Genomic DNA, 122899 nt, shown 5'->3' with positions numbered 1-122899 from the left:
AGGCGGCGGTCGCCGGAAGGTGGAGCATGCGCGGGGCGGCTCAAGCAGTAACGGTTGGGCTCGGCGGGCGGGGTCTGGCGCGTGCGCAGCCGTTGTCGCGGAGCGGCGCGCGCTGTCCGTTGGCGGGCGCGGCGGCTGAACCTGGCGGAGGGCCTGCGGGCGGCCCTGGCGCCGTCCTGGTGCCTCTCGCCACCAGCGGGTAGGCAGTCGCCTGTCGCCGCTGTCGGGGAGGCTCCCTGGTCTAATACTCCCGGTATTCGCTGCGGGCCGCCCCGCCTGGCCTGGGAGCCCTGCAAGCGGTGGTCGCGACGGGGCGGGCGGGCGCGGCCTCTGCGCTCCTCTGCTGTGGTAGCGCCCGGGGGCCGTGTTCGAACTAGTGCCGTGACAACGGGAGACAAGAAAAGGCTTCGCGGGCTTGAAATTTGTACTTCTGACTAGACTGAAGGGGGTTAGACTTACATACGCCTTACGGTCAGAGTAACCTAAATAGATGAGGGCTGCATTTGTCTCTGTTACAATTACACATACGACCAAGCATATTGTATTTCAGAATACATTCCAGCCTCTTCTCAAAGTTCTCTGCAACTCGTTTGATAGTTTTAAGAAGACAATGTCTTGTAAAATACACAGAAAATCTGTCTTAAAAACCTGAAGCAAATACCTGGTCTGGAAAATGTTGCCAGTGAACAGCTGATGTACATCGTTGTGTTTTAGTACTGAGAGAAATACTTCACTCTGTCACAGATGTGGACCACAGATACATAGTTCTGTGATTTCAGTGGGACCAGAAATTATCAGCAGTATCTTAAGTCCTAAAGGAAATCTATAAAGCATGAGTCTAGTTATGAATTTTAATGCTTTCCTAAAGTCATTACTCATAACTGTTAAAAAGTGAGGACAGCCATTTCATTGAGATGTTAAAAGCACAAGCCAGCTTAGTCTAGCAACACCATTCTTACCTCATTTTAAAAGATGGAAGTTCTTTAATTTACTCTGAAACTATAGGTTGGTGGTGGAGCAAGGAATTGTGGTAGATTTCTGGTTTTTGAGTACTAGCAATCAAAGTAACAGAAACAGGGAGAGCCTGAACAGAAACATCTGGAAGTGGACTACGCAGCTACTGTAAGCTGGCTCTACTGTAACAAATGTGTATAAATTGCACAGGTGAAGGGTAAACACATATTTGTCTATGGAATGTTGTCTCCCAGTAAGTCTTTAGATGGCCCAAGATAGACACGGGGAGCTATTTGTTGGTGGCATTATGAATCTTTGAAGCCTGATTGCTAGAGATGGTTCTCTTGACCAGAGCTTGAAGACTAGTCTAGCATGTTTATTACTGTTCTCAGTGAAAACAGGTAATGCAAATATGTCTAAAATAAATTAGAGGATGAATACACCTTTCAAGGATGCTAGTGTTCTCTGTATTTTAATTTTATTGCCTAGTATAAATAACTGCGTTTTTTAAAGATTGGTATTTAAAAGTAGCAATCTAAAGATATCTTTTTCTAAGCTTCACATGGTTAAAAAAAATACAGCCCCTGTCAGCGTTGGGAGTACCATGTCCTAGCAACAGCATGCAGAGAGACCATTCCTGAGCACACAGGAGCTCTGGAAGTGACAGGAGGGAGCAGGCACAGCTCACGTGAAGAAGTCTCCAGGCTCCAAATCTGCATTCAGTCTTTCTGGAAGATGGTTCTGTGCTATTCCTCCTCACCCCTACACACACTTCAGTACTGAAGGGCACTTCAGCACTGTTCCCCTGCCCTGCCCAAGTGCTTGTGGAAAGTTTGGAAAAAAAGGGTGCATGCCCTTGTAATTAGGAGCATCTTTTGTTTTGGGAAAAGAAGTAAGATGTCTAGGTCATTGCACATTCCGCAGAGTGTGTGTTCCAGAGAAGAGAGAATTAAAGGAGAATCTAACTTCGATTACTGAATATTAATACCATGCATCATATAGCTGGCTACTGTTATTAGCTACTGTGAGGCAGGTAAAGAGGTAATTTTTTTAATCTTTATTTTTTACCCCAACAAAAGAGAACTCAGAAAACAAAATAAATAGCCCAGACAGTATAATTGCCTTCTGAGTATGTAGATTTTTCTGTCATCACACTTAAAATGAAGGGTTTATCATTCTTAGGAAACTTTTTTAAAGGTACTTCAGTTACTCATTTCTAGGAACTGAAGTCTCATGTCCAGAAAAAGCACCCGTTGGTACAGGCTGTAGCTGCCCGTCTGCCTAGCAACACCGATCATCACAAACAAACCGCTCGGGAGCACCCTGGCTCCCAATGACTGTGGTGTCCAAATACGGTCTCTGTATTGACAGTTCAACAACCTTAGTGCTGTTCTTTTTGCCAGCACTGGATGTGTCGTTCATTATCGTGAACTCTGATGCAAGGGATGTTCTAGTGGACTAGTGAGGCAGTTGGCTAAAATAAAGAGATTCACAGCTGTGGCCATCAGTGTTTCTAAATGTCTGGGCTGAGCTGGTACTAGATATAATGATTAGAGATGCTGTAGCCACATACCAACAATTCAGTGCAGCTTGCCAAAATCTGACACTGATTATTTAATGTTATTTTCTTGTGATTGTCTCCCTTTTAACCACTTTTTTTCTGAAGATATATCTATAAAGGTTTATTAGAGTCAAATTCAACTCTGGGGGGAAGATCATGAGTCACCAAGTGATCATCTCTTGTATTATTTGTTTCTGTCATGTTACTGGTTACCAGCATAACTAGAACCATTAATAGGAAATTATTTCTTTTGATTCATCCAAGCCACACATTTTATTTACTGAGTACCCACCTCTTACAGAATTATTTTGGAAGATTTGAGCAAAATCAGTTAAACAGTTCAAGCTTCAGAGCAAAGGCTTGAATTTTGGCACCAAGTCCTCTCATTGTCAGGAGCTGCTTCTGTCCACTTGAAAAATCCACTCCAAATTTGGGCAAATAGTGAGACTGAAAATTTTAGGCTTTGTTTGACCAACGGGAAATCCATCAGAAAATCACTACTCTGTGTTTTTTTGCCCCAGCCACACTGCAGGCTGGAAGCGCAGAATAAATGAACAGGGAAAAGGGGGTAAGGGGCTTCTCAGGGGAATACTGGTGCTCACCAACAGGAGGTAGGAAGGCAGCTCGCCTGTCACCGCACCTGGGCTGACAGCCACCACTGCGGTGCGTGGGGCAAAACATGGGGCTTGCTCCCTCCAGGGCAGGCGCAGGCACATGGCGACAGCAGGTATCGCTCTGATACAGTTTATGTAGCAGTGGTCTGTGATGGGTGTTAAGATATTCCCTATGGATGATACGTGTGTGAATCACTGCTGTACCATATAGCAGAATTTGGGAAGTATTTCTATTTATTCAGCTTCCAGGAATTTGGAGGTGCTAGTTAGGTTCCAGAGTTAAAGAATCACAGGGTAGGTAATTATAGTGTGAGGGTTACTCTACAGTCCTCAGGTGCTCTTGCTGTATATACATTTTAATGACAAAATCAGACTGACTATTTCTCTCTTGAAGCAGGTCTTTTATTCTCCCTCCCCCTCTTTTGTTGTTGTTGTTGTTGTTTGTTTTTGTTTTTGTTTTTTTTTAACAATTTTATTTAGACAATCTGAATTCACTTAGAAACATAGTAGCTACTTTGATACAACAGATTTTATTACTGAAGTTATATAATTGTTACTGTCATTGGTTCATGCAGTGCTGCATTCAGCTGCAAGAATAAGATTAAATAAATATATTCTTTTTACTCCTGAATTTATCACAAAGAAGTAGACTAAAAGGGTACATATTTGCTTGAATTCACCTTGGATGTAATTCTGCTTGTGGAGTTAGCCAAACCAATCTTGACTTTGAACTGCAGTCATTTGTTTTCAGGTTTTGTTGAATCTCAACCAGAACTGAACTGAAGAACTCTGGTAACAGATGAACCTAAACTGAAACCAAATGGAAAAATCTTATTAACTTCAGTAGAATGATACATACATTTGGTTTATGAATGTAACTTATCTCCTTTGGGACATTATTTTAACAAATATGTTTAAATTGTTTAGAATAATCGGACTTCTGTATTTGCCTCAACCCAGAACTTAAATGTATGCATTAACTGCTATGGAATTATAGCATTAATAACTTGGCATAAGCAAAATTTAGTCTATGCAAATTTGGTAAACATCCCTAGGGAAGCTGCAACCATTTTTTTTCTGCCTTTTTAATAGTTTTGAAATGTTGCTTGGAGAACAGCAGTACACTTAAGGGATTCAATGGGAGAAGATGTACAGGTAATACAAAGTCACAACAAAAGAAATGTACTTGCAGGTTCATCACTTGCCATCAGAGGAATATGGAGCACATACTACTGAAAGAGATAAGATATTATTAAGTCTGATAAAACAGTAATTTCAAATGTTGTTCATTTATTGGACAATTTTTAGAGCACTACATGGTTTATATAAGCAAATGTTTGATAAAGTGAAAATTGCTTTTGAGAGCTCCTGAGTGGAAAGGCTATTCTTTACTCCTAAGTAACACAAAAGAGTTAGCTGATGAAGTGACTATAACTGATACACTAAACAACAGGAAGCATATTGAAATTCATTATATTCGGTGGAGAAATCGTACCAAATCTCAGCACTGTCACACATAAGTCTATCAGAAATGAAAAAAAATCTGCATACCACATACAGGGGCTACATACACATTAAATCTTATCAATGTTTTCTAAAGCATTTCCCATTGCACAGGAATTTCTTTTTCATTAAAACTTATCCTTTAAGGTGTATCTGACTTAAAAGAACTATGCATGTATATAAATAAGAAATGGCTACAGAAGACGAAAAAGATGTATTTGTTCAAATCTCAAGGTGGAAAAAGCTAGTCAAGATGAAACTAAGCTGAAGAAAAGTCCATATGGAAGGTCTAAAGAAAACCAGACAGTATGTCATGTTAAAATTAAGAGAGGTACAACAAAAGTAAATGCTCAAAGACTTGGAAATGGGATATAAATAGAGTAGGAGAAAGCATATGTACATTCTTTGTCCATTGTAATTAGAAGACCATATTCAGCCACTAGAAAGTAAAAAAAAAAAGGGCTAGATTCTGTGCTATTGAATCCCACAGAGCTTTTAGTGTTAACTTCAGTGGCAGCATGATAAGAACCTCTCTAAAGAGGGTAAAAACACTGCAAACTGATGCGTCACAGGAAATGTAGAGGTACCTAATGTTATTTGTACCAGATGACAAAGCAGCACTGGGTGCTGAGGTATTGAAAAAGAAGGAAACAGTGATAGGAAGGCAAGACACTAAACACAGACAATCCCATAAACTAGATAATAGGAATTTTGAAGGTATTTAAGAATGAACTGACTATTTTTCCAGCAAAAGTGCACAATTTTAATTACTTCAGAGTATATGTCACTAGCTGAAAAAGGTCACGAACTGACTGAAAATTGCACTGAGATTTTACTTCCCTCTCAAAAGAATTAGCAAATATGGAAAATATGAAACATGTACAGGGTGACAACCACCAGTGGTTAAAACAAAACAAGTTATTTAGACATTCAAAAAAATTACTGAAGGAGTCTGGCAGCAAAAGAAAATAGTGACAGGCCAAGGCATTATCCTGAATAAGACGTACTTTAAAATCAGAAAAAAACCCCAACTATAGAAATAAACAGTATTTTTTCCTACTGCAAAAGTTTGACACCGTGTGTTCTGAGAGTCTGTAGGATGATTTGCAAGTTGATTTCTTAAAATACATGGTGGAAAAAGAAATTCTTAACAAAGTAGTAACATTTGCAGACTTGTGTGTGAGAACTGATATAAAGGAAATGTTTGTAAGTTGCCAGATAGACAGCCTATGGCATGATAGAAATATGTAGAATAAAACCGGTAGAAAGTAAGTTGCATACTCCTACTGCAACTTGCATATTCTGCCAGCAGCAATAAATTGAAGTAGGCAGTGTTTAAAAAAAAAAAAAAGTTTTTTTTTTAAAAAGAATGCTAAAATAATATATAATTATGCGTAAAATTGACTAACTCTTTGAGTGTGGATAGCACTTGAAAAATAATTTGATATTTATACAGATATGGAAAACATCCGCAGTCTTTTTAAACAAAAATAATTGTTGCTCAAAATTTGTCTAGGAGCTGGATATTCTGTACCTCTCCATGATGTTTTTTATGACAAGTCTTTTGTAGACAGCAAAATTTTGGATCAATCAACTCACTAATTTGACCTCACTTGATGTTTTTTTCATTCCTTCAGTCATTAAGCCCATTACTTAGGCCAGATCAGCCACTTAAAGGAGGAGAAATCGCCATGTTTTCCTGGGAAGCAAGCATATGTGCTTACTGATAATGCAATATAAACCTCATATTTTACATCAGCTTTTATAATCAACAAGCTTTGCAAAGCTAAGTTTTGTAGTGTCCTCAAAGGAGACTTGAATGTAACAGAACTTTTAAAATGTAACTGTTAAAAATATTGATTTGGGACTGGAAAAAATATATCAGTAACTGATATCAATACCCTCAGCTATTTACATTTTAATGTAATATAAATAGCTTTTAAAACTTCAAGTCTAAAATTACAATTTATGGATTAGTTTTTATATGCTAATGTTTCTTTCTGCTAGTTGTAAGAAGTCCTACAGAGCAGAATCGCTGGACACATATATAAATATGACATATTGAGGAAGATGACACAGCTTTTGTTGCATTATATCAAGTATTGCAAATCTATAATTCTTTGGTGGTGTTACCATATATGTGGACAAGGGAGATCTCATGTTTAAGGGTTACTGGGATTTCCAGGGGCAATGAGGTTTCTGCACAAAGCTTCATTAAAAAAAATAAAAAAGGCACCTTTATGCAACAAGAAGCAAGAAGAGTGGATCAAAAAATGACTAAATGACAGGAAACAGAAATAAAACAGAAGTAAAAGGTCAGTTTTCATAGAAGAAGGAGATCACAAGAGGAGTCTGCAGGGACCTGTGCTGTGACTTGTGCTGCTTAATGTATTCATAAATGATCTGGAAAAAGAGAGTGAGCTGTGAGATATCACAGGTTGCTAATGATATTAAGCTATTCAGGTAAAGGAAAGTTAGAGGACAAATTGTGATGCAGTTAAAGGGCTCACTGTGAAGAACTGAAAAAAGACCTTAGAAGGCTGAGTGACTGGATAATAAAACATCAGATAACATTTGATGTAGTTGTGTAAAGTAGTGCACATGGGAAAAAATTACATATGCAAGGATGGGCTGTGAGCTGGGTGTCCACTCACAAATGAGATCTTTGGGTCGTGATGGATATATCTATGAAAATGGCAACACAATGTTCCCTTTTATTCAGAAAAAATATAAAAAATTGAATTATTAGGAATGGAACGGAGCACAGAACAGAGAACATTGTAACACATCTGCCTCAGTATCAATCCATAGTTCTCTGCATATTGAGTAGTAGGTACAGTTCTTTTCTTCATATCTCAGAAAGGGCATGATAGAACTGGAAATGATTCAGAAAATGTTTGACAAAGATCACCAAAAAACCAAAATGGTTCTGTATAAAGTATGCCTACGGGCTCTTAACTCTGAAAAACAGATGACCAAGGGGAGATATGACAGAGGTCTACAAAATCACCAGTGGCAGAGACAAGATGAGGATGGAGACACTGTTTATGTCTTTTTCCAATATGAGTACTAAGAATATTAATGCATCTGGTAGGAAGCATGTTCCAAACAAAAGGTGGGTTCTCTGCATGATTTTAAGCTGTGGAAATCTTTGCTGCAAGGTACTGTAAGATGCTGCAAGATGCTAACAGTTTGGAAGGTAAACCAAACCAAACACATTAACAGAAGAAAAGTCTGTTAAATATAAAGTCTGTTAAGTAAGAAAACATCACCCACCATCCACACTGCAGAAGCCTCCAAACCACAGATTACAGGACACTGGGAGAAGCAGAGGACAAGGTGCTTACCTTGTTCATAGGCGCTTCCTTGGGCATCCCCTATTGGCTGCAGTTCTTCATGCAAACACTATAGAAAAGAGAGGATTAAGAGGCCATGACGTTTACCATTAGGACATGATTCAGAGTCATGAAAGGTTAGGAGAAAGACCGATGACTTCAGGAAGAAAAAATCTTAATCCATATAGCTGGAAAATAGTGTCAAAAGCAGTTAGGCAATGAAGTAGGTCACCCGTGTGTAAATACCTAACACCAGCCCTCTGCAGGGAAGGCACGCTGGTGTCTGAGGGTTCTGCTGGTGATGACTGGGACAGCTGCTAGCTACAAAAGCGTATCACTGAGCAGAGGGAGAGAATGAACTTGGAAAGCAAGAAAAGAAAAAAAAGAGCACATGGTGGAAGACAGGCTGCCTCCTTGTAGGAGAAGAGGCCACCTCAAAATCCTTCTCCAAAAAGTAAAGGAAAATCTCCATTAATTGTCCAAAACATTTTTTTTTTTGTTGTTTTTTGGTTTTTTTTCCAGGTAGCTGCTGCCATTGTGAGAAACAGAAAAGACAAGAGTGCAAATGTGGGAGGTAGCAATGCAAGAGGGAGCATGACTGTCAGATGAGAAGAAGAAAATGTAATTTCCTCCCTGTGTGTTCCTACACTCAGAACTTCCCTTCTTTTAGATGTATGATAGAACATGGCATAATACTTAACTGCAGCCTGAATTAAAACCTTTTTATTCATTTGCATAAACGTAACTTGAAAACAGACTGTATCAAAGATGCTCATCTTACCTCAGCTGTTTGCGTCTTCACTAGATTATAAGGCTTGCTGCATTGAACTGTATTAGCTAAGTTTGTAGTTGAGTATCCTTTCTAATCTCCCTTTTTTATAACTATAAAAAATCCTTTTGCACCAGAGCTTTGTGTGCTTTGTTTCAACTCAAGAGTTATTGGGAAACTTAAGCAAAATCGGTGATTTTTTACTTACATAGCATGAAGGAAAAGAAATCTTCCATCAGTCGCCAGTTGAAATGTCACACAATCATAATGCAAAAGATGAAATTTGGCTTGTGGGGCCATTAAGGAAAGGAAAACAATCTGAGTCTAAAGAAAATAAAATCATTATTTTGATGCTGCAGATACTTAAAACTGAAATATCTACATTGATGCAGAAAAAACCACTACACATTCTAGGTGATACATAGCTAAAATTGTTTATAGTTCTATATGAATATCAAGCGGCTGTAGTAGTGATTATTTTCATCACAAAGTTACCTTACACCCTTAGAAATGGCCCTAAAGGATTATTTGTTTCTAACTATGAATAACCCAGTCTTCTGCCATTGGCATTTCTGTTGCAAACACTGTGCCATTTTGGAGGTGGTAGGTCTATGTCCCCATATCACTCCTACACAAGCAGGGGACTGGAAAGGTGACAGTGTTTAAAAGATTAGGCAGCTAGGAAGGACTGATGGCTCCATCAGTCATATGTAAACTGTCTGTGTACCACAGGTATGTAAAATCTGTGTCAGACAACAAACCTTGACACTTGACTAGGAATACGATTAATTTATTAATAGATTAATTTAATTTAAATATATTTTTTCTTCTAGTAACCATAAAATGAAACATGTAAAAGAAGATGCACTTTGGTAGTCATATCAAAACTCAAAGGTATTTCTGTTGGCTTTGAAGCAGCAGTGACTTAGCACCTTTTCGATCAGATCTGACTGCAGCAAAGTTACTGACAGAATTTCACAATAAAACTGGAAGCTGTCGCAGAAATCCCTGTTTTCATAGTTGATGTACCCTTTTGGGAAAAAGAACAACAAATGTTTGGAAAACTTCCCTAATTCAGAAGTAACTTTTAAGCAATTTTTTGTTTTTTCTTCTGGGGAACACATACAGCGACACTTGTCTGTTCTCTGTAAAAAAAATCGTATATTGTTGTCTCTTTGGCTAAGAAGTAGATGATGCTTAGGGCTATCTGAGGTTTGGGTAAAATATTAATGACACCGAGTTGGGATATTTATCATAATTTATTATACACTGATTTCACTACCCCGAAAAGCAACATGAAAAAGACAACGAAAAGTTCTTTCTTGTGAAAATCTAAGCTAGGGATGTTTTGTTGCTGTTTTCAGCCTTGTAAACTTGCATTTCATTTGTAGTTGCTTATAAATTTCCCAAGCCAAAATATTACCCTTTCAAAAAAACCCCCAAATTCTCCTTATTCCTTCCCCCCCTCCCTGCCTGAAGCAACACCCAGGACAGAAAACTTCTTCCAAAAAGTTAAAGCTTGGCAGGCCTCTAAACAATGGAAAACAAACAAACAAACAAGGATTAGTTGCATGTTTGCCTCAGCCTGAATGTTCTGGACACACACACACACACACACAAAACAAACCACCCCAGAACCCCAAAAAACAAGGCCAGAAAGATTTCAGCTGTTGCTCAGAATGAAGTTCGGAGAAAATAGGTACTTTTAAATTTCTGTAAACCCCTTAGACTTTTAACTGAAAACTCAGTCCTCTGGAACCACGTTTTAATAATCAATATAGCTGCTGCCCTGGTATCAGAGAGAGCTTTTCTGTTCTGTTCAGGTTTGCCCCAAACCTCATGAGTGCTCGAGGCTCTGACCACCATGCACGCAAGTACGGCGTGTCCACGACACCCAATGTATTCCACATGTGTAGAATATGGCTCTGCATCACACATACAAGAGAGTCTGGTCTCAGTGACTACATACCATGTACATAAATTGATTATATTCAGTGACAGGCTTATTGAACACTGGCTTTGGGATCTGGGACTTGTTTCTTGCCGCTTAAGAAGACAATCCTTATTATCCTCCCCAAGCAAAATGATGAATGTCTAAAGAACCACAGTTTCCCATAAACAGTAGAAACTTTGCTAAATTTCCCTAAGGTTCTGCTTCTCCAACTAATACAGCAGCGGGCTAACTGAAGTGACTTGCTCCAGCAAGTGGTGGCAGCTGAGTTCTGGGCACCTGCACCTCCAGCAGGGAGAATGTCTCTTCTGACTCTTCAGTATTGCTGCTGCTGAGATCCAGGAGAGACAGAGATCTCATGGAATGTGAGAGGACAAGGAGCAGGGTTACTGTGGGTGAGAGGATAGGTTTAAATTGGGGGAAAAACAGATCTTTGGGGTATAGGACCTGAGATGGTACTGACAGGAGTGTCAGCCTCAGTGAAAGAAGTGTCTCTAAGACTGACCTTGGACCTCAGCCTTCTTGCTCTTGCTGTGTTTTCTTGGGTTAGCAGTCCTTGCTTTACATCTTAGATACATCATATTATGTTCAGTAGCATTAGGACTCTGCCTAATTTAATAAGAAGTTACTGAGTTCCTGTAGCACAGCTCAAATATGACATCTTATTTCATCTAGTTGAGCATTTGATCAGGGTAGCTCGCTTTTCAATGTACTGGGGAGGTTCAACAGCCACTGGCATTAACTTAGCAATTACAACTAGTATTTAGAGTAGTGAAGTACCAGGAAGGGCGAGTTAGTAATTATAAAAGAGAAGTGCTAAGTAACACAGTGTTCTGTACTCTGTTTCGCCTAGGAAAGAAAACCGTACACTCTGTCCATTCCAGACATGAAGTACCTGTGCAAATTTGAGCACTGTTTTTTCATTAGTCTTCCATGTATATAATTTGCACTGTGTAATTAATATTTTATGACACGAATATAATCTAGTTCTTTAGAAAATGTATTAATTCAGACTTCTAGGTGTCAAATATGGGATTTACATTTGATACTGGTGCACCTAGAATAAACTTTAAAAGTCAGAGTAAGTATGTTACTTTAGGTTTTTTATATACTTATACTACTACTGATGCATCTTGGCTACAGCAAAGATAGGGTTGTGCTAAAAAAACAGTGTAAAAATTAACATTAGATTTTCTCTGCAGTTAGTGAGATTTTGACATAAGCACTCACGATTAGTTTTTAGGCATTTTGAATTTTCTATATGCTTTTCATTTCGCTTTCTTATATTTTTTTAACTGGGAGTCTTCAAAATGATGTTCTGTGTGAAACTGGGCCACAGTAGTCCATTTGCACATACCAGAGGTAATACCTTTAAAAAACTCCTCTGTCAATATATACAAAATTCAGTTAAGGCTTATTGTGAAAAGACCTGCTATGACATGTAGGTTGGAAGGGTGGAAAAAAAAGTGTTTGAAGCAATTTTTCAGCTTTTGTTTTTCATAACTGAGTTTTATATACCAAGAGATAAACTTTATGTGCTGTGAGCATAACTGTTATGTGCTCTGCTTATAAACTCGATGATGTGTGCACTCATAAGCATGATAGTCTGTGCATTCATAAACTTGATGGGCCCTACCCATAAAAATATTAGCTATCTGGAGTTATGTTAATTTTGTTCTCCAGAAGGGAAAGAATTTATGGGCAATGCACTTAACGGAGAAGTGGTTTTTTGCAGCCACCAACATAGTGAGTTTAACGTGCAGCTGCTGCTGAATGAAATCTTTCACACAGACTTGCCACCTTCACCCAGGCCATTCTACAGTTTAAAAAATGGCAGATTTCTTGTGAATGACAGATTTATTGTGAAACAGTTATGGATACTCAATATGAAATACCATCAATGCAAATGCACAAAACCCAGCAACAAATGAAACAGCAACACAAGTCCTTTTCCTCCTCCACTCACAATCAGATTTCCTAGCACTTACACAAACAACACGCCTCATCTTCCATTACGTTACAAATGCTTGCCTGTATTCCATCATCCACAACATAAAATCTTTTTCCATACATCATATAACTGTATCCACCCTCCACAATTAGTACTGGTGCAGATAAAAATGAGCTGAAGGAGGTCTGTACTATTTACATACACATAACAGAAGTAATGCGATTGCCAGTAGTGGCTGATAAAGTCAAACATAGTTAAACATGCTTTACCATCTTGAAAGACAAACTACCAGTATTTAAGAGCCAAAATGCAGATTTAGCCATTTATATTTAAACCAGATCCAAGACTTCATTCAGAAATGCACTCCAAACATATTGACACTGATAACACTTGACCAGAAGTTTAGGCAGTCCGTAGTTACAACTTTGTTGTTGTGTAAGCATATCCTAGACAAATCAATGTGACTGCAGGAGTTTCAGACAGCTGTAGCACACCAGGGTACTGGCTGTGTCTCTTGTGCTGCCATAGATGTACTCAATGTGCAAAGGCTGGAACTGACCTTAGTAAAGCAACACGTGACAACACACACTTTGGCAGAGGGAAAACCACTAATAAAGAACAACTATCCAACTATCTATTCTGTAATGCTTATAAGCCAGTTGTTGCCCAGCAAGTGTTGCCAAAAGACAAGCATCTGACCCAGCTCAGGATTTCCTGAACAGATTTGAAGATGGTTCAAGCCATTTTTGCTAAGGTCTTTCAGCAAATGTATCTGTGCTGAATAAATGATCATTCAGACCTCCTGACTGCAGGTGAGGAAGAAGAGGGATGCATTTCCTCAGATTCTTTTTCTGGGCTCTGGATCCCTTGGAAGGTTTTCTGATTTCCTGAGACCTGGAAGTCAGCACTTCTTCAATATCTATTTTATTCTATTCTATTCTATTCTATTCTATTCTATTCTATTCTATTCTATTCTATTCTATTCTTTCATTTATTTATTAATTTTAATTTAATTTTTAACTCATCCTGGCAGTTCAGCAGGTAGGTACTTTAACATTAGAGTCCAAGCACAAGGGACTTTGGGGTGGAAGTCAGTGATACTAGGAAAGAGATGCCCTGTAGCCTCTTTGAAAAGAATTGGAAGGGAGAACTGTATGCCGTAGCAGAGTCAAGCCAGCCCGACTCATTGCAAACCATCTAGGGATCTTCTGGACTCATCTCCCTGATTACACCTGTTAGGGAAACTGGGACCTGACTTAACCACAGGAAGAGCAGGCTGGCTGACATGCTGGCACCAAGTTGTTTGTATCACATTATTCTTCCCAGGCCAGTTCCAGATTTGTGTCCACAACATGTGCTTCCCCCACAGGTGCTTGTGGCATTCTGCCCTCCCCAAGCTGTTACAGACAGCCTGGGGAACCTACAGTGGGAATACATCTGGGATATCCTTGCACTAGCAGAAAAACCCTGCCCAGCAGCCGACGTGCTATTTTAGTAGCTCTGTTCTGGCAGGACTGCCCCTGTGGGACTTGACACCGCAGGCCTGGTTGGCTGTGCCGCTGGCATGCAGTAGTGATCAGGAGGAGCTGGGCAGGGACGTTCTCAGCATAAGGTCAGCACCAACCTTGCCTGCCCTGCCAGTTCCCTGGAATAGCTCACGAAGGTGAAACTGCAAGCCCCTAAAAAGCATGCCCTACAAAAAAGGAGTGCTGGCCCACATAGCAATTAGCCTACATTAGTGATGCCACAGAATATGCTCAAGGGCCAGAATGGTGTGGATAGCCAGGGAACTGAGTCTGAAATAGACATTATAGGAAGGTAATGTACACACAGCTGATATGTTTTAGGTGCATATTGGAAAGAATCAAACTCTTTTTATTCTGTTTTCATAAGGCTCTTGGTTAGACCCTCAGTCCATCTTGTAATAGTTGTTTAACTCCTAGTAATGACTGGCCACCTCACGATTTGACAGACCTGTCTTGGGCAGAGATCTTGAATAAAAGCGGTCCAAAGAAGTTCTGTAAAAACTGGTGGCTGAGTCAAGGATTGATCCTGGTTAATTAGGTAACTGTTCCTCACTTTGGGAAAAGCTGAACTGTAAGCTGAACTGTTAACACTTCTGTTTGGTTAAGTTAACTGGCCAAGCTGCACACGTGTGACCCAAAATAAGACACAGTTCACAGTCCCCTTTGCTCAACAGATAGTGCATGGTCGCATGCTGGAGCTTAGGGGTAATTCAGTGTCTGAGGTACAAAAGGAATCTGAAAACCTGAAATAACATATTAGACTGGGAGAGGATAGAGGATCTGGGAGGAAAAAAGGATAGACAACCAAGCATTATTACTTCTACTGCTCAAATAATGATTTCTTAGTATGGTGAACTGCTGTAAATAGCAAGTTTAGAGAAATGTGATTTAAAAACTGTTACATTTTATTTTTCTTTGCTAGCAGGACATTTTATGGTCAAGTGGGCACCTGACAGAACATACTTCTAAGAACTTTCTTGAACAAATTTGGGAAGCAACGATACTGCAGATATCATGTGTTGGAACTTCATAGACAATATCTCTCCAGAAGCAGCACAAGAAACTTTCTCCTGACACCAAGAACAAAGATTTCATTTTAGCCAGCAAGGACATACCTTCTGTTGCACAACTACACAGTAAGGAAATTGTATTTTGTATCACTGGATAAGCTTCAAAAGAAGCTGCCGATGAAGGACCTGATTTTAACAGGATTGAGGGTAGTTTTTGACTCCACCAACAATTCCTACAGGGAAGCAAAAGCTTTACCCTGAACAAGTGTAGCTGTTGTAGGTGTTGTACTGGCCCCTTTGGATGCGACTGAAATTTTATGATTAAATTAACATAATGTCTATTTCATCTTTACAAACACAGGGAAACCACATCCCACTAGAAGCTGGAAAGTGAGGATTAGACAAGTTCCTAGATGGGAAATACTTGACATTGTAGCACTTGATTTGCAAAAGTTTTAAAGAATCACAATTCTCTAGGATGCCTGATTTTAACAGAAAACTGTTCTGCGCTCCTACAAATGTATTTATCATGGCAACTGATTTCGGGAGGCCTTCTGTGATACAACTGTAAAGTACAGGGTATTTCAAAAAGATGGACCCAATTTCAAGGATTTTTTCCCTAAAATAAGTAACACAGCCTCTTTCCCAGAGGCTTCTAACCCAAAAAGGAAGGGAAGGACTTTTAAATCAGAGTGAGGAACTCGTTATGCTTATAAGTGTGATCTTCAACCTGCCTCTATAGAGTGACAACACCAAGGAATACGTGACTGCCATTCAAGAGAATATCAGAGGAAACTCAGGGAGACGCACATTTTTTTCCATAGGAAGCCTCATCCGGCAGCAACAGCAGCAATTCCAGGACCTTCTGGTCCAGAGGCGTTGCCAACCTACACAATATGCAGTACTGGCTGTCAGTCCAAACTCTGTGCTATCAAAGCCGGGCTCTGATGATGACTCAAAAGCATATCTATCTACATTCAAATAGGTTACCATGGCAACCTCTCTGGCCTAAAAAGAGATGGACCACATTAGTTACTTAGCAGCACCTTTTTGACAGGCGAAACACAAGCTGCTCACTCCAGATGATGGTTTGATTTAGAATTAAGTCTGTCTGAGAGCTGCCATGGCGTCCCCTGAAGTGTTAATGATGTAACCCAGAGAGCAGAACTTCTTCTGGGACTTAACTTCAGATTGTGGCCTAGCACCAAAGAGAATGAGCTACCTGGTGGCTTTGCCTGAGAAATACAAGTTAACAGAACAGTTGATATCATAATCTTTTTTCTATATTATGAAGAAATCCTTTCCGAAGATCTTCTAAGCTGGGTCTGCCGGCCTAAGAAGGCCACTCTTGCAGAGGATGCGCAGGATTGTTTGAATTGCTACAGGCACAACACATCTTCTAGACTGAAACATCTATTCAAAGTACAAACATTAAGCCCTGGAAAGGTCAGAGTGCCCATGACTGGTGCGAAAGAAGTCTGGAGTTCAGACAGAAATGCACACACTGCAAGGGAAAAACTGCTTGGCTACAAGGGCTTTTTAGGGTTTGAATCACAGAATGAAGACTTCTGGAATGTATGGACCCCTCTACTCAATGTAGCAAGGTTGAAAAGGGAAAAACTGGTATGTATTACCCATGGTCACACTCCGCTGTCAGGCAACAGTGTACCTGAAACAACAACATGAGTATCTGTAGTTTGCAGCAGGAGGAGACGGAACTAAGCTGACAAGATACTGAGCAGCTTCCATAGACTTGGGAAGTATTTAGCTCCTTAATTAGGAAAACATCTTCATCCTCCAAATGGCAGAGATAGTGTTACTGATATAATGCATGCTCAGAAGGCAACAAAAATGACAGCTGACACAACTATACTGCCTTAAGTATATGACTGGCAGAACGCTCGGTTGAATAACTAAAAAGCTATTTGAAAATACTAGTTATGTGCGTAAACGTTCCCAACTCAAGAGTTATGAAGTCCTGGTAATCTTTGACAAGAAGCAAGGAAGGTTCTGAAATTATCTGTTGCTTCCAACATCTGGAAACCCACATAAGTAAATCTGGCATCATATGCAGACTTGTAAACTATGCCCATAATCAAAGGCAAACAAATGAACTAACAAATAAATGAGCAGAACTCGCCACTGTGGATATTAGAAGTGCCATGTTTAGCATACTAATAGTTCATCCATTTCAGTACTGTCTCTTGCACAGTACCTTTCACTACCAGAAATTTTAAAGAAAACAATTATAGACCAAGCAGACCTGATGAGTAATTCCTTTTAAATCTTTACTGGGTAGAAGACTCAAAGGGTGAAAGTAATGATATGTTATTTTCATCTTTTCCCTCTGATTATTGAGCTCTTTAATCTATTTATTTGGTAAAACAGAAAAGTAAATAGGAACATACAAATTTTTTTTTTAGTACTTCATATTCATCTGCCATGTCATATTGTTATTCTTCACTTAGACGATAAAGTGTGTCTCTTTTTCCTTTAGTAGCCATCAGTCTGGGAAACCCTTTGTTTCTATAGCATACTTTCTGTGGTGGTCCTGCACCTTTGGGAACTCTTGGATTCTTTAAATTCCAGTTACAACCATTTCTGCATTGGTCCTAAGTCTACTTTGTTGACAGCATAGATGTAATTGCACTCTAAAAAATAAAGGAAAACAGTAAGGATTATATTTCCCAACATAATCACACTGAAAGACAGACCAGAGAGGCAGAATAGTCAGCCAAGTTGGACTGTAAGGTAAATTTCTGTTTCATTAGGAGACTGTAATTTAATGTTTTGAATGTTGTGTATCACGTCACCTTGTACCTACTGAACTAAGAAAAATTTTATACTGTTTTGTTGTTTCTTTTACATAAGTTCTATTTCTCTGGTCTGCGGTATATTATTTTCTCCCTTAGGTCTTATTTCTCGATACTGTATTTTTTACTTCTAATTCGTTGTTCTTATGTATTTTTTCTTATTTTTTTTTCTCAAGTTTTCTGCTTATTGTTGTTCTTTTTGGTCCAAAATAATCAGCTTTGTGAGGAAGCTTTTCTTACGAAGAGAAAACCAAGTATTTTATAGGAGCCTGTCTACTAATTCATAAAGGATGTATGCAAACTCCAGTTTTCAAGTGTGACACTGAAATACTGTCTAATCTATACCAGATGTTTTTTGATGAAGAGTTTAAAAAAAAAAACAGGCAAGTATTGGATCCTCTTCTTACAGATTACAAACTATTTCTCAGTACTCCATCTCCACTCTCTATATTATTATTTCATCTCAGCTACTTCTCCCCAAAGCTGATCTCTGAGAAAGTAAGGTCTCTTGCTGTCATATTTTCTTTTGGCCTGTTGTATGGAGTTCACCAGCAAAACCAGTCAAGATGTACCCTCATCTTCGGCTCTTTACTCCCACCCCACATCTATGCAATACCAACTTCTTGCTTATTCTAGTACAATCATTTGTGGAGTGTGTTACACAATCGTTCAGGAAGCTGATCTGGTTTTAAAACCAAGACAAAACTTCCCTGGATGGAGAAAGATTCTGGCTGAGTCTCAGCTTGGAAGACCCTCACTTCCAGAACGCTAGACTCAAAACTTTACCCTGGATGTATCTGCAGCACAGAAGAGTACTCCTAGCCCCCAGTGCTAAGATAAGGCTGTCTCGTGCTCCTACCCTGTGTGCCAGGTTTCCATGGGAGGCAGGATTCTGGTAGAATCCCAGCCTGGAAGACACTCAAATCCCTAAACCTAGGCCTAACCCTACTGGCAGCAGAAGACACAAGTCCTCCTCCCAATGCATAGACAACCAAGTCTATCCTGACACCAGGCTCTAATTCCAGATTCTGTGGCTGGAGCAGGATTCTGGTAGGACTGCTGTTTGCAACAGCCTTGTTCTTTAATGTTAATGATTGCCAGCTTCAACACATTAGCTGTTGAGAACCTGAACAGAAAATGTTGTAGATTCTCTGTAGTGGGTATACATGCTTTTAATGAAATGGACATTCAAGAGAATACTGTTGTACAAGAGCAGAACTATACATGTTATTCATTATCAAGATAGTATGAACAAACCCAAAATACTTAGGGTTTTTTTTTGTGCTGGAAAACAAACAAATAAACAAAAACAGCCATCACCTTTTAAAGGACATTTTCTCTCAGCCCAGGTTGCCACATGACCATCTCTGCAAGCTTGGGTATAGCCAGCAAAATAAAAGTAGAAGACTACCAAGCAAGTGCACAAACTGATGAAAACTCTAATATTTTTAAGTGTTAGCAAAAAAAAAAAAAAAAAAGTCAAGGAAACCTCAAACCAACAATTACATGCTGTAACATACTCTAATACAGTAAAAATACAGTAAAAAGTGTGACAAGTTTGTATGAGCTTTCCTGTTACCTACATTGAAACAGAGAAATTATTCTGCCACTGCACATCACCATTCACATAGAATGACAAAGAGATTTTAGCAAGGTTTACAAAATCCTCATGGGGATGGGCCCCACTGTCCCCAAGACGTGCCCTTCTTTGCAAGTGAACTGGGCAGAGCACATGCGAGACAGCCAATGCTTTTCAGTGTGTTCTGGACGCACAATACAGTGTGTGTGCAGGTGCACAAAGCCAAAGTATGATGATAGTATACTAACTTAGGAGTCCTTGGCTAGAAGTGGGTGACTCTTTGTGTATTTGTTATGCGGCAGAACATGTGTGTTGGCTTTTCGCATCCTGGGATGAGAGCTGCATTCTGGTCACACTCAAAGGAAAAGAGAGAAGAGTCAACAGCGGCTCAAAACGACCTCTCAGTCTTTCTGGGGATGAGGGGAATGAGAAATGAATTCCCAAATTGTGGTCCTCTGGGACACCTACCATGGGTTTAAGGTGTGATTTCATGGATGATTTAATCTAACCTAACATTGTGCTATTACGCAATGGGGTGGTCCCATAAGTTCCCCCACCATGTGTTCCAGCTGTCTCTGGTGCATCAGTATTTCCCCCAGCCATAGAGAGAACATTGTCTTTTGGCAGGGTGTTTTGGTTAGTTTTATTGTGCCAACATTCTTATGCAGAAAAAAAAAGAGGCAGAGGGACTGTGTGGCTAAAGGTGGAGGGCCTCCAGACACTATTTTCAGCTGCAACAAAATTTTAGCTTGGTTGAATTAGCATGTGATACATTTATAAAGCTATGGACAGAGTATGTGGGGGAACCTATGACTCTGGCTATTGCCGCACCTGTCTCCCTATCCTTGGCTGCTTCTTTCCTCCTTTTAAGCTGAGATTAAAAATATTAAAATAGGAAGAAAAGCAAATGGAACAAGTGTTAGTAATATGTCCTAATTTCTTCAAGGAGGCTGGCTGTGAACTAAAATGACTAGATTAAAGTATCACATTAGAATTAAAGTATTAGATAAAGGCCATACTCTACTTTTTGATCTTTGTGGGGATTCCAGAAAATAAAAAAAAAATAAAATAAAAAAATCCCTGTCACAGCTCCACAGCTACGAGTGCAAAGGAGCCTTCCCTCAGCGACCCGAGCTCCCCTTCACAGAGCTCTCCCACACCGCGCCTGCCAAACGAGGCAACCTCTTAGTGCTCGGGGTTTTTTTTCTCTTTTGGGGGGAATGTGTTTATTTTCAGAGGGGGATGAGGAGGACCGCAGCCTTCAACACCCGCGCAGTCGGCGGGCACCCTCCTCCCACCGCGGGCGGCGCGGGAAGCCCAGCCTGCTCGGCCTCGCCTCCGGCGGCCGGAAGGCACCGCTCCCCCTGCCCGCCTCCAGCACCGCCCGGCCCTGCCGCCGCGCTGCCGGCGCCCCCTGCGGGCCGGGGAAGCACCGCCGCAGCCCCTCCCGGGAGCCCACCGGGCGGCAGAGGCAACGGCAGCCGCTCCCCTCCTCTCCCCCCGCCCCAAGCACCGTTACCGTTACCGGCACCGCCCCAGCGCCTCCCCCTCCCCCACACGCCGGGGCCATCCCGGCCCGCAGCGGCGCGGCCTCACGGATATCGTCACACGCCGGAGGGTGGGGGAGGGAGCAGCGGTTGCCCAGGCAACCAGGGCCCGCCCTTCAGCCGTCGGTCTCTTCCCCGCCCTCCCCACGTCAGCGCCGTCCCCCGCCCGGCTGGGGTGGGGCAGCCGGGCCTCGTGATTGACAGTTGCCATAGAAACAGGCTCGCCCCGTCGCCATTTTGTCAGTTAGCGCTTTTTTTTTTTTTTTTTTTAAAAAACCCCTCTTCCCGCCCGAATCGTGAGTTTTATTTCCCCCCCCCCGCTTCCCTCCTTCCCACCTCCACCCCGAAAGACGTTCTCGCAGAAGAACAGGAAAGAACATCCTCAAAAAACTGTCTCCCGAGGGTCCGGCGGGGACACGCGAGAAGTTCGTCCCGCGCGGGCGGGCGCGGACGAGGACAAGCTCGAGGCGGCGGCGGCGGCAGCAACAGCAGCGGCGCAGCGCCCTGGCGAAGCCGGTTCGCGAGGGAGGGCGGTGGAAGGAGGAGCGGGCGGGGAGGGAGGGAGGGAGGGCGAGAGGGAGGGAGGAGGTAGAGGCTGGCAGGCGGGGGAGGGAGGGAGCGAGGAGTTCCCGGGGGCTCGGTACGGCGCTGCGCTTCCCCCCCACCCCCTCCTCCTCCCCCCGCCCGCCCGCTCGCGCCCGCCCGCCGCTGTCCCCGCGCTGCCTGGCCGGGGCTCAGGCCGCTGCCGCCGCGCCGAGCCGAGGGGAGGCCGGGCCCTGCTGTTGCCGCCGCCGGGCGCTGCGCAGGTTTGGAACGCGCGCCATTTTGTGAGCGATAGAAAATCCAGCCCGGCCAGGAAGCGCTGCGGATCCGCCCGCCGGGCCGGGCCCCCCCCCCCCCCCTCTTCGCCGCCCAAAGAGGAAGGCGCGCAGCGGACTGACCCCGCGGCCGGTGCCCACCGCGACCCGAGCGGCACCGGCACCGCCGCCAGCCGTACGGGCCCGAACGCGGCGGGGCGGCCGGACTGCGGAGCCCACAAGAGGGAGGCGCTGCCGCGCCGGGGCCCCTGGCCGAGGCCAGGGGAAGCGCTCGCTCCTCGCCCTGCCTGCGCCCGCCGCCCGAGGAAGGAGGCCTCAACCGAGAGAAGCCGGGCCGGAGCGCAGGGCCCGCCGCCCCCCACACGGGTAAGTGAGACGCCTCAGCCGGTGGCGGGGAGCTGCGCAGTGGGACGAGCTGGTGCCACCTCCCGGCCCGGCGCGGTCGAGGGGGGAGCAGCGCAAGGGGCAGCTCCGCTGCCATCTTAGAGAGAGGAGATGGGGAGAGCGCAGGGGCCCGCCGAGCCCTGGGCCGGGGCTGGAAGGGTCGGGACTCGGGCCGGGCTTTGGACCTGGCCTTCTTCCCCGCCCTCCCTACCGCCGCCCCCTTCTGGGGCCGACCGGGCACGGCTGGGGGGCAGCGGTGGCGGCCGCGGCCTCTGCGGCCCTTTTCCCCTCGGCGTCCGGCAGAGGTTGTTGCCGCCGGGTTGGGAAGCGGAGCGGCGAGAAGGGCCACGGGACCGGCGATGGAGGGAAGGGGAGCTTGCCTGGATCCTCTCGCTCTTATGCGCAACGCCCTGCGGTGGGCGGGTGCGAGGGCTCGCCCCGGCCGGGGAAGCAGGGAGAGGGAGGCGAGGAGGGTGTCAGGAGTTGAACCGTCAGCTGAGCGGGCACCTGTTGTGGTGGAGGCTTTAGGTGCCCCTGCCTGCACCCGTGTGAGGGACTTGTGTGGTAGGTAGGGAGGTGGGGAAGTTGGAGGGCGATGTAGAAGGATTACCTGTGCGAGATGACTGTCAGCTGGGCGGGGGGTGGGGAGGAGGAGGGAGAAGCATTTGGGAATAGACACAGAGACACACAGGCACTTCTATATTTTAGTAGCTAGGTGCAGCCTTTTAGGAATTTAGCTTTGTGTTGCTGAAGAGATTGGAGTCCTCATCTGATACATAGGGTGTTCTTCTCTGGAGTGCCATTCACTCCCGCCACGACAAAATCAGAAAACAGAATTAAAAGTACTGTAATTAGAAATTTGGAAATTAGTGCATTTTTGAATCTCAGTCAGCTTTGAAGTTTTCAGTTTAATCTGTCCTAAGACTATGTAGGGTTCTTTGATGATGTGTCTAGATTGCTGCTGTTACTTAGTTCTCCTATTACTCCACAGTCATTGGGGGAAATAAACATTCATTGTTCTTTAAAATTTACAAAGACAGAATATCTGACTGCAAAATAAATCAACAAGCATGTTTTTGACAGCCTACTGTTTTAACCTGAATGAGAGCGTGCTGTTAACTTTTGCCAGTAGGTATATATATAGTCACACTTACATGGATATAATATCATGGCGGGGGGGGGGGGGGTGGTGTCTAGATAAGTAGAAGTTAACTGCTTGTTTTATTATCACGTTGGTATTTCATTTTCCTTTCCTTAAGAAAAAGAGTGTAGATTTGAAAAATACATTGACGATATCTGGTGGTAAATAAATAAACATTTTGTTAATAGTAGTATTTAACTCTGCCTGTAACCAAGCAGAACTGAACTTGTCTCATTGGAATAGTCTGTAGCCCTAAAAAGTTTTAGTAAATGTGTTTCTCTTTTTCTCCACTCTCCCCTCCGCCTCTGTAGGTTGGATATTTTTGGAAAATTAATTATACTTTGTAGAATTAGAATAATAATACTGAAAATAACTCTTGAGTATGAGCTAGTATTTGTTAATTGTTATCTATATATATTTGGTGAACTTGCTGTGTGTGTATATATAGACTACTTTTTTAGGCTATGCTTCATGTTTTTGGCTTATGTGCATTATTTAGAACTACAGTATCATTTGCTATCTAAAGTAGAATGTGTGTGATGTGTTAAATTTACATTTTCTGCTGTGAATTAAAAATTCTGTCAAAGTTTATGAAGCTTATCGAGTTTAATTAATGGTTTCTGAATATTGCTTGAATTAAAGCAAACGTATCTTGTTCAAAATTGAAAAAAGAGCACAGCCTTCTTAAATCAAGAGGGCAATTCTTTCTGTTATTTTGTTATATACATATTTATGTATGACAATAGTTTAAGATTGTTTCCAAGCAAATAGGTAAGAAAGACAGTTGGTTACATGAGCAGCAATGTTACAGTTTCTGAATCAATACTTGGGTGGATTTAGAACTTGTCATTGGAATCCTTTTCCCCATGTTGGACAGTGATGGAGAATCCACAACAAGGATAATTTTACCTAGTAGCAGCCAAGAGTTCTCTATTTCAGTGTCAATTTATGGGTAGTATTCTCTTGTGTAAAATAATGAGGTAGTCATCAGGAATTTATCAATTTTTAAAGTACTTGGGTTTTGTGTAGACTGGGAATTAGTGTGTCATGACCATAAATGACTTCTAACAAACTGGTTGACACCTTACACAAAGTAGGAAAACATGACTGGTATCTAGTAAAAGTTCTGTGCCTTGTCTGAGCTTTTACAGTTATGTTTGATTAGGACATACTTGCTGACATATATACCACATTTTAAAATCTTAATTCTGATAGGTCTTAGCAAAGAAACGTGTCTGGGTTAACTATGTTACTAGGTTTTGCCTTAATGGACTTACTGTGAGACTTTTTGTAACTTTGGTTCAAATTGGTTAGTCAACACCTTAACGTAAAGTGAAAATGTCCCATTTAGGTTATGCTAACATGTTTGAAACTGTACCACCTGGTCATATGGTAGTATGCAAAAAGACTAGTTAATAAAACACATGGAAAATGCTTTTTTTTGCTATGATAGCATTTTGTAGTTTCATCTGAACTGAAATGGGTGGTGATTTGAAGACTAAAACGTCTTCTTACCAAAGAAGCAATTTTGTTGCTACAATTACATTTTCTTTTCAGCATTCCTCTTAAAACCTCTTTATTTCAGGTATTTTTTAACCCTGGCTACGGGACTATAGGTTGAAAGTTGTTCTTAGGGTTTTTGAGTAAGAGTTGAAGACTGGTGTATGCTTAGTCTTTCTATGGTAATTTTTAAAGTTATTTGGAGAACTACTTTCCAAAGTAAAGTAAAAAAACTTTCTGATATCTCTGTTTTCTGGGAGCACGAGAGACTTGTATAACTTCTGAAATCCTTTTGTAAATAGATCTGTTGTTGTAGAATAGGATTATTTACAGAGAACTGCTGCTTTTGTCTCTGTAACTGAATACAATAGATTATTTGTTAAGTTTACAGTTTCATCTCCTTTTTTTTTTTTTTTTTGGTAAGAGGTTGGTAAACATTTTTTAAAAAAATTATGTAATTTTTTTGCTAATCACACTTTCAGAAGTCTAAAAGACTTGACCTTACTTGCAAGCTTCTGTGTGGGGAAAAAAGTAAAGGCAGCATTCTGAGAAGGGGAATACTCTCCCTTCCGCACCTTCATGGGTCCTTCAGGAGGAGCATTCTGGGAACTGTAACCTATTGATGGTTTAAAAACAGTGGAGAAACTTTTAATAATTAGAAACAATTGTTACTTCCAGAAAGACATATTCTATATGTAGAGTTATTTAGTACTCTTTCTTCGAGGTGACACAATATACTAATAGAATTGCGGTGACCTAATCATTAGTTGGGTGCAACAGTCTGTAATTGATATCTATTGGCTATTTCCTTCCCTTATGGGGGAGGTAAAATTCTGTGTTTGATTCTGTTTTATCTGACTGTGATTGAAACAATAACTGCTTTTGCTAGTACAAATGCATCTCATTACTTCAGAATAGATCTCTACTTCATACCTACCTGGCTTTATTTGGAGTTTAGCTCCATTTCATAATACTCATATATACGGGTCTTGTCCAGTATCTGTGGGTGCCAAATTACGGCTTTCTTGTGTGAGAGCACAGATTAAAAAAAAAGGAGCTCCTCTTTGACTAGAAAGCACATAGTGATGAGACAGGTTAAGTGCCATTGTCTTCATAAGGTTTTCTTTCCCTTCTCTTGCTTCCACAGCCCTCCCCCTTCCCTTTTTTTTTTTTTTTTTTTTCCCCTTCCTCTCTTCCCCTCCCCAGTCTCTAAAGGATAGGTGAGTTTTTCTACAGTTGAAAAGGACAGAGATGGGGTGGTTTGATATGGAAAGTACTGATGTTTATCCTCGTTCATTCCAAAATGTCCCATCCAGACGATACACAGGGAGAATACTCACTGGAGGGTCTGGGAAATGTGGAAGGTAGTTCCCAGGCAGCTCTTCTTGTGTCCATATGGTCTGAATACTCTGGAGCCTCTGAAGTCTAGATGGTAGCTATTTCAGTTGCCCTGTATGAAGACATGATCAGTTTAATTTCAGCTCTGAATGTAGCGTTTCTTAAAAGCAGTGAAAATGTTTGGTAATTAAAATAACATAAGCTAGCAGCTATTTGTAAGAATACTCCTTGCAAGGTTTCCAGGGTCTTAGTTGCACTAAATGCCTGAAAGTGAAACTGAGTAAATTAAAGTGAAATTAACCCCATTAAGTGCCAGTTTTGTTTCAGCTGTGAGAAACCAAGCCTTCAATTTATGTGTTACATAAAGTTCCAAAACCGTTTTTTTCCTCCCCCCCCGAGGCAAATAAAAGTAGACCACATTTTGAGTCAGTAAAAGGAATAGTTAATAATACATTAATACATCTATGTGTTGAAAAGTTACTTCTTTTTAATAACTGGATGGTGAAATAAGAGAGGAATGGAAGTCTACAAAATGATTTTTTTGATGGCAGAGTTATTATTTCAAAATATAAGTGAAAAACAGAGTTAATTTTGAGTTACTGGAAAAAATCAAGCTAGTAGAATGACTAGTTGGCACAATCATAGTCACAGGCATTTTAGCGATTAAATTTACCTTACCAGTGAAACTTTTAAATCCTAGTATTCCAAAAACCTATTGTTTGTTGGTTTGTGGCTTCCTGGCTTCAAATGCAGGTAGCTAACTAACCTTTTTGTTCATTCAAAATCCTGGTTTCTTATATGTGCTCAAATCTTAAGTTGTATTTCTGTGAACTATGTAAATTCCTCATAACTTCTCATTTACTTTGCCAGTGGACCTGTCGCTGAGGAGCCAATTGGAGCATAGCACATCCACTTCCTTTGTAGAGGAGATAGTTTTGTGTCCATGCTGTCAGTGCACTGTTTAAACTGAAGGAAGGGGTAAAAAGAGGAAAAAATATTGTTGAGTAGGGAAGTTAATGTATTAATACTTCCTCAGTTCTGTATTTTCCTGAACACTATGAATTTCCTTATGCTGATCTCTGTTTTGTCTGTCCACTACAGCTTTTTTCCTACTTACAAACATATAACCATGTATATTAATGTTTTTTTAAATACAGTTTTAACAGGACACGTACATTAAATACATGTAGGGTATGTGTTTGATTATAGACAAATTATAATACGCTCTTGCAAAATCCGATTGATGTTGGAACCTCAGTAACTTTCCTGGATCATGTCTGATTCTGACTTCTTTGTTCTTCTTCTTTCTAACTTGTGGATAAGTAGGCATTAAATTAATGGTATGCCAAAAATTGCAAGTTTGTGTTTGAAATATATTGATATCTTTGTTGATGTTACAAGAAGCGATTGTTGCATAAAGATCTTGGCAGTTTCCCTTTCTGTAGAAGTTACTCATAAAATCTACAAATACTGGGGCATAGTTGTGGACTAACACAGATGAATGTATGGTTTTCACCACAATCAGATGTTTGTAAGCTTAGAATTTTTGTATTGTGTTCTTGTATTTAGGGTGACTTTCCTGTCAATGTCATAGTGTGCCTTCAGAAGCTGAGATTTTTATGGCAGGCCCTGTGCAGGAGAATGGGCATTGCTGCAAATGCTGAACTTGATACATGATTGCATATATCCGTTTGTATCTTCTCACTGAAATAAGATTTTTGCTGAAATTCTATATATGCTAAGGCTACACACGTATGTTACACTTTATCTTAAAATCAGAAGCACTAATAGGTACAGTTCTGGGGAGGGGTCAGTTAACTATGCAGTTACTACACCTTCATTTTGAATGACCCTTATTTCTCCACAAACATTTTCTGATGGTTTATTATTCTTAATACACTCTGCATTTTACAAGCTTGGTTTCTAAGTGAATTAATGTCTTCTGTGGACTATGTCTACTAGAGACAGCATCATAAATGATTCATTTATGTTGAAGGCTAAGTGGAAAGAGTATATGTGATACTGTGTTATAAACTACAGTTAGTTGAAGGTTGTATTATAAGCGCATAGTTAAAAGTTGTTTGGTTTTGCATTGTTCTACTTAGAGACCTTGGCTGAGATCTGATTTCCATTTTGTTTTGTACTGTACAACATAAACTAAATACTTTTTCTTCATTTAATTGGGATTTCATGACTTTGAGATGCATACCCCTTCATTTTTAACCTTCTCCTGTGTAGCTTTTTTGCATTTTGTAAATGCATACGTGTTTGTGTTTTATTTTTAATTCTGGTAAATAGAAAAGGTTGTGAATTATTGTAATTTGATAGTCTGTTGTACAAAAGCTTAATGCTAGAAGGTCTAAAACCTAATACATAGGTGTGAATGAAAATCATTAATATCTGATGTGGTCCCTACCAGAGGGTTTATCTCCTGTCTTTGTAGGATTTGTTTGGGGATATTTTCACCTGTGTATTTTAAACATTGCGCAGTCATGATTTGCAGTTCATGGTGTCCATGTGAGTCTACTTTCTGTCTTTTTACCCATCAAAACATTCATTTATGTATCTCTATGGAGTTAAATTAACCAGAGTCATGTTCACAGCATGGACACTTTAAAACTTTATGAGCTTAGTTTTGAAACCTTCAGAAATCCAGTTGCATGTGTGGGAACAGATTGTTGGAGTACAAGTACTTGGCTGTCTTACCTTAGCGGTTAATGATAACACTGACAACTTTTGTTGTCATTCTTAAATCAAGACTGGTTTGCATCATGTGATGGGGACTAGAAACTTATGCTTTTCTTGTGTCAGGAACCATTAGAATTGGAGGCAATTTCATAATGCAAGGAAATAGTTGTATACCTGCATAAAGCAGGTATATAATTCCATTTTTCTGCTAGATGTTCTTAACCAGCATCCAGTTATTTCAAGAAATGAGAAAACAAATTCTACCTGTAGTTCACAAGTTTCAAGTGTTGTGTTCTAAAATAATTCTCTCTTCTGCACAATTTATAAAAATGCTACTTCTCTAATTGAATGGAGATATTTTAAAACGTTTGTTTCAGTTTAGCTACTCTTCCCATGGAAGTGAAATATAAAAGTAAAATGTCGGTAGTGATTCACAGGGACATTCAGCTCTGTATTTGATTGACACTGTCCTGGATGACATTTTTGTCTCTAAATGGGAGAGACATGGATTTGACGGACAGACCACTCGGTGGAGGAGGAATTGGCTGGATAGTCACACTCAGAGTTGCGTTCAACAGCTCAATGTCCAAGTGTGGACCAGTGAGAAGCAGCATTCCTTAGGGGTCGGTACTGGGACTGGCACCATTTACGTATTTGTCAGTGACATGGACAGTGGGACTGAGTGTACCCTTAACAACTTTGCTGATGATACCAAGCTGTGTGGTGCTGTCAACATGCTGGAGGGAAGGGTTGCCAATCAGAGTAACCCTGACAGGCTTTAGAGGTGGGCCTGTGCAAACTTCATGAAGTTCAGCAAGGTCCTGCACATGGGTCAGGGCAATCTCAAACACAAATACAGGCCAGGCAGAGAATGGGTTGAGAGCAGCCCCGAGGAGAAGGACTTGGGGGTGTTGGTTGATAAGAAGCTCAACATGACGTTCCAATGTGTGCTTGCAGCCCAGAAAGCCAACCATATATTGGGTTGCATCAAAAGAAGAGTGGCCAGCAGTCTGACAGAGGTGCTTCTGCCCCTCTACTTTCAAGAGACCCCAACTGGAATACTGTATTCAGCTCTGGGTCTCTGACATAAGAAGGACATGGATGTGATGGAGCAAGTCCAGAGGAGGGCCACAAAGATGATCAGTAGACTGGGGCATCTCTCCTCTGAAGACAGGCTGAGGGAGCTGGGGTTATTCAGCTTGGAGAAGAGAAGGCTCCAGGGAGACCTTATAGCAGCCTTCTAGTACCCAAAGGGGGCCTACAGGAAGGTTGGAGAAGGGCTTTTTACAGGGTCATGTGGTGACAGGACAAGGGGTAATGGCTTTAAACTGGAAGAGGGTAGATTTAGATTAGATATAAGGAAGAAATTCTTCATCATGAGGGTAGTGAAGTGCTGGAACAGGCTGCCCAGAGAAGCTGTGGGTGCTCCATGCCTGGAAGTGTTCAAGGCCAGGCTGGATGAGGCTTTGAGCAACCTGGTCTAGTAGAAGGTGTCCCTGCCCATGGCAGGGTGGGTAGAACTAGATGTTCTTTAAGGTCCCTTTGAACTCAAACGATTCTATGATGCGAAGGAAAGGAAGTTCCATATGTGCCAAGCTGACGTTTTTAGGAGGTCTCCTGAAGCTCTGTCAGTGTATGCATATGGTGCTTTGCATTTAGATGCATTAGAGATGATCAGTGACTTCTGATCAGTGTGTATCCATGATTTGTGTGCATATAGACTATCAGTATTTGTGGAGTATGTGACTTTAATAGCAAAAAAAAAAAAATTCTCAATTTGCTTTATAGATGCGTATTAAAAAAACATCTTAAGAAACAAATGGGAGTAGTTAATCTCATTAAATATTTTTCTAGTACTGAAAAGTTCGTGCTATACTTAAAATCAGAGGCATAGGAGCTTTTTTGGAGAAGGAGGTGTTGTGGGTTTATTTTTTTTTTTTTCCCGCCTCTGTCCAATGTAATAATTTCTAGTCTGGTTTTGTTGTGTGTGGAGGGTTTTTTTGTTTGGTTGTTGTGGTGTGTTTTGTGTGTTTGTTTTTTGTTTGTTTGTTTGGTTGTGTTTTTTTTGTTTTATTTTGGGTTTTTTTGTGTGTGTGTGTCGTGTTTTTTTTTTTTTCTCTGTCAGAGGCATGTACTCATTGAGATCAGTAAATAAATTTTTTGTGTGTGGAAAAGATTTCCTTGGACTTAGTGTACATTTGTTTCCCAAAGCCTATTACAAGAGAAGGAAGAGTTAATTGACCTTGCCTATGTCATTCATCATTTTGTATGTCTTTAGCACTATTTTTTTTTTTTTTTTACTTCAGAATTATAATCTTAGACCTACATAGCTGAAACAGTATTTTGTCATACTCTTGGCCTCACTTTTTTTGTTAAGGCTTTGAGTCTTGTAGTTCCTACCTAATTTTATTGAAATGCGAGAATATGAAACTATTTCTATAGAAGAGTTTGAATATGGGATGAAGAGTTTAATTTTTAGACGTCAATGTTTGAAAATATTTTCCTTGGTATTTTCTGATACAGGATTCTTTTTATGCTTTATTTTCATTCTCTTTCTCTGGACTAGTGTTACTTTTAAAAAAACTTATTTTTTTAATCTTTGTATGTTAAAGTGAAGATTGTTTTTGCATAAAACAAAACAATCTGAGATCTGTGCTTTCGGGTGAGGTGGAACCTCAAGATGCATTTTTAGCAAGCATATGGTGGGCAAGCATATAATACAATTTCTATGTTTGTCATTATGTATTTTATAAAACCTGTGAGCTCCTAACTTGACAGTGCCAATTTATTTATGTATCTGAGGAAACAGGTATGCATTGTATTCCATATGTTGTAAGCATAATTTTTCTCCTTATATTTTAATCTTGAGTACCTCTGTAGAGTTGCATTTGACTTTTTAGTTATTTCCATAAAAATTCTCATACTAAGTCAAGCACTCAAAGACTGACAAAAATGGGAAAATAATATCTTGGTTTTGGTGTTCGGAACTATCTTTTATTATGCAGTAAATATAATTTAAGTTTTTTTTTAGATACAAGTTGTCAGTAATTGCTCTGTCCAGACCTTGTACTTAGTCTCATGTTTATGACTTTCTTATAGGTTTGTACACACATGTAATGTTTTAGTATCTGAATCTAGCAAATCCTAATATTCCTGCAGCATCTTGTAGAAGAGAAATTTTTTTCAGTTATTAGGATCTAATGTACAGATAAAGCCCTTCACCAAACCTAGAAATGTTTATGTATCTTGCTTATTGTCAGCCTAACCTTAGGCACTGAGTCCCTGTTATTTGGAGTGGGAAGAGGGGTTTCAGAGATTTTAGGAATTTTGTACAGCAGTTCATGTTGCTTTCCATACACACAGCAGTTTTGCTTTGCTAATAGGAGATAAATACATGTTACTAAGCTGCTTTTTTGCAAGGGGACTGGAAGCACAAAAGGTAAAGTGACTTGCCCAAAGTTACACAGTGACAACACCATGGGTGGAGCTGAGGTTAAGGGTTTAGGTGTCTTATGTCTTAATAGCAGGATGATGCTTTGTATTTGCAGCTGCATTTGACTTGAGTTTGTATGATGAGTGCTTTGTAACTCAGAGAAGCAGTCTCTTAAGGTTGGAGAGTGACTCAGCATATCCAGATAGAGGGTTGCTCAAGGAACTTAGAATTTGTTTGGAAATTTGGGGGGAATTAGAGTTTGAACTCATTTTTCCCAAAGGGAGTTTGCTTGTCTTGAAAAAGAAATTAATTTCTTCCTTGCAGTTTGTTTCCCCATTTGATATGCATACCTCCATTTTGGAAAGAACTGATGGAGCATTTCAGTAAATAGTATCGTTTATGGTATAGCTGGCGCTTAATGTATAGCTTTGTTTTCTGTGTGCTGTCATCCTGATATACATGATAAGCATCTGTTCAATGAATAAAATAACATTTGACTGTGTAAGTAAAGATTGTGTTGGGAGATATATGAAGGAGACAGAATTGTGTGTATCAGGCCTGCCTTAAACATTTCTTAGCTTAGTCTTGGTTTTTATGACATTTATAAATTTTTTTTTTTTTTTTTTTCCTCATGGAAGGAGAAGCAGTCATGTATGGTATTTACCTGGTTTGTATGATTGGAACATCTCCATCTTATTTGTATGGAAACTCCTACCTGATCTGACATCTGATCTGACAGGGCTGAGTTCTCAATCTTACGGGTTGGCCACTTGAGAGTGAAGAGTTCAGGGAACAGAGGGTTACCTGTGCAAGCGTTGTTTAAACCAGGTGTTTGTATGCTTGGGTTTGGCTGGCTTTTATGAGCGAAAATTGGCTAAATGTCTTAAATATGACTCTTCTTCAGTAATATTCTGTGTTCTACTTTCAGCTGATCAGACTTGTCACAAAGTCTTGAGACATCGCTCGGTAGTAGTGGCAATGAAGGGAAGCAAACTGACAGAAGCTTATGAGTAAAGGTTGAAACTATTCTTCTTTTGCTACTATATGTTCTTAAGTTTGGGTGAAATTTGAGAAGACTTGAATATCTTTTTTTTCATCCGGATCAATTCCATCTTCTAGTATGAGATAAGACTGTAGGCTGGTACATAATTTCAGTGTTGAGAGAATGCTGAAGGGCAGCACAGCAGGTAACAGTATTTTCAGAGAAAAACACAAGCAGCATAGATTTGTCTACCCTAAATAATTTTCTCCTTCCACCCACCCAAATCTGTATATGTTTTTATGGGACTAGTGAAAATTACCTTGCTCCTCCCCAAAATGGTAGCTATGCCAAATTTGAAGTGATTGGTAAAAAGATGAAAAGCAACAACACTTTGTTTTCATATCTGATCTGTGAGGGGAGTGGAACATGCACAGTATTTAATCTGATGACCTTATATGTTCCTGTTTTACAATATAAGTATTAGCAAACTGTTGTGAACAAGATGTAGAGCCACTGAAGCACTTTGAGGGGAAATGGTTGAAAGAGTCATTCTAAGGCAAAGTGTGCAATGAGGAGTTCCTTGAAGGCACTTGCAGCTCAAGTAGCTCCCCTTCTCTCCAGATTCTGGCTACTCTTTCCCACCTGCTTTGTGTTGGCACAGCTGTTTGTAAGACCAACCAGTGAATCAGCGTTGGAAACTGAGTTGGCTGAAATATATAATTTTATATATATAACATTTGGGTGTGTGTGAGGGTGGAGAATCAGGTTACTTTTCAGTCAGATAAGTTCTCAGACCTGGTATATTGTGCTACTGCACAGACATTTGACAAGATAATGGAATGAATTGTGTGGGTGGACAGGAACAGGGTGCCTAGAAGAGGCAGGGGTTGGTTAACTGGCTCTGATAGCACTGTTACTTCATGGAGAACATAATTCTGAGGAATTTTTGCCACCGCTCCCGTAGTAAATCACTCCCCTGTCAGTGTCTCGCTCTCTCTGTCTCTCTCCACCCCCTTCCCCCCACTCTACCTCTCAGTCTTTTGCTTGCTATCTCAAATTTTTGTGCTTATTCCCTAACAGTCCCACTGATGCTGTCCTGCCTCTGTGCACTCTGAACACGTGCTGCCACAGTCTTACTTGATAAGTTCTTTCTCCAACTCTCCTGCTTGCTTTCTAACTCTCCTGCTTAACTCCTCCTGCATCTCCGCTTGCTTGCAGTCTTTTCACTTGTACTCTCTTCTAGTTCTTCCTCACTCTCGTTTGCTGTTATGATTTTCTAACTTCTGCTCATGCCCCTTTTCTCGTATGTCCTTTCTAGTGCTTGGTCTCTCAAGCACCTCCTTTTTCTCACTTGGTCAGTCTCTTGCTTGTGAAGTCTCTTCTGCTGCTTGTTCTTTCTCAACTTGTTGCTTTCTTTTCCCCTCTGTAAGAATAATGCTTTTGAGGGGAAAAATATCCATGTTTTAAAGACTTCTTAAGAATCCTGAAGGTTTTAATTTGTCTTCCCCCCACCGCCCTGCAACATTACCACAAGACAATGCAGTATCAGTCTCATGCACTTCTGAAATTTTTACTTGAATTCTATATCGCCTTAAGATAGATATATGCACACAAAATATGTATTTTTCCGATTTGGACAAACTGAAAGATGAAGTTTCTAAAGTTAATGTTCTAATAAAAGATGTTTTTCAGCTGTCTTTAGAAGATGTGAGCATAGCTTATTGATACCAGAAGCTAAATTTCAGAGTAAAGGTGCTTAGTTTTATATATTCTGCTATACAAAGGAGGCATGAAAAAATACTTCTCTTGTTAGTCTGGTTTTAACATAACCACCAGCCAGACCGGTTATGTTAAAAACAAGCAAACAGCTCTTTTGGAAATTCTGTGCTTGCTTGTCCTCTCTAATAACTGACCAGAGCTTCTGGGATTATGCTGTTGTTTCACTTCCATGTATTCAAATACCTAATATTTTTGTTCAAGTTATTTAAATTTTGTTGATAACTATTTACCTGTTATTTGGGAAAGCAGACAGGAGTGCTCATTCCTTAATATCTGAATCCATCTGTTTTAGTATCCATCCATATTTTAATAATCCAAAGTGACTTCAAATAACAATGTCGAACATTGGACAACACACCCATTCTTTATAGCAGGAATAAAGCAGTTTCCACCCATCTCCTTTGGCCTTTAGGTGGACTGAGGGCAGGAGCACCTTAAGCAGTGCCTTCCAAGGCACACTTTATCTGTGCAAAACGTGATGTATAGGATCTTACATTTTGCATTTTTATATGAGGGCATACTTAAATGTATCACTTTCTGAGCTTGCAGATTCTTGTTTCCTTAGGCCAGCTGCTCTAGGTCAGGTTATGAAGAAGCCTGCTATCAGGATGTACGTGCTAGTAGGGCAAGCACTATTCTGAATTACATTAGTTGTCTTTGGAAATGTTCACTTGGTTCCTTCTTGGTTTGCTAAGTATTACTCATAAAAGCTGTACCTCTTCAGTTACTTGTCAGATCTGTTTATTTAGTTAGTTAAATCTCATCCATCTCTTCTGCCTTAGGTCTTGATGCACTCTACTCTTCAGTTAACTTTGTTCATCCTGCTTGTTTTCTGTGTGTTTTTTTTTTTTCCCATGGCTAAACACTTTTAGCTTCTGATAAACCATATGGCTCTGCTCAGTTTCTTGTAGGAATAATTGAGATTCCTTAGTCACATAATGGTTTAACTACTTTGATGTTTTGTGCCTGTCTTCTCCTCCCTCCTGTCTTCTTCTTCAGCAATCCATTGTACTTTTCATAAAGCCTTTTTTTCTCTGTTTCCGTAACTTGCTGTGAGCTGACTATTCTGCATTTCAGAAATTCCTACTTTGGCTGTCTTTGTTGCCCTTCAGGATGTCATCCATCTCCGTGACCCCTTCAGGAACTGAAGCAAGACTGCTCAGTGCTTTCTGGTAGTGTCTGTGGGAGATAAAATCCGTACAGGTTAGATGTCTCTTGCTCTTTCCTAAACACAGAGGCACCATGAAGAATATTTCCATGCTTTCTAGTAATTCTTGTAAATCCACTATGAAGCTAACCTGAAATACTTTGAATAAAAATCTCTCTGAGCAAAAAAGGGAGAGTAGGCCTTAGCTACTAGATCCATGTGGGGATCCATCTTCCCTCAGATAGATTCAGTGTAGCACCACTGAACTCCATAGAAGTATCTTTTTTATTAAGCTCTGAAGCTATAACATTTCCTTTATGTTCAATTCAATTACAGTTTCAAATTAGCAGTATGGAGTTCTGGCCTATTTCCAGAGGTGGTGCTTTATTGGTTTGGGGGCAGGGGGGAAGGTGTTGAGAAGAGGGAAGTTCCAGTTTTGAAACTATTAAATGTGGCTTTGCTGCTTCCTACTTAGGTTGGAAAGAAAGATGTCAGTGTAGTAGGTATATGGTGTTATGAATTGGGACAGAGTTCTCTGTTGTGACCATCTTGATGGCTACATTGTCGTGTTCAGTGTTACTTTTTTATCTTACACTGGAAAATGGTCATATGAAGGCTTATAGAGATGAGTCTGTTAGGCTGCAATTGATCCATTTGGTGCATACGGTACAAGCTCTGAGTCTTGCATTTATTATCCCTTTTGCTATGCCCCCGTGATTTCATATGTTGCCTTGCTGTTTCAGATGTGTCTAGAAAAATGATATTCTTCCTAAGGTTATCTCTGCTGTGGCATCATCCACAGAGTGTGTTCAGATCACACTTATGGTCTTGTTGAGCTCTTACACAAAATAGGAAAAAGGTCTGTATCAAAAGTTGTCTTTTTGCTGCAATCTTTCTTAAAAAGCACAGCACATCATTACATGAAATGCACCTGTTCAGTAACATTAGTAGAAAATCAAAGAAAAAATTCTGCTGGAAAAATGGCTTTGTTTTGGAGTCTTTGCATCTAGTGAGCTATTCTTGGTAGTCTGTGAGAACATCGGTAGGGCATTGAAGATTTTCTTGCCTTTTCATTTCATGGATACTTCAGACCAGGATACATCAGGTGATCTTGAGTACTAGTTAGGGGTCTGTAAGGTCAGGATTTAAAAGCCCCCCTCCCACCCCCCTTTTTTTAAATTTCTCCTCTTTTCCTTCCTTCAACCTGTCTTATTAAAATAATTTTAGGCATGTTTATCAGCAAAGAAATGCTACAGAAAACCAAACTCTTCTGGTCAGGACTCCAGCAACTTCTCATGCTGGCAGAGACACTATTAAATAATCAGAAAGTTGTATAATCCCAGCATGTCCTAGAATTACTTGAATAGATATTTTTTGTCAAAGTTTTAGTGCAGTGTCTGCATCTTGAACAAATTACAAATAACTTGGAGAACATTAGATTCATCAAGTTTTCGGATGCTAGAACTGGTGAAATTCACATAAATTGTCCCAAAGGTTCAACTTTTTATTTTTGGCTGCATAAAAGTCTAGTTGCACAAAGTTAATCTGAAAGGCCTCTGTTAGAGGGAATTTTTCTGGGTTTTTGTCTTGATTAGAGATGTCTTTTAGACTTTTGTCTTATGACTGCCATCAGAGAATATTCAGACATGAATTCCATACATCTCCATAGTGACTGAACTCAAAAAGGGATTCAAAACAAAATTATTCAAAGTTGACAGACTAAGCCCGAAGTACGCATTCAGGACCATGATATAACTCAGTTATTTAAAAAAAAAAAAAAAAAAAGTATCCTGGGTTCTTTAAAATGTTTAGTACATCAATAAAAATGACATTTATTCAAATAATTTGTCATCACCTATGTGTATGAAAAAGCCAGTAAGCAAACCTGAAAAAAGTTGGTTTTCTTTTGGGTCAATTAGTGCTAGAGCAGTGAGGCTTGGGAAAGGGAGTAATATGGGAAGAACAGCCTCCTGCTCCACCTTTTTTTGTTGTTGTTGTTTTTTTGGTTTTTGTGTGTGTGTAGCAGCAAATGATTAGATTAACTTAGCAATCATGTGCTGCTTCATCCTTAGCCTTAACCTCTTTTTCTGTTGTCTGAGTGAAAGCCAAGTCTCTCACATTTTTTGGGGGGGGAGTGTGTGTAGGCAGGTATGTATGTGGTCAGTTACTGAGGATAAACTGACAAAAGGTAACTACTTCTAAATGTGATTGTGAATTTGAACTCTTAGCTATCAAATTCAGATTGAGTTACCTTATGGTAGGGTATCTGCAACCTCTTGTTAGATTTATAAAACCTTTTCCACACCAGAAGGTCTTTGTCTTCTATAGTGGTAAGCAGCAAATAATACAATTTTAATGGTGATTTGCAATCCATTTCACTTGATGAAATAGTGTCATGGTTTCTTGGTCTTTGAAGGCTTTTAAATGATTAGATCTTTTTTGTGGGGTCTTCCATACATTGATGAAGGCTCAATGAGGAATTACTAAAAGAGGTGGGTAGAAGGTCATGTTTGATTATGATGACTATGTTCTGGGCTTAACGGTGTGGGGTTTTTTGTCCAGTTTGGTGTGTGTGGTGGTGTGTGTTGGTGGTTTTTTTGGTTGTTTTGTTTTGTTTGCTTGCTTGCTTGTTCCCCCACCCCTCCCTCCCCCAGCAGAAAAGGCATTGATTCTGTCTGGTGGAATGGGTGTTCTAGAATCTGCAGTGAGCTACCTGTAACCATAGTTTGTAGAGGTATAGAGCTACCATTAATGTTTAATGAAACCTCTATTTATTGTGATAATACATGTACCCCAGTAAAGCTTTTGCTGATTGACACGTGCTGTGTACTGACTCTTCCTGTGTTTGCATGCATTCACATGAATGTATGACTTGAATAGAGTGTTTGAATTCTTCTTAGTGCATTGTAATACCATTTAAAACTTAGAAAAATTTGCAGCGTACTGCCTCTACAGTAGTATCTTGGTATATTTTGAGATATACCAAGATTTGCTTCAATATCATGCTTCACGGCAGGGATGGAGGCTAACAAGATAACAAAACAAGACCTCAGAGTTATAAATCTGAAAAAGAAGGTATTTTGACTTCATCACTAGACTATATGAAAATTTACTGAATTCTGTTAATTTATCTCTTTCAATTGAGAATTTTCTAGGTCAGTGGTCCTTTAACCAGGGAATAAGGCTATGGTAAATGAACTACAGATGGAACTAAAAACCATGTTGAATTAAGTTAAGTTGAAAAATATTACGTTAGGATGATCCATATTTTGGTAAAATTTTTTTTTGGAGTGACGGTGATCTATATTCTGAGAAATGTTAGTGCTGTAGTTCTGGAGTGAATGATGTGAGGAGTCATTATTTATTTATGTATTTATTTACTACATTGAAGGAACAAAGAAGGGGAACACTCATTTGTGCATTTTTTGTTGATCTACTTTGGAGATTTTGGAGGCAGCAGCCTAAACTGGATCACAAGAAACTGTCTTTATCCGCTTTCTCCCTTGGTTAAGCATACTTGCAGGTTCTCTTCATTGGCATTTTTCCTCTTCCACATTGGGCTAGCTTAAGAAGATAAGCACAAGAACCTGATGATGTAAGTAAAGGTAGAAACTTTACTGCTGATTTAGATGCCTGAACTTTTTCATCATGAGGTGGAAGACTGCCTGGAAGATGAGCCTCATCTGTGACTTGCTCTTTTCTTGTAAGTAGTAGCCATGAGTTTGGTCAGATTGTGAAGGCATATGCTTGGTGGGAAGTTATGTTACATGGCATAAACTAAGATGGCATCTTTTTTGGCACAAAAAGGCCTGTTAGTCTTTTTGTTCTAGCTTTAAGTTTTTCTTACCATTTGCTGAGCCAGTTCAGTTTACTAAGGTGACAGGAAATGAACCTGACGAAATGTGAACAGTTTTTCATTGGGTCATTGAGTTGATTTGTTTTACTGTATACTCAGTGTGACGGCTGACGCTTTCCAAGAAAGGGGGCACAGCTGTGCACCTGAGAGTTGGGAAAGACAGAGGGACTGCTGCCCTTCCTGGCGGTTCAGGATGTTCCTCAGGTGGAGAGAATCCGAACTCATGTTCGTTCACTTACAATGAGAATACCTAGATCCCCTGGTTTTTCAGATGTTCTTGGTGACTGTCCTTGTAACCTGTACTATTGCACAAAAAACAACCAAAGAATTGTGGGACAGAGGGAGAAAAAAGGAAACACGACTCTCCAATCCAGTTATTAGTGTGCTTGCCTTAAGTAAAGACAAAAAAGAAACTTTCTGGGATTTAGTCAGTGTTTACGCATTTTACAGGAAATGGCTCCTGGATAATGTTTTATTTTCTCAGTAGAAAGATATTATGTGAATTATGGAAATGTAGCACAACCACCAAGATAGGAATGATAGGCAAATAAAGTGGAGAGAGTATAGATGGAACATGGAATACTTTGTATCAGTGGGATTATATTCTATTTACTCTTCAGTTATTTGTTAAGGGTCTTTAACACTTTTTTTTTTTACAGTCAAGTTAATGTTCAGAAGGACTTAATCTGATAAATAGTGTGTCTTTGCATTGGTTAATTCATATGTTGAAATACAAATGCTCCATGATATTTTTGGAAATGAATTTGGGTGTATGTAGTAAGTGGTATTCACCAGAAATACATGGTATTTGCGCTTATTCTGGAGGTGTCTGTTTTGAATTTTGAAAACAGTGCATTTGCTTAGATTCCTTAAATTGTGATCTCCTAAGATAACAAGAATGATGTTCCCTATGTGATTGCTGCAGTAATCCAAAATATAGTTATTTTTGCTTTAGAATTCAGATTTTTCTTCTACTCTTACATTGGTGAACCTGAGCCTGAATTAGGACTTAAAGTATATTGTGGAAGTCTATATATTTCCTTAGGCTGGGACATTGAGCTGAATAGTAAGGATGCTGGATTTTACTGTGGTGAAGAGTCTTTTTTTTATTCATTTTGCTTTCCAACATCAGAGAAGTTTGTAGTTGGCATGCCTGATTAAATTCATTTCTTCAAATTTATTTATGTAGACTATTATGACAGACACAGGCTATATATAGAAAAGACTGTAAACATTTTGCTTGTGTTCTTGAAGCAGAGGTGGGGTCTGTTACTATTGATATCAAACCAGATGTTAGCTGTGGTCTTCAAGGTGCTCTGTGGCAGTTTGGTGAGAACTGTTGGAAATATTTTAGCTAGGTTCCTCTTTACTTCTCTTGTACTGTATTCTTAGCCTATACAGCAAACTTTATTAGAGACAGCTAAAATCTGTGAGCTCTCTAGTTTTGTCTTTCTGTGGACAAACGTCTGTTTATATAGTGAGCCTTTTAGGTGAGGATCAGCATTTTATTGTGTCATGCAATGCCTATTGCAATGAGGTTCTCCTTCCATGAGCAGAATGCCCCATTTATTTTTTCAGCGTAGTCCTAGAGCGTGGTGGAACTCCTGGCCCTGACCTAGGAACTGGCAGTTTCAAAGGTCCAGAACATCAAAGACTGCACAAAAATGCAAATCAAGTTCTTTGAGATCAAGTTGTATTATGCAGAATAGAAATGAATTAACTGTATGCATGTGCTAAAAAGAATGGTGAGGTTCTTATTTACTGTGTAGATTTTTAAGCTGAAAGTAAGACTCGGGCTCTGGAGCTGTGTAGAGTCAGCAGAAAACTGATCAAAAAGGTGAATATTTTACATCATGCTAAATTGCAGAACTGACTCAGCAAGACCAGGGCAGGTGCCAGACATGGTGCAAGAGATGGGCCTGCACTGAGTGGTTGAGGGCAAGGAGGGATGTGGGTAGGAGCGCAGCAGCCAAATCTAAATCAGCTTTGGAATTTGGGGAACTGCAGCCTCATAATTCTTAATTAAGTAACTCAGTTTATTCACCATCAGTTTTGGATGCATGTGGTTGTCCTGGAGCTTGAACTAGACAACTGTCAATTTTTCGGAGCTATTGAACTTCATATGAACTGCTATTTGAAAGCATGTTAAATAAGATTTTTAAACATGGTGTTTTTGTACTGACAACGACTGGCGAAAGCCGGAGTATGGTTTTTGTCTTTGAAGTTAAAAAGAGCTAGAAGACCAGTTGTGCTATATGTAGTTTTGGAAACAAGGGGTTTCTCCTCTTTAAATGACTTTCACGTGCTCTTTCCCATCTGTGAGCTTAGGGTCCCAGTTACTTTGACAGTATCCCAAAATCCTGGAAGTAATCCTAAAATACCCTTCAAGCACCTTTTAGCATTGCTAGATCTAATGAAAAGGCAGATCTGAGTTCTGTAAACAAACTTAAGGTGTGGTTATGTCCCCTTTTACTGCACTTGCATGGCTATTCCATACTCCATTTTAGTATTATACTTGGGATACATAGAAAAAGAGAAATAATGCCTGGGGACTTTGAGTTACGCAAATGGAGGAGAAGAATATCCATCCACTTTGAAGTGTGTGTTTAGAGTAACTTTTAGGAATAGCCATTTGTGAGCCAACAGTGCCTTGTTTGCTGCTGTCAACCTGCTAAATCAATTTTTTCCCCCTTTTTGGAGAGGCAGTGTGTACCCTATTTCTGAACTACTGCGTTTCACTAATATAAATGTGAAGCTGGCCTGCATAAAAATCATGACCTGATGATAACACAGGCTGTGTCTCCTCTATTTCCCTGAGAGGAAAAAGCTTAGAGTTGAGGCCATCCTGCATGGCATGTTTCTTAAATCATTGTGCTCTAGATACAGTAATTTTATTTTTTTTTTACCTAGTGACTGATGAGTTAACCATCGGAATGATACGGTCGCTGAAGTCTTGTTGGAAAGACTTATGATTTGGCTAGCTCATTGATTTTTTTTTTTTTTTTTTTGTTGTTTGTTTTGTTTTGTTTTAAAGAGAAGGTTTACATTGAGTTCTGCAGGATTTCTAGGATGATAAGTTGGAGAGGAGCTTTTTACAAGGGCATGTATTGATAAGTCAAGGGGTAATGGCTTTAAACTGGAATAGTGTAGATTTAGTTTACATATAAGGAAGGAATTCTTCACCAGGAGTGTGGTGAGGCACTGGAACAGGCTGCCCAGAGCAGCTGTGGATGCCCCATCCCTGGAAGTGTTCAAGGCCAGACTGGATGGGGCTTTGAGCAACCTGGTGTTCCTGCCCATGGCAGGGGGGGTTGGAACTAGATGATCTTTAAGGTTCCTTCCAATCCAAACCATTCTGTGATTCTGTGATTTGTAACTGAATAAATGTCTTCCTTTTTCTGCTCCTTTTAAATGCAGTGGCTCACAAACATCTCTGAACAAGTGTCCCCAGAAAAACCCATCTAAGTGGGTGAAGTCTGATGGATGCATTAAGGAAAATTCTGATTTTTAAGAACTAAATATTTTCATAGTAGAAGTAGACATGTTTCAGGTTTTTAGCCTAAACTGAAGCTTGGGCAGTTAAGTCTGATATTTCATACTGAAGTGGAAAGGATATCAGCAGTACTTCTCCATTATCACTTTTCATATCAGGGGTATACCTGCTTTGGCAGAAAGTGTAGGGATTTGAGGGGTCAAGTCTGTTTTAGAGATCCAGGCATATGTTTAATGTATGGCCAGAGAGTACCTGGCTATGTGAATACCTATTCAGTCTAAATCTCCTGAATAATGAAAGGCAAAGGTAGCTTGTGACATTGCATTTGTCAATGTGAGCTGTCATACGGGAGTCAATTAAACAACAGTTAGTCCATGGTGTGTTTGAAAAGCTTAAAAAGTATTTAAAAAGGCATGCAAACCAGTGTATGGCTGAAACAAGCCACTTACCCAAAGTATTAAAAATAAGCATGATCTATTTACAGAGCTAGCAGGCAGTTTACAGTCGTGTGTGCTTTGTTGTGTTATTTGGTTATTTTGGGGTTTTGGTGTGTGTTTTTGGTTTGGTTTGGTTTTGTGGTGGTGTTTTTTTTGTGTGATGTTGTTTTTTTTTTTTTTTGAAGGCCATAGGTGTGCATATGTCCATGTATTAAAATATTTTTGAAGTCTTCAAGATTAAAGGCACTACTGTATCAGGGCAACAAACATGTAGGATGTTATAAATGTACTTGAAATATGTAACTTAAGATGGTCTTTGAAAGTAACGTCGGAACTATCTGCTGCTAAAGTCGGAATGGAGAAGTGGTCTTATTTCATTTAGACATACGATAGCAGCTCTGCAGATCATTTCCCAGGAATCTGTATGAGTATTTTTGTAACGGGGTTTGTTGTGGTCTGAGTAAGATTTTACATTCTCTCTGTTTTTGATCAATTATGTTACAGTAATGTTTACTGAAATGTGATAACCTGTGAGTTTATTAATTTTGTGGCTCCTGTTACATGTACATTGCAGCATGATATGGAATTTGTCATGTTTCAGGGCAGAATTAAAAAAGGAAAAGAAAAAGCGAACATGTAAACCAAGGGAACATTAATGATGTCAAAACCCAGTAACATCTGAATTTGATAAGGATGGGTCAATTAGAAAGCCAAACTCTCTTGAGTGTGTCATGATATTTTGTTTATAACTTTAGTAGCTGTAAAAATACTATACCATTCAGATGCACATTTTATTTTCTTCCATTTCTTGGATTATTTTTTTGTTTGTTTGTTTCTGTATTTTAGTAAGAAAGTATGTTTTAGGAAACTTTTGGACAGAAGCTGTTGCCTTTGTCTGTCAAAACCCAAGATTTTGTGTTTTCATCAGTATAGAGATACTGCAGTTAAAATAGTCTGTATTTGCAGGGAAGAAACAACCACCCTTTCCTCCCGTGTGTAGGCAGTGTGCATGTGTGTATGTATATATGTATGTATAATGTGGGTCTAAGCTCTTGCAGTTTTTGAGAGGTAAAAGCATTTCAGTACATGTTGCTTGTCTGGAGAGTGCTACAAGTGCTCTCCCAGCTCTAGTCTAGGATTAAAAAGTTGAAGTAGCTTCATCTGAGTACTGTCTCTTGCCAGGTCTGTTTTGTACATAAAGAGTACAACAAAGAATGGAAGTAGTAGTTAATGATCACTAAATTGGAAGAATAGTAAGCTGTAGTAATATCAAGATTGTAGTAAAGACCTGTAAATTGAAGTGATGTTTGACCACTTTTCTTGGAAATTTTAGGCGTTCCTTTAATTCTTTGCTTGCTTTATGACTTCAAAAAAAGAGAAGTAGGAAGATTATACTCTTGAGACTTTTTAGGTCTAAAGTTCTAAACTGATGAATGCAAATATATAATGGCATATGTTTTGCTTTGCATTTTAAAAGTTCTTTGCAACTACAAGGAACAGAAACAGTTTTTGTAAATGAAATGGTCAATCTTTTTGAGGATATCTATAGAAAAATCTCAGCTCTGAAAAGCATTTTGCAACTGAGAGCAAATTACTGTGGATAAACAAGTTTACAGCCCTCATGGATATTTTACTTTGAAATATGCCTCTATTTGTGTGCTACTGTTTAGTTCATGTTTAACATATTAACTAAAATGGCTCTATTTCTTTTAAAAATAAATAGTTGCTTATCAGATGTCACCTTTAAGGAGGTCATAGGTAGGATGAATGTGTTAACCTGAAGAAATAATTAGATTGTTACATACTTCTGTTTTTGTAAGATGACATAGAAATAAGTAAAAAAATCTGGATTTTGTAAATATCCTTCCCTTTCCTGGAAGTCTGTTTTCTTCATGCTTATGTGAATTTGAGGTGGAATTCTCTTCAAAGATCGTGTAAATGGGATGAGGGAGGGGAATGTAAATATAATACAGTGATGTGACTTTGCTAAAACGTAACTGCATTTGTTTTGCTTGACACTATTAAGTGGATGGAAAAAATAACTGCTCCCTCTAATTTGTGGTTCCTTATATGGTCAGTATGCTGAAAAATAATTTAAGTTTGTGCTTCTAAAATTAATATTTTTAGTCAGTGAGTAATAAAAGAAGCATATGCAAATTATCTAAAAAATCTCAAGTATTGGAACTTTTAGCATAAGTGTGGGGCATTTTTGTCTCTATTTTTTTCCCCTCCCATCCTAAATGGTGGCAGTTTAATTCTTCCTAAAACCATAGGTTTTATTCTGGGATTCACATAAACAAATAAGGATTTTAAAAAAACAAATCCCGAGTTCTCTGCATGTATGGGTCAAGTGTAAGTTTTACACTGTTCAGTTCCTTCATATGCAAGGAAAGCAGTTACTTTTCTTAGAAGTTATGCATTTCTTTCAATAAAAAGGATAGGTTTAAAAATTTTTATGTTATAAATCAGGTATTTCAGAGATTTGGATTGCACTGTGAAGTCTTACTGAGTTAATACTGATGCGACACCATTGTAGGTCCTTTTTTGATAAAATTAGGTGCATTTTGATTTTCACACCAATACTGGCCAAAGAAGCTCCTTTTTATCCCAGCTGTTTGCTCCTGCTGCTGTGCATCTGTAGAGGACCAGATTAGGTGACTGATACAGGATTAAAAATAGTGGTTTTTTTGTTTTTTTTTTTCCTGCTCCCCATTTTTCCACCTCAGTCAGTTCTCCAGTGCAGTTTGCTGAGTGACACTGAAGAGTAGCACTGTCTCAGCCAAGCAGGTTACGGTGGAAAGGATACAGGCTGCTTAAGTGATACTGCTGCTGAAAAGAAACTCTTGCCCTACCACAACTGTAGTTCTGCCTTTGCCAGATTTGAATTTGAGTGAGAAGCTTTGATTTCAGTAAAGCTGCTTGTGGATTCTTTCACATCACATGCTGTAAATTTAGCATAAGAGTGAAACTAGTCATTCACAATATATTTTTTTTAGAGCAACTAGTGCTTTTTGGAACACTAAAAATAATTTTACAGCCTGCAAGAAAAATTATGATATAGTGTATTTTGTTTTAGATCCAGTGGTTTCATAAGCATCCCACAAATATTGATCTAGAAACTAACATAGCCTTCTAGTTTAGCAGTGTGAATTTAAAACTCATTGAGAGTACAAAGTATAATACAAGTTCTTGGGATGAATGATGTATTGGTGAAGTCTAGTATAAACTCAGTTTTTATAGTTGTTGTCTTTTCACCTTAACTTGAAGTCCAGTGATGTATGAAAATGTTCTTTTCCCAGAAATTTGACATTGCTTTCTTAAGCATGGGGTAAACTCACATATGAAGGTGACTATGCTCATAGTTCTGTTGAATACACAAACTGAATTGAACAGAGATATATTACTTTTTAAATCAAATGATGAATTTTAAGACCTAATCATAGTTTTAATGTACTTGCTGACTATTTCAGTGACATTTCGCTAATAGTTTTTCCGTACTACCAAAGGGCTTAAACCTGGAGATGGGGATCTGTGACTTCCTTGGGAACATGTTAAGTGTGATACTGATCATTAATTACTTGGTTTTTGTTTAGTACTCAGTATATTGATTATCAGGTATAGAAACATGCAGGTCTGTAAAAGTGGACAGATGCATTGGGTTTTCATGATGAAGCCATATCTGCTTTTAATTTCATGTGTGTGATTTTGAGGGTGAAGCTTAGATGTACTGAGTTCTGCTTTGTACATTGGATATATGAAGTAGTCTGATTTTTTTTTTTTTCTTTGTGAATTATTTCTTATGTATAACACCACATATGTTGGTCCCAAGTAGAACAGAAGCAGTAAATAATGTGTGTGTCTGTGTTTGCTTTGGAGATATATGTTAATTTATACATCTAAATACACGGGATTTTACCTAGTAAAAGACACTGTATGTGCTAGGTACTGTAAAAACAAATTATTTTGGAATTTCTCAATTGTGTTCTCTTTGGGAACTAGTCCTACAAGTTGACAGTTGCTAGCACCCTAAGGGATTTATTTATTTATCTATCTATTTATTTATTTATTTATTTCAAATTCCAGTAGTATTGGGTGTACTTCACATTTTATTATGCAGTATTTAAAATTACACACCAAATCTGGTGTATTTGGTGAATCTTTTGCCTTGTATGTCTTATGTCAAGCAACACTGTTGGTTGTGTGTAGTTTCAAGAGTGGGCTGTTGAGATGCAGAATAACTACAGTTTAAGGAATTGCTATTTGCATAGATTTGTATAGGTCTTGATCCATTATACTCCATTATGTTATTAATCTCAATTTTATGGTATATACTTGAGGATAATTTTCCTAGGAAATAAATAAATACTTTTGCTTTTAAGCAAGTATTTATATTTTATGTTGCTAGCAACAGGCCTGCCTTCATCTACCGAAGGTCAGTGACCTGAATTATGTTCATCTCTGACAACAGTGTGTGTAGTCATGAGATATGCAGAGATTTCTCTGGTGCTTTATGAGTATGACTTGAGAAATGACAAAATAACCTTTTTACAGAGGAAAAGCTTCCAGAACTTCGTTGGTTTTAGTTTGCAATTTTTTTTTATTTTTTATTTTTTTTTAACTAAAGGCACCATATTGAATCTTACAATACAGTGATGCTGAATAAGCAAAATCTATATACAAAGCATTTCAATTAGTAAAATGTAAAAAGCAAAACCTTCCCTGTCAGACTTTTCTTCTAATTCAAGCTCTCAGGTATGCTGTTGTTGATATTCTTAAAACTCTTATTTAAATTTGTCATGGAAATAATTCTTCATATGTACCTAAATTAAGGCAAAATTATAGCAAAAATGTGGCCTTTTTTCAAAGGTGTTCATGATAGTTGCTTTTAACACGTTGCAAACTTGCATTAGGTAGAATTAGATAGAATCTTTTAACTCCATATGCTTTGAACTAACATCTATTAAATAAATATGCAGCATATGACTTACATTCTTAAGTTTATTGGATAATATATTTTAAAAATAATTAGTCTTACTGCTCTGCTGCATCTGGATATAGCTGAGCTGACTTCCTACTGTGCTCATACGTAACAAAATTGTCCCCATTTGCAAAATCTCATGGTCTGATTGATATCCAGGCAAACACAAAATAAAGAAATGGAGGATGATGAAACTTCAGAGAGATGCCAGTAATGGTTTTGGCAGTTGAACTTTTAGGTTTTTAGAAGCATGATTGCTCTGAAACCAACTTTGATTTACAGTGAAACTATTGACATAAGTTGGTTATTGAGTGTTTTGAAGGAAGCAGAGGATGCTCTTAAGGAATACAGTGGAATAAATCATTAGTGTTCAAAGAAGCTAACAGGCAACCTATGCTTATGGTGTAAAGAAAAGTCAGAGACGTGAAAGCTTTGTTTTTCACAGTCACCATCTTTATAATATGGCAGAATGTAACCCAGAATAAAATGTGCTCAGCATCTTTGGCCTATTTAACTAAACATTCTGTAGTAAAGCTGAACTCTACACTTGAAATTATTAATGAATGTGGAGTGGCTTTGGATAGGTAATCCCATTATCTGTATTTTGAGGAGATCAGAGGAGCATTGTGTGGGTAGCAGAGATGAAGAGTAGAAAGCAACAGTAATTAAAATAGGAAATAGAAGCATAAAGTTTTAGCATGAGAGCTTTGTACACAGTTGATCACAGTTGATCTCTGTAGAACTGCTCTTTTTGTTTAAATGAAAGACTTCAGCTTTTATTTTTTTTTCCTATACCACTTTCAATAATTTGCTTTTCAACCCCTTTCTTGTCATCTCTTCCTCCCTCTATTTCCAGTTCACTTCTGTTCTAAATCAGTAAGGAGGATTGGGATCTTGAAGCCCACTAAATGTTACTACTGAGGTGATTCTTCAAGTAATGATCTCACAGACTATATGATGAGTGGAATTTGTTCTTGCTTCCTCTTGTCATTAATTTATTATTCAAATCAGGAAGCCCTTGTATAGCGTGTGTAAAAGGCCTTTTGGTTTTAAGAACTTAGCAATGCAGAGGCACCACAGAAGATACTCAGTTATTGAGTTTAATGTGTTGCTCCTGCAGCTACTGTATGTGATTTGGTTATATCTATTTAAAAAAAAAAGTTTAAATGTTTTCCTTTTATGCTGTGTGTCTGTGATACTGTTAGCATCATAGTAACTCATTGTTTTTTTTTTTTTGTTCTCTGCTAATGTTTTAAAATTACTTTTTGTGTTGTGGATCCCTTCTTAGAATACAGTGCTACAACAGACGCCTGCCTTGCCATTCCAGGTCATCATTGCATGCTAGCTGTCCAGTTCTTCAGAATGTGATAATTGTTGGACAGTTGTAAGGAGACTAAAGGAATGCTCTAGTTTGTGATGGATATGTTTTGCTGGTTAGCTATGAAGTGGAGGGATATATTGATTCCCTGTTAATAAACTGTTAATGACTTTATAGGTACATCAGCAACTCTTCCTTATTGCCAGTAGCTCTAACGTCATCTTCTAAATTCTAAAATAATTCAAGTCTGTGTGTGTTACCTTCCTAGTTTGGTTTCCCATTTCTTATACTTTTGTAACTTTGCAAGTTAAATACTTTTTTGGAGTTAGTATTATAAGTGATCTCAAAATATTCTAGATTAATTTCCAATCAGCAAAAGGCATAACTTACCATATGTATGAAGTTGCTTTACTGCTTTTACAAAATCAGCAGTACAATTTCAAGTTCTGTAGCTCTAACTTGGTAGTCTCTGTGTTTATTGGATAGTATGTTCTTATCAATGGGTTTCTTCCTCTTACGGTTTGGAACAGCGGTGGCAGTCTGTTGCCCACGACAGTTCTGTATGTTGCTGGCATTGCAGTCAGTTTGATACAACATTAGGCTGCTGTAAAGTGCTAGAGATGTGCTAATCTGCTGCTTTTGGAGCTTACCATTCCCATTGTAGAACTGGCAGAAGACAATGTATGAATGCTCTACAGTCTATTTCAGCTGAAAATCAGCTAGCTGTGCTCAAACTATGTTTGCTGATAGTTTGAACTAAGCTGGCTTAGTATTTAAACTGGCCTTGTACTGATGCAAATGGAAAGTGATCCTTGCTGTATTTGAGCTACAAGGTGGTAAAGACAAAAGCGTAATGCCTTCAGTACTTGCAGCTATTACTGGGAAAGTCTTTCTATGATCTTGGTGCCCATAGGTACTGTAATTAAAAAAAAAAAAAATTGAAAAAGAAAGTCTTGGCTGGAGAGGGCTTTCAAAAAATGGGACTACAGCTCTGTAGTCTTAAGACACCCATGTAGGCTGGAGGTATCTGGTGCTCCAGGACTTCTGTTTGTTTGTTTAAATGCAAACACTATTTAGTGTAAAGAAGAGTTTGATCTTCCTTCCTTTTTTCTCCTTGAATACAACTCTGCTGAGCTTAGTGGCACTAAGCTCAGTGCAAGACACTGTGTCTGTGTGATGTATGTATACACTTAGCATACATACCAGACCGAATCTTTTATCCAAATTGAAGCAATTTAGGCATGAGAGTGTGTAGTTTGTAAGATCTTGTGTAGCCTTAGGCAATACTCATAGGCCTTGCCAAGTTCATGGCTACTGTGAATGTGGCAGTGACATTCTAGCTCTCTGTAGAACTTCAGTAGTGAAAAACTAAGGCTGTTGATTTCATTATGCCTCGATCAGCATGGCAGCAAGGCAGCATGGCAGCAAGGATTTACCTGTTCATAAAATAACAATAGAACTGATGCAACATATGCTCCTACATGTATCAAAAAAGTATTTCTTCCTTATCTTCCCACCATCCCTTTTTCTGTGTGTGTGCGTTGCGTTTTGGTGACACAAGGAAGAAGCCAGTGTGATGGCAGAAAAGCTGACTGGGTCTAGGATATGTGTAGTGATTCAACAGTCATTGTTGATGAAGAAATTGAGTGAACTGTGATGTTTTATGCGCGTATTGCAGTACCTAAGTGCATTGTAGGCTAGACACGCTTTCTTGGAGTTACATATATCAGGAGGTGTTTAAATAGTAATAATCTAGAGTCTACAATTTGAGCTATGAGGCAATTTGCAGAGGTTCTCTAAAATCCTCAGTAAGGGTTGGTTAGTTGTTGAGTTTTGTGTGGTTTGGTCTTTTTTTTTGTTTTTGTTTTTTTTTAATAATCCCACCCTTCTTTCCAACTTCTAGAGATTTCTTCCCAGAAACTCAGGTCTTTGTATTTCTTGGTCTTGTGGAAAACTGCAATTTTATTTTTCTGAGAATACTTTAATTTGGTGTAAGGTGAATCTAATTCAATTTCATGTGAGATATGGGGGAAAAATGGACTTGTACATTTATGGATTTATGTACACTTATAGTTCTATAGTTTGATTTGGTAAAATCCCACAGAAGTTCAGTCTTGTTCTGTAAATATTGTCCTGAGTTTCTGTAAAAATCCACATGCTACAGGGCTTTGCAAAGAAGATGGGTAACTATCAATAATTTCACTTTTGCAGGTTTGAGAAGAGCTTTTTTTGGATGACCTTAATTTTCAGAACTGTTCAATGACAACTTGAAATTTAAGTTAATCCCTGAAATTCTGACACTTGTAATTTCTTTCTAACAATAGATGTCAGTGGAAGGTAGACTTTGGAATATCTGTCTCTACTTCCACTGTTGGAAACCTTCTGTTTTCTATTTGAGCTTCCTTGATTTAGCCCTGTGGTTTTTACCTGAGAGCATGGGTTTGACTAGTAGAATCTAGTAGAATGTGAATCTAGTAGAATGGGTGTTTACAATTTTTCAGCTATCTTATTAATTCGTATTTACATTCACGTCAATTTTTTCTTCATTTTGCAGTGTTTGCTGCTGGACTCCCCCTGTCCCCCACATCCCTGCAGGATGATATGAGACTTGAAAGAAGACGATGCATACAGGTGATCTTACTTTCAAGGGCTTTTAAAAAGGAAAATCTTTTATGTTCTTCATCTACTTTTTGTTTGTATTTGATTCTCTTTACCACCAAAACTATGTTGTTCCAAACTTAGTAGAATATTTAAGAACCTGTGGAATTTTGAAATCTTTCTTTGCCCTTTGAAACTCTTTTGCAGCTGTCCAGGAAGAAAATGGTTTCCCTGAATGGAACTACTGTTTCCAGAGTATTATGCAAGAAAAAAAAGGGTTTACTTTTAAATGTGCTAACTAAATGTACTGCTTTTAGTCTTGTCTTGTTTGTTATCACCTCCTTTTAATGCCCCCCACTTGGCAACAGATAATGTCACCTGTTTCATGATTTCAATAATTCATTAACTTTCTTTTAAAGAAATGTTATGGAACCATCTGAAAAAGAGCATAACAAATTAATAGCTAAGAGTTCGTTATGCCTTATCACATGCTTATGTCCAGTTACTGAAAGAGTTCTCAAGAACTGACGACAGGATCTTTGAACACCTTTGAAAGTCACTAGCCATTCTTAAAATTGATGTTTTAGGAAGTTCTTCCATCTTTTGCTAATCAAAATACTGCAAGTGCCAAGTGCATTTGCAGATTAAATAGCTTACTTTTAGTGATACTGTTTTGGTGGAAATATGGTTAATATTTTGACATGAAAAATTATGATCAGCAGAACTAGAATAAAATTTAGGCTGTACAGGCGAATTGGTGTAGTTCTTTATACCCTTATTTAAGCAACAAACATTTCTGTGATTTGGATTTTGAGGCCTATTACAGTGAAGTACATATAAGACAGACCTTCCGTCTGCTTGTTCAGTTTCAAAACCCCTGAATCCTTGGGGCTGGAAAAAAAGCTAGATAGATTTACGTACGCATGCAGATCATCTCCTGATTGACAGTTTTCAGTTGCATCAGCTGTTCATGCATAAACAGCTTTAGAGGGTATATTTACATGGAGTATGTTGGATTAAGGCCAAGATGCTGTAAGTGGATATTTCGTTCTGTGAAAACTAAACATTCGTTCATTTCAGTTGAATGTTTGTAAGTTGTATGCTGATAGCTCAAGTAGAACTGGGTCCAAATAATTCTAAAATTAGGTGAGGCAAAGAAGAGAAGAAGGAAAAAAATACTCCAAATGGATATTTCATTTGTTTTAAATATAGAAATCTAGAGGAATAGTGTTTAAAGTATCAAAATTGAATCGTTTGGTGTACTGGCAATTTTGTGGAGCTCTGTCTAGTAGTCAGTCATTTGTTTGTTGTGGTGTAGATTGAAATGTAGCCTAACTTCAATATTGAGAAAATGTTTTGAAAGCTTTAAAAGTATTCATCTCAAAACTGAAAGGAGAGATAATATTATGAAATAGTACCTTATGTGTCTTAGATTGTTCAAGAAAATTATAAACTCATTAATCTGATTTAAAATTTAAGCACTTTCAGTTTTGATCACAATTCTGATGATGGTGAGCTTGTAGAATTACGACCCTAAAGGATAGGAAAGTATACAAGATTTTGAATTTTAAGTAGTAACTCCACGTTCTAAAGCCCAAATTCTTTATTTAGAAGTCCCATGATAAATACAGAATGAAAACCAGTGATATCTTGACAATGACTTTCAGGCTTCTTGCGTATCATGTAAGTTGGAAATGAGACAAGTAAGATTTACTTGCAGTTTTCTGTTTATTAGGAGAGCTAATATTAGTATGCTGAGGTTCTGAGAATAAATATGATTTGCATGCCTTAAAATGAAAAAATGTACTGTAATTGTTTTGTAATACAGTAACAGCAAGAGTCACATGATGACTCTGCTGATACCTTTCTCAAGTTAAAAGTAGCTGGTGAGAGCTCAGGCCAGAAATTGAAAGTTTTTGTGGCTATTGAGGATGGTTCTTTTGCATTTTTGACAAGACTTGGCTTCTAAGGATAACTGATGAGAGATGCCTGATAATGTCTAAGCCACCTTTGGCTAAAGGATGAAAGCTTCTGTAGGGTAAATAAATTCTTTGTCATAATGGGCATCACTTCATTTCACTGGAAACGGAGGTGCTCTAAAACCCTAAAATTAACCACAGCATAACTAGGAAAAACAGACTTCTTGAGGAAGAACATTTTTCCACTTTTTCTGTCTTGGAATACTTGAATTTTAGATCACCACTTAAGCTGAAAACATGGAAAAGTATTAACGTCCACTGCTTTAAAAGAAAAAAAGTGAAAATATGAAGAAATGGTCCTATGGAATCTCTTTTTCCAATCTGACTAACCAGGAAAACAAATTTTGCAGCATGTCTGACTTCTCATTTTGCCCTGTTTTTAGCACCCATTATAGGTAGGACACATTGAGATGGGCACTTTAAGATACTGCTTATAGGACCGAAAGATTCTCAATAATTACTTTTTGTCGATCTTGTTAACTTGTAGATTTTATAGGCTCTACGCTGCTTTGCTGTGAAACTGCAAAAAGCAAAGCTGGAGGTTTAGCTCATTATAGCAAAAGCTGAATTTATATTTCAGACATGCTTGTGCATTACAAGTGCATGTTTTGATAACAAAGTTAATGCCTTAGAATTTGGTTGTGAAAAAAGAATATTTTCACAATGTGACTTTTTTACTTCTTGGTATTTTGAAAGTCAGTCTTTCCAGGTCATTTTGTGAAAGGAAGGAACCGTGAGTGCCGTTGCTACTACTACCATTATGGTTGTAGTCATTATACTGATAATCACACTATCAAGTGTTTACTTTCTATGGTGTAATAGCATCAAATTCGGGATTGTGCTTTGTACTTACAAGCAAGGATTCATCTTTTAAGTAAAAGTTCATGTTTTCAAAGCAGTTGCTGCATCTTGTCCTGCACCTGTTAAGCAGAGAGTATAACTGTGTGGTTGGTTGTAACTTTTTTTTCTTCCGCTTTGTGAAGGCTAACTTCTAAAAATGGATTGGTTTTTTGCACCAAAGAAATTTCTGGTTTTGGCTTTGATTTTTCTTTTTTTTTTTTTTTTTAGTTAGATGCAGCCTAGGAACATGTAACTAAAAATAATTAGTTGTCTGATCTTCAAGCTTTTGAAGAGCTTAAAGCTTCTTGTATTTTCTTAACCTTTGTAAGAAAAGGTTACAAATCTCAGTTGAGAGTATAAGGGACCAGTATAGGTCCACTAAACCAAAAGTACAAGTTCCAGAAGGATCCATTCCTTAACATCACATGCTGATCCTCTGAGAGGAGATTAACTGGTAACAGTTACTGTCCAAGTATTGTTATTGAAGGCAGAAGCGAAGGAAGAAAAGTTTGTTCTAAACTGCTTTTTGCTGATGATGCGCTTTATATTCAAGCACAACAGATATATCTTCCTGATCTGAATCTCCTACAAGACCATTGAACAACATTGTTTGGGACATTTCTGCATACTAAGGGCAGCATGAAAACGGTAACTGTTGTCAGCTATGTCTTAAATAGACATACATACTATATAAATATTATAGTATTTTAGTCCGGTTTTTATGCCTCTTATAAACTGATCCAGAGGTTTGATTATGTAAAATCTTTGAAAAGAAGTGTAGGGTGGTAAGTTTATCTTTCAGTTGTACGGTAGAATTTATCATGTTTCAACTTAATTTTTTTAACACATTCAGATTTTCATGGGTAGATTTTAATGTAGAAAAGAGATCAAAACAATAGTTAAAACAAACTCTTCTCTTCATCATGAAAATATATTGAATGCACCAGAGATGCTGAGAACCAAGCAAGTTACATAAAATGTGAAAACGGTATATTCAAGTTAGATAAAACATTGGAAGTGATGACATTGCTCTTTGAAAAATATATTGTTCATATTCGGAAGAGAAAAAAAGCTATTCCAATACTAGTCAATAAGAATAATACAAGGGCAATGAAATAATAAATACTTGCATGGATACTTGCTTTCCCTGCCCACCCCCTCCGGCTGCATTGCTTACTAAAATATAAGAAGTACAGAGTAAAGACTTCTGGGAAATTCTTGCACTGTGTTGAGTTTATAGTCTTGCAGGTGTTCAGGTGTTAGTTTTAAGTAAGAGCAGAATGCAAATTTATAATTGGGCCATGTCTCACACGTCTCATATTCCTAATATTTTAGCTACTGATTTTGTTGAGCCTGTAGCTATTCTAAAGAATGTTTCTATAGGTGACAGTAGTAAAAAAAAAAATACAAAAAAAAAACCCCAAAACAAAACAGACCAACGAAAATAAAGCAAAACAACCCCACTGTTACTCTGTAGTCAGAAAAATCTGCGTCCGATATTGCTGCTTTGTATTTTGAAGTTCATCTGTATTATGTTATTCCAGATCTGCTGATATGCCTTTGAACTAGTTTGTTGAGAGCTAATTTAAGTTTTACCAGGGAATTCCAGGAACTTACTGGGCATCACCTTGTTATCACTTAATCTGTATCTTCTTGTGGAAATGATGCCTGTACTAACCACGGTTCCACTTAAGTAACTGCATATTGGGAGTGTCTTCTGTGAGATGCATGTTGTTGGCATAAAACCAGAACTGGGTTGTAAAGGAGCAAATGTTTGGCCCATGTGCTAATTCCATACTGAAGCACGGTATAGGCTGGTTCCAGTTTTGTTTCTGGTTGGTGACTTTCATTCCAATTAGACTGATTCTGTCCATAAGTAACTTGTTCACATATTTGACTGTATCATTACAGGCAGTTTTGTTGGAGATTACAGTCTTGGCTGGGCAGATAAACAGAAGTTTAACATAAACACAAAATACCCAGAAAATAATGTAAGAGACAGGGTTGCTCATTAGTATAGTGGAAGTTTTAAATATAGATAGCTAATGAGTGCTTTGCATGAATAGGAATGATTTTAAGGTTAACCACTAGTTTTACACAGATAACTCTCTTTGCAGGAGCTGTTTGTGCTGTCTTTCTGGCTGTTAGTTTCTGTCAGCAGTTGTGAGAAAGCGGTCAGGAACGAGTTGAATGTAGTTGCCTACTGAAGGGCAACAGTTATCGTATTGAAAGTGAAAGTTCTGCTTTTCAGACATGGGAGTCATTGACCTCAATGAATGATAACCTTGAAGTCAAGAGACTAGATTAATGCTCTACTTTCTGTATATCAGTTCAGAAATGTGAAAACCTGGACAGCTAAAGTTAGATTTGTGCATCCATATTTAAAAAGAAGTTACCTATTTAAAATAAAAGGTGTAGGGCTTTTTGTTGTTGTTTGTTTGTTTGTTTGTGGTTGTGGTGTGGGGGTTTTTTTGTTTGTTTGGTTTGGTTTTTTTTTTTGTTGTTTTTTTTTGGTTTTTTTTTTGGGTTTTTTTTTGTTTGTTTTTTGTTTTTTGTTTTTTTTTTTAAACCCTCCTCCAAAATTGCTTAGAACTTGTGATATTGAAGATTTAAGTTTTTGGTCTCAGTCCTCATCTAAGAGGAAAAGAATGACAAAAATTTTCTTAAGAGTTTTGCCATGGAAGTACAGCTGCTTTTTTATTCAGGAATAGACTGAAACATCTAAACCAGAAAATCCTCAGAGGTCTCTGTTTTCATTTAATTTGCTTCCTATTAAGAGGGAACAACTCTTTCTCTTAAAAGAGACAGGTTGAGTTCCTGTAGAAAGCCCTGTTAGTAGTTGTCCAGTTTTTTTTTCATCTCTTAAGATTCATTTGTGTTTTGCAGCAAAAGTAATTGAACTATTCTTTTTTAGGCTGTTCATAAGATCACTCAGTGGGGCTCACAGGGGCATTGAGTGGTAGTAGTCAACAGCAGCTTGTTTCTTCAAGAGGATAGGGAGAGGAAGGGGATGCAGAGCTCCAGCCATGGCAGCCAAGTCCTCCTCTCACGTGATGGTGTTAAGATGTTGTCAGCTCAGAAGACCATAGAGACAGGATATCGATATCAGAGGAGCTTTGCACTTTCAAAAGCATTACATTGCTGCACAATGCTTAAATAAAAGTATCTTAAAGATACACATCTATAGTTTTAATATTTTGGAAAAGTAATTTCTGGTAGTTTTGTATCCTGATTTATATGGTACTCTTAAAAACTTTTTTTGAGTTAACTTTTAATGACATATTAAGTGATGAGGACATTTTGTTTTAATGAACAGTAGAGCTCTAGCAGGTATATTGCAAAGCTGAAATTTATGTCTGTTACCTATTTTTAAGAGCAAGGACTCACTTAGATTTGAGTAAAAATTCAAATTCAGATTAAGAATTGCATTCTTAACTATTGTAAAAACTATTATACATTTCTAGAATTATTGGTCAGTCCACTGAGAATGCCCGAGGTCTACAATGAACATAACACTACAAATATGGAGTCTTTCTCTTAGCCCTTGGAGTCATCAAATGAGCAGCTGTAATGAAAAGGGCCCTGTGGTGTCAGAGTGTTCAGTATGTGAATGAAAAGTAAAGGTTCTCTTGGGTAACACAGTAATAGGATGGCTAGACTGCATTTAGAGCTGCTAATATAGTCTCGGCCTTGTGCTATATCATGTTGACTTACTGACTCAGGTGTTTGCTAGTGTGAGCATTCCTGTTTTATGCATCATACTGTATAGCAGACAGCCTTTCTTGTTCTGTTCCGTGTGCTTTTAGTAGCAAACTGTGTTCACAGAGTGATGCTGTTTGCCTGGGTTGGGAGGTTTTTGAGTGAAATTAGCAATGGGCGTGGGCTTTGGAGTGAATCTTAGCCCTGTGCTTCTTGGAGGAAGATCAGTGGGGTACATCTGGAGGAAGCTTCTTCCATTGAACTTAACAACAGCCAACACTAGTTCAGGACCTTACTCTTTGCAGCTTTCTAAGAATCACATCTGAAAACTTGCATTCCTGAAGTACATCCTAGGGTGCAAATCTTCCATTGCATAAAGCAGTAGCTTTATTTGGATTTGTTATGTGCAGATTCAGAATACCCAAAATTAATCAGTTTTGACCAGCCTTATCAGTAAACAGCTTAATAGTGCCTTAATTTAAACATGCACCACTCTCATTCCTTAGCGTGTCCTATGTGGAATCTATAAGCAGGGGAATAGTTGTTTGTAGGAGGCATCCTATTTTATAAGTCATGCAGTCAGATGCAAATATCCTCTCCCTCCCTTCCTGAACAGTTATATTATTTTGGAGTTAGGTTTTAAGATACAAAGAGAGAAGCCATAAGAAGGCTCTCTTAACAGCCCATCCTGAGTACTTGATAGTTCTTGATAGGAATTCTGCTGATCATACTTCATCAGGTAGGTGGGGTGCAAGAACTATACAAATATTGTTCATAAGTCTTGCTGAAATTGGACATTATGACTCCTTAAAACCTGTTATTTTTCTGTTTCTAGTCAGCTGTCTGTTTCCTATTAATTTCAATTAATTCATTGATACATGGGTTTTAATATATTTATATTAAATACTATCCCAGACATTGGTAACCACAGATTCTGTTAGCTGCATGCCTAACTGGTATGCCAAGCCAGTATATTACCATCTTATCAAAGCAACATAGGATAAGCTAAGTCTTAATGATGGAGTTTTTTGTCTAGTCATATGTAAGGGAGTAAGTGCTCCTCTCACCAGATTTTATGATAGTCTCTGAGTCTTAGTATGCCATCAACTATCCATGCTTATTAGCTTGGATATTTCCATAAGACAACTTAAGAACATACTTATCAGCCATTTTATGTCACTAGATGCAGTCCAGACATAATCTAAGTGGGTCTGGTAAAAACCTTCTGTACTAGAGAAAATAGTTAAGCTTGGAAAAGATTGTAATACTGAGAATGTTTTAGTTCTCAGATTTTCTGCTTGACACTCTATTGTTAAAAATATGTATTTGTTGATAAGCTGTTACAGATAATGATTAGATTGGAGAGCAAGAAACAATCGTTTGTTCTTACGAGTGGAGGTGAGACATCAAATTTGCAATTTTCACCTTTCAGTTATCCTGGCAATAGAGTTAGTGGGTAATATGCAGCACAATGTATATTGATCAAGCAAAGTGATATTCTGAGGCCTTGTTTCTGAGAACCAGCACTTCATTGATACTTACCTCTAAGTCCTGTTGATATTTTGCGGAGTTAAGTACCTAAATACCTTCGAAGATGTAGATTTTAGTATGTTAGAGATAGGGACAGCTGTTGAACATATTTGTTATTATATAAAGGTGGAAGAGGTGGCAGCAGTTTTGATCCAGACATAGAAATTTGTTCTCAGTATCCTCCTCTCCCATGGAAATCTATTGATGCATGTATTTTCTTAACAAATTTATTATTAAGGGTCTCTTAAAAAAAAATGAGTATACAAGCATAGTATGAGATTCTACTTGTACTGATTAGTTCTGGTTCTTCTAACTGGCTTCCTTTTTTGCATACTCCCGACTTCTCTTTCATTGTCTTATTTAATCCACTTTATGTGTGAACAGAGAATCCAACTTAAAGTTTGGTGTACCACCCAACACTGTTACCTTGTCTCACAGTGTCTTAAATAACATCACAGAGAATTTTCATATTTGTGCATCTTGCCTATTTGAGGTCAATATATTGGAGTGAACTTGCCACTTGTTTGCACTACCTCTGAAACGTAATGTAGGAGGATCGATAGATGTGCTCTGCTAGGGAATGAAGTAGCAGGATGATATTTGCAAAGGTGGGTGAACTTGATTTCATTCTTGCCTGGTTTGTGGACATAAATGATGTTTTACCTGGATATGCAGGCAGTTGAAAGAGAAGCAGCATTGTAATAAGAGTGATTGTAGTCCACAGTTCCTCCAGGCTCTCTCACCATTTCAGAGGAACAAATAACCATTTCTGGCAATAGATGAAGATCCCTGTACAGACAGCAGTGATTACAGAAGCCCAAGAAATTGAATTAATACAACCATATTTTGATGGTTTCTTTTTTAAATGCTGGCTTACCTGTAGGAGGACCTTCATCCATCTTCAGGCTTCTCCCAAGTTCACTGAATATGCCTAGATAGCTTGAAGTGATACTGCAAGTTTTTATATATTAGTAAAAATCTATATGATTTCACTTGTCATGAGTTTTGACTTGCTAGTAACGTATCTCAGAAGTAGATCAGATTCTTCTCTGTGATTAGGACTGAGTATATACACCTGATAAGTGATATCTTCATGTAAGTATGAAATACTTGCCTACGTGTATTAGATCAGATTATTAAAAATATATATTAAAAAAATCTCAATTCAGTAAAGATGTTTTTTTACCTTCCAGTAATATGTAGGCTTTGTGCTAGCTTTGAATGAAAGGGTGATTTGAAATATTTCATTTACTAAAGTTTATCAAAATATCTGTGAAAAGCAACAGATGTCTATCATACTTTCATTTACAACTTTGTTTTAGGTAATTTTCCATATTTTTATATTAAAATGATGCTTTAAGTGGAGTGTGTGTTAACTCCTTAAAGATTGTAAAAAAGCAGTAATGTATAAATTGATTTACTCATTTCTAAAACGTACTGTTCCAAAATTAAGTAATCATTTTACAGTGCTGAGTAATTCTTGGAGCCTTACCTGAGTAGAATGATGTATCCATAGCATATAGTTTAAGTGTATTTCAGGTGCTTCGTCCCAGAAGGTGGTGTACAGAAGATAGTGTTTCTTTTAAGCTAAATGTTCAGATCTCTGGAGTCTTCTCCGAACTTCAGGTTTTCAAAATTAGCATGTTGAGATGTTAAAACAAAACTTTGATTCTAGCATTAAGGTGATTCTGATAAATAAATAACTGAAAAAAATATAAGGTAGTCTCATATACTTTAATTTAGACTAGTTTGCATGATCTTTGCATCTATATGTTTTGTGCTTGGTGATCCTCAGTATCAACTAATTGTCCCGGTCCTTTGACCTCACCGTGCAGTTGTTTGATAAGAGCACTAGCTTCTTTTAAACTGAGCACCTTGCAAAGAAATGGATTCACCAGGCCAAAATCTTCAAGCAAGCAGTGCAGACTTTAGATTATAGCTTTTAACGTCTTCCTCTTCTTTCTTTGCACCCCAGTATGTTACAAAAAAAAAAAAACCCACTTTCACAATTGAACCTTTTTCTTGTTGTGGTTGCTTCCCCCCACCCCCCTTTCAGTATTTGGAAGGAGATTTTCACAAGACAGGTACAACGCAGTATTTGTGAAGTATGCCAAAAGAGAGCTGCAGGAGCAGATGTAGTCAGAAGAGATTTAAGAATAAAATTTCACAGACAAAAAGGCCCACTTCTCTATTAGTAAACTGAATGTTCCCAGCCACTGAAGCCAATCACATGGAACAGCACACATCTGTGCTAGTTAACTGTCCTAGCCTATAAAACTGGGTGGCTGCCTGAAAGCTGCCTATTGGGAAGGATTCCTGGAACATGCTGACTGCCACACATTCCCAGGAGTTACTGGGGAAGAGTGCTAGTTGGAACGGATGCTGTGAATGCTCTAACGTTTTACGAACACAGTTGATCACAGTCCTGTGTTTGGGAACCTTCAGCCCAGCTGAACCTGTTAGTATAGAAGTACATAGCTGCTAGTTCCATTTTTACTGAACTGTTAAGTCTGCTGTTGTATACTAGTCCTTAAAGAAGGACTGGTAGAATCCTTTTTCTTTTCCCTTTGGACTTACTGTTGTCTTGGAAAAAGATGGCATTTTTTCTTCCTGGTCCAAACAAATGAAACACTGCTGGTTTACCTTTTGTTATGTATAAATAATACGCATAGCTAAAAACAAAAACTTTTTTTTCCCCGCTGATCCGGAGCTGCAGGAATATTTCTTACCTTCTTCCTCACTTAAAAAGTTTGATAGAATTTGTGTTGTTTTTCTGTAGGATTTCTTTGAAACTTCTCTTTTTTTCCATCTTCTGACAAATTGTATCTGTAAACTTGTTCTCTGGCTTAGGCTAAGTTTATGGACTTCATGGGTCTTCATGACTTCTCTTCTGAAGAAAATAGATTCTCCTCAGACAAAGAGGCTGTTTCACACCCAAATTAATTGGTTGATTTTTCAAGTGAGGATTCTGCAACTTCAGTTTAGAATGCTGCATTCAACCTTTTATTCCTATGAAGATAGCTGGTAGCAAAAGGCCCCAGACAGCATCTGTTTGAATCTTTAGAAGGGCAAAAATCAGTTGTGTTTTTTGTTTGTTTGGTGTTTTCATATATGTCTGGAGGCATGTGGAGCTCCAGGGGAAGGCAAGAAGCAAAACTTCATTTTTTCTTGGGAGAAATCCAAAGTCTATAGGCTGCCATCCAAATGCAAAAATTCTGACACTCTCTTTTCATAAAAAATGCCACCAAAATGTAGCTAGCTGAATACTTTTTCAATAGAAGGCATTTTCCTTATATAGAATTGGGGAGCTGTCTTCGTCTAGAGCAATTATTTGGGTTAAAAACACTGCCAGATTGATAGTGATGTCGTTTTACTTGAAGTCTTTCACTTTGGCTACAGGTATTCACCTTGGATGCATGTAAACACTCAATGTATATTAAGACAGCTCAGGAATAATTTCTGTGTTGTAACTCCATGATCAGTAACCTATATAATATGAATGAAAAACCTACTTCATCATTTTTGGGGGGAAGGAGGGGAAGGGATTGGTGGAGAAGAGAATGGAATTCTTGCTTTGCACAAAAAAGCACTTGCTCATGATTTACAGCTTGGTTGTAGTTTAAGAGTATTTTAATACAGTAGTATTTTTTTTTTTTTTTTTTTTTTTTTTTTACTTTGTATCACATTTTCTTTTCAAAGATGTGAGTTTATTAGCAGTATCTTTTTGCCATCAAAAATCCACATTGTCCTTGATAACAGATTAGCAGTAGCTTCCTCTTTCCAAGAAGCTGCAGTAAACTATTAGGAAAATGGTTAATCTCCCTCTTATCTAAGCCTTTTGATCAATTTAGAGAAAAGTGAATTGGTGTCTTACCAGCAAGTCTGTGTAGCAGGCTACTTAAATGAAGTGATTTGGTCTCCTTTCAAGATTAGCTTCACGGTTATTTATCTAATGAATCAGCTGAATTTCATCAAAGACCAGGTAATTAGACAGATATTGCACCTTTTGGATTAATGGGACCTCTCACAGAGGTCTGATATTCCTTTCTGTCTTTCCTTATCAAAGTCCATTCAAAGATATGAACTATGCAAGAGCTGATCAGTATTTGAAAGTAAGCAATGTTGTAGAAAATTATCAGAAGCATCTGTATAAGCTGCTCCATGGAGAAGCATCAATAGGCTCATTTTTGAAGAGTCAGGGAGTCTCTGTTCTCCTGCTCATTCTGAGGTCCTCAGTATAGTTACAGGGAAAAAGGACAACTTCTAAATTACAGGAGAAGTTTGATTTTGTATGCTGGGCTTTCAGTAATTAAATCCTGTCTGTCTAGTTCCTCAGCTGAGTAGATAGTTTGGATGAATTGCTCCAAATGGATGAGCAGAACTTGGATATCCACCATTTTGGATACACATAAACTGAAGAAGGATGGAAAGTCTTCTAGTGTTCCTCATAAAGCTTTTCCTTATTTGTTTGAACAGAGTAGAGCAGAGTGGAGTATGAAGCAGAGCCAATAAGAAATATTAGCTTCTTTTATCAGAGTTGTCGAAAACTAACTGAATTTTGCTGGGGAAACTCAAGTTAACATACAAAGAATGGTGGGAAGGTGTCTGTCTTTCCCCAGTTTTGGAATTGAGTCTAGTTTTTAGAGTAGCTCTGCAAACTTTATAGATAATATACATAGATAACTATTAAAAATATTTGGTAGTAGTAAGTAGATTAACTCTTGGCAGCATATTCAGTTATACAAAAGGCAAGTAGAAACAGATTGGGACATACATGCATAAATTTGTATTCTTATTTAAGAGCTTTTCAAAAGCTTTGTTTGCACAGCTATGCATCTGTGATAACCAAATGATAAAGCTCTAGGTTATCTCAGAATTTTGGTCAGTGTGGAGTACTTCTAAAAATTTTGTTCCATATGCAGAAACATGTTTGTGTGGTTTCTTTCATTAGCCTAGAGGTACTTTGTTATTTCTTCAACATGTCAAGGTTAGATGGTTAAGAGTTTTCCCTTTGTCATCACTAAGCCAGTCTACTGATTTTTGTTTGGTTGGTTGTTTTTTGTTTGTTTTGATTCTGCATTTCTGTAAATAAAAGAATTGTAGCTTCTCACAGCACAGTTCTTTCCTATTCCTTTCTGAAATAGGATATTGGAAACTTCGAAAAGAAAATGTAAAGATAAATGCTTCAACATATACTAAAAAAAGGCTGTAGGAACCTATCAGGTCACATTCTTGTGTGGAAGGGTTCTCTCCATGACAGGAAGATACGCTTCCTCTTCTTGGATGATGAGCACAGTCTAGCTCAGTCTTCTATTTATTGGAGCTTTAAACCCTAGGCAAGACAGGAGCACCAGCAAGTTTCATGATTCTCTCCAGAGATAACTTTCTTCAGCCTCAGAACTGAGCAGACAGGTGTCTTGAATCCTGTACCTTTTGAGAAGAAGTTGGCTCCTGATCGTTAGTCTGCAGTGTGCTCAGGTGCAGACCTCTGATTTGCTTTGTGGTTAGAAGATGATCTCCCTTTCTCCTGTGAGGTGCCTGAGGTGCCTCCCAAGTTTTTCAGGCCTATTGAGAATTCAAGTGATGTTCACCATAATGTCATACCTATAAGTATGGTAGAGATAGATGATTTAGAAAAGTTGTAAAAAACCCAGAGCATATGCAACCAGAACTGCAGTCTCTGCAGTTAAACTCTGACTCCTTTTAATACTGCTTGTTCATCATTAGTCTTTGTGCAGCTCTACCTTTCCATGTGATTCCTATTTTGTGGTTTAAAGTTTAGTCATTGCCGATGTTTTGAAACATTGGATTATTGGATAAAGATGGCCAGCACCATGGCACTCTCAATATCCTTCCATGCTTCCTTCTCACAAGTAACAGCAACAGCAATTTTTCCATTTGTGTCCAGTCCCTTTTTGTTTATAAAGATATGAGGAAGTCTCCCCTTACCCTTTTGTGGGGCGCAGGAAGAGAAAAAGAAGTCCTCTATGGCACCTTCTGTTTGTACATGATAGAGTTCTCGGAAGTTGCTAAGAATTGTAGCATTTCTGGAAATTCCAATAGAAGTCTTGAAAAGCCTGTCTGAGATTGACTGACATTTTGAAACAGTTTGTGCTAGCTTGTACAGTGATGCCAGTGAACAACACCGTATCGCTTTCAACCCAGATGCTTTGGCAAATAGCAGCTTCATGTGTTGCCACTGCTTGGCATAATGACTGATGCTACAAAGCAGTAGCAGGTGGTTTGGATTTTTTCTGCTCATTTTGCACCAAGTCCCTATTTTTTTGCAGTGGCTTTGGAGCATAATCAACAATACTGCGCCTTTATTTTTTTTTTTCTTTCCCCTCTGGTAAGCAGTTCAAACTCTTAAATGCACTTCGTAAGAAGTTGAGCTCAATTGCTGTCTACTGGGTGAAGATACTAAGTTGCCCAGCTCTCATTTTCTTTTGCAAACATCTTATGGGCGACAGATACTGTGCTTCTTTTATACTTTTCCTCAAAATTCATCACTGTACTAAAAGAAAGTCCTATTACTTTGAAGATTGTTTTATAAACACTCTATTTTATGCCCTGCTGTCGGTGACATCCCTTCTGCACCTCTTTTCAAGCATCTTTTCCCACAATAGCTTAACATAGCCCTCAGTTTAATAAATCTGCTTTTTCAGTCATGGGGAGGAGGCCACTTCAAACTTCTTCCCTCTTATCATCATGCTGTTAAAATGCAAATCTTCAAGTGTATGTTTGCCAGAGTTCTCTAGTAACTGCCTACCATACCTGAAGCAGGATGTTTCATGAGTGTTGGCTATATATACCCATTTGTTCCATAGAGATGAAGAGATAACATGCCTTGTTACAACACTGCTTGGATTAGGAAGTTCCTGTTCTCTGTCTTTATATATACATATATTTTTTTTTCTTTAAAAAAAAAAAGGGTACTGAGAGATTTTTGTTGTTTAAGAATCAAGTAAAATTATGTTTCATTCTCTTACTTGACTGAGAACACACTTTTCAAATTTACTGTAATGCTGAGGGTTTGAAATGCATTGGTACCTAACTTTTTAAGAAAAAGAGATTGTGTGTTAGTTGTTTCACATCTCTTGACTTGCAGTAACATGGCATGTTAGGAGACTGTGGTTCTTTTGCATTACTGTACAGTTGTGCCTGGTGCCTATAAATGTAGTGTTCAGTATGTGCTTATGAACTGGAAGTATACTCTGACCAGACCACTGGCACAGTTGTGTTTGAAACTCTGTAAGAATTAAAAGCCTGCAGGGGTTAGAACTTCGTTAGCATTTATGCTATGAACTGAACTTGTGATGATCTCTTCACAGAACACAGTCAATAGCTGAACCTTGAAGAATCGCTTGTCTGTTTAGTGTTTGGATCCCATTAATATTTTTACATAATCCCTTTTCCCTTAAAAACACTCAAGTCTCTTTCCGTAGGTGAAATGTTCTCTATCGGTACCCCGGTGGGGGCAAGAAAACCCAACCCAAAACAAATACCACGTCTAACTATCTTGTGAGATTTTCCTTGATCTAATTTATATGTCCCTCGGGGAACACTGGAATGATTTCTTCCCTCCCTGCCCCATTTCTGCACCCCCTTTGAAGTAAACTGTCTTTTCTGGTGGCCAGAGCGTCCCTCACTGTCTCTGCATTGCTCCCCATATTGATGCTGCAGATGCATGTGACTGGCTGCTCTCTCAGTAGCTTGTTCGGAGGGTTGACATATAAAATCACAGACTGATGGAAATAGAGGCTTAAATGTTACAATTTAAGCATGGCAATTGGAACATGTCTTTGGTTTATGTGTCTTTCATAAGGTCCCTAGAGGAGAGAGGTGGCGCTTTTTGGAAAGGAGGAGCCTAGTCATGGCAAATGTGATCTCCAGTCTCTGCTGGCAGAGTTTTTGTAACCTGGAAATAAGATGTATAAATGCATGTGGCTGAAGATGTAGACAAAATTTAAAACTTTTAAATTTGCACAACTCTGGTACTTGAATGGTGTTGCTCACGTTATTATTACTGATGTAGAAAAAGCCAAAATTTTAATAGTTAGCTGTGATTTTTTAATGCATAATGCTTAGCTTATACTAGAAACAGTAGGGCGTTTGAAGCAAATGTGTGAGTAACACTTCAAAAATAATTTTCTTAGATCATAGCATTATCCTAAAGGAATAGCAATACACTTTTTTTTGTGTTGTGTTTTTCTAGTTGTTGTTTTGCTTTTCATTTGTTTTAATTTTTTTCTGGTTTTAAATTTGTGGTACTTAAATGAATGCAACTTACAGTGAGCCTTGCTTTGGGGTTGAATTGTTGTTTGGATTAATGAAACCTGGCCTAATTGTCTTTTGGTGGTTACTAGTTGCAAGTACGTGTTCAACCATACTTAAGATTTTTCTCATTGAAAGCTAGTACTTCAAAATGAGACAAATCAAAAGAAGTAATTATTTAAACTTAGAAGTGTATATACTAAATACAGAAATTATTACAAAGGCAGGAAATTGGTCTTTTAAAAATTGCTTTGGAATTGTCAGGTTTCACTGTACTTGTGAAAGCTTGGGTTTATTTCTGATTTTAGTTGGAGTTCTCTGTGATTGGCAGTAGCTAGATATAGAAATGTTATAACTTTTTACCAGGGAATAATTTTTTGTTTAATGACTTAAGAACTCTGAATGCAGTTTGTCAGAAGGTAAGGACTGGCTTGAGATGTCTATTGTAAAATGCTGTGTCAGAATATCAGTTATCAACTCATTGAAAACAAAACAGAAAAATGAATTCACAGCTTGTGAGTATTTTGTAGAGGAAGATAGTTTTGGTGCTTACAGTCTACTTTGGAGTGAGAATCAAACCTTTTTTAATGTTATTATTTTTATGAACTATAATATGGATCAATATGGACAGCATGCCTAAGCGTTTCTAAGTATTCTATGTTTTTTTTTAACTTATATCAGAATTTCTGGTTTTAATACAGAGTATGAAACCAGCGTACGCTCTCCAAATGCTACGTAACTGCTCTGTTAGTTGCCAGAACTGAGTTTGTACTACAAACTTCTGTTTCAGTGAAATAAACTATTTTAAGATCATATATGAAATCAGCCATCGAAGGCACTCCCTGGAATCATTACACCAGCAGATTCCGCATAACTGAGGCGTAATTTATAGCGGTAGATTTTGTTTTGTTTTGTTTTTCAATCTGTCACTTAAAAAGCCTTCTATCTGTGTATCTAAGTCCAGAAAAGGTTTATTTTTGACATGAGTTAAGTGTATGATATGTTATTTTTTTTGCCAGGAGAGCAATCCCAAAGAAAGCGTTGTATAGCCAGTTTGAAATTAGTAAAGCAAAAAGTCTTGCAATATCAATAGGGCCATGCATTATCTAAATTCTGCAAGTGGGAGAAGGGGACATAGCATAAATTCTGAAAAGATGTGCTTGTCTGTGTACCAAGTAATTTCATTTTTACAGTTGGTTTTATTTTACAATTTTCAGCACTGTATCAGATGAAATCTACCTCTATGGTAAACATGAATGCAAGTTGGATTGATGCAACATGGCAAAATAGTTGGAAAATACATGTGATTATTTAACTGTACAGTTAGGAAGATTTTATATCAATTCATAATACTGTATTTATTCAAACTACAAAAGTACTTTCAGATCCTCCCCCTCTCTCCTGAAAGCTGTTTTCTTTGGTCAGGTATTGAATAATTTATATCATGTGAGACTATTGCACATGATGTATTCATCCCTTGTTTAGCTCTTACATTAATGGTTTGGCATGCTAGCTGTACATTGATATGGTAGATGCTTTCCATTTTTTCTGTACCAACTGTTTAAATATATCTTGTGCCTCAGTAACTACAAATGGGAAATGACTTGAATTATTCTATTTCCCTTGATGGTTTTTATGCACAGGAAAAGATTCCTTTTTTAATATATATCTGTTTGTACAATAGATTAAAGGAGAGCTTTAAAAATGATTCAGATATTTATGCTAACCTTATTTTCAGTTGGAAATGCATGTGGAATCTGAAAAGTGAAGTTTAGACATTAGGCTGGCTGTTAACCACAGGTATTGATAGGTACAAAATGTTTTACATTTTTCACCTCTTGAACAGATTGTATGGTTTGAGGTGTTGCCATGTAGTGGGTAGTTTGTATTCGGCCTTTAATTAGTTTTGCACTGTAAACTGAAAATTCTAAGTCATGTTATTTATATTCTCTTTGGAGATGGGGGGAAGGCACTGCACTAATGCAAGAAACTCTTACTTAAGTGCTGATAAAAGTATTACTTTGAGAAGACAGTGAGGCAGACTAGGAGAAGGATTAGTGCTGCAAAGTACTGGCCCAGGCTGGATTGCTTGGAAAATCTTGTAAGCTAATGGTCAGATAACACTCTGCTGCTGCTTGCTGCTGTGGCTGCTGCACTGTTACAGGGTTTGCTAGATGAGCATAAATCAAAAAGCGGTAATTCCATTCAAAAAGCTAATATGAGATAAAAGAATAGATGGAATTGATTTTTTTTTTTTTTAATGTGTCAGAGGGCTTGGTGCACATACTGAGATAATTGTATGTATTTTAAGATGTAGAAACATTTTAGTAGTTTTACTATTGATAAAATTTCCAAAATGCAGTAGTTAAATTTTCTAAATGACAGAGCCACCAAAACTTTCATTTCTGTTAGCACTGGGCTGCGGAGCTGATATTTTGGGCACTTTTAAAAAGCATATTCTCTAATTCAGATCTGAAAAACTTTTGGGTGTCAACAGAGATTGATAAAAAAATACAAAGGCACTCCAGCAATGACCCAGGTGAGTGGCTGCCAGGGAGCCATAGCCCTGCTTCACCCATCGGTGGGCAGAATAGCATCAGGATCCTTTGCGGGTTTGAGACATGGAGGCTGCTGCTGTTGCTTTATATCCTGTGCCTGGTGTGTACCTGGACAGGAGATGTCAGTTGCCAGTGTCAGGTACCTTACACAACCACTCGAGAACAAGAAGTGCACAAACACCCTGCTCCCAGGTGGGTGAATTGCAGTAGCACTTTCACATCGCTGTTGGTCTGTGGAAAGTGAAGTAAAACATGCACAGGATCACTCGCGTCTGCCACGGTGTAGAGGGAAGCTGTGCAGCTGCGTTCTGCTTGTGAAGAGAGAGGCAGTTGCTTCCAGAGTAAGTCTGTCAGTCTTTACATTTGGAGACTCCATTTGAAGGGGGCTGAGCGATGCCGGTTTCCAAAATACACATCTGTGTGTGTGGGAAGGGAACCTCCGGAGGAGTGCTGGAAGTGCTGACGGTCAGTAGCTGCTGTACCCCTCTGTATTCACATTGTCATATGCAGAGACACTTAATGACAAATATGCTTTCAGATAAACCTAATTTTTGAAATGGATGGGAAAAAAAATGCTGTTTCTGGTGTGGTACTTCAGTTTCTTATATTCAGTCTTTACTGGTGGTTCAGTTTGGTAAAAAGAACTAAAATTCATTAACTTAAAATCTGTCAGTGGAGTGAATAATGGAGGTTCTTTCTTAAGTCTTTTTCTCTTTCTTAAAAACAAACAGAAATTTACTACCTGTGAAAAATGGGATTATATAAGTAGCAGGTACTATCTGATACAGTCCAGCAGCCCATATAATTTTTAAGGTGATATAACTAAGCCAGTTGAAAGGGAACTTCCCTGCTCTTAACTGTTGTGTAAAACCCTCCGAAGAATTTTAGCAGAGAGGTATCACACTTAGAAGTGTTTGAATACGCTCTTCTTAGGCTATTTTAACATCTCAGCCCTTCAAAGCGCATTCTCCGGGCCGTCCCGGAGCAGAGCTATTTTGCGGGAAGGGAAGTTTAAATCCTAATGCAGCGCTTAGCTGTAATCCCCGTGTATCATTACTGCATTGCCCTGCCCTTGCTGTGGGGGTGAAATGTAGAACATGAGTCTAATCCGCGGTAGATGGAGCTAATTTTGCTTTAAACTCGAAAGTGTTAACAGCAACTCGAAAATGTGACAAAGCTCAATTGCATTGCTTGTTTATTGCTTGTTTTCCGATTGGACAATAGGCAGCAGCTCTGCCCTGGCAACTGAGGGCTGTGATTTGCATAGCTCTCTTCGATTGGCCGCTGGGCTGAGGAGCTCGGCCAATCAGGCGGCGGGGTTTTGGTGGTAGGCTATGCTAATTACCCGCTGTTGCTGGGGTTCGGGGTGGTTTCCGCGCGCCGTTCTGCTGCATTGTGTTGCCTGGTGAGCGGCATTGATAAATGAGCAGTTAATGATCTGCAGCAGCGCCCGCGTACTGCGGGCAGGCACAGGGCTCCGAACAGAGGCGAAAGGAGGATTTAATTGCTCTTCAGTCTCGCCCTCTCGCTGTATTTGGCCTGTGAATATATATATAGATATATCTCTGTGTGTGCGTGCATGTACCTATATGCATATATGTATATTAAAAAAATTGTCTGTATATACACCGTGTTAATGTAAAAAAATCTTCACTGGAATAGCTTAAAATCAAGGAAGAGTGCTGCATAGATGGAAGAGGACTGTTCTAGCTCTTTCCCCACTTAATTTTTCTTTTTTCTTTTTTTCCTTTTAATTAAACAGTCTTGTCTTGGAGTAACCAGATTTATGCAGAAAGCATGGCTGCAGAACATTAAGAAAGTCAGCTTTAGTATCAGTACTTCCTAAAATGCAATAACCTCTGTATCTGAGATAAGTAGCTGTAGCTAGTGTGAATATAGAAAAATCTATTTCTAGAACAGACACTTGCCTTTAAAAAATTACATATTCACACGTCTTCCCTTGCCTCTCCACCCCCTAAATAAAAAATACTAAACAAAAAAAAAACCCAAACAAAACCAAAAAACCCACCGTTGCCCCCAGAAAACAAACGAACAAAACAGAAAAATCCCAACCAAAACAAACCAGCACCAACAAAAACCCACCAAAACCGAAACCACCACTTCTGCTGTAGCAATTGAGTCTGGCTTTTTTTCTGTCCTATATATTGTTCCTAACAATATTGGGAAAGCTGATCTTAAAATATTTTTGTTGCTTGAATCTGCTTTTTGTATTTTATTTTACTTTATTTTACTTTATTTTACTTTATTTTACTTTATTTTACTTTATTTTACTTTATTTTACTTTATTTTACTTTATTATTTGCTGCTTTCCAAACCTGCTTTTTCTTCTGTTCAATCATGGATTAGTTCACCTTGTTCAGTCCTCTTCTTCCTCAGTCCCTCCCTCTGCTTTCCTTAGCTGTCCAAATTGTAGGCTTTCTTTGCATAACTACTCAAATTCTTTCCGTCCAAGTCAATAAAACTGACTGTGAGATTAATGAATTATTTAACTGAGTAAATCCATCTACATAGGTTCTGTGTTATTTTTTTTTCTTTCCTCCCATGCCTTTAACATAGGTATCAGTGTATGAGGTTTGATACCACCTAGCATGTACTAGTAATGGTGGGAATTACTTGCATTAGCATGTTTTTGTCCAGGTGTAACTCTAATGTCAGCAGATTTTGAATCCTTTGAGTTCAGTTGGATTTAGGATTTTGGTAAAAGTGTTTGCATTTGACACCTATTTTTTTGTGAAATTTGTTTTGAAAAGCATCTGTGCACAAAACATTTTTTATTTTTACAAATATTGATTAATTGGTTCTCATGATTTAATGCTTATACTTAGGACTAAACAAGTTTTGTTTTTTAAACTAAACATTTGGAGCACATTAGTTCAGTTGAGTGATGGTCTGTAGCCATTTACAAGTTAGGCTCACCATGAAGACCAAAGCTTACTGCTAAAAAGCAGCCTATGATTAAATCTGATTTTTGTTTTGGTGGAATTTTAATTTTTCAACTGTTTGAGAAATCTTTCAGAAAACTGACAGCAGAGGTAAATCCAGTTCCTTTTGAATAAAGCAAATGTTTCCTTTTAGTACAGAAACTTGCTGATTTCTAGTGCATTTTAGAAGCTAAAAACTAGGATAAAATAGAATTTGTGTATATTTGAAGTGAAGTTCGCTTGAAGCCTTCTGAAATGTGATTATAGAGATTCTCTCCTAGTATCTTTAATGGCATGACTTTCATAAAATTTTGTGAATTTAAACTTTGTCACTAAAATTCTTTTGTCAGTGTTATGACATTATCATTACTAATAAAGTATTTTCGTCCTTTATGCTTTTTCACCTACTGAATTTGACAGCTCTTTCTGTATGAACAGTGTTTTCTGTTTGTGTTTTTCACAGCTTGCACTAGGAACTAAAGGACAGGTGTGGGCCTTTCACTTACACTAAATATGCTTAGATAGATGGAATTCAGTAATTGTTTGTAAACCTTTACTTGTAATAATATTCATGCTTTATGATTTTTTTCTATTTTAAAAGCTGTTACGAACTTTTACCATGATAATAAAAAAGGCACATTTCCATTTTTCCGTCTTTATATTCCGTCTTTTTAAATGGCAGGCTTTCCATTAAATTAGAAAACTTGGAAACCATGTAATCTTAGAATAATTGCATAAAATCATAAAATCAACATAAATTTGTAGAGTGAGAGGAAAAAAAAAGATGTATCAGAACCCTGGCCTTGGTAGATTTTCGCCAGCATTGGTGTCCTCTGAAAAATGAGTTTTGTTCTTTTGAACATTTTTTCCAGTTTTAAAGTGTTATTCCTCTTGTTTAAATATGGTTTATTAAATATTCAACAATTAAATAGTGATTGCTCAGCTATTTTGTTTCACTTAGTTCATTTGGCATAACATAAATACCATGTTGGACTGAATCATCAGCCAAACTGCTTGAATTTGAGCAATGTTTCTCAAGCAACAGGTTTATGATGAAGAGTGGGACAGAGTTACACTGTGGTAGGAAAGCTTCTGAAGAATATTAAATGTGTATTAGAAAAAGGTAAAATCTTCAGTAATAAATATGTTGGTGTATATACAGTTCTACAGTTGAGCAGGTTTATTCTTTGAATGCTGGAATATCCTGTCTTGGAGGCAGGGTGTCAAAAGGGAGATGAAAAAAATAAAATAATCGCTCAAGCATAGAATAAACAAAGTCGCTGATTTTAAACCTCTCATTCATTTCTTAGTGTAAGTATCATTGCCTCTTTGCAGGAGAGCAGCATTAATTTTTGTTACTGTTCAGCAGAGGCCATCAGAGGAAAACAGCAAGTTCACAACAAACAAAAGGGGGTGGTGCTTAATGCTGCCCGTGAGCAAGCTGTGAAGCTTTTTGCCATGGATCTTCTAGATGCTAAAAGCTCAAATGCAAAAAGTGGTTCAGAAAGTCTATGGAAGAAGACGATGCATGGTATATATGTATATATGCATGCTAATCACAAAGACTCTGCTTCACGTAGTTCCTGGACTGGAGACTAGATAAACATATGCCAGGCACCTACCGCTGTTGCGTTTTTTGCACTCTGTTGTCTTCCAAGACGACTGCTGTTGGCCACTTTGAGAGACAGGACACTGATAGGGATGGATCTTTGGTCTGATAAATAAGTAATTCCTATGTTAGTGCCTCGTTGCTTGAAAAGAACTATGTTACTTTTCAGTCCTTAGTCCAGTGTGAGTCAGGTATCCATTCTTGTTTAGTTTTGTTTGCAAGCAGAAATGAACATCCATTTCAGACCTGTCTCGTTTGGTTTACTTTTTGCAAATTCTTAAAACCTAACCTATAAAGCTGCTTCTCTGTGGAGCTCTGAAACAGAAATTTACCTGCTAGTATGTGTTCCTTTTCTTTGTAAAGTCTTTCAAGTTCTGTATATACAAAATTAAAAATTTAAAATCATGGAACCCTTTTTATCTTCAACCCATGTCTCCAGTTTTTTCTGCAGAGTAGGATAAAATCCAGCCTCATAAGATTATTGCAGAAGGAAATTGTTGTTTGTGAATTACATGGATACAAAAACAATGACTAGTGTACAGAATATGTATGCAGACAGTAATCATTTTATTTGGAGCACAGTCTGAGGAGTGTCAAAGGATATTATGTTAAATACAATGAAAATAAAAAGATCTATTGTATGGCAACCTATTCAGTGAGTGCTATTTCCATTCTGTACCTTTAAATAAATAGGGTATTCATGTAACTAAACAGTATCATAACTTATTTACATAGAGGCACTAAATTAAAACCGTGGAAGTATTTTGGTGTTTCCTAGCTTCTGTGCACAGTACTCTGCAATTTTAATGTTCTTTCAGTCCAGTATATTCCTAGGTGGAGGCTTCTGGTCTGTGTTAAGGCCTGTACCTACGTTTGGTTCTCACTGTTTACTTGTGTGGTTGTATTTTTTTTTCAGATGTGCTTTTGAAGAATATAAATGTGAAACCAGAGTTCTTATAGAGCTTAAGGTTTTGACTTGGAAAGTTAGAGTGCTTGTGTTTCCTGTAGGTTTCAGCTGAAGATTTTGGCCATCTTGGGCTTCATTTATAAAAAAGTAGTTTCACTTTCACAAAATTTTCTTAGTTCTAAGATTCTCTAGAGTATGCTCAAAGTAATATTTATACAATAATGAAATATAGATTTCTATCATAGAATAATTTTATTCGGAAGAGGTTCTCAAGATCATTGAGTCCAGCCGTAACCTAACACTGGCACTAAACCATGTCCCTCAGAACCTCATCCATACCCCTTTTAAACCCCTCTGGGGACGGTGACTCCACCACTTCCCTGGGCAGCCTGTTCCAATGCCTGACAACCCTTTCCGTGGAGATTTTTTCCTAATATCCAATCTGAACCTTCCCTGGCACATTTCATCTTGTCCTATCACTTGCTGCTTGGAGAAGAGACCAACATCCTCCATGTTACAACCTCCTTTCAGGTAGTTGCAGAGAGCGATAAGGTCTCCCCTCAGCCTCCTTCTCTCCAGGCTGAACTGCCCCAACTCCCTCAGCTGTTCCTCATCAGACTTGTGCTCCAGACCCTTCACCAGCATCTTTGCCCTTCTCTGAACTCTCTCCAGTACCTCAGTGTCTTTCCTGTAATGAGTGGCCCAAAACTGAACACAGGATTTGAGGTGGGACCTCACCAGACCTCAGTGCAGGGGGACAATCACTGCCCTAGTCCTGCTGGCCACACTGTTCGTGATGCACACCGGGATACTGTTGGCCTTTTTGGCCACTTGGGCGCACTACTGGCTCATGTTCAGCTGCTGTTGGCCAACATCCCCAGGTCCTTTTCTACCAGGCAGCTTTTCAGCCACTCTTCCCCGAGCCTGTAGTTCCACCTGGGGTTGTTGTGACCCAAGTGCAGGACCTGGTACTTGGCCTTGTTAAACGTCATACAATTGGCCTCAGCCCATCAATCCAGCCGGTCCAGATTCCTCTGTATGGCCTACCTGTCCTCCAGCAGATCAACACTCCCACTCAACTTGCTGTCATCTGCAAATTTACTGAGGGTGCACTCAATCTTCTTGTTCAAATCATTGATAAAGAGTTTAAACAGAACTGACCCCCATACTGAGCCCTGGGGAACAACACTCATGACTGGCCACTGACTGGATTTGACTCCCCTTCACAACAACTGTTTGGGCCCAGACATCCAGCCAATCCTTTACCCAGTGAAGAGTACAACCCTTCCAAGCCATGACCTGCCAGTTTCCCCAGGAGGATGCTGTGGGAATCAGTGTCCAAGTCTTTACTGAAGTCTAGGTAGACAATATCCACAGCCTTTCTGTCATCCACTAAGTGGGTCACCTTGTCATAGAAGAAGATCAGGTTAGTCAAGCAGTACCTGCCTTTCATAAACCCATGCTGACTGGGCCTAATTGCTTGAATGTCCTGTATGTGCTGCATGATGGCATTCAGGAGGGTCTGTTCCAACACAGTGTTGCCAGTGGATTAAATCATAAATTGCTCATGAATTTTAGAAATTTGCTTTTCTTTTTGTGAGAGGATTATAGTAAGCAGTGGTGTTGAATCTTTCTGATACCAGATTTTTGAAGTGGGTAGGGAGAGATACATGCCACAGTCTCTCTCTGTAACAAGTCTTAGCCACTGCATTTCTACGGTAGAGGGAACTAGTGTCCCCTGAGAACAGGCCTTACTGCACAAAAGCAATAAGAGTATGTGTATGCAAATCCCATCCAAAGTCCACCTACTGCTGCAGCTCATTCAGGGAAGACGATAGTGACGACAGGCACAACACTGTCAGAAACATTAATGAAGCCTACTCTTGGTTTGTCTTTTCTCCAGGTTTCTTGTTTCATATCTGCCGTAAGACCAGACACGTGACAGACAAGTCATGTCAAAAGTCTGCAAACTGTTGGGAGAGATGGCAACCAAAAGTAATTTTATGTCACTTCCTAAGCACTTCATCTTCTTCATAGCTCTGTCCATTAGGATGGAGCACAAGTGGGAGGATTCTGTGGACTGAGTGTATTGGCCCTAGTGAATAGGACTTGAGAGGATGGTGGTTTCTAAGTTTAGGACTTAATTTTGCTTTGAGAGAAAGTAGCATTAGGCATTTCTGTAGAGGGAAGTTGACTGAATAGTTATTGTAGAATAGCTTCTGAGGTAGCTATTCTTAATAATATAATTCCACCACAATAATATATAGTTCATCCAGAGGAAGAACTAGTGTGGGATATTTATAATGGAGTTGTTTGTTCTCCAGTAGCTGCTAGAGGTAATTTCCCTTTGTTCCCTGGGTTCTCTCACAGCTTTCCTCATTCCAGAGCAAGCTGGGTGAAGTCTATGTAGAGACCTCTCTTCACATTCTCATGAAGTCATTTTAAATGTGGTGCGTGAGTACAATAGGCAAAACAGTGTTTCAGTAGAGCAGTAGTTCACTTAGAGTTCAGGTTGGCATTTGCTTATTGCTTAAAAGATGATTATTCTAAACTCTAGAATCCCAAATACTTGACATTTATTATGCTTAAGGAGAACTTGAGTAGGTCTAACTTGTCTTAAATGTGGGTTTATTTGAACAAAGTTGTCAAGATAAAAATGTTTGTCTCTATTGCTAATTGCTCATTGTCTGTTGTAGGATGTGCTAATACACTGCAGAGGTGGTTTGGGTATTAAAGCAATGCAGAGATCAGTCTTCTCACTTTTCCAGGCTAGTTTCTTAGAGGTACACTCAATAGCTGTGGTATCATAATGCTCACTGGTACTGAGAACTTTTCCAAGCATGGATTTTGAAAAACAAGGTTAACCAGAACTCTGAAAAATGTTTAAATTTGAAAAAAAAAGGTGGATCTTACATGAAGGAAGAGGACTGTACAGTTGCTCAATTAATACAGAACTTTCTTTGAGGAGTAATGTGGCTATTTTCACATTCAGTAATTTGAATACAGAAAAAAAAAAAAAAGATGGTAGATGCCTTCATCTATGGCGGCATAGCAGGGATTGAAAAAAAAAAAAAAAAAAGTTTGAAGTCTGAACCAGCCATATGCAGTACTAAGAACTACCATACTTTGTGGTTCAGGCCCACAAGATCTTTAACTCTGAGTGTGGAAATGAGAATACCCGTTGTGGTGAATGATACGGTTCACACTTTGATTCTCTAGTTGTGTTTCCTGGCACGTTCTCATTCAGCTGGGAACATATTGCTGAGATGGAATACCCTTGCATATTGCTGAATGACCCAAATAGCAGATAGCAGAGCTGGAATACAGAAAGGGAGGATGGGATGGGAGGGAGGGGAGGTAAAAGGAAGCTCAAAATATTTAGGGTCAAAGCAATGATCGTTATAGAGAAAATATTGAACAACAGGGAAAAAAAGTGCTAGGAATGCAAAGAGAATGAAAGAAGATCAGTTGTGCAGAGGAGAAGGTTTCATACTTCAAAATGAGATGACCCCACAGTCCAGGATAAACCCACAAGGAACATTGCCAGTGATTCCAGTTTAGTTCTGCATTATTTCTGCCAGTTAAATGCTATTGTGCCATACTTTACCCGTCTTAAATTTATGGATCCAATAAGAAATTCTACCTCTTCTTTGAGCTGAATTAAAGGTGGTAAAATGGGGACAGTGACATGATTAGGAAACAGCCAGAGTGTTCTGCAGAAGTAGTTATCACTGTCTGGAACCCAGATTCAGAGGACTGAAGTACAGAAGGGGCTATATAGTTGTTATAATTTTAAAGAAAGTCAATTAGCCAGATAGCAGGTTAGTGGTAAGTTATCAAACACGGGGTATGGCTATATTTGAACTTTTAAAAGCATGAACTAGAATGTTGTGACTTTCACTGCTTTTACCAGCTTCATCTTGCACAACAGTCAATAGACAGTGAAGTATTTTTAAGGCCATTGCAAAGGTTATGCTATCAAGTGGAAACCTCTCTATCTCTTGGTGTCATGAAGTCAAGATCAGTTGCTGCACTGGAGGATGCTTTTGTCAGTCTTGAAGACAAACTCTCATGGGGTCATAAGTGTCACAATGATCCTTTTTGGGGTTTAATTTTTAAGTGTGAGGTAAATAGGTGTGAAGAAATACTAAGAAAATGTGATTTGTTCTAATGGTTTTCATGTCTGAGTTTGTTTCCTTTTTTAATCCCTCAATATAAACATAACTAAATAGAATACTTTGGTAGAACTGTGACAAAGGGACAGAGTCACATACATACCTTGAGAAGCAGAGTACATATTTAATGGGTTGGGTGACAGAAATGCAGAGAAACTATCTGATTGCTATGGGGATTTTCAAATGCGATCCCACATGATGGACCTGGTCTAACAACTCCCTGATTCGAAGAGAGAAATCCTGTCACTTTGTGCCAACATTTGTGTCATGGATTCACAAACTATTGAGGCTGGAAGGGACCTCTGGAGGTCACCTGGCCCAACCTCCCCCTGCTCAAGCAAGGCCACCTAGAGCTGGTTGCCCAGGACTCTGCCCAGTTGGGTTTTGAGTATCTCCCAGGATGTGTTATCTGCAGCTTGTCTGGGCCAGCTGTGCCCATGCTCAGCCAGTGACTGGGGAAGGCTGTGACATGGCTTCCAGTTTTATTAGACTTAGAAATCTTGTCCAGAAAATAGACTTTACAATGGCCTAGCTGTAGGGAAAACTTCAGTTGAAATTTTCATATTCTTAGTTGCCAAATTTAAATAACCACAGTACACAGTTTGTTTGTTTGTTTGTTTGTTTTTTCAGGAACAGTGATTCTCTCTTGGGGTGGCACACTGTCACTTGCAACTTTTTTAGTCCATCGGTGGATATTTGTACCTTGCTTTATCTTGAAAGAAGGCCAGCAATGCATTGCATCACTTAGTTACCTTATGATACTTTTTTTTTAGGAGGAGGTAATATTTAAATTAGTTATATTGACTGATGTCAAAATGGGAATAAGAGAATGAAAAGTAGATGAGGTAGGAAATAGAATTTTGAAACTGCAATGAGTTTTAGATCTATGCAAAATTGTACCAAAATTTCTCCTACGTTAAATCAACTGTAGTTGATTTATAGACTGTTCAATAACTACCGTCTCAAGCATTTTTCTACTTTGAGTTACTAGTTTCTTTGATATTTGGAAAAGTCATTTAAAACAAACCTATTTTGAATGAAGTATTTCCCATCCTTACCAAATAAAGAAATATGTTATTGAACTTATGCTCTTCCACTGTGTTAAGATGATGCTTTAAAGAAATAAACCCTACCTTCTTCCTTATGATAGGGCAATTCGTTTTTGCAATATCTGTTTTTTCAGATAGTTTTGGGTTATGAACCTCTTTTGAGGTTATAAGTTAAGTTTTCTCTATCGTCACATTTATACTATTGGGCCCTTTGAAACGTTTTCTTCCAGTTACAGTGGTTTGCTTGTACAATAGTGCTGCATTTTATTAACGCTCCTTCTTTCTCACTTGTTACTTTCCAGAGACAGTAATTATAATTTATATTTTGCTTATGTTACGGTGTGTGGAATGTCACTAATGAAATAGAGTGTTCTGAACAGCTTCGCTTCATGGCTGTAGGAGGAAAGGGACATGTTTCCAAGGCTCAAGTAAGGGCTGCCTCCTGTAACTGGACCTTTTTTATTTGACAAATTCTGATTTAATCTCTTCACAGGCAAAGAAATTTTGTAAACTGTAAACATATATAAAACTGTATATTTTTATGCCATTCCCTGAATGAACATATTAGGTAAGGCCAATTTGTGACATAATTCTACCCACTCCCAGTCTGCAATCTCTTCCCTTAATGTACTTCATGCATAGAGATCTTGGCATACTTTTTGTTTTCTGTCACTTTGTCTCCTTCCTATGATGCTCCACAACACATAATCATTTGAGTTTACAGTCGTTAGAGAGGAAGACTGATGATTGACTAGACCTTGTTTCTTAGATATTTCTATCCTGTAGAAGTTACGGATGTGGCATGGTAGCAAGCTCCTTCGGATTTTAGTACTGCCGTGGTGGCCAGTTTCTTATTTGTTTGAATGTCTAGAGCTCTTCCAATGAACTGCAGCCACCAGGGTTTTTGTGAACCTCAATTAATGGATGTACACAAAAGTTGCTATTTCTATAGCTGACTGACTTCTCAGCCTAAAACTAAAGGAGGTCAAGATTGCTATTCTAGCCAATTCTTCTTTTTCCCCTTATTTTTTCCTAACATGTCATTAGGTGGTTCTTGGCTCATAATAGTAAGTTACGAGTGTTCTCTTGGGATTAGTTGTACTGGGATAGGATTGCAGGTATCAGGGAACAAAGTCTGACATGTGGCAAGAGCACGTATTTCATCAGGGACCATATCCTGAACATGAGTTGTTTTTGTTGATAGCTAAGACTGCCTTCAGCAAGAGAAGTCTGTGAACTTGTGTGTCTCTGTGTCAGTGACAGTAAGAAACCATAAAGATGAAAATTACTTTGCTACTGATCTCTTAGAGCCTGTAGTTACACTTTTTAAACTTTTGACCCAGATAGTTCTTGCTTATTGTTAACATGGTTAACGGTTGATACCACCATTTTCACAGAGACTATTAAAATGCCTTTCTGTTTGGTGTAAGAACATGCTGTGTGAGTTAGCCAATTTCCAGCCCTCTACTTGTAGTAGACTTCAGGTCTTGAGACTCTAGCCAGGCTCTTGTGTTTAATAATGCCCCCTTTTCTAAGATTCAGTCCTCTCTGAAATCAGTTCACATTTCTACCAGAGAACAATACTTAATAAAAATTGTATCCAACAAGAAACTTTTTATACTGGTGACATCATAGGTTGTGCATAACTTATCTCCAAGCAAATAGATAAATGCTTGTTAATCACAAACATTGACTCTTCAAAAAATACTTGAATTGAATTGAATTGAATTGAATGAATAAAATACGTTATTTGTTGAACTGTGGTTCTTAGAGAAACTTTTCTTTGTGACTCTGCAGTCCAGTCATCTTGTTACAAATTAGAAAGCTCCTTTTTTCTGAGGTGTTGCTGTTGAATTAACTGAGTTGGTCCAGCTGACCATTGATAGTTTGGAAAATGAGGAAAGCTACAGCCTCTTTGTCCTGCTAGTGGACTCAGAAGAGAAAGGGTGTGCAAGCATCAAAAGTTCAAAGCTGATGTGAAATGTCAGTATTATGACCGTTCTTTTGTGGGTTAATTATATTTCTAACCTGTTTTTAAAAAATAACTTTAAAAATAAAGATGATTATGTTTAAAAGTTTTATTTTAAATGTGTATAGTGCGTTATTCAGTTTATTCTTGCATTTGTTGTCATCTTTTGAGTGAGTGTCAGAAGATACTGTGAAGTCAAACATTAAATGAGAACTGCATGCTATCTGGATTTTTGTGCTTTTTTAGGGACAGGTGCAAGTGCAGAATTTTTTTTAAGAGTAAAAAATATTTTTATTACGTTATCTAATATGCTAGATATCTAGTATGCTATTGGGAGATTGTGGCTGGGGTAAAAAAAATTACAAGAAATAAAACTATTAAAGTAATTGGCTCTACAGTTTAGAATTAATGGTATTTTTGAAATTAAATATTTTTAAATTTTAATTCAGTCACCATGATGTTGCTAAATAAGATTTTTTTTTTCAGGTTAAGCAGAAAATCAGCAGAAATTAAGAGCAGAAAGTAGTCATACCAAATACCGTCTTACATGTGTTCACCCACTCTTAGAGGAGTATTCAGTATATCTTGAAAATTAGAAGTACACTAAATTTACCAAGTTGTACAGATGGAAGATTAACTCTGATTCTCTAGTAAAAATGGAATTTAGATATTAAGAAAATAAAGTAGTGAGAAAAATATTGATGTAGAGTTTTTATGTGATTTAAGTGACAGATGCATTAATATATAAAGGAACCATGATATCTTCAAGAGAAATTGGCTGATGCGTTAGAATCTTTGCACATGTTTTCCCACTGTATTTAAATATGAACTTGTGAAGTTCATAATACATAATTTTAAATTTAAAAAAGAAGGCGACAATCTGTTGCCCAGTTCATAAGAGATTACTTGGAATGAAAACAGAAAAAGATGCAACTATTTTTAAAAGTTTACATTTTCACTGTATCTTTAAATGTTGAAGGGCAGTTTCACTTTCAGAGCTTACTAGGATCTGTATTTGTGTTAAAAAATCACAATGCAGTTTTTAATGGACGTTTTATAGAAGAGTTAGAGTAATCTTCTGTACAATGTTAAGTTGATTTAGCTTATAATGGTTTTAGGTCAAGAATGTCTTTATTTCCATTTGTAAGGTCATCTTGATATTTTATTATGTTACCAGAGGCACCATAATGCACACAAACCCCTAGTTTTTATATATCTTAGTTATATTTTTTAAAAGTTGGGTTTTTTTTGTTTTTTTTTTAATTAAAATGTATGATGATGTAATGAAACATTATGAAAATATGTGTGTGCTTGTGGGTAGCCAGTTCATTTTCTGGAGCAGTTTGTTCTGTTAGTCTTTTAGTAGTACTGAATTGTAACACTGGAGAAAAATACCAGTGATCTGTCAGTGGGTATTTTACTGTACAATTCACTTCACCCCTTTTAAAGTAATAGTGATTATAGTATATATAGGCTTTCTTATTTGTAGCTGTTTGAATATTATTTTGACTTTTTTTTAAATATGTTTTTAAAAAATGTTCTTAATGTAAAATGGTATTTGATTTCATCCCATGCAGTTCTTCTTCTGCCCTGATAGGTGCTGAGTCAATGATAAAGTATCATTTCAATATTTTATTTTTTCTTAATTTAGAATAGGTCGTGAATTGAGCAGTCAGTTGTTTTACAGAAAGTGAAATCAATGGGCAGTGTTCATCTTCAGTTTTCTGCTGATTATATGTTCTTGCAAGGTTTTGGTTGTAAAGGAAATGTGGATTTCCTTTGCTTGTTAAGATGCTTGATTATTTCACATCTTGCTTCTAAATTTAATCTTCACCAATAATTGTACTTCCAGATTTCAGCTTCTGATTCCATGTGTATTCATTCAGTGGCAGTGTTGGCTTCAGTGTGCCTGGCTGCTTGTCCCATCCTGCTCTGTCTCTTACGTTGTGCCAGCATAGCATCCATTTGGAGAATTTCCCCCCTCTAGCATAGTCAGCAAAAAGCAAAAGGATGGATGTTAGATGTGGAATGCGCTAAACTTTCGTTAGCAAACGAAGAAAACCAAATTGTATTTCAAGCTTTCTTCCACTGTTAGAGGACAGTGAAGTTAGAAGTAGACTGAACCAATTATAGGACATCTGACAGATGTCTGAAACAAGAGTTGAGAAGTGCAGGATCTGTCCCACTCAGAGGCAGATTCTATGCCTGCAGAATTAGGCAGTTTTCAGGATGTTACAGAATCTAGTTGCCATTCTCCTGCAACTTGACACCAAGTGTTTTGTTTGTCTCTTGCTTTGCAGTTGCTTTGCAGTTGCTTCTTGCGGTCTGATTTCACCTTGCCAAAAAAGCATTAATTCAAGTTGCGGTGCTTGCTACCTATGGCTTGACAAAACTCAGCAGTAGGAGTCAGGAAGCTGAGTTGAAGTACCGTGTGTGTTGGAAGAAGGGTGGAAGGTAAAAAATGTAGTTCATAGGAAGGCATAAACAATTGAAGCCAGGGAAGATGAGCTGCTGTGGCTGGGCACTAGCCTTTTTTTTTCTTATGGTACAATTGGTGTGGAAAGTTGCTGTGGGCAGCTTTGCAAGGTAGAACTTATGTGTTTTTCTGGCTTTCATAGAATCCATACACAAAAGTCATATCTTTGAAAATAAACCCTGTCAAATTCCAATTGAGTTATGACACATAGGTGAAGATGTGAGAAAAGAGATGTTAAGGACAAATAGGAATAAATGATTAATGAACAATTTGTCATAATGAAATGGGAAGAACTTTAGCCAGGTAATCTTCACATGAGGATGATTTCTGGGTTCATTGTGTATGAAAACTCTTGTGTAAGTTAAAATGGTGAAACTATTAGTGTTCATAAGTGCTGTGAGCTAGGAGACAAACTGAGGTAAATATTTTCAAGCCATTAACTGCATTAAAAACTCTCATTGTCTTTGCAGGAGGAGAGACTTCAGCATGCAAACCTTCATCTGTTCGGCTTGCACCATCGTTTTCATTCCATGCTGCTGGCCTTCAGATGGCTGGACAGATGTCCCATTCACATCAGCAGTACAGTGATCGTCGGCAGCAGAACATAAGCGACCAACAGGTTTCTGCCTTATCGTATGCTGACCAGATTCAGCAACCTCTAACATTAACAAACCAGGTAAGTGATAACAAAAAAGTCATTTTAGATGTCATAATTCTTATTCTAAATATATTATACACCCATAAATTACAGGATCAGGGGCTATGTTGTTGTGGTTTTTTTTTTTTTGGGGAGGGGGGAGGGAGTTTGTTTGTTTGGGTTTTTTTAACTTTTTAAAACTTTTTTTAACTAACTTATGACTCTTCAGGGGTGGGTGGACAAATAAGTTTCAGGAAGTTGTTTTTAAATGTCTGGTATATATTTATTGTGATTATTTCTAACATTTATTAGATGAGAAGGGAGAAAGATTGTCCAAGTGGAGATTTGGAAAGAGAGTTTAATAGTAATGCTTTTTTTTCCCGGGCTGTTTGATGTTAGAATGTGATTGCTTTATTACATGTTCTAATGCAGAATCACTACTTAGTATCTCTGGAATAGAGAGGTTTGCACAAAAGACATTTTATTAAGGAAGATACCTGCTTTAAAAAAGAAGAAAGGCAAAATCTAAAGCTGTGCCATCATTGTGGTTTTCCTGTTACTAATTTACTACTTACTATTGCAAGGAGGTAAAATGAACACAGGGACTAGTATGATCATGGGTGCTTTTGAGCTGTCAAGATCAGTGTTTCTTACCACTTTTCAGTTGCTAGAACTGCTGAAGTAGCTTCCTAATTAATAGTGCTAGGTTGCTAGTCACAAGAGCTGGTATTTGCCTATGTAAGGGAGAATTCTGTTGCTTTCTTTAAAATGACACAGCCCAGTTGTGGAGACATGAATGCAGATAGATGTCAAAGCTTGAAGTGTGGAAATCTGTAAGTCAGAGCTTCAAATTTGGTGCAGGCTGATGAGGCTTGTTCCATTTCAAGAGGATCAAGAGTGAAGTCTTTTGCTGCTACCAGTGTCAGGTCTCTTCTTGTGCTCAAGTCGACTTGGGTAGAAAAATCTACAGTACCATCAAGATCTGCTCTGTAGAAAGGCACTTACGCAGAAAGAGGGAAAGACTAAAGAGGATGGGAATGGTCAAACTAAGTGCCAGGGTGTTTGATACTAGGATTTGAAGATCTGTAACGGCTAAGAGCTCTGTGAAGAATGGTAAAGTCAATGGAGCTGACAAAAGATGTTTATGCTTTCATAAGAGCCATTCAGTAGGAAGAGTAAGTCTGCTCATCTATAATAGTATTTAGCTTGAGACATCTACAAAGGTATTTTATGTGAGTTTTTCTAGGTTAAAGGTTCCCCCGAAACCTCCACAATTAGGTTAGTGAATCAGTCTGCCAATTAAGAAAAGTTGCTGTGTTTCTTAAACTTTTCAAGGTACTTAATCTAGGTGTTAGAATCTGGCATCACATTTGTGAGTTTTAGTGTATGTTAGTGCTTAGTTGTTCATATTTTCAAACCAAAAGGCAAGATCCAGAAACTTTATGGTGTATTGCCATCCATGTGGTCACAATGGCTTTTAAATGGTAGCTGAATATTAGAAAGCTGAAGAATAGTTTTTAGTGAATAGCCAAGAACTGTTGACTAAAGAATGCGGCCCATTGAGATGGGGATGTAAATGTAGGGGAAAAGTTGTGGTTGGCTCTGAGAAGTTATCCCTATGAAGAAATGATCAGCTGGCCACCTTGATAATGGCAACCAAGCTGTCTTTGCACCACTGACAGAATTTTGGAATCAATGTTTTTATTTTTCCAGTTCTGTCTTGGTTTTTTGTGCATTGTAGCTTCTGTCTTCCTATTTTACTGTAATTGCATTGTCGAAGTCTATAGTCCTCTGCCTAAGCTGCTCAGAACTCTTACTCCTTCATCCTTTGTGAGCTGCTTTCAGCACCCTTCACTTTGGTGGCCAACTTGAAGTCTTCTGACTGCTTGTCTTTTGTGACTCTTTCTTCTTTTGACTTCTTGTGCTTCTCCTGTCAACAAGTGCCATATAGAGTTCTCAGCAGATTCCGGGTTGGTGTGAATGTTCTGTATGAGCTTCTGTTGGGGAATCTGAATGGCTTTTTACTTTTGCACTGCATTTCTGGTTAATCTTATCTGCAAAACCAAATCCTGCTAATATCTCTATGCTGGTGAGTTAGATCATCTGCTCTAGACCTAGTCTCTACAAAAAAATACTTCTTGTTTTTTCTTTTTCAGTAGCCCTTTTATCAACTTTAGTTCATCTTGATTAAAATGTAACTCTTAGTCTTTTTTCTTCTTATAAAAGCCATGACACCCTGTTGTTGAAGGCTTTGTGCTGTCTTACATGACCCCATTGCTGTGGACTACCATGTTGCCTTCTGCTCCAGATGTAATCTGCATACCAACTAGATCTTCATGTCTGAATGACACATACATCTTATAGATTATTTCTTTATGCCTTTTCTACAGGAATCCCTTTTATTCAAGGTATTGCCTTGAATATGCTGCAACTTGTTTCTCTCTGTCCTTGATAAAAGCAGTTCTGTCCTGTATATGTCAATTCTGAAAAACTCTTGAGAGATCACTTTCTGAACCATCCTTGTGTGGTTGTTTCAGTGCTCTGTTGGAGTCCCACCACCAGTTCTTTCCTTTGTTATGTGCTTGTCTGTTACTAAAGCTTGTATCACAGAATCACAGAATGGTTGGGGTTGGAAAGGACCTCTGGAGATCATCTCGTTCAACCCACCTGCTAAAGCAGGTTCACCCAGAGCAGATCACACAGGAATGTGTCCAGGCGGATCTTGAATGTCTCCAGAGAAAGAGAGTCCACAACCTCTCTGGGCAGCCTGTTCAGTGTTCCGTCACCCTCAAAGTAAAAAGTTTCACCTGATATTCAGATGGAACCCGTGTGTTTCAGTCAGTGCCCATCGCCCCTCATTCTGTTGTGCACCACTGAAAGGAGTCTGGTCCCATGGTCTTGACACCCACCCTTGAGAGTAAGCTTTTAGCAATTGCAAACTCTCTTCAGTCACATAAGGTGACATTCTTCTATGTTTTCAAGTACATACGGTTGAGAAGACCATGTTTTGAACTCAGACAGCAAAAGAAAGAGTAGAAAGCTTGATAAATTTATCTAATACAGCCATGAAAAATAGGAGGAAGAAAAAGGTGACTTCTGGCAGATACAGGAGGTGCAGTTCCTAAAGGGTAGATGCTTATAATGCCATGTCTTGCATCCAGTCAAACAGATAACAAGTTAGATCTCTGAGCTTCTGTTTCCCAGAACTTCCTAATGTCAACAGTGGTTGTCGGCAGCCCAGACGGTCGGGTCAGCTTTGGTGCCATCGCTTTCAACAGCCTCAGAGAAGCCCATTTGGGTGCGAGCGTCCCACAGTTGATCAACAGCGAGCTGCCAGCCCTTTTGCCCCGAGAGCGCTCCATCCGTTACCTTGTCGCTCCGGTAGCCGGGTGTGTGAGGCGGGGCTCTCCCGGGGCCGGCGGTGGCTCTGCCGGCGCCGCCGGGCGAAGCTCTTTCCCGCGCCGCAGCCGCCACCTGCTGGCCGGAGTGCCACACTGCGCCGCGCGGCGGGACCCGCTGCCTGCTGCGGGGAGAGGCCGCCCGCCCCTCACCCAAATAGCTGTGCCGATAAACATCCCTCTTCCGAACTAACCGTCTGTTAAATTGTATGCTGAGCGGCTTCATATATCTCTGAGTCAATCTTTCATTGACGGAATTGACAATGCAAACGTTACAAAGGTTGCTTTCTTGATGCCTGCGTTTTGCTGAACTTTGTAAACAGAGTGTTTTGTCCAAATCCAGGGAAAAGTGACTAGCTTGGAAAAATGCAGGGATGAAGTCTCAGCTTTTGGGATGCTGAAGTTTTATAGAAATAATGGGTAGCTCTTGATAGTAGCTCTTCTCTGAAAGAAAGCTTCTTCAGACTACAGTAAGATATATAAGGATAGCGCCTGTTAGTTGCTGAGAATGGCTGTTAAGTTTCAGCATGTAAAACAGCAGCATTTTCTGTAAACAGTGCCATTTTGATAAATACCAAAGATCTGACTTACTATGATTTTTCAGGTTTTGTGTCTTTCTTTTTACTGAGGACTGACTCCTTTTTTGGAGGGACATTGTCTTGTTCAAGTTCCTGTAATGATTTTCATTCATAACCAAATAATGGGGAAGCTAGCCCTTGAATATTAATGTATTGGTTTTATTCCTGCTTTGTCCTGTTTGTTTTTTTGAGCTGTAATGGCTTGCAGACCATATTCTTGTATTTTATGAATCATTCACAGTTGCAGATTAAAAGTTAGGAAACAGTTATGACAATTTATATTAAAGCTGTATAAATGATGTGTATTTATATTATATGTTACCCTTAAAAGATTATTTACATAAACTTTATGCTGATGGTCACCAAAACCTACTCTTCCCATCATTGGCAAGGAACAAATAATAGGAAGATACTTCAAAGCCAGCCAAGTTGCCTTGTTTTTCACTTATTTATGAGGTTTTAAATTACAGTTTAAAACTTCCAGCTCTTTTTCTCTTCAGTACTCAGCCTTAAGGCTTTTGTTCCCTGAAAACCGCTGGACTGTAAGGATTTACTTTTTATCTGTGCTTCACCAAATGCCTAGCCTGCTGGCAGGATGGAGTCCTGCTCTTGGTTTTGTGGTCTTAACTCTCTGACAAGTGCCAAAGCCTGCTTCAGGAAAACAGTAAGAGCAAGTGGACTAGAGTGAATAGAAAAGGTGAGGTCTGTGGGACCTTTCTCCTTTAGCAGTAACAAACAGTAGTATTTCTTTGTCCTGTTTCAACTGGTTGCGTCTTGAGAGTTCAGCGTAGCCTGATGTGAATATAAGAGCTGAAAAGTTTTTACTACTTCAAACAAGCATTTCTTTTGTGCTGTGCTAATATTTATCTTTATCATGGTCACTCAGATTGCTTGAAACTTTTTTTCAGTTAAGTACAAAAGATTAGAAAATTGATTTATCTGATAAAGAAGTTGAGGTGAGATTCCTGGGCAGATTTTGGTAACAAATTCCAACAGTTTGGCTTTCACAAAGCACCTGGAATTCAAAGGTCAGGCTGACTGCTAAACATCTTTCTCTCGATATGTATCTAAGATCACTTATCACCTGCAAGATTCTAGGTTTTGCTTCACCCTGTGTTGGTCAGAGATTGTATTGATGGCAACTAGATCATTGCAAAGTTAGTGTTCTAGCCAGCAGTAGCAAATCCTTAGTTCAGTTACTTCAGCTACCTAATCAAACACATTGTTATTAGTGACTATCAGACTTCAGAAGGCTCTGTCAGGAATGGGAGCATGCATTTCCTTTCAGTGAAAGCATTTCTCTCACTGTCCAACTGTTTCAGACATTTTTTGTAGAAAAATATGTTTATGCTCTGGAAACAAGAACTTCAGAGTGGGGTTTTTCATTCCCCTTTTGCCCCCTGCTGCCCACTGTTTTTTTTTTTTTAATAGTTGGACTGAATCAAGCAGGATAAAATCTTAGCAGATGACCCTAGTTTTGTTACTGGCTGTATTTATTTTTCTAACAACAAACTTGCCTGGTTCTTACCATTACTTCTATTCAGCAAACTTTTCTATTTGGGGAAAGAAGCCAGAAAGGGAAGTACTCACAAAACACAAGTTAACGATTAAAGTAATTGGACTGAAATTCTGTCCCCACCTGCATATAGTTCTGGCTCTGAGTACAGTCAGTTTGAAGAAGAGTCTTGGCACATATGGTCATTTTTCTAAAAATCTGAATTTTGCTGTATATTATGGGGAAGTGTTACTGTGGCTTGCGGTTATAGCAATTAAACATCTGTTTTGTTTACCCTCTGGAGACACCATCTATTAGAGGCTGCCCACCATGGTACACAATTAATGTTGACTTCCTGTCCTACATTGTTGTGATGCAAGAAGTTTTGAACAGCAAGTGGTGTAGGAGATGAGGCTGGTCCGTTCAGTTATTTAATGTGAGAGTCTATTAAATAGGTCATTACAATTGGAATTCTTGCTAAAAGTTACCCTTATAATATAAAACCTTCATTATTTATTCTGATTGTGAAATGAAACATGCACTTTACGCAAACAGGATTTATCTTCTTTTTTAATGAATGTGGATGTTGATGGATCTTTTAAAAAAACACCTGAGTTAAAGCATTCCATTAACAGAATACATATCTCTGCTTGGAATTTCCCATAATAAAAAATAAAATGCCTTTAGTGAGGAACAGTGCCATCTGTTTTTTAGATAACAAAGCATATGTCCAAAGAGAGAGAAGTACATTATCTATTCCTCCATTCATTAAACCTAAAAGACTGTGCTAGTTAAAGTAACATACCTGAGTTAAAAGTTGTAGTTTCCTTAAAATGTGGTTTGTCTCACATGTGGAGTACACATAAGTGAGGCTCTTGGTTGCCTTTTTGTGTGTTTATTTGATGATTCTTCTTTGTTTAGATTAGTTACGGGTTACTTCTTGGCATTGTAAGAAAATAAAATTTAATTTTTCTTACTCGAATTTCCATCATGGTACTATCCCAGGTAGCTGTACTGTTTCAATTGAAGCGTAAGTGTGGACCAGTCAGAATGTGATGGGTATCTATTGGCGCATATAATTGTAGTGATGGTAGTTTCCTGTTTCTCAGTTTTGAAATACATCTCCTGATTTATGTTCTATCTTTGGGAAGATCTGAGGTTGCAGTGTTGCTGTCTGGCCACAAGATAGAGACTGAAGCTTGCGGAATGGATTTTTTTTTTTTAAAATGGTTGAGCATTCTGTGAAGCCAAGAGGGAAATCAGCATTACCCCAATGATAAAGAATTTGAGTGTGTTATTGTATAAAATGGGTAATGACCACTTTGTTCCATAGTCTTCCATCATCAGGAAGAAGCGTGGTTTCCATTACTAGCAAAATCTACTGGTGTTCCTGTGTTCCAATTATCTCTTTAAGTCAAGTTAAGAGTTTAAAGGAAATACTTGCATTTGGGAAGCCCGTAATGGTGACAGTTTGGATTAGGACTAGATGCCTTTTAGTTGATTAACAGTGCCATTAGAAAGAAGCAAAAGCGATCATATTTAGGTGTGATTTGTTTAATGGTTAACATGTGTCTGACAGATGAAAGCAAGGAACAAAAATGTTTTGGAACTGTCAAATAGTTTGTTTTGGAAAGTTTGATACAGAGTTTCCTGATGTTTGCAAAATGGTTGTATTCTGTATACAGAATAAAGGAATTAATTTGGTAAACCTGCTAAAGGGAGATTGATGGTAGTGGGCATATCCAAAAGCGAATTCACTGGACCAAACACCTAGGGCATGACTTGGGTTAAAACTCCCTGAGGGGAGGTTAACTCTATTTTATCATCTCAGGCAAATGTTCCCTAATCAAAAAGACCCCAGGTCACCAGTCTTGCAGGGGTGTAAAAATCTGTACATGGACTTATTTGGACGGGTGTGCACTAAAGCTTTGAATTGCTGTTTCTTGTGAGCCTTCAGCTCCACTCAATATTGTACCTGTTGGGAGTCCCAGCCTCAGGCAGGTGCAGTAAGCTTACTGGCAATTTTCTACCTTTCCCCCACTTTTTAGCTCTCTTGCTTGTTCACGCTTTTTCTTGCTCCCTCACCCTTGCACATGTCCCATTTCCTCCTCTGATGCAGTCTGTGCATCCACCGGAGCAGATGGTGAGCTCAGCTTTCTGGTGTGGCCACTTGGGTCATGAGTTCAGGCTCAGTCTCAGAAGCACAAACTCTCTTTATTGCTTCTGTTTGAGAGAATTTTTTGGGATCACTTCAATGTGATTTTTGTATTTGGTCATTGGGTAAGGAAATGAGCTTTTTGAACAGCTACCACTATAATTAGGTAATATCATGAAAAACAGAGGAGCAGTTACGGTTTTCCAGTTCGTTTATTAGTTCAGCAATACTGATTTGAAACTCAGTTTCATTATTTTTATTGATAGCTTATGCTCTTGCCTCAGCTCTGTGGGAGGCTGCATATAACTTTAATGGTAATAGGAGGCAGCAGGTCAGATGAAGCACTTGGAAGTGAAGAGAGTTACAAGCATGAGCATCTTTGATGGTGTGAGATGAGACTTGTAAGGCTGAATGTGGTGGCGTTTGGTCACCTAGCCCCCTTAATAATGAGTAAGGAAATAGAAGCAGCATTAGCATCTGTGAAACAAACTTTTCTGCAGTGGCATTGCTTAAACATGTCCTCTGGTTTTCGTGTCATTGCAGAGAGAGGGAATAAAGAGAGGCAGGCCAGCAGAGCAGTTGCACTATCCTCATCCCTCTCTCTCCTGGCTCGCCATCTGACACTCTTACCAGAGAGGTTGCCAGAGCTTGTCTGGTGGTGCAGTTGTGCTGTTGTTAGTTAAGTGTCTGCCAAGAAGGGAGTCAGCCAAATGAAGTTTTGTGACTTAGTTTTTTTTTCTGCCTTCACTGGGGATTCTGCTCACCTCTAACTTGCCACTCAGAACTTTATCTTTTCAGGAACTTTATGTTCTGAGATTTCAAACAGAACTTAAGGAGGAACAGAAGTGTGCAAACAAAACAGAGGCACACAATTTTATTACACGTGTCTTGTTTCTTCAGGAAAGTGATTTTAAAAAAATGGCCTGCTGTTGAAGATGATTTTGTCCTAAATGTAGTGGGAAATACAAATGAAGAGCATAACTACCTTTTTAGGGATATTGTTTTAAAACATTGAAAGTAGGTATGGTGTCCGTGTGCACGCTTGAGATTTATTTAGATTATCTTTAGGTTTTAGATCTGGATTTAGGCCTGGATATTGCAAAGCATAATAGACCTGAGATTTTTTTTTTATTTTTTTTGAATTTAATACAGTTTAAATGTGGCAAGCTGGCACAGTTCTCCAGTAGTTATTACTGTTAACTTCCATTTGTGGTTTTAATACAGCTACACATGAAACACAGTTGCAGTTCATGTACCAGTCATGAGGTAGAGGAGTAATGTCAGCAAGAATCTCTGTTGTCAAAGGAGCTGTATTTTTGACTGCAGGAAGAAGTGTTTATTGGGACTAAGCCTGTTAGGCATAATGGGAGGAGAGGCAGGAATTTAATTACGCCTGTCAAGTCATTTAACTAAACTGTTAATTTCTCTTGATTCCTATATTTGTTTTCTTTTTTTTAATATCCACTTAAGAAAAAGATGTTGCAGTGAAATAACACACATCTGTGAGGAATATCACAATTTGGTGTAGTAGTTATATCATTAAAGTCCTAGTGTTTTTTCTAAATTTTGATATGGTCATATTACAGAGGCGGATGCCCCAGTCTTTCCGTGATCCAGCCACTGCTCCGTTGAGGAAACTCTCCGTAGATTTGATCAAAACATACAAGCATATTAATGAGGTAATGGCTCCAGATATCTTTTGTAACGTACATTAATGTGAAGTTTTTGTTTACAGTATGTTATTATCTATGAATCTATTATTATCTATGAATGATCTTGTGAAGAGATAAGAATCAAGCCACCTCTCTGTAGATCACATCCCATTGGTATCCTGTTACTCCTTTCTGTGCAGCACATAAGAATTTTTTTATCCTGGACTTCATATTCAGTTCTTTTATAAGCAAATGTTGAGCTTTTTCTGTTGCATGATAAGGAAATATGAGTGGCACAAACAGTCTTTTGACTCATGCTCTAAACCGTTATGAATGTGGCTAAGGACTTTTAAGGAAAATAAAGTGTTTTCCCTAAATTATTTAATTAAATATTATTGGCTAAAGTAAAATTTACGTGCTTAATACAGGAAAGCAGCAGTTAGTTTCCACCTCTAGGGCAATTGTAGGGAATCTGAAGGGATTTCTGCAGTGATTACTGACTTCCTTGGAATTTTTTCTTTTCCAGACTTGTGAAAGGAGCAACTTGATAACTCTTGTTTCTGGGCTACTTACGATTTTTAATTTTGCTGTGTGTTTAGTGTACTCTGATGTATCTTTTCGCATCTTCCCTATGAACTGTAGGGATCAGTGTTATTAGTGCATTTATTTAGATCTGCTTTCTGAGTTTTTAAATCAGTCATCAAGACTTTCCTTTAGTATCATGACTTCAAATAGAATGATAGCAGGAGAGAATTTTGTTTGTTTTAGTAGTAGAAGTTGCATTTTAAAATCACAGGATTAGATATGATTGTAAAAGGTGATTCTGTTCTTTATTGAACATGTGCTCTAAAAAGTGCTCTTTTAAGCAATATACTTCTCATGTCTAGGTTTACTATGCAAAAAAAAAACGGCGGCATCAGCAGGGCCAAGGAGATGATTCCAGTCACAAAAAGGAGCGAAAAGTTTACAACGATGGCTATGATGATGACAACTACGACTATATTGTAAAAAATGGGGAGAAGTGGATGGATCGTTATGAAATTGACTCTTTAATAGGCAAAGGATCGTTTGGACAGGTAATGTGTATCACCTGAGCAACCTGTAATCCATGTGAACCAGAATATGCATTTAATTTGAAGTGGTATTCCTGTTTCATTTCGAACTTCAACTCTTTTTTTCTTAATCTGAGTATACTGAGTGCCTGCTCAAGACACTCATATTTTGTGCTGTTTCTTTTTGCTACAGATAACATTTGAATACTATATGTAGATCTGGTAAAGCATTTTGCAGTGAACAAATCCTCAGCCTTTTGCTATTGGTTCACATTTCTAGCTATTTGGTTGGGGTTTTTAATTTAAAACAATAGTGTGGTGCTAGAGTTTACCTATTACAAATGTTACATAGTAACATTTGTTTTGACTCTTTGTAGCTTTGGCCAAGGCTTGAGAAAAAGGCTGTCAGGAGAACGGAGCTGTAATTTTGGGGTTTTTTTGTTAGTTTTTCCTTGGATTCTGCCAGTCATTTTACAGTATTGCTTTTGATGACTTGCTAGTTTTGCCCTAGTGAAGCTTGTTGAAGCCTGAGTTCTGTTTTGCAACATCATTGCAAGAAATGTCACATTATCAATTGTGGCTTTACTGTAGTATCAAGTAAGAAAAGAAATCTAAGATAGGAAATTTAACTGGAAAGAATAAAAGGTCTAAAAATGTTTTCTCTGAGTTCGGAAAGTAAAGGAAGTTTAGAAAGTGAGTTTTGCTGTATATAAAAAAATTGAGTTGAGAGATCTTACTGATGGATTTGATTTTTCTCTTTCAGGTTGTAAAGGCTTATGATCGAGTGGAACAGGAGTGGGTGGCTATCAAAATAATAAAAAACAAGAAGGCTTTCTTAAACCAAGCCCAGATTGAAGTGCGACTACTCGAGCTTATGAACAAACATGACACCGAGATGAAGTACTATATAGGTATTTGAATAGTTATTCTTAATTTTTACTTCATCAAATTATTAATATTTTAGATCTTCCTATGTAGTGTAGAATGCTACAACTAATGCTTCTGTTGCTAAAGAAATTAAAATAATTATACAATGTTTCAAATTCTTAATATTATTTAGTATAAATTTTCCAGTTTGCTTCGGAACTGGAACAGATCTAGAAGAAAAATATATAAAATTATATGGGATAGCAGACTTGTTATTCTGTAGCGTTTTCCGTAGAATTTTCTTTTTCCAGTTAATAATATGGACACCCGAAGAAGTTAGCACAGACCAGCTTTTCCATAGGAGCTACGATCTGTGGTAGTTGCCTCTCTTTTGCTACTTTGAATATATCTTACATTATTTCAGAACTGCCGTGGGTAAGAGCGTGCGTATTTGATGTAAAACAACATCATATAGTTGTTTCATGGCTAGCTTAATCATAATTGTTGACTGTGTGTGTTTGAAAAGCTCAAAGTTTTGTATAACAAAACTGAAATAAGACTTGTGTATATGTTAAGACTTGCCCAGTTAGAGCTCAGAAAATATTTTAAAGCTTTTAATTTTGACTGTTACTGTAGATGGGAATGCTGTTTCCTTAACTTACTATTATAATGCTACTTAAACTTTATAATAATGATGAAATTAAGTCACCTTATGTAAAAATCTTTTATTAAATCCTGTCTGTTTCTTGGATTGGAGAACTGGGCAAAAAGATGATGGAGGGAAAGCAACAGCACATTGTAAAGAGAGATGGAGAAGTATGAAAAAGTGTGATTAAGGAAATGAAACGGGTTTAAAGCATCCCTTATTTTGGTTTGTAGAAGCTGAAATACTAACAGCCATACTTTTCTGATTTGCATGTATCTATTGGATTACTAATTTTTCTTTCTATAGCTTAGAAAGAAACTAGCCTTTGAAATAATGTCAGTATTCTTTGATATTAAATTATCTGTTGAGTTTTCAGGTTTTTTAAACTTGTTTATAGAATATTATCTTTAGAATGCATTTTACACATTCAGTTTAAGAGTTTTTAAGGTGTTTTAAATTTGTTAATAACACATTTACATAAAACAAAAACTAAACTTGACAGCATACTGCATCAAAAAGATGTTTCTGGAACATTAAAAGACTTCAGATTATAAGGCAGCAAATAACGACACTATAAGCATCACCAAATAAGCTCTTGGAACTTTAAGGTTTTAGAGGGTCTGTCTGTAACATCAGATAAAATTAAACGGACCAAAACTTCATATAATCTCCCTCCGTGAGTTAGGGCAGGATGACTTTTTCATATAGAGAGCAGTACTGAAATAAAGGGGAAAAAAAAGTTGTGATAATTTTAAACAGAGGAGAAGTAATATACTGCTTTTGCTTAGGCAGGTGATTTAATAGCTTTAGGCTTGTTTCAGGTTGATTTCAAAATCTGTTAGGGTATATTTTAAGAGTTCCTCCCTTTTTAAACACACTATTTAATGAACATGACAGCATTGGTAGAGATCAAAAAACCCAAATAGATCATGGTTTGAATGAATACTTTGTATTCTGTGCTATGCAAAGACTGACCATGGAAAACAGATCTCTAGGCACTTCATGGAAAGATATAGGAGCGGTTGCTTATGAACATACTTTTGCAACAAAACTTAATTGAAGCATTCAGCGTGTTAATGTAAAAAAAACCTGTGTGGGGGACATATGGGCAGTTCACCCTTGGATAGCCTTTCAGGTACATGATACTGAGAATAGCTGAGTAAGGCTAAAAGCATTGCAAGCGTTGTGGACTTTGGGAGGAACATTGCTAAATACACTGTAGAGCCTGATTTTTAGGGATATAAACTGCCTATACTTCTGTCAGATCTCCTCTAGTTCCTTCAGATCTAACGCAAGTGTAAGAATGTATTAAGGTCTTCAAGCTTTTTGAAAATTGGTGACAAAGTGGAGGAGAAATGCTTAAAAGTCACGTCTTCACTGAAGGAAAGATTTGGCAAGTTCAGCTCTTGTCCAAATTCTTTGAACTCTGTGGCGGTTGCAGGCAATAGTAGCCGGCCAGTAGCATACTGGTACTGACAGATCAGTTGGGTAGGAACTGGAACCAAGTGTAGGAATTGGAATCGAGTGTAGGAGGACCATAAGGACATGAAATGATGCTGGTGCTTTCATGGTGGGAGGATATTGGAAATATGGCAAAGTTGAGAAAATACAAAAAGTCTAGACAATGATGTATTGCAAGAACTGGCATCAGGGTGGAAACAAACGGTATTGTTACAGGTAAGTTGTAAAGGAAACATGAAAAACTGGCTAATGGTAACAGAGGAAAAAAAAAAATCCATAGGACACCAATTAATGACCTTAACTGAAAGTCTGAATGCTCATTGTACTAATATTGCTTCAAGATTTCATTATGAAGGAAGGGGAGTGTGTTGCTTTCTATCTGAGGACTGAAGTATTTTTCCTGTTTCAGTTTTCTTTTACTTGTGGCAACCAACCTGAATGATTGACAGACTGGTAAACCCTGCTTACCTCTAAACAGATTAATGTCATTAACTTTTCACCTGTTTCTTGAAACACGTTGCTTGGATATGGACTGGATTGGTTGCTTTCATAAATTGAGATTATGCCTGATTTAAGTGAATATAAAGCCTTTGGGATATTCATTAGTTTTATTAATTAATCAGTTGAAGGCATAGCTTATAAATTGCAGTACTGTCCTACTACGTTTTAAATGAATCTGGCATTCAGATATTTTCTGTGTAAATGTAAGGGAAATTCTTAATAAATAATTCAGTCTAAAGAGTGATATCTGCTTTACTGTAGAAAATGTTGCTCTATGTATACTTTTTTTCCAGTCTGCTTGGATTCGAATACAGTTTTAGCTTTAGGAGAGTGGAGAAATGAACTCCCCCCTGAAAAAGATCAAGAGTTCTAACAAAGGCTGCGTTGCACACACTTTGTACTACTCCTTCTGGTTTTGCTGACATTTGTCTTTACCCATAAATGTGTTTGCCTTTGCGAATAGAGGAGTGATTGCGTATTTTGGAAAAAATGTATCTTCTATCTTTTAAATATTTTTTTTTGTTAATATAGCTTTACTGAGGTACACCTGAAGACACTTCAGATGTGTAAAATGTTACTTCTACCCTAGGCATGGCAGCAATATCTGGAAATAGCCATAGATCTAGGAAAAAAAAAGTAACGCTGTATTATCTTTCTCACAAGTCAGCTTCCTACATATTGATTAAAATATTTAAGCATTGTGTTGTAATTAGTATTTAATATGTACCACACAGGATGTGTGTTAATTATTTTCTTTCCCTTTTTAAAGTGCATTTGAAGCGCCACTTCATGTTCCGAAACCATCTCTGCTTAGTCTTTGAAATGCTGTCCTACAATCTGTATGATCTGTTGCGGAACACCAACTTCAGAGGTGTCTCATTGAACCTGACACGAAAATTCGCACAGCAGATGTGCACTGCACTGCTTTTTCTGGCGACTCCTGAACTTAGTATCATTCACTGTGACCTAAAACCTGAGAATATTCTGCTCTGTAACCCCAAACGAAGTGCTATCAAGATTGTTGATTTTGGCAGTTCGTGTCAACTTGGACAGAGGGTGAGTATTAGTGAAACTTCTAGTTGTGCTACTGTTGGATATATTCAAAAATTTTAATATTTTAAAGTCATAATACTTGGATAGCTAATTTAAACTTCCTTAATACTGACTTAAATTAAATAGTAACTAATTTTTACATAGGATGTTAGAGATCAGCAGTCCATAGGAGCTTTACATATGGATTTTAATGCCACAGCAGATAAGCTTCTATGATAGCAATAAACTTTCCATCTTTCTTTTCTCCTTGGTTATGTTTTTATGCCATGTTAATGCAGAATACCTCAGCACTTGATTGTAGAAGTCTGCTGTGCTATTAAATAAAATACTCCTTTATTATTTACCCATTCCATATGGATTACGCTCTCCACTTTAGCGTGTCCTCTTTTGAGTGTGCCTTGGGAGTAAAAAGGTATTTGAAGGCTGAGACAGTGCATTAGCTTGTTCTTAAAGATACTGGTTATAGCTAACTCATTTTTACAAGCACTTTTGCAACTGTGGAAAGAATTGAGTGTAGGGATGCTGTTACTATGAGTAAAGAAGCGTATGTGCCTCTTTAATTTTTTTTACATTTCCAGGACAGGGTTAGATTACTTTCTGTCAACAGTTCTTCAGATTAGAATAGATCTGTAGTATTAAATAGTTGTCAAAAAAATTGTAATTGTGTCCTGTTATTCATGTACTCTGAAGATGAGTGCATTTTTTATTTGAGCTTTTAGAATCTGTTGAACATAGTCTACTCGGCATAGCCAATTAGCTCTATATTTGCTTTAAGAAATGTTAAAGTATATACATTCATTGTTAATGTATTAAGATCATAAGTAATTCTGCTTGGATGCCAAAGCCTGTTTTCTTTAGGAAGAGCTTTGAATTGTATTCCTCAAGTGTTTGATTTATACTGACAGTTTGCTCAATGAAAAGTTTGTCACAATGTACTGTTCAGCTTACACCTTATAATCTAGTCCAAATAGACTCTTTCCTGGTTGAAATAATTGTATTTCACTGAGCAAATGGCCACTTCCATTCAGGATACCTTTGCTTTAGTTGTTTGTCCTAAAAACAAATTGTTAGCTGGAGAGGTAAGGAAGACTTCTATAGATGGAAGTTAGACTTCAGTTTATTTGAAAAAAGCATTTTGAGCCTTCCCAGGTCAGTTGTGTACCTTTGGCAGTTTTATCTATATATTTGGGAGTGGTATCTTTTTCCTTTGAGAAAACTGTGTGCTAAAAACAACTAAACAACCAAAAAAACTCCCAAAAATGTGCAAAAGAGATGAAGTTTTGGAAGTATGACTAGTGATACTGCAGATGGGATCATTATGTTAATATGAGAAGAGTTAAGAAACTTTGTGGACTAACTTAAACAGAAGTTCCCCAGTTCTCTCTTGAGGAGTTGGGACTGACCAGCAGCACCTCGTTGCTTTTTACCATGATAAGTTTGGGAAGAGCAGGTCAGAGTGGTAAGACATATATTTAGATTTGCTATAAACTAGAAACTAGTCAGTGTGGGGTGAAGGAAGATACCAGGAGGTGAAATGAGATCTAGATTCTTTAGGTCAATAATAAGTTAATTTGGAGATGTTACGAAGCACAAATACTAAACCCCCATGTAATTCCTCATAAAAGTTGACTTAAGATGTCATAAGGAAGTACTAGTACCTTTGTGGAAGGTTCTGGATAAACTTGTATGTTACTTAGAATATAAAGTATGGTATGGTTGGTTGTCATTTGGTTTTGTTGGTTGGTTGTTATGTGAGTTTGTGGTGGTGTGTGTTTGTTTTTGGAATATGCCTATGTTTAAGCCAGTCTTCAGGTTTATAATCAAGATAGAATTATCAGTCTTGTGAAATGAGCAGAATAGTTGGGAATGGAGTAGGTTATTTTTTCCTATGTGGTGTTTTCTAGTTCCTGGAATCACCTGATGATTTAATCTCATTTCATCACATGATAATTGTGGCTTTTGATCTTTCACTATTGGTTTTGTCTGAAGAGTTCTGTGATTCTGATGTGGCTTGTCTGAGTTTTTCTTAAGGTGATACCAGACTAAAATTTTGTTGTATGATTACCTGTAATTGTGTAAGGTTATGCTCATCAACCTTAAAGTTTAAAATACTATCAGCATGAGTGAATCTGCATTTTTTTTTGCGAGAGAGTGTGAATACTAGTATTTTCTTAAGAATTAACATTTACATATTTTTATTAATGTAATGTGTAAATACTTTTTAGTATGACTGACACCTTGGCTTTCCCTACACCAAAAATGTGTTTCATTGTAGTTCTGTTTTGTAATACAGAGTCATAATAGTGTTCTTTTATTTCAGATATACCAATATATCCAGAGTCGTTTTTATCGATCACCAGAGGTGCTACTGGGAATGCCTTATGATCTTGCAATTGATATGTGGTCCCTTGGGTGTATTTTAGTTGAGATGCACACTGGAGAGCCCCTTTTTAGTGGGGCAAATGAGGTATGCAGCTATATTATGGTAGAAGTAATTTGATTATTTTATTACTTTTGTTAATTCTCTTCATTACTTTCATGTGTTTAATTGTAATGCATAAATTAAGTAAGTCAAGTAATTCTAAAATGATTAAATATCAGTGACAGCAATGTCTTGTGTCAGACCTCTAAATTACCTGTTAATAATTTTCTGTTTCTGTGTCCCCTCTTTTCCTCCTTATTCACTAATTTGTTTTGTACAAACTGGATTTTTCTGAAACTAACAGTTAATTCAGAACTTGTCTAGGTGGTTAATATTTGCTTCCCACATGACTGTAGAATGTCACTCTGTCACACTACTCAGCTGTCTACATGTCCTTCACAAATATTTTTTGTTTGGAACAGGTGGATCAAATGAATAAAATAGTGGAAGTTCTGGGGATACCACCTACCCACATCCTTGACCAAGCACCAAAAGCAAGAAAGTTCTTTGAGAAGTTGCCAGATGGCACTTGGAACTTGAAGAAGACCAAAGATGGAAAAAGGGTAGGTTACATAACTAGAATGTGAATATGGACTGTCTCTTTGAATAAATATACATAAAATGGTGAGATGCTGCTTTGTTTTACATCTTACCTTACTGAAAATGTAAATTTGTTTATTATTGTTCCGTGTTGTAAAACAGATGGATTAAAATACTCCTTTCCATAGCGTTGAATAGTTTCTTACTTTTATTTTACTTCCTTTCGTGGCCTATTTAAACTATGCATGTCTAAGGCTTAATATACAACTTGTTTTCAAGCAATTTCTAACTTCCCAACAGGAATACAAACCACCCGGAACTCGTAAACTTCACAATATACTAGGAGTTGAAACAGGAGGACCAGGTGGACGTCGTGCTGGGGAATCGGGTCATACTGTAGCTGACTACTTGAAGTTCAAAGACCTCATCTTAAGGATGCTTGATTATGACCCTAAGACACGAATTCAACCTTATTATGCCCTGCAGCATAGTTTCTTTAAGAAAACAGCAGACGAAGGTACAAACACAAGTAACAGTGTGTCTACGAGTCCTGCCATGGAGCAGTCACAGTCTTCAGGAACCACCTCTAGTACATCTTCAAGCTCAGGTAAGTTTTTCTCATTAACTGCCAACAAAACTCTATTTCCTGATCTCATCACGGGAGTCTTTTGCAGATAAATATCCTCTTATTCTCTTTTTATTAAAAATGAATATGTCAGTTGTGCTCATCAAAACGATTATTTTAATCAGCTGGAACAGGTAGCTGCTTCAACAAAAAACAGAGAGTAGATGAGGAAAAATGTGAGTGATTGTCAGAGGTCTTGTGTTTTTACCTTGAAGCAGTTTAAATATCTTCATGCTGTCATTGTTCTACTGCTGGCTTTAAATTTTGTGTCTCTTTAGTTATTATGCATGTTATGATTTTATAGGTGGATCTTCTGGAACAAGCAACAGTGGAAGGGCACGGTCAGACCCCACACACCAGCATCGACACAGTGGTGGACACTTCACTGCTGCTGTTCAAGCTATGGACTGTGAAACACACAGCCCACAGGTCTGCTTAAGAAGAGCTTTTCTCTGTTTGGTTTCTATGAATTTCCTGAGAATATTAAATCCCTTTCATTTCACAATTGAAGGCATCAGAATTTGGTTTATTTTTTACCTCCAGCTCTTGTATAGCCCTTAGTATGTTAGGTCAGTTGCTTAGGCAGAAGTGCTGCAGGTAGCATTAAAAATTTCCATCAGTTCTGCAGAGATGAAGGTTTTGTATCATTAGCAATAAGTCAGGGGGAGCTGTCAGTGCTTCACCTTACATAGGACATAAGTGTACACAGAACTATGAATCTTCCAACCCAGTGAAGAACTAACTTGCACTTCAGTGAACTCCTTCTGGAGTTCTTACTTCCATTTTATGGTGATCAGGTACTTCAGCAACACTATCCTTGGCTGAATTAGTGTTCAGTCAATGCTCCTTCTTGGAAAGAAGCAACAACTCATTTATTAATCACAAATAATTCAGTAATACTTAGATTTTAGTACAGAACAGAAAAAAAAAATATAAATTCTCCTAATTAGCCAATGTAGTTTATGCAACAAATCAGTCGTGTGTAAATGGATCTTGCTATTTTAGTAATCTTTAATCACTTTTGTTCTTCCAGAGGTGTGAGTAGTCCTCCTCAAGTTCAAGATATGAACTGCAACATATTAATTTAACTCAGTATGCTGCTTGCACAGATGAGGGCCTTATTGTTCTCGGTGTTGCACAAATACTATGCTGTTTATTACTTACTATCATGGAAAGCTGCTTGTGTAATTTTGACAGTAAGGTCACATATTGGACTTACTTAAACTACTTGTTTGAAAAAAGCATCCAGAATGTGAACTCATTTTTCTTAAGGTATATTTAGAAAAGTGTGTTAGAAATCCTTCTTAACTACATACTTATAGAATAGTTTTGCAACTGCAAGGTTTCGTTAACTTTTTTAAAAAGTTAGCATAAACATTAATAACTTAATCTCTCTCATATGTTGCAAATGGATAGATTTGAGTAAGCATTTTAAATTTTATTTTCCTTATTAACATAGGTTCGACAACAGTTTCCTCCTCCGATTGGTTGGTCAGCCACTGAAGCTCCTACACAGGTCACCGTTGAAAACCATCCAGTTCAAGAAACCACCTTCCATGTAGCCCCTCAACAACAGAATGCATTACATCATCATCATGGAAATAGCTCTCACCACCACCACCATCACCACCACCACCACCACCATCATGGACAGCAAGCCTTGGGTAGCCGGACCAGGCCGAGAGTCTACAATTCTCCAACAAACAGCTCCTCCACCCAGGATTCTATGGAGGTGGGCCACAGTCACCACTCCATGACATCCCTGTCTTCCTCAACTACTTCTTCCTCTACATCTTCCTCCTCTACTGGTAACCAAGGCAATCAGGCCTATCAGAACCGCCCAGTGGCTGCTAATACCTTGGACTTTGGACAAAATGGAGCTATGGACATGAATTTAACAGTCTACTCTAATCCGCGCCAAGAAACTGGCATAGCTGGACATCCGACATACCAGTTTTCTGCTAATACAGGTCCTGCTCATTACATGACTGAAGGACACCTTGCGATGAGGCAAGGAATTGATAGAGAAGAGTCTCCCATGACAGGAGTTTGTGTTCAGCAAAGTCCTGTGGCTAGCTCGTGACTAAACTGAAACTAAGTTTGTTTCTTGTGTGTTTTTATAGAAGTGGTGTTTTTCCAAAAACAAAGTGCAAAGCTGCTTGAATCAGAAGGAGATAAACTTACTGAACCGCTACAGGAGGGCAAAGCTGACTTATTTTTTTAAACTTGAAAAGATTGCAAAGGGACAATGAAGTTTTTTTTGTTGGTTTTGGGTTTTTTTTGGTTGGATTTTTTTTTTAAGATCCGTGTCCGGACCCACCTTAACGGATAGCTTAGTGGTATTCACCTTTTGCTTCCCCCATTTTAACTTGCCACAACCTAGTCATAGTTTGGTTTTTTTGGGGAGGGTTTTTTTGGTCTCATTCAACAGGGGTTCTTGTTCAAATGTTAGTTGTAGATGCAATCTAGTTTCTTTTTAAAGGCATTGCACATGATTTATAAAAAGGCCCTTTGAAGTTTTTGGGTGGGAGGGGAGTGAGTAATATATACTTTTTGTTTTTAATTTTTTTTTTTTTAGTTCCCCAAACAACCATGGGCACAGAAATGCAGTACTGTAAGAAAGAGGGACCTTCAGATTACACAAATATATACTCTTCAGCTGTAAAAAGGGACGGTTGTAATGGAGTTTGTAAGGCACATTAAGCATGCTAAGTGGCGGTGATCAGAACTCTCCTTTTCTGAATCTACTGAGGATCAAAGCAGCAATTGTAATGGGATTCTGTGGGTCTCATATTTTGGAGACCACAGTCAGTTAGTATTGAAATATGACTGGTTTCATAACTGAGGTGCACTGAGAAGCAATCAACGGGTCGGTCCTGGCCAGTCCTGGGGAGGTCTAAGTGGTGGTCTTTGGGATAACCTTTGGCCTTATGGATTTGGACTCTTAAGTTAGAAGAGCCTACCATTTCAGATGCAATCACTTTTGGACATGCTTTTGCAGACAGTCCTTAATGCTGAAAACACAGAGAATGGGTAATTCAAGAGGCCTTTCTTTTAAAATAGACTTTTGTGACCCACTTATTGTAAGGTATTGCAAGGTCACTTTGCGTGTGTCATAAAGTTGACTTCCTTATTGGTTGAAGGTCACAGGAGTAGTGGTTTGCGTTTGATGGAAATAGCTACAACTGTGTCCCTTCCTGCTTTTTACTTTTTTCTTTTGCTTTTTCTCGGCACGTGGTTTCTCCACCATTACTTCTGCACAAAGACGTCTTCTGTTCATCCTGAACATTTTTAAAAATGCAGAATTTTATGTGACTGCTTTTTTGCCTCACAATTATGCTGTGAATTTTACAAAAATTTATTTTCTTTTTTGATAATTTATTGTACCAAAGCTGTTTTTATAGCACATAGATGTCTGTAACCAATAATGTAGCAGTTCTGCACTTTGACACAAGGTGTAACTAGACCATTTTTAAATGTCAGTTGAAAATTATGGCTGTACTATTGCTTAAACAAAACTGGAACTGTTGTTGAATTCATAGCCAATACATTTACAGCAATCTGTGTACTGAACATAATAGGTCGACATCTACTTCGAGACTATAACATCTGTTACATTATAAATGTGTTCAGGCTTCTGAAGGTAAAAGGGACACTAGATCCAGAAGCTATGAAACCAGCAGTTGATTCTTGTATTCCTTAGTAACATAATTGTAAACTTGAAGGCAAGACCTTGATTGCATGAACAGGTCCAAAATAATAGTCTGAGTAAAGCAAAACACTCACATGAGACCTGAGGTTAGCAGGCTGTATTTAACAGGTGCCTAATTTTGGGATAATGCTGCCTTAATATAACACAGTCAGCTTGGCAGTTGCAAAATTTATGGGCCCACTCAGAGATGTGTTTGTATGAAAAGTAAAAGCTCTGTGAAACACATGTGAAAGAATGAGGGTAATTCATTGATTGCCCGTCCCAGATTAATGTTGTTTGCCCATTATATACTACAGAAGCAGTGATCTACCTCTGTCAGTAAACCCTTTTAAAAGTTAATTTAGCAGGAAATTCAGAGTTCATATTGGTCAATTCCGTGTGGCTAAATCATTTTTTCAAACTAAAAGGTGGAATTTTTTATACTTAGAGTGGCGGCACAGCAGCTGACTACCATGTAAATGGGAATGAATAATTGGGATTGCCATTTTTTTGTAAATCATGATTTTTTTTTTTTTTTAATCAAGTGATCCATATTCCTTCTGTATTGACACATCAACTCTGTGGCTGAAAGTGTTTTTTTTTGTTTTGGTTTGATTCTGGTTGGTTTTTTGTTTTTGGTTTTTTTCAGTAATTCGGAAAAGTTTACAGGATTTGGAAGGCTGTCACCTCAGAAACAGGACGCTGAGTTTAGCATTGTAAAAAGGAATCCAGTACTTACTGCTGTCTAGGAATATAAGGGTAATATGAAATCTGGGTAATTCTTGTGTGCACGGGTTGCCACACCTTAGCAAGCGCCAAAAACCATAGCAGTTAAAGAAAAATATCTACACAAAGAAGAAATCATAAAATCCAGTGCTTCTGCATACTGTGTTATGTTACAGTCCAGTTTTGTGTGCTTTACTACACAGTTTGGTTACAGGACTTCTGTGCATTGTAAACATAAACAGCATGGAAAAGGTTAAATACCTGTGTTCAGATTGTAAGATCTAGTCCGGACTTGCTGTGTATATTGTAACGTTAAATGAAAAGACAAGCCCTTTGTATTATAGTCATGCAGTCTTATGTATGATAAACAGTTGAATAATTTGTCCTCAGACTCTTTACTGTGCTTTTTAAAAGAGAGTAATTTAAGAAAAAATGTAAACATAGTAAATCTTCCTATGCAATTAACCTACTCCAAGCCATGGTATGGTAGGTATCATTATACTATAATGTGTAAATATCAGATACATTGAAACAGACTTAAAAATATGAAAGTAAAAGTTGGAGGCATAACAGATAATTTTGAGTTTTTGATTGAAACAGCAAGGTATACAAATCATTGGTGTATGAACACAGCTCTGCTTCATTCTGATGGACTGTGCTTGTAGTTTGAGTTCTTCATATTATCATCTGTTAGTTTGAATGTTCTTATATGCGCTGCAGCTTTCTACCTATTACAGACTAGCTGGTTTTAAGGCCAGAAGTGACTACGGTAATGAAATAACCTGACTGGCATGCCGTTACCCCTAGAACTCAATCTAGTTACTTCTGCATCATTAAGTCCCTATCTTTTGGGTGCAGTAGAACATACTTTTGAAAAAGATAGCTGATTTTCCTATAGATTCTTCAAGTGGGAGGATTTTTTTCCGTGTCTCTTGAGTGATTCAGCTAGTTTATTTTCCATACTCTTGGTCCTCCTTCGGTTTTAGGACTGTTTAGTTACAGCCGCTGGCCATCAGATAGCTGGCTGCCTATTAGAATAATTAATAACTACTCTAGTTTTGAACTGTTTCACTTTATTCACGTAAAAATATGTTAACTTCAATAACCTGTGTAGATGGAGTTCCTTAAATCTCTAACTGTAAAGCTTTTATGGCTCTTCTGAAACTTCAGATGTTTTAAAATCCATTCTAAAGTGTGGACATAAGAACTGCATACAGCATCTGATAGTAATGTCAGTATTGCTGTGTGCGTGTAGTATGTGCAGGTACATTCTTGAACCTTTCAGTTTATATCTTCGCTTGTTTGTTTATACCTCCAAGGATCGCATTTTTAAATCTTTCAGTCTCAGTTACTTGCATTAAAGATTGTAAATTTAGATGGTTATCCATCATGATTCCTAAGTCCTTTTCAGAACTGCTGCTCTTCCAGGATGTAGTCTTCCATCCTGTAAGTATAATGATGTCTGAACGGGACTGGTTTACAGAAGGGTTGGATTCACCTATAGATGTGACTCGTCTTCATTGTTTATCACTCTACCATCATTGTTTTCATTAAACCATCGATGTGCATATATTTTATTCTTGGAAACTGAAAAATCTTAAATACCTGTGAAGATAACTCGTGTTGGAACCCATCAGAAACATCCTTTTATAATGAGGAAGTAACTTAAAACGCTAGTCTTCTGAAACAGAGTGGTGAATATGTTGTGTTGACTTATAGAACAAATATATTTCAATAAGACTATTATATGGAACTTCTGAATAGTATGGAAGTATCTTTCTAGTCTAAATTACACAACTGACTGCAAAGTACAGTTCTTGCTGAGTGCTGATCTCATGAGGGTAGTTTGTGTGTGATCCAACGTGACTTTGGCAAGTGATGTCTTTTACTTTGAGGGATGGATATTAGAATTGCACCGTCAAGCAAAGCAAGTCACCTTGCCAAATTTTAGTTTTCTGTTATATATCCCTGGTTTTCTGGGGTTCCATAGAAGCAACCTTATGTTGAGAAGTTTGCAATTGATATTTATTTGTCCACCTCATAATGATAGTTGGACTATTTTTTTATCCTTATCGATTAAGATACCTTGTTTTTATTTCAACAGTTATCCATACTAGCCCTGTCAAATATATATGATCTACCTAGCCATGAGAGATTTTGCACTTTCTGTTGTTGATTATGTTTTATGCCAGATGTTACGGAGCATCACAGAGTTCAGTCACGAGATAATCACTGTGGCTGTCCTTGAGGTGAAGGTGATACACTTCAGGAGAAGGTGATACACTTCATAAGCCAGACAAAGACTGCAATTAGAATTTTAAACTTCAGACCCTTCTGCTGAATGGCAAAGAGAAAATGTAATTCACTTTAAGCAGTGTTCATAGGTTCTAGAGAGAAAGTGAGGATAGAAGATTTAGAAGAGGATAAGGGTTGGAATTGAAAGGATTTTCTGTGTGTGTGGTAGTCTAACCAATGTGAATAATAGAGGGAGGGGAGAGAAATACCCTTAGCTGGTGTGGAATTGTGCTGACCTTAATTGAAAATGAGACCAAGGGATATTTTGGTGTGGTCCCGGTCCTAGAAGAGCATGTGAGGGAAGCCAAATCAAAAACGTAATGCCTGTGTTGAATGAGGCGTAACAGTTCTACTTTGAGTGGAAAATATGTTTTTCACAGAAGGTTGGATTCCAGTAAATGAAGTGAGATATCTATAAAGTAGCTGCATATTTTGGTTCAAGATAGATTTGAATCCAGGTTCTTTTATTAAGTGCAAAGAATTGGGTCAAATCCGAAAGTTTGCTAGAGAGCAGGCATTAGAGTTGGAATGATTTTATTGTAATTTTAAAAGGCTAAATTGAAGAAGGAGGCTTTGATTTCTGACAGCAGACCAAATGATATGCTGGCAAGATCAGACTGGTAGCAGCAGCAGTAATGATTAGAGTAGATTGTCAGCATGAAGGCAACTGAAGGGATTTTGATTTATTTACTAACTAGGGCTGAGATGTGTAGATTAAAATGGGCTAGAAGCAGAGCCTTGTGAGACCTTACAAGAAGCAAATCACAGTAGATGTTATAAATGGAGTTTTAGAACTATAGGAATAAAAAAGGAAAAACCCAAGCAATGTATGTTAGTGATCATCATTTAAAACTTGTACATGTGTTCAGTAGGATGAGAACGGAAGTGAGGCTGACCAAAGACCAAAAAATTGTTGCCATGGAGTAGAAAAGGCAGAGGATCTATATGTCCTAAAAGATGTTCTATTGTGGATCTGCCTTAGGTTCTCATTCCTAAGACAGGATGCCCTCTGTTTCACAACGACCAAGGTTTCCTCAGCAACAGTGAAAAGTATTGCAGAAAGATAACAATAAACAGTGTTACAGGTAAAAGCTGCTAAACCTCAAATAGAAAACTGACATCGAAGGAGAACAACCTCAGTATTTTTAATGTAAATAACAAAAAAGCATCAGCTATTTTTTAAAAATTAAGGCTAGTTATTTCCTTACTGGTAAGACAGAACTACCTTTGTTGCAAAAATGTAATAAATCCTTCCAGGAAGAGTATATGGACTACATTTGGCGTTCTAAACCGAATTCCAATAATCCTGAAGAGCAGGTGCATCCAGGGCTGGGCACGTTGGTCTGAATCTCAGTACTGAGAAACCCGCACGAAGATGATTCTCTTTGGACAACGGGATGTCACGTGGCTTTAGGTAAACAAGGCAATGCAATTAAACTTCTTGCGTAGTACACTGGAATTTTCTTCTCTTTCCTGTATGCCTTCACAAGAGGCGTTTGTCATCTCTGGTAAGTCGTGCAGTCCTGCTCTTGCTCTCAAAGTGCTCCACTGGAACAACTTCAACAGGAATTTCTGCTTCCCACTCCTGCAAACTCCATCATCCTGGAATACAATTGTCCTCATGTCTCGGAGTATGTTTTGGTTATAAGGGCATACTATTTTCTAGAGCACTGCATTTTACATGTGAAATTCAGTTTAAAGCTATTTGGTTAACACAGTACAAAAATGTTTTGCTTCCATCATGGTTTTGCATGCAAATGGACAAATCTCATGGAATTGTGTACCGTAAGGGAGTCTTGCAGCATCTCTTGGGAACATGTTGGTCTTCAGTATAGATGCTTTTATAATACATGCAATGTTCTCTTGAATACATTAGCCATTTGGATGCTTTGTTGCCGCATCCTCCTGGTAGTGTCTCATGAAAACTTTCTGGGAAGACACTGTTTTGCCAGAGGAGCAACAGATGAGCAGTTTTACTCCTGCTAGAAAAAAATCTCGAAGTCTAAAGGACTGCTTAATTTTTTAAAATCATGTATGCATTGCTGTTTATAATTTGTACTGATATCAACATTTTAATTCAAAGTATTTATTTGTTAAAGGGTATTGAAAGTTGGTATGTTTGCAGGACACTCTTAACATGTTTGCATTGCATATTTTCATTCATCTGTGTAGTGTCAGCCAGTTCTCACTGCTTAAAGCAAGGGTATGGCAGTTGCATATGATTTTGAAGATGTGGCTTGGTAGCTTGCTTTTGGATTTTTCAAAAAGAACTCAGGTTTCCTACTGCTATATTGGCTTTCCGCAGTGAGCATGTAAAGAAATTTGACTCAATTTTCACGGCAATCCATAGGTCGATGTCTAAAAAAATTACTGTGAGATGAGGAAAAAGTTAAAAACGTTGCTTCTTAAATCCAGTTTTGTGTGATTATCACAGAAATGAGTCCTCCTGAGCACTAGTTTATGAATCTTCTGCAAAATCTCATGGATTTTAAGAATTTATTGAAACTTCAGATCTATGGGGATTCCATGTGGTTTTGAGTAATAACAAGAACAGCAGCATAGATATGCCAATAGAAATTAATAACCAGCCTCCTGTAGGTGTCCCCATGAGAAGGTGGAGGAGAGGAGATTAATGTTACAGATGTTGACTGTCAAAAGGCAATTAGTTGGTTAGTGACTGGAAAATGATGTATGAAAAAATAAAAGCTGAGCTTGTTTATTCTGAAGAAACTAATTGAAGATGTCAAGCAGAAAACCTCTCCTCCCAGACTGCCTTCTTCAGGATCTCTCTTCCCCTCACCAGCAGAAGAGGTCTGTCTCTCACAGACCACTTGTTCAAAGCCTCCCTCTTCCTTCAGATTTTCCTGCCAACTTGTAGCTCATCCAGGACTCCCTTCACAACTCCTTCTAGCAAAAAATGTCAAAAGTTGGCAGATGGGAGTTAATAATTTTGAGAATACGGAGATGATGATGAAGAGGAGTTTTCTTTACCTAAAGCAGGCAGAAAGTCCTTGAGCAGAGCATATTCTGAGCTATTCTGTGTTTTCAACATTGAGAGACCTTGGAGTCAAGAATAAGCTGAGGGAATTTGGTTTTCAAAGCTTCAGTCTCACTTATCTCCCAAGACGCGGCTGGCACAGTTTAGTACCAGTGGGATTCCTCCTCTTTGCTGCAATGTGCCAGAGCACTCATGCATTTTTATTTTCATCTGAATTGGCCTTCTTCCTGTATAAAATGTTTGCCTTGTGTATGAGGAAATGCCATCACTTTTTTGTACGCTGTTAGTATTTCTTCCAAGAAAAATGCTGTATATAAGTTTATTCTATTCTGGAGTAACCCACTTTGTTGTACTCCTCTCCATGTATGCCATATCATATCAGTCTGGTAGCTTCAGTACACAGAACTAATACCTGTTTGTGAAGGGGCATTTTCTCTATCAACAAAATACGCTGCAGGCTGAACCATGACAGTGGCAGTGCCTTGAGATCAGGTGTGTCCACAGAGGTCACTTTGATACAGTGACAGCCTGAAGGTTTGTGTCCTGATACAACCTCAATGACCTGGGAAGACAAATGCAGAAATCTCAGTAGGCAGAGCTTTGAAAATCAGAAATGTCATATTCAGAGTTCTTTCATGGGGACAAAGAGAGTTGCTTGTCTGAAGAAAAACATAGTATCTTTGGCTAAAATAATTTTAATACCCTTTTCATTTTCAATAGGAGCCGTAGTTCATTCCCCTCTTCATAAACAATAGTATCACTTGGCCTTTTCGCCCCCCAGAAGTTCCCATCCTTTCTCCCTGCTATTCACTCTCATGCCCTTCCCTACTTTCCACTCCGACCCTTGCACCCACTTGCCTACACTTTTTTGCTTTTTCCTCCTTTTCCTGTCTTTTAGCCTTTTTTCCCCCCACCTTTGCTTTCCCTGCCTTTTCTGTGTCTTTTCCCTACTGTTCCCACTTCTTTTCCCTGCTTTCCTCTGCTGCTTTGCCAGTCTCTACTTTTCACCATGTTCCTTTCCTTTCCTGTTTTTTCCTGCCTTTTCACAGCTTTTCCTGCCTCGTCCATGCTTGTCTTCCCTGCTTTTGTTCTCCTGCCTGTTCTTCCTGCCATGCTTTCCACACTTGCCTTCCTCCCCTCACCCTCTTCAATACTTTTCAGGTCTGTCAACCCCCTCTCCTGCTTTTCCCCATCTTTTCCTCCTTGTTACTCTTTTCGCTTCCTCTTGGATCCTTCAGGTTCAACCCTTCTCTTATTTTTGGTGCGTTCCCATGTTTTCCCAGCTTTGTCTCTTTCTCCTTGCTTTGACTTCTTTCTTTTACATTTTTTTTTTTTTCCCCCCAGATTTTCAGGTTGTTTCTTTCCTCCTGCCTTCTTTTCATTGCTCTTCACTATGCTGACTTCTTTTCACTGCCTCTTTCTCCTGCTCATTTTCCCTGCCTGTATTTCACACTTCCTTTTCCACCGTTCCTTTTTGTTGCTTTCCTCCTTCACTTACCTTTCACTGTTTTTTTTGTTTTGGTTTTTTTCCCCACTGCCTTGCCTTTCTTTCTAATGTTTTTCAGTTCTATTTCCCCTTCCTTTTCAATGCTTTCTGTGTCTTCCCCCTTCTTTCTGCCCACTCTCTCCTCAGCCCCCATCACCTCCCCTCCCACCCCCCCATTCTTTTCAGTGCTTTTCAGGTGTTATCTTCTTTCTCACATCAATGCCTTTCAGGTTTCTTCTCCCTTCCCCACTTTGTTTCAAATGTTTTTCATGTCTGTTTCGCCCCCTGTTTTCTGGTCACCTGTTTTCCCCTCCCCTCCCTGCTTTGACTTCCCCTCAAACTTTCCAGGTCTTTTTTCATCTTTCCCATTCTTTTAACTGTTGGACCTCTTTTCCCTGCATTGATTTCTTTCCCATTCTTTTCTCATCTCTTCCTTGCTTGGAGTTCTTTTCCCTCCCGCCTCTTGCTTGCTTTCTGATTTCCTGGTCTGTCATCTGTGTCCTGTCCACATGTCCATCCTGTCACATGTGCCCCCCCTGCTTCCCCTTGTGTTCATTTAATTGCTTTTCACTGTTTTAAAGTATTTTCACTGCTTTCTGTGTCTCCATGTTCCCCATGTTCTCTTGTTTTCCTTATTTGACAACCTTTGGCATCCTTTCCCATCTTTTCTCTCTTTTGACTTGTTTTCACTGCTTTTGTGGTCTTCTCTGGCCTTTCCCCTGCTTTTTCAGATCTCTATGTTTACCTTGCTTGTCTTGGCTTTATCTTTTACCTACTTTTCTCAGCTTTTCTGACTTCTCCCTTCTTACCTTTCTCCTCCCTTTACCTCCTTGTTCTTTCCCTGCTTTTCAGGGATTTTCTTTGCCTGCCCCCTGCCACTTCCTTTTCTCTTCACTGTATTGATTTCCCCACCACCACCACTGCTTTTCCCCACTTTGACCTCCTTTTCCCTGCTTTTCAGAGACTTTTCCTTGACTGCTTGACTGTTTGGTTTTTTTCCTCTGCTTTTCTCCTTGTCATCTTCTTGCTCTTCTATCCTTATCTTTTCCTTCCTTCCTTGCCATGCTTTCATTCCTGCCCTTTCCCTGCTTATCAGTGCTTACGGACTTTACTTTTCAGGTTTCTCTGCTTTTCTCTTCTGTTTTACATACTTTTTCCTTCCTTTCCCCTGCTTCTGCTTGCAACATCATTGACATCACTGATTTGTCAAGTATTTCCTTTCTTTTCCCCCCTCCTCACAGATTATTGCTACCCCCTGCTCTTTCCCTGCTTTTCTTGCTCGTACTTCTTTTCCCCCTCTCTTCAGTGCTTGTCACTGTTTTGACTTATTTTCACAAAGGACAGGAGGTCTTACTTTCACAAAGGAGGTCTTTTCCTCCTTCCCCAACTTCTTTTCCCTGCTTTTCACTGCTTTGATTTCTTTTTACTGCTTTCCGGGTCTTTTTAAGTTCTTTTCCCTTCCCTTTTTCTCCCCACCCCCACTTCCCTTTCATTCTTTTCCCTGTTTTTCCCTTCTCTTCAGTTGTCTATTTTTCATTGCTTTTTACTACTTTGACTATTTTTCACGACCTTTCAGATCTTTTAAATTCTTTTCCCTTCCTTTCCCTGCTAGTCATTGCTTTGACTTCTACTGGCTACTCTTCTGGGTTTTTTTTAATCTCCTTCCTGCTCCTTTTTCCCACTTTTCATTGTTTTGACTCTTTTCCCAGCCTTTTGCTTCTCTTTTTTTTTAGCTGCTTTGGCATCTTTTGCTGGCTTGATTTCTTTTACCAACCTTTCCCTGTTTTACTTCACTCTCTTCTCCCTGCTTTCCACTGCGCTGACTTTTCCTGCATTTCAGGTTTTTCCTTCTTTTCCCTTCTCTCCGCGCTTGCCACTGCTTTGACTTGTTCTTGTTGCTTGTCAGTGCTTTGACACTTTTTTGCCCCTTTTCAGTGCTTTGACTTCTTGTGGCTGCTTTTCAGGTCTTTTCCTGCTTCCACTCCACCACCCCGCACTGTTTGCCTTGCTGTCCCCCCCCGTTTGCTGTTTTGACTTCTTTTCCCTGGTAGTAATGACTTTGATTCCTTTTCATGGCTTTTGGAGTCTCCCTGTTCCCCTTCTTTTCCCTGTTTGTCACTGCTTTGACCTCCTTTCACTGCTTTTCTGGTCTTCACCCTGCTCTTTCCCTGCTTTCCCTGTTTTCCCTCCTCTTCTTTCCCTGCTTTTCAGCCTTTTCACTGCTTTGACTTATTTCAACTCTTTGGTTTTTTTTCCTTACTCATTATTGCTTTGACTTCTTTCCACATTTTGCTTTTTCATTTCGCCTCCTTCTCCATTCACTTCACTTTTCAACCTTTTTGCTGTTTTTTAGATCTTTTCTCTTTTCCCTCTCTTTCTTTGCTGCCCTTCCCTGCTTGCCCTTCCCTGTTTTTCACTGCTTCTCCCTGCTTTTGGCTGCTTTTTCCTGCTTTCGCTTTATGTGGCCCTTTTTGCTACTTTTCAGGTGTGTTTTGTTTTGTCCCCCCACCCCCCCTTCTCTGCTTTTCCCTTTCCTGCTTTTCAGTGCTTTATCTTCTTTAGGCTCCTTTTCTGGTCTCTGGTTTTCCTTGCCTGTCACTGCTTTGGCTACTTGTCCTTCCTTCTCATATCTTGTGACGTCCTTTCCCCCTACTTCTTTTCTCTGTTTTCCCCCACTTTTACTGCTTTTTTCTTATGTACTTTTCACTATTTTGAGTGCTTTTTGCTGTTTTTCACTGTCTTGCTGCTTTTCAGGTCTTCCCCTCATCCCCTTCTTTTCCTTCTCTTCCCTTGCTCTCTTTTTCCCCACTTTGGCTTCTTATCTCTGCTTTCCAGGTCTTTTAACTCATCCCCCACTCTTCCCTTCTTTTCCCTCCTTGTTTTTCATTCCCCCTTCTCCTGTTTCCCTTCTTCCTTCCTCTGTCTTTCCTCATCTCCCTCTTACTCCTCCTTCCACTTCTTCTTTCCCTCCCTGCTTTTTGCTGCTTTTTCCTGCTTTGACTCCATGTTGCCAATTCTCATATCTTGTCCTTTTCCCTCTGATTTTCCCTTCCGTGCTTCTTCCTGTTCCCCCATCATTTTTGTGACTGCTCTTTGGCTTTTTTCACCCCTTCTTTTCCTTTCCTTCTTTGCCCTTCCCTTCTGCTCCCCACTTCTCCCTGCCTTTTTTGCAGTTTTCCTCACCTTTTCAATGCTTGTCCAAGACATGCACTGCTCTGATTTTGCCGCCATTCAGCTCTCTGCCTTTTCCTCCTTTCCACCACTTCACTTTCTTTTTACTCCTCTTCCTTTCTTTTCACTTTCTTCCTCTCTTTCCCCTTTTTGCCTTTTCCTTCCGTCCTTTCCTCCCTTTCTTACAGATCTCTCCTCATCAGCATTCCAGTCAACCTCTCTAATTGGCTTCAGCACATGGAAAAGGAAATAAAATACATCTAAAAGTGTATGGACAAAAATAAAGTGCTGATTATCATGGAAACATCTATTTTTACTTTGTTACTTTGATACCTCAAACCTATTGCGATGTTTTTATCCTCAGTTAAATCCATTCCAACCACTTGACTGTAGTATGGAGTTGATCCCGTCAAGAGTCAGAATGCATGCTGTAGTTTGCTGGTACAATAGAATGGTGACGTTTATACGTAGAGGCTTGCAGACGGAGGTACAGGGGAGAAAAAATCTGATCTAACAAAGGAACCAATTGATCCTTAAATAAATCATGCAGCTGAGATTTGAGAGATGTGGTATTCTAATCTTGCATGTCCATAAGGGTTCAAAGAGAGACTCCCATACCCACCATAGGGGTATCTCTTCTTTCATGTGATTTCAGAATAGACAAAGAGGTGAAAGAAAAAGAAAAAAGAAGCCCTGTGTACGTCACCTCTTAAAATTACCTTATGGAGCACTAAGGATTCAAGATTTATCTGGACAAGCAGAGAATCCAAAAGGAGGAGCAGCATTTAGGTTTCTGGCTTTGGAGCATTTCCTAGAAAAGGAGACGGATTAGGATAAGGCCACTTGTACAAAAGTGCGATGTGAAATGGGTGTGAAGTATGTTCTGTTAAGATGAAAAAAGCAGAAGGGTGGCACAAGGCAAAGAGGTAAGAACTCAAGTTGGGAATTAACATGGGGGTCTTGGTGGCTGTGAAGAGAGGGACGATGTCCAAGCATTCTCCGCAGCAGCACTTCATGCTTTTGAATGTCTCGGTCACAGGCAAAATGGTGCAGATGGCTGGAGGTGGCTCTGCAGAATTTATGTGCTTCTCGCAGATTCATCTCTATGGGAACTATGGACATGTACCAGTTTCACGTTGGTGGGGCTTCATTTCATGAGCAGTTACCAGCAACTTTCATTTTCGCCACTTTTTCTGTAAGTGCAGTAGGTGTGCAAATTATTAGTTAAAGAATAAAATAATACAATGGTAGTAAGAAATCCTTTCAGACACACTGAAAAGTTAATGTCATGCTATTTGGCTATCATCACAATATTATCATGAACTATTTGATTCCTAGTATTTGTAGGAACCATGTTATGATAGTATTTGAGTGTCACAAAGTATTTGTAATAGACCTAATGTCATGTTCTCAGTTTTCTAATTTCATTGGGGGAAAGGCAGGAGAAAAACATTAACCTAAGGCTTCTAGGTATATTTTACAACAAACTGCAAAAACTAGAAGTAATGAAACATCCAGAAGATATACTTGTTTCTACATTTTTTTAAATGTCTTTTTTTGTTGTTTTTTAGGAATCAGAGGATCAATATAAACATGATACAGGCCTTAAATGATACTAGTTACAGTTTGAAAGCAAACACTTGAATATAAACCATATAGATAAAGGAAGAAGAATGAGAGAGATGGAATAAGGAAAACTGGAGTTAGTACAAAGAAGTAAAGAAGCAACCTGAAATGGATGAAAATTATGGCATAATTTGTTTTTTGAAAGTAGAGAACACTATTGAGAGAGTAATAAGTCACACAGCAGCACAGAAAATTTGAGACAGGATGCAGCAGAAAAGAAGACAAAGATGTTCAAAGTAGAATAATTGTATGTGAAGGAACATTAATGGCAAAGTACAGCGGAGAAGGGCTCTGAGAGAACCTGTTTCCACCTTAATTCCTGGGACTCATTTATTTATTCATTAACTTAGTCTTCGGGGAAAAAAAGAGCAAAGAATAAAGAGAAAAGCACAGAAAAGCGTTGACTTTATTCAACCTTCTACCATTTCTCCTGTCTTTTTTTTGTCACCTAAAGAAAGGCAAAAGGGGTGAGAGAGGTTTGTCAATAAGACTGTTGCGTTTAAAACAGAAGATTTTCAACCTATGGATGCCTGGAAATGGATATACTTTCAAGCCTGTGAAGTTAATAATGGGAAGCAAGTCTATTGTCACTAGGTTGAAATTTGCTTTTTCTAGGCTACAGAAAGTACAAGGAACTGGAGCGAAGCATGATAGGAAATGTAAACTCAGAACCTGGTCACTGTGATTTTTGGTATGTGAGATGGAAACATGAGATGAATTTGAGAACTTCAACTTTAATTCTTGAAATATAATAATTTGTTGATTAAGTTTCATTATACTTGGTTTAATTGGAAGTAAGCAGTGACAAGTGGTG

The 122899-nt window shown here is 38.3% G+C and overlaps 1 protein-coding gene and 1 long non-coding RNA gene across 3 annotated transcripts; both read left to right on the top strand.

The window, feature by feature from the left end:
• The first annotated feature begins 22233 nt into the window (after positions 1–22233).
• DYRK1A (dual specificity tyrosine phosphorylation regulated kinase 1A) lies at positions 22234–112705 on the top strand. Of its 2 annotated transcripts, XM_080363537.1 has the most exons (12): positions 22234–22297; positions 52960–53036; positions 87481–87686; positions 96860–96952; positions 97813–98001; positions 98741–98888; positions 102222–102508; positions 104826–104972; positions 105350–105490; positions 105768–106074; positions 106397–106521; positions 107552–112705. In XM_080363537.1, the coding sequence occupies exons 2-12, from the start codon at positions 53027–53029 to the stop codon at positions 108173–108175; spliced, it is 2277 nt and encodes a 758-aa protein (XP_080219663.1). In that variant the 5' UTR covers positions 22234–22297; positions 52960–53026; the 3' UTR covers positions 108176–112705. The 2 variants fall into 2 exon arrangements, with proteins under 2 accessions (XP_080219663.1, XP_080219664.1); XM_080363538.1 differs by lacking the exons at positions 22234–22297; positions 52960–53036 and adding an exon at positions 56390–56470.
• Positions 112706–121329: 8624 nt separating this feature from the next.
• On the top strand, positions 121330–122390 carry LOC308039407. The gene is made up of 3 exons (XR_013922023.1): positions 121330–121385; positions 121499–121654; positions 122031–122390. It is a non-coding gene; the product is annotated as an uncharacterized lncRNA (long non-coding RNA).
• The last annotated feature ends 509 nt before the right edge of the window (positions 122391–122899 follow it).

This window comes from Nesoenas mayeri (assembly GCF_963082525.1).
Source record: "Nesoenas mayeri genome assembly, chromosome: 1".
Classification (NCBI taxonomy): domain Eukaryota; kingdom Metazoa; phylum Chordata; class Aves; order Columbiformes; family Columbidae; genus Nesoenas; species Nesoenas mayeri.
This window is presented reverse-complemented; position numbering and strand designations above follow the sequence as displayed.

Bases quoted from the DNA above. Each gene is read 5' to 3' on its own strand.
- DYRK1A (XM_080363537.1), top strand. The intron at 87,687-96,859 runs GTAAGTGATAAC...GTCATATTACAG, and splicing joins CTCTAACATTAACAAACCAG to AGGCGGATGCCCCAGTCTTT. The intron at 96,953-97,812 runs GTAATGGCTCCA...TCTCATGTCTAG, and splicing joins CATACAAGCATATTAATGAG to GTTTACTATGCAAAAAAAAA.